General features: G+C 35.7%; 2 protein-coding genes across 7 annotated transcripts; one reads left to right on the top strand and one right to left on the bottom strand.

Annotated features, from left to right (window-relative positions):
* Positions 1–21,439: 21,439 nt before the first annotated feature.
* On the bottom strand, positions 21,440–104,602 carry LOC128857809 (riboflavin transporter RibJ). 6 transcript variants are annotated; one of them, XM_054093581.1, is made up of 11 exons: positions 104,424–104,602; positions 97,899–98,265; positions 56,530–57,283; positions 43,012–43,131; positions 40,603–41,162; positions 40,259–40,414; positions 39,797–39,973; positions 39,615–39,728; positions 25,759–26,089; positions 25,483–25,683; positions 21,440–25,406 (listed from the first exon to the last, which is right to left on the bottom strand). In XM_054093581.1, exons 3-11 carry the CDS (start codon positions 56,666–56,668, stop codon positions 25,237–25,239), a joined length of 1,968 nt encoding a protein of 655 aa, XP_053949556.1. In that variant the 5' UTR covers positions 56,669–57,283; positions 97,899–98,265; positions 104,424–104,602; the 3' UTR covers positions 21,440–25,236. The 6 variants fall into 6 exon arrangements, with proteins under 6 accessions (XP_053949556.1, XP_053949558.1, XP_053949555.1 ...); XM_054093583.1 differs by lacking the exon at positions 97,899–98,265; XM_054093580.1 differs by lacking the exon at positions 104,424–104,602 and having other exon boundaries at positions 97,899–98,683.
* Positions 28,715–37,114, top strand: LOC128857811 (fatty acyl-CoA reductase 1). Its single transcript, XM_054093586.1, has 10 exons — positions 28,715–28,832; positions 28,929–29,056; positions 29,125–29,430; positions 29,489–29,577; positions 31,381–31,490; positions 35,671–35,875; positions 35,946–36,120; positions 36,211–36,401; positions 36,485–36,634; positions 36,899–37,114. The coding sequence occupies exons 1-10, from the start codon at positions 28,781–28,783 to the stop codon at positions 37,002–37,004; spliced, it is 1,512 nt and encodes a 503-aa protein (XP_053949561.1). The 5' UTR covers positions 28,715–28,780; the 3' UTR covers positions 37,005–37,114.
* Positions 104,603–112,855: the final 8,253 nt, after the last annotated feature.

The following is a 112,855-nucleotide window of genomic DNA, read 5'->3' as shown; positions in this document are numbered from 1 at the left end:
AAGCGCCATTAAAGCTGTTTGGCAAACTTTCAATGCCAGTTTCCTTAGCAAGTTCTGGCATTTCAAAAAAGTACAACAATTTTAAGGTAAAATATGGAACGAAAAGAAAATATAAAGTGCGTTTGAAGACACATTTTCCAATTTTTATTATTTATAAGTATTCGATATCCACCGATGATAATATCCGATGAGGCGTCCCTTGGAGTTTTTGAGAGTAAGATTCTGCGGAAGATTTATGCATCTTTGAGGGTTTGCTGGTTCGTGACGGCAAGTAGCACAGGCGTTGAAACAATGAGCTGTATGAGCTTTACGACGACATAGACATAGCGCAGCGAATAAAGATCCAGCGGCTCCGCTGGCTGGGTCATGTCGGCAGAATGGATGCAAACGCTCCAATTCTGAAAGTATTCGACGCGGTACCACCTGAAGGTAGCAGTGGAAGAGGAAGACATCTTCTGCGTTGAAAAGATCAGGTGGAGCAGGACTTGGCTTCCCTTGGTGTGTCCAAACTCCGCCAAAGACGCGTAAGTGGTTATCGGGTCAAACAAGAAGAAGAAGTGTTTTATATTTACAAAGTAAATGACACCTAAATATACAGTCTGCGTACAGAGCGTGGTCACTGTTACACGTATATAAAAAATCACAGCGTCCTGTTTTTTTTGTATGACCTAGAGGACACCGCAGTCCTTCATGCTTTTTGTAAAAAGTCAGCTGTCTGTCAAATTTAGTCTTCAATTGAGTGGTTTTTCGAAATGAGTGCTGTTTACGCCTCTTGATTTGAGGCAATTTTTCTATGTTTGCATGAAAAAGGACCCAAATTAAAAATAAATAAAATAAAGGTTGTCAAAAAAGTCTTGCGGTATTTCCGCAAGCTTGTTTTTGCAAGCGCGTAGTTCTAGTTGTATTCGTCGCATCGGTTCACGCTAGAGCTTTTTGAAAAGCTCTTTTCACGTGCTAACACGTGTTTGATCAATTTGTGTTTGCTTTTAGTCGTTCGTGAGTTATAGCGTCGCAAACGTGGAGCAAAATAAAGAGAAAATACGGCATATTTTACAGTACTACTACGATAAAGGCAAAAATGCATCTCATGCTGCCAATAAAATTTGTGCAGTTTATGGACCCGATACAGTTTCCATTTCCACCGCACAACGATGGCTTCAACGTTTTCGTTCTGGTGCAGAGGTGATCGAAGATGCGCCACGGTCCGGAAGGCCTGTCGTCGAAAATTGCGATAAAACGCTGAATTGATCGAAAGAGACCGGCATGAGTCATCAAACCGTTTTAAACCATTTGAAGAAGCTTGGATTCAAAAAGAAGCTCGATGTATGGGTGCCACACGACTTAACGCAAAAAAACATTTTTGCCCGTATGGATGCATGCGAATCGCTTCTGAATCGCAACAAAATCGACCCGTTTTTGAAGCGGATGGTGAATGGCGATGAAAAGTGGGTCACTTACGACAACGTGAAGCGCAAACGGTCATGGTCGAAAAGTGGTGAAGCTGCCCAGACGGTGGCCAAGCCTGGATTGACGGCCGGGAAGATTCTTCTGTGTGTTTGGTGGGATTGGCAGGGAATCATCCACTATGAGCTGCTCCCCTATAGCCAAACGCTCAATTCGGACCTTTACTGCCAACAACTGGACCGCTTGAATGCAGCACTCAGGCAGAAGAGGCCATCTTTGATCAACAGAGGCCGAATTGTCTTCCATCAGGACAACGCCAGGCCACACACATCTTTGGTGATGCGCCAGAAGCTCCGGGAGCTCGGATGGGAGGTTCTTTTGCATCCACCGTATAGTCCGGATCTCGCACCAAGTGATTACCACCTATTTCTGTCCATGGCGAACGAGCTTGGTAGTCGGAAGTTGTCCACAAGAGAGTCCTGTGAAAATTGGCTCTCCGAATTTTTTGACAATAGGGAAGCGAGCTTCTATAAGAGGGGCATTATGAAGTTGGCATCTCGTTGGGAACTCGTCATCGAACAAAACGGCGCATATTTGACTTAAATCGCATTATTATAACCAGTTTTATGAACAATTGAAAATTCAATAAAAATATCGCAAGATTTTTTTGACAACCTTTATATATGGGAAAGTCGAAGCAGTTCTTTAGCAAGTGGATAAATCGCTATAAAAAGGTCGGTAACGTTGATGATTTTCCTGTCTCAAAAAAAGACGAAAAAAGATTCTCGCATTGTTCTCGAAAGGTCCAACTTTGACTTTACGTGGATCTGCTGTGAAATTGAAAGTAAAAGGTGTTGACATATCTTACGGAACGATTTTCAGGCACTTGCTTGCCAATAAACTGAAATATCGCAGTACTTTGGAAAAACCAATGTTGAGTGCAAAACACGTTGAAAAACGAGTGGAATGGACGAAGGAAAACTTGGACCGCGATTGGAGCAACGTAATTTTTTCTGATGAATTCTCCTTCTGGGCATTTCCGACGCATGCCATGTAATTTAGATCAACGTTCTCGACAAATTCAGAAAATTTGGAGGTCTTCCGGTAGAATATGCAAAAAAAACTAAAATAAACTAAAAATCTTCCAGTAGAATATGCAGAAAAACCCCGACGGTGCCAGGCCATCATTGACAATGCAGGATATTGGACTTGCTACTGAGGTATTGGCATTAGGTATTGACGACCAAATTATCAATTATCGGCCGCCGTAGCCGAATGGGTTGGTGCGTGATTACCATTCGGAATTCACCGAGAGGTCGTTAGTTCGAATCTCGGTGAAGGCAAAATTAATAAAAACATTTTTCTAATAGCGGTCGCCCCTCGGCAGGCAATGGCAAACCTCCGAGTGTATTTCTGCCATGAAAAAGCTCCTCATAAAAATATCTGCCGTTCGGAGTCGGCTTGAAACTGTAGGTCCCTCCATTTGTGGAACAACATCAAGACGCACACCACAAATAGGAGGAGGAGCTCGGCCAAACACCTAACAGAAGTGTACGCGCCAATTATTTATTTTTTTTTTTTTTTTTAAATAAATAAAAAGCGAATTTTCGAAAAATCAATTGTTGTTATTATTTAACAGTGACCACGCTCTTTTGTAACAGACGTAATATAACTAGCAAAATCGTTGCGTTAGAATATAAAATAACAAAATGAAATAAAAAAAAAATACGTTTATCAAACAGCTTCCTGAAGCAAAATCTGTAATTCTTATTCAAACCCCTTTCGTGTGAAGTTTACTTTTTTTATACAGTGCATTAAATAATTTTGGCTAAAAAAAATTGTGTACATAACCAATCAATTTTTAATACAATTCCAAGTTTCAAACTTTGTAGAAATTAAATATAAAAAAAAGAATTCCACTTTTCAAAAAATTTTCAAACTTTTCAATAAAAGGTAAAAAACAAAAATAAAAAATTGAATATGCAATTTTAAAGCTCGTCAAATTTTGGTAGAATAAAATACAAATTTCAAGTGGCCCAAAATTCGTTTTGATTTTTGAAAATATATTTCTTTTACAAGACAAGTGCATTTTCTCCACACCAACGATTGCTCACCACCCAATACCGTAAGCAAAAACATTATCAAACATTAACGCGATTTGTATGCCACTTTAAACTTCCACTTTGTTGTACCGAAATTCAATTTCTTACAAAAATTGTTGACAAGTTTGAAAATCTTATGAAAACTTGTTTTTTGTATGCACCATTTTTGTTTTTGTTTAGCACAAAGTTTGGAACTTGGAGTTATGGGGTTTTTGTAAGAGAAAAAAATGTTTCATTTAGTTTCAAAAAATTGTTAAAACTATCCAATAATTTCCTACACTACAACAAAACAAGTAAGCTTGTTATATTTATATGTAAGAGAAACTAATAAAAAAAAAAAGCAGATCAAAAGGTGAATACCACTAATTACCAAAAATTTAGAGCATAAATTTCAATACAAATTTATGGGCTGGAATTTAAAACAATGTATATTGGGCAATTTTTGGCAAACTATAATGTTTTTATTAATGAAACTTGGTGGAGATGTTAGTGAGGTGTTAAGGAACACTCTTTATAACTCCAAATTATTCGGGAAATAATAATTTTGTAATTATTTGCCTTCAAAATGGCCTCGGGAACTTCACTTGCCACATTACACTATATATTTCTTAACATTTCACTAAAATTCACCAAATATACACTCACACGCGTGTTTTTACTGATTTTTATGCTTATATTCGAATTGCTTTTATTAAAATTAATTGCAAATTCATTTGTCCATGCAATCACTTTCCAATTTTAAACGCGAATAAGAAGAAGATTGGAATGACAAGAGTATGTAACATGATGGGGATGGGGGTTACTGTGCGTCCTTATGATGTTTTAATTTTGGGTTCAATGGTTTTAACACGGAAAGGAATTCTACGCAAAAATACTGTGGATTGCGTAGCCGGAGTTGGATTGAAGAGGGTTATTTTTTTGAAGCGCGGCCGAAAGCGGCCCACGCGATAAGGAGTTCTACGCAAAAATACTGTGCTAATAAATTTAATTTAATTTTAATTATTTTACTATTTTTTGTGATACGCTTAATATCATTGTTTTTAAGTTTAAATGAGTTGTATGTTTTTATTTTCAAAAATATTTCTCATTTTAAAATTACAGCAAAAAATACTGCAATTTTAAAATCAACCCCCCACTGAACATCCCTGCATACGAACTTCGTTTTCATTTCAGGTGTATGGCAACACCAACTTTTCGCTAAATTAGAGAACTTTAACATTAAATTACTTAAAAACTATAAGCCTCCGGGAGGTTCGGTTTTCAGTTTTAAGATGGGGATACACCCCTCTATCCCCTCCTTTTAACCTTTTTTTTCAAAGCGATATACATTATACTAAAGTTTTCCCAATTTATTTTTTACGCCTAGGCTAAATTTCAATTCAGCTGAAATTTAACAATCAGCGATTATCATACCACTGTGGAAGAAAAGTATGTGCTCGCTTTATACTTGACCGCAGTTTGGTATTTTTGCAGCTTCTTTCCAAGGTCAAGTCTCTATTGTCCAAATAAGTTGATTGTTGAAAGTTGAGGCTTATATGTAGCACTCACCTGGCTTATTGCATGAAAGTCTGCGCAAAAAGTTCATTCGACTTATTGTCTAGTAGACAATAGCTACGGCCCCATTCGTATCGATGAGAAAGTGGCTGCTATACACTCGATACTCAACAGCCTACATCCTACTCCCTACACCCTATATCCTACTCATTCTATGAACGCCGATTTTTTATCGCGTCTAATAACTGACCATTTCATTGCCCGCCTCAATTTGCCTCATTTTAGTATCGGATAGTATGGTGGTCGCAAAGTTGGTGCGTGACTAACATTCGTTGATATCCGGACTCGAAATCTCGCGCATGAAACACCAAATGATGGAACATGTTTTTTGCTAATAGCTGTCCCCCCTTGGCAGGCAATGGGAACCTTCTAGAGCATTTCTGAAGTATTCATGAAGAAGCTCCTCTTAAAAAAACGTCTGGCTTTCGGAGGCGGCGTAAAACTGTAGGTCACTCCATATGCAGAATAGTCAGCGAAAATTGGCTACAACGAATCTTGCTCGCAAGACCTGCAAGAAGTTGAGTTTAATTAGAACTGTAAGAAGAACGAGTTAGCTGATAAATTGGCAAATGAAGGCTCTGCAAGTATGCCACTAAGCCCTGAACCCTTTCTAGGTGTCAATTCCGCATCGATTCAACTATGGATTGACGACTTCATGAGGTCTACCCATAGAGGACGTTGGTTTGAGTTGAACTCGTGCAGAGTAGCCAAGTGCTAAAGAACCAAACAGGAAACTAGCGACCTTTCTCCTAAAACTCAGCAGCAAGTACCTGAGAGTACTGGTGGGTGTAATCACAGGGCACAACGTCTGTGGTCAGCATATGGCTACCATGGGGGTCGTAGACAGCCCGATATGCCTATCCTGTCTTGCGGATGACGACACTGCAGAGCATTTTCTCTGTAGCTGTCCTGCATTTTCCAGAATCAGACTTAGGATATTGGGTTGCGATACACTGAGTATGGATCCTCTTCGGGATCTCTTAAAATTCATCAATGAATCCATGAGATTTGTGGAAGAGTGACATCAAACTAATTTATCCGTTTTTACCATCTACCTTTTATCATTCCTATCTCTATTGTTTCTACTGAAATATATCCGGGTGTACGGTCTACTGGCTGAGTGCTTGGACTTGTCCAACCCCCCACAAATCTAATCTAATCTATAAAGTCATTTAAGAGAACTTAACTAGAAACAGTGATGTGAATTTTTCATAAAGGAAAAAGCTTCATAATAATAATTGGTTTTCTAGGCATTCAAAAATAAAATGAAATTTCATAAAAAGTACAAAAAATAGTCAAAATTGTGAAATTCCTGCGATTGAAGGTTTATTTACTTGTACTATTTGTACTAATTGCATAGAATATTTCACATTTTTCTAAATGAAAAAATTTCTAGACAAATAAATGAAACCTTAGGCATTTGGTATAATGCCAAGTGGGTAGTGTTACTTGCTACTGCAACGCTTAATAAATCTGTCAACAGGCATTTAGGACTCGACATTCTGCAACAATGTTTGTTCGCGTTGAGTACCCATTTAAATGGGCGCAAAGATTTTTGAAGATAATCGTAAACGTAACAATGCAATATTGCAAAAAGGCATCAGAGGCCCACATTCTCACTTGCACATGCAAGGAATGCATTTGCTTATAGGCACATATGTATGTGTATGTATGTGCATGCAGTTCACAATGCAATGACAAATGGTATGTGGGTTGTGCTTGCGTTGAGGCTTTCAGTATACCCAGTGGGAAATACTCTTGATTTTAATTAGGATTCTAGCTGCCTAAGCCGTTTTGCGTGACTCCCAAAATATTTCGTAGACGTTTCTCTTAAAAGGGAGCGTCATTTCGGACCACTGGTTGAAGCACTTTTTGCGTGAAAGAGATGGAAGCTTCTTCTTTCCTAGGCCACCAATAGAGAGCACAGTATCGAGTAATTCAACAAAGATAAGGTACAAAGATAAGACGGTTACAAAACTCTTTTGTACTAAAGAGTTCCCAGGTAACGCTGTCATGGGTTCCGAGTTAGGAAAGGTTTGAAGGCAGCGAAGGAGCTGACGATTTCGCAAAAACGTGCGCACTAATGAAGGCTTTTCTGTGAAATATCCAAAGGATATTCGAGCACTGCTTACTTACTAGGTTAGGTTAGGTTAGGTTGAAGCAGTTGTCCTGTGGGACACGCTCAGGCTCATAGCCCATTGTGATGCCGCGTGGGGAGCTTGTCCCTATCTCTCCTAAAACCAGTGTATGCTTTTCAAAAATTTTTAAATATCTCTGATTTCTATAGAACTGAGATCTTCCAACTCATCAAAAAATTGTTCACCCAGAATAGTAAACCTGCGTCTGGATAGAGCAGGACAGTGGCACAGTAGGTGCGAGATTGTCTCTTCCTCGTCCTCATCTAGACAACTTCTACAGAAGTCATGTGTTTGCACACCCATCCTTTGGGCGTGTCTATCTTTTAGGCAGTGCCCCGTTATGACTGAGATCAGTGTGCTAAGACTGTATTTATTTTGGCTTAGCAGAGATTCTGTGCGTTTAGCATTTAGAGTTGGCCACAGTTGACGGGCAATTTTGCAGGTGGCTTCATTACGCCATCTTTCGTTTGTTTTCTTTACAATTTCTTCAAGGATGTGTTGCTTACATGTTTGTAAGGGTATCTCTAAGTCATTATCTGCGTACTCATCAGTCAATTTAGTGCCGAGTCTCACTAGTTCATCAGCTCTACAGTTACCCGCAATGGCGCGATGGCCAGGAACCCATGTTACCTTTACGTGAAATGACTCAGCCATCTCGTTAAGAAATGTGCGGCATTTCATGGCTACCTTGGAGATTGTCAACTGTTTTGAGAGGGATTTTATCGCCACTGGCCTATTAGTGAGAATGTAGATATCATCGCATCACACTGTATCAGTGTCGTGGCTTTTATTATTGCCATCAGTTCAGCCTGAAAGACACTACAGTAGTCGGGAAGCCGAAAACTGAAGGAGATCCCCAGACGTTCGGAATAAACATCTCCGCCCACCCTGCCCTCGAGCTTCGAGCCATCTGTGTATACATGGATGGACTCGCCCTGTCTCACATCGTCCCGTTCCCACTCTTCCCTTGAGGGTAGGAGGGTCGTAAACTATGTAATGGCAAGTATAGGCGAGACTTTTTTTGTTGCTTTAATTGATTTTGACATTTAATCCACCAAAAATCCCAAACAAACAATATACATGTAATTATGTTATTGCTCTAGCGACTTCCGTTGTATAGATTCGCCTTGACTAGAATTTAATCGGCAGAATTTTAGAACAGTTACCGCTTGTTGAGACGAAAATTACTGAAGAAACGGGTTGCGGATTACGTAGGAGGCTAAAGATATGCCAGAAAATGTGTAACATAAGCAACTGTAGGGTGTAATTCCGAGGTGTAAATCCTCCTAGAAGCGCTTATGGATGTAGCGCGGGCAATGCAGCGTGTGCTGAATGACATTGAAGTCTGCGGGAGTAGGGCAGCTGTGTCTGCTTATAGTAGTCTAAGTTGTAGGTGAAGAGAGAGGTGTCTGATCTCTGTGACCCTGCTGTTGTACCCAACGACAAGACTAGCGTTAGCTCAGAAGGCGAAAACGGTAGTTGGAGAAGGATGGGGATCAGCTTTATTTTTTCCTTTTCTGAACTTCTTTAACATATTTGAAGCTGAGGTTAGGATAGATACTAAAGGCTTACAGGTACTACACCAGGGTCTTTGTTCATATAGAAATGGCGGCAGATGAGCACCAGAGGTGAAAGTAGGTTGTGTGGAGTTTATAAGGAGAACAAGTTCCACCACTAGAATGGAGGTGAATGGTCTGGCGTCCTGTTTCCCTCAAAGTATTTTCGCCAACAAAAAATCCCACGGAGGATTGAGGACCAGAAGAAGACAGAATAAGTAGCTGTACCCATTTTAAAACTTGTTTACTCATACGTCCTGAAAAGAGATATCTTCTGACCCTGATGAAGTACACATCTGCCTGGTGGCCTTACATTCGAGGATCACAGAGAGTTATCTGTTTTCAGAGCCAATACAAAAAATACATTTAAGCTGCACTGCGAGTATTCTCTATATTCCCATAGCTCCATTGGAGCACACATATGCTTCGTTGGAGGCTGAAAATGAGTTTTCTACTTTGTTTTTAAAAAATCGATTTCAATGCCTTACTATTTTAAAAATGAGCGATTCCATATCAAGTGATCCATTTTTGAATTTGTTGGGAATTTTCCTGAAAATTGGTTTATTTGCAGGTTTCTGTATTATAAAAACTAAATTGTTCTTTTCAGCACACATTTTTTTTTTTATTTTAGCATAAAATATAAAAAATGAAATTTGTTTGTGAAATATTTTTTGGGTAAACAAATTTTTTGTTTTCATTTTTAAAACTTTCCTTTCCTACTAAAGAAAAAAATGCAATTCATTTCAAATATGAGGAAACTTTTTTTCAAACAAAAAAAAAAAATTTTTCAAAACAAAATATTCTTAAGATATATTTATCACTCTTTGTATTTTCTTTCTTAAGGGGGGAGCCTGGTTTATGAGGTCTAAAAATGACATCTCTTTGCGAATTTTTTTTAAGGAAAAAATTAATTTAGCACTGCCAAGTTTTTTCTATCTTTTAATGAACATTTAAAAAGTATAACAAATTTTTGTACTGGTTAAAATAAGTTGAAAAAATGTTTAACATAGAAATTAGTAGAGCGCTGCAACGCTGGAGTTTCCAACTGGCGTACAAGATACAGCTCGTAATTATTATCTAAAGCAAAAAATTCAAATGGATTTCTAATTATCATGATTTTTTATTCTAGATGAACTAAGAAAACTGAGAGAAATTCCAAAATTTCAACTTTTTGGAGGTTTTAAAGAAAAAACTGCCTTTCTATAAAAAAAAATTCACTTCAACTTGGTATAAAAATCTTGAAAAATTTTTTTTTATCTATTTTGTTAGTTCAAATAGAAGATAATTTAATACTGAAGGGAACAAGCTATGATTCATTTCAAAAGGTTCATTAGTTTTGTTCATTCATGTACGCCAATTCAAAGAAATCATAAAAATGAAAAGTCGAGAAAAGAAGATAAAGTTTGTACTATAGCTGTCCGGTCACAGCGTAACTACCTAACGCTCGCCTACCTTTGGCTTTGTATCTACGGAAATATTGAGAATTAGGCTCTGAAAACTTTGTGTGAATATTCTGAAATATATTAGGAATCGCTTAAAACGAAAAAAAAATTGATTTTTTTGACCTTAAACATTTTTAGGGAAAAATTTTTTTTTTTTTCATTTTTGAAACTCTCGGGGATTACTGAGCATAGTTAGACTACGTAACAAAAACATTTGAAGAGGGTGTTTTTTAAAAATGTCAAACAAATTTTGCAAAGAAATGTTAACAAAAAAAAACCTAATACAACATTTTTCTAAAAAATTATTTTTTTAACGCTATATTTTATACTCAGAAATTAAAAAAAAAAAAATTTTAAAGGTATATTTTTTCTAAAAAATTTTAAGTGCTTGATCATTGCCGAAGATACCTATTTCCCTTTAAAAAACTTTATATGAAAATGTTCAAAAAAATGTTTTTCCAAAAAAAAAAGATGTTTTTTAAAGATACTTTAAGGGGTTACATGGGTTACGTCGGGTAAAAAACGGCCTATTTTCAATATTTTTGTTTCTATATAAAAAATTATTTATTTAATTCTAACTTTTTTCTGTCTTAAGATAATATTTAAAGAATAATTTCTGAAATTAAAAAAAAAAAAAAAAATTAAAACTCCTCCACTATGACGTCATTTCCGGTGACCCCTCGAAAAAAACGTGCGTCCGCGTTGTCAGCATAACTCCTGACAGGATCATCAAAAATGAAAAAATAAAAATAAGTGTTTTAGTTAAGACCATAAACTTGTGCTTGAACGAAGGAAAGAAAAAAAAGTAAAAATTGGAATTTTGGCAGACATTTTTCCAAAAAAATGAAAATTTCGGTCAAATTTGCATGAAATTTTGTTTTTTTAAATAGTTGTAATTGAAAAAAAAAAACTAAATCCTTCGTTCAAGCACGGGTAAATTGTATCTCGAACACCTGTGTAAAATTTCATCAAGAGAGGTTGAGTAGTTTTCGAGAACATTTGACAACCGACTTTGAAAACACGGTTCCGAGAAAAATGCGTTTAAAATTTTGATAACAATAAAAGTGGCTCGGAGCGCACACCTTCCAAAGGCTGTATCTCCGAAAGTATTATTCGGATCGACTTGAAAATTTAGGGTAATATCCCTGAGATGTTGTAGAAACTAATAAGAATTGTAGAAATTAATAAGAAAAAAAAAATCGATTTTTTGAACCCACGAAACCCATGTAACCTCTTAAGGCTACTTATTCAAAACATGATATTTTTTGTTAAACATTTTAGGGGAAAAACATTCAATTTTTTATTTTTAAAAATTTTTATTTCAGGGATTACTGAGCATAGGTAGTCTCAGCCACTAAAGAAAAAAATTTAAGGAGGGTGTTTTTAAAAATGACGAAAAAAATTTTGCAAAAAAATAATAGGTCTATTTATAAGTTCGTGCGGTTTTACAACAGATGGCGTAACTTGATTATTATTCCATCGATCCACATTTCCAAACATTCATTGGAGAGCTACTGTCGTAAGGCACAAACGTCAGTATAAGTTTTTTATTTGAAGCGTAAACAACAATATTTTTACCACACTTGAAAATGTCGAATTTCGTGCCAGATAATGTGTTTTTGCGGGGAATTCTTCTTCATTATTTTAATATGAAGAAAAAAGCAGCCGAAAGTCATCGTATCTTGGTGGAAGTTTATGGTGAGCATGCTCTATCTGAGCGAACGTGCCAGAAGTGGTTTGCACGCTTTAAAAGTGGTGATTTTGGCTTGGAAGACGAAGAACGCGAGGGTGCGCCGCCAAAGTTCATGGATACCGAATTGGAGGAATTGCTCGATCAAGATCCGGCTCAAACGCAAGAAGAGGTTGCAAAAACTTTGGGAGTTGATCAATCAACCATTTCCAAACGTTTAAAAGCCATGGGAATGATCCGAAAGGTAGGCCATTGGGTGCCGTATGAATTGAAGCCAAGAGACGTTGAACGCCGTTTTATGGCATGCGAACAACTGCTTCAACGGCACAAAAGAAAGGGTTTTTTGCATCGAATTGTGACTGGCGATGAAAAGTGGGTCCATTACGACAATCCAAAACGTCGGGCAACGTATGGATACCCTGGCCATGCTTCAACATCGACGTCGGCGCAGAATATTCATGGCCTGAAGGTTATGCTGTGTATCTGGTGGGACCAGCTGGGTGTTGTGTATTATGAGCTACTGAAACCGAATGAAACGATTACGGGGGATGTCTACCGACGACAATTGATGCGTTTGAGCCGAGCACTGCGAGAAAAACGGCCGCAATACGCCGATAGACACGACAAAGTTATTTTGCAACATGACAATGCTCGGCCACATGTTGCACAAGTGGTCAAAACATACTTAGAAACGCTCAAATGGGATGTCCTACCCCACCCGCCGTATAGTCCAGACCTTGCGCCATCCGATTACTATCTCTTCCGATCGATGCAACATGGCCTGGCTGACCAGCACTTCCGTAATTACGATGAAGTCAAAAAATGGATCGATTCGTGGATTGCGGCAAAACCGACCGAATTTTTCACAAAGGGAATCCGTGAATTGCCAGAAAGATGGGAAAAAGTAGTAGTAAGCGATGGACAATATTTTGAATATTAAATTTGTAACCATTTTACGTCAATAAAGTTTCAAATTTCGAAAAAAAACCGCACGAACTTATTCATAGTCCTATTAAAAAACAAAAAAAAAATACAGCAGTTTTTTTAAATAAATTTTTTTTTAATTATTTATACTCAAAAGTTAAAATTTTTTTTTTTAAGTTCAATCTTATCCTAAAAACATTCAAGTGTCTGATCATTGAAGAAGATATTTCCCTGTAAAGAAGTCTACATAAAAAAAAATTTTTTTTTTTATTAAAACAAAAAAAGTTAAAAATTGTTTTTAAATTAAAAGAAAAAAAAATTGTGTAAGGTATATTTTATCCGACTTTTTCAAAACATTTTAGGGGAAAAAAATTTTTCCTTTAATTTTTAAAACTTTCATGGGTTATCGAGCATAGTCTCAGCTACTAAAGAAACCAATCTGAGGAGGGTGTTTTTCAAAAACGGCAAACAAATGTTTAAGTATCTGATCATTGCTGAAGATATTTCATTTTAAAAAATACAATATAAAAATTTTCAACTTTGAATAAATCCTAAAATTATTAAATTAAAAAAAATGTTCACCAAAAATTTGTATTAATTTCAAATTACTGAAATAAGTTACAGTACTCCGTTTCCCAAACCTACAAATAAACTAATTTTCCGAAAAATTTACGACAACGCCCAAAATCTCAGGATCCCTTGGCATGGAATCGCTCAATGGTCTTCTGGCTCTTCTAAATGCATATACGAGTGTGTATGTATGTTGTTGTTGTTGTTGTTAATAGGTATATGTGCATGTACTTCCATCTTTCATAGTTGCCAAATTTTGTATGCAAATGATTAATGTTGCTCTGATTGTAATCAAAGAAATTGTGGCGCGTTGTAGCTAGAGAATCTAAACGAGACATATAGAGGAGACGGCTAAAAGCATCACAGCACTTTTCAATTTTAAGTAGATATATAATTAAAATGTACAAATAATAAATAAATAAATACAAATTGCATTATTCCAACGAGGAAGACACAACTGCATATTGGCATAGTTGGCATTTGGTTCATCTTGTGAAACAACCCAGTGTAAAATTTTTTAAGTACCGATGACAGGTAAGTAAGACATAACCAGCTATTAACAATGGGGCTATTATATGGCAGCTATCATATGGAAGATGCGATGTGGATTCATTCATGACGACGCACAAATCTCTAACACAAAATAAATATAGAGATTTTCAATACGTGCACCCGATTTTCTGCAGTGTATGGCGGCCATCTCGGTAAAGCTACGACTATCAAACTTAACAAAAAATGCTTTTTAGTCTTATCCCTCAACCATGGAATACCACACGATTCAATAACGCTTAAAATTGTTAAACAAAATTAGTCCACTGTTCGCAAAGCGCTCCATGTGCTGCGTTCGGGAAGAAAATCTGCCTTGTGAAATTAGGCTCATTTCTGGTTAAGTGCCTTGTTTACAAAGAAAATTGCCGGATTGGAGAGCGAAAAATTAGTTTGCGGTACCTCTTCTTCTTCTTGATTAGCGCGGTAATCGCTTACGCGATTTTGGCCGAGCTTAGCAAAGCGGGCCAGTCGTTTCTTTTTCGTGCTTACTGGTGCCAGTTTGAAACTCTATTTGAAAACAAGTCCTTTTCCAACGAAATAATCCAGCCAACGTAGCCGCTGGGTTTTCATTCGCTGCGTTATGTCTTTACCGTCGTAAACCTCATACAGCTCATTGTTCCATCGTCTACGATACTCGGCGTTGCCAACGTGGAAAGGTCGACAAATCTTCCGGAGAATCTACAACCTCGAAATCATAACAGCGAAGAGCGTGCTGATACGCGAGTGCGCCGACTGTTTGTTTGATGACAGGAGGTACTTCGTTTTGTCCTCTGTCACCACCAGACCCATTCGCTGTGCTTCTTTATCCAGCTTGGAAAAGGCAGAAGTAACAGCGCCGTTGTCAAGGCCGATTATGTTGATATCATCCTTTCAGGAATTTCAATATTTCTGACCAAAGTCGGAAATTTCAGGTGTGAGTGATGCAATAAAAAATTCTCAGAAATTTAGATCGCTCGCTTTGGAGGCACATATTCCATATGCATATTAAAACTGACTCGAAAATGGTATAGAGATGGTTCGCACCTAGCGGATAGTAAGACTAGTGCGGGTGTCTTTGGGCCAATCTTCGAAAGGCGAATACTAGTGGATGGCTATCCCACAAATTTTTCAGTGGAGATCCTTAGGAAAGAAATATTTGGCAGAAAATGCCTATCTCGAGGTGGATCTATATTGGTGTAGAAAGCCCGGCAGTCTTATATTCTCAACAGTCTCACATAATAACATTCGAACTCGACAAATAATACTTCATTGTTCCCAATTCTCTGGGTACCAGAACATGAAAGCCATGAAATATGCAGACCGCCTAGCGAAATAAGATCCAACGTTAAGATGCAATGTGCCAGACCACCTTATGGGCTTACCAAAACCATAATAAAGACAAGGAACTCATAAGACACTAAATAGAAAGTGCAGAAAAGAGACAGGGAAAGGGGTTTACTCTTCGTTTTACAATAAAATCAAATTAGCTCCTAAAAGATGGAGAGGATTTGTGGAGTAACATGGGATGGTATACGGAAAACTGTAATCTTTACTATCATTTGAGGAAACGAAAAAAAAACTATTGATAATGACACTTAGATTACTTTTCTTTAAGTTTGGTTAATAACCATTGGCAACTTAACTGAATGAGGGCTGAAATGAAATTACAATTTCCCTGGCTGACATCGTGTTAGATCGCTGATTGTGAATACTCCACATCACCTCAGTTTTTTTATTTTATTAGTTGTCATTTATCTTACCGTTTTGAGTGTTTTTGTACTTTCTAGTAATTTTATTTAATAATGATCTCTTAACTCCTGCCCTCCCTGATCAACACAGGGCCTCTACAAAACGCTTCCAACGGTCAGGATCCTTCGCGATGACTTTGACTACTTTGAAAGATTTCCCTGCAGCATTAAGTTCTCTTTCGAGAGTTCTCTTCCAAGTGCACCAAAGGAACACCTTGTGGGTTCCAATCGAGTGCTTGCCTGCATATTTCTGTGGGATCCTTTCGAAGAGTATGGCCAATCCACCTCCACTTCCTTTATTTATTTCATCTGGAGGAGTAATTGCTTACAATTCGCCCAAAGCTATCTGTTGTTGATAGTCCGCAGTAAACGTCTTAATCATTTGTTGACAAAAGCTTGCAGCTTATTTGCGAGCACGTCTATCATGAGTCAGGTCTCACAGCTATACAAAAGGACCGATTTTACATTTGAATTGAAAATACGCAGCTTTGTATGTGTGGAAATCGATGTAGAATTCCACATCTTGTTCAGCTGCGATTCTGCTTTGTGTATTGTCCTCTGCACTCCATCCGTAGAAATCACACATCCCAGGTAGGTGAAGTTGTTGACGTTTTGAATGCCGGACTTAAAAAAAATAATAATAGAAGAAAGAAAAGATATTGGCACCCGCTGAGTGACTCCCCGATATTATGGAACATAAAAGCCGTAGCCGAATGGGTTGGTGCGTGACACTCCGAGTGTATTTCTGCCATTAAAAAGCTCCTCATAAAAATAACTGCCGTTCGAAGCCGGCTTGGTGCTGTAGGTCCCTGAATGAATGAAATCGGCTTCTCGGGAGAAGAAGCAAAAGCGCATTTCAATAACATCTTTAGAAAGTCTTGCTGTAGCTTTGAAAAGCAATGCAATAACACAACAGTTTGAGCGACATGTGGTGAAAAGCTTGTCACGTTTGTCTCTTGACTGTCTTACTACGCAATCAAATTATTTAGCATACATTCAGGCGGGAGAGGTAAAAAAGCAAAATTCTACTTAAGGGGACCCGGCGGTCTAGATCACGAAAATTTCACTTATGTTCAGGATTTTTTTGCCATTCAAAAGTAAAAAAAAGAAGAAATTTCAACTTTTCGTGTTTATTACTACATCTATTGAGCATACAAAATTTTTTTTTATTTAAAAACAGTATTTGTTATTATAAAAATGCCGTTGAATATGACACTTTCGAAAAATAGGACCCGGACGGCGTAGGTGATTTCAAGTCATTCCATTCACTGGGGGGCAGTGTCCTCCACGAACGTTCCAACTAGTGTTTCTTTAGAAGCTGAGAGATCGTGTGTGTACATAAAGTATAGGATGGGGTTCATAATACTGTCTTGGGGCACACCAGCTGAACTTTCACATAGCTCAGACTGTTCTTCGCCTTCGATTTTCGAGGTAAGACTTAATAAATATGTAATAGTTTATTGGTAGAGTGTCTTTGATGCACTTTAATTTGCTAAACGCGTGTAAAGGCTTGAGACATATCGAGAAACCCGTTGTGCATTATTTTTTATGTTCAAATGCCTTGTGTACGCTGTTTATGAGCCTATGGACTTGTTCAATGGTACTGTGTTTCTTCCTGAAACCGAATTGGTGATTTCATGGTTGAAGCTGTCAATCAATGTAGAGAAATAAAATTTATGAATACCGAAATTAAAACACATTGAAATGGTGGGAAAATGTCAGTGGAAAAAATGTTTCAATAATTCGCATACATCGGCTGAATATGGGTCGTCCGCAGCCGGTTTTTTAGTAAATTCGCAAGAAATTGATTTTACGCGCCCACTTGCCCAACTCTTCCATACAGCAATGATTTTATAACAAAATTAAATGTAAATTATTTCTTTGAATAAAATTGCATTTATTTGATTTTTTTTTAATGTAAATGTATTTTAACTACTGTTGAGTATATTTAGTTAATTACGTAAATTATATAGAATATGAATGTGTGGCTTCATTTACGTGTAATCCTCTGAGTCATATTATTCCTAATATTATAATTATTCTTAAGTTATTATATATACAGGCTAATCACCTACGCCGTCAGGAAGCAAAATAGATTAACGAAACCAACACAAAACTAAGTCTTGTCGAGGCCCTATGCTCCCGAGTGGAGTGAACAAGGAAAAAAAATAATATAAGTCAAGTCTGGTTAAATTTCAAGGGCCGATGTTGAATGTAAACCACACCTAAACGTCAAGTTTTTTCTACATTTTATTTCATATTTTTCAATTTCAGACTAATTCAATTTGAACCATGGAAAGATACACAATCAAACAACGCGTTAAAGTTATTCAGGCTTATTATGAAAACGGGCGCTCAACTCAAAATGCATATCGAAGAAAATCATCTTCAGTGATGAGGCACATTTTCACCTCAAAACCAATGCACCCACAAAGAGTGACTGTTTTGGTGCGGTCTATGGGCTGGCGGCATCATTGGGCCGTATTTTTTCCAAAATGAGGCCGATCAGGCAGTTATTGTGAATAGTGTTCACCAACGTGAGATGATAACGAACTTCTTATGACCCGCATTGGAAGATATGGATGTGAACGTCATGTGGTTTCAACAGGACGGTGCCACTTGTCACACACCTAACGAAAGAATGGCTCTCACGTCGTGGCGATGTCAATTGGCCGCCAAGATCATGTGATTTGACACCGTTGGACTTCTTTCTTCGGGGTTATTTGAAAGAAAAGGTGTACGTCGATAAGCCAGCAACAATTCAAGAGCTAAAGGATGAGATAATTTGGCACATTAACGGCATAGAACCTCAATTATGCCTCAGCGTCATCGAAAATTTGGGCCATCGGATGGAAGTGTGCCGCCGAGGCTGCGGCGGCCATTTGGCCGGTACTTTATTCCATACGTAATTGAGCCGTATCAGTATTATCATAATAAAGAAAAATGACAATAATTTCCTAAAAAAATTGTATTTTATTTAAAATTAACACCGACCCTTAAAACTTAACCCCCCTTTATTTATTGCTTTGAAAAGGTTTTTTGAATTTAAAAAGGTCTTTATGATTTTCCTAAGCCATGTTAGGTATGCATTCGTAATTTACTATTATTATTATTATCATTTATGTTCATTTTATTATATTACATTTCATTAGTTTAGCATTTGACACTTAACACTTTGACCGCTTCGTCAGTCACCGGTGACTGACACTACATGACTACTTTTATCTTTTTATTTTGCCCAAAAATGCATCGAAATAAATACAAATATTTATTTTATTGAATATTCTATTAAATAAAATCTAAACACAATTTTTTTTTTTTGGAAATTTTAGTAAAAACCCCGTTGGCTTATAAAATTATTTTTTTTTTATTATTATTAAACTTATAAATGAAATTATAATTTGTTTATTTACAAACTTAATTGAACACTTTTTGTTCAAGAACTTTAATGACTTGTGGACGTTTCCCTCGAGGTAAAATTTTGAAAAAAAAAAATGCTTAGGGCTGTAAAACTCTGAATATAAGGCTCAACTAGTGAATATATGTAATTGGCGCGTACACCCTTTTTGGGTGTTTGGCTGAGCTCCTCCTTCTATTAGTGTTGTGCGCCTTGATGTTGTTCCACAAATGGAGGGACCTACAGTTTCAGGCCGACTCCGAACGGCAGATATTTTTTATGAGGAGCTTTTTCATGGCAGAAATGCAATCGGAGGTTTACCATTGTCTGCCGAGGGGCGACCACTATTAGAAACGACTTTTTCTTCATTTTGGTGTTTGTTGGTTTGGAGACTCGCACCTACCCATTCGGCTACGGCGGTCTGAATTTTCTTATTATTAGTATTATTATTCGTCTGGGGGAATTACGAACTGAAAAATCTATTATGCTCGCTTCATGGATTCAAAGTAATTCTCTGAGCCCGACTTTCTCAATAAATTTTAAAAGTAAATATTAGTTTGGTGCAAAAGAAGAATCCATCGATCAAACAATTTAAAGGCTTGTTGTTTTTTGTTTGTTCCTTTCAATTGTTAGTTACAGGATCTAAAAATGGAAGTCAACAAAGAGAAATTTCGATATATTTTACAGTTTTTCCTTGCAAGCGAGGCTGGAATTGTGAATGGTATTTATGGTGCCGATACTGCAACAGCTAATTGCGTGCAATTTTGGTTTCGTCGATTCAGTTCTGGCATTTTGATGTTAAACAAAATGCCGATAATGTCGAAATGCCGATAAAGTCCCAGATATAATCATAGTTGACCGACTTGTTAGCAGACGTAGCATCGCCTAGGTGCTTAAGATCGGCCATAAAACAGTTTTAATCTATTTAGGCACTTTATCGACAAAAAGAGTGGTCAAATACCTAGGAGTGCAATTAGAAACAAGGCTAACTTACTGAGCGCACATATAGTAAATCATGCTGCCACAAGAGCTGCCAAAGTAAGCGGCATGTTAAGTAAACTCATGGCAAACCTTGAAGGTCCAACGCAGAACAAGCGAAAACTTTTAATGGACACGACGAACTCGATTCTCTTATACGGATGCGAAATCTGGGCAGATTCGCTTAAGGTGCAATGCCGGCGGAAAATTCTGCAATCTGTACAACGCACCTGCGCCCTCAGAGTAGCTTCTTCATACAGAACAGTATCTGAAGCAGCGATATTAGTTATCAGCGGAACCATCCCTATAGATATTCTAGCACAAGAGCGCAAACGGAGATGGGAGGCAAAAATCAAAGGAATCCCAGTACCACGCTGCTCCGATATTAGAGTTCAAACGCTCACACTTTGGCAGGCAAGATAGAACTCTGAACGGCACGGTAGATGGACAGCGAGACTAATACCCGATCTAAAAAAGTAGGCAGAATGAAAGCACGGTGAGGTTAACTATTATCTCACACAGTTTTTGTCCAGACATGGGTCCTTTCGCAAGTATTTGTGGCGAATGGGAAAAGTGAGCCAACCAAACTGCATATATGGAGATACTGAGTTTGATGATGCGAACACATCTGCGGAGAACAGCTCTGTAACGCGCTATTGGTGTATTTACACCTGACGAAATAATCGAGAAAATTATGATAGACGAAGAAAAATGGAATGCCGCCGCAAATTTCGTGGAGGATATTATCCGAAAAAAGAAGCGTGAAATAGAAACTTATGCTGAACAGCAATGAGTATAGGTTTCTCAAAACAGGCGACCCTGAACGCAGGGTGAATAAGTAAGTGTCCGCCTTTGGACGCCGTATTGGCCCTCTACCACGAAGCAATGAGGAAGCAGTCCCGGGGTAGAGGGAAAAATCCAAGAGAAGAGGAGGGATATTTTTAGTGGAATCACCACACACGTAGTAGCGACGGTTACTGTATGGTGCGAAGGCATTTTTAACCCAACCTCACCGCCAAGAAATAAAATCCATTTAGACAAAAATTTTACGCAAAATTAATGAATTCCTTTTTCTCCAAACTAATATTTGTTCTATTTTATTTAGTTTTATTTCCTCCTCTGGTTAATAAGTTTACCCAGATGTTAAGTGAAAAATTACTTCGGTGATCAATAACATCTTCGAAGCTAAAAGAGCAATCGTAGTTCCCTTTACCGTAGAGATGTCCGGGAGAGATGACAAAAAATTCATTCGGCGGGTTTTTAGGGCTATCCGAAAAACATTTTTTTGTGTCGAGATATTTTTCATATAAATTTCAAACAGTGTTTGGTGTTGCTAACTGTTGTAAGCGAATCTTATTTGTGAGGGAATCGATCCAGCCTATCTTCCATTTTTACAGAAATTTGCTTAAATAAAAGACTCATCATAATTTTTAAAGAGAATTTGTCACAAAATTCGCTAAAATCTAATTATTTATATTTTTTAATTCAGTTTTATAATTTTATTTATATTTAAGCGACTATATAGAAGATACAGATATGTATGCTAGATTATACTTATGCTCAAGATGTTCGTGAAATTCTGTAAAGTTTGAAGAGCTTAGAGAAGTATTTTGGAATAACTTATAACAATAAGAGCCAGTTTACCCGGTGCAAGTAAAGAGTGATCAGGTTGGAGGTACTTTAAGCAATGGGGCTTTTTTTGGCAGATCACGTGTAACTACTCTCAAACTAAATACATATTTTTTTTAGGTATTCATTGACATTTCATTATGCAAAGACTTGCGCCTCAACAACGTTTACAAATCGTAAAAGTGTATTACGAAAATCGACGCGACGCTCTGTGAAAAGTGTTCCTCGCGCGCTTAAGTTAACTTATGGCGATGAGCCGCATAATCAAAATTGCCTTATTTGGGCCGAAAAGCAACAAGAAGTCATTCCAGAACAACTATTACATTTATTAAAAACAACCGTTTGGAGCGGTCTATGGGTTGAAGGAATGATCGGCCATATTTCCTCAAAGGCGAGGCTGGCGCCAATGTAACAGTGAATGGTGAACGCTATGGCGCCTTGATAAACGACTTTGTGATGTCGGATGAACGCAAATTAAAGCCCGTGATCTCGATAACATTTGGGTCTTCCCACAAGATGGCGCCGGCGCTACTTGCCATACAGCGCGTGAAGCAATAGATTTACTGCGGCATCGTTTCGGTGAAAAATGTATCGCTCGTCTTGGCCACCAAGACCGTGTGATATCACCCTTTGCACTATTATTTGTGGGGGTATGTAAAGTCTAAATGCTTTGTGGATAAACCAGCTTTGATTGAGACAAACAAGCTTTGACTGGAAGCGAACATTAGTAAAGTTATTCACGCGAAACCGACCGAAGCGCTCCAGCGAGTCAATCAAAATTGGTTGTTTACGGATGACCGAATTACGGCGCAATTGCGGCCAACATTTGAAAGGAATTATCTTTAAAAAATAAATTTCACGATAGTCCGGCAGCCAGGGGTCGATTTTGGACTGCGTTTTTATACCGTTAAATTCTTGACTATACTTGTGATTTAGCTTTCATGAATAACGAAAGTGAACGCCAGCTGGCGCACCCGCGGTGGGTTTGATTGTGGGAGGGCACGAAACGTGTCGAAAAAAAATTTCTACCAACTCACTTAGTACAGGCTGAAAATTTTTTTATGTGTTGTTGACATTCAGTAGAATAAAACAAAAAAATAGTCAGCTGCGCCGTAGAAGGGGAAAATACGTCAGTTGAATAGGTGAACTTGTAAAAAAAATTGAAAAGTAAAACTACTTTATGACGACTGAAATTTTTTTACATAACTTTGGACACATATGAAAATATTATATAATAATGATGGTCAGCTGCGTTTATAGCGGTGGGAAGACCTTCAGCCGAAGCAAGAATGTATCATTCCGTTTAGCTGACGTATTTTCTCCCCTCTAAGGCGCAGCTGACTATTTTTTTTATTCTACTAAATGTCAACAATACACAAAAAAAAATTCAACCGGTATTAAATGAGTTGTTAACAATTTTTTTCGACAAGTTTCGCAGCATCCCAAGCACGTACAAACCGCTACTGGACCAGCTGACGAATGGTTTCGTCATCTATTGGATGGCGTCTGCCTTCAGTATTAAAATCAGTCGACATGAAATGATGAGGTCAAAATGACCCCTGGCTTCCGGACTACGAATGGTTCTACACAAAAATAATAAAGATTGCCCCATCAATTTTAATTTGCTTTGTTATATTTCAATTTAAAATCCGATGCCTCTAAATTAATCACCCTTTATAACACTATTATCGAATTAAATTAAATTTAGACGCCCAGGTTTGCAGTTACAGCTAAACTTGAGCACTAAAATTAGGTTTGATTTCCAATATAAGCAAATTCAGAGCGCATTTGTTTTGAGAGCAGTTTTTCAAATCTGCTTTCTAGTTAAACTTACTTTGAATGAGCAAATTTTTCAGGCTTAAACTCTGTTTAAAATCTTACCACACATAAACTAGCAAAAGAAAATTTCATTTAAGGGGGCCTCTTATCAGTCGGCTTCAAAAAATCGATTTTTTTTACTGCAATCGATAAATATATTATAGGAGAATATGCCCTCAAAATTTTATAGCGAAATTCAAAGTGATTTCGGAGTGGCAGGCCTGGGTACCGTCCCTGGTGTGAGTACAGGTATACTGTCTACCTTCTGAAAACTTTGAAACACGTTTTCTCAAAACCATGTTTTTGAAAATGGCGTGTAAGATTAAAAAAAAAACTACTAAAGTTATCGTTTCAAACCGATAATCTCTATATAACGGTAATTAAAATGCGCAACTAATTAACTAACAAAATACAAAAAAAAATTAATTTTTTAATGTTATTTAACACCTTTTTTGAAAAAAAATAGCGAAAAAAGCACTTTTTTCAATAATTAATTGCGTGCTCATTTGTTCATAGTAGTAGTCTATTATATGCGGGAAAGCCTTCTGAATAAGACAATATTTTTCTTTTGTGTTTCAAGTGAAAACTACGACCGTAATCTTACACGTCGTTTTACTAGCGCGCAACGAGAAGCTGTGCGAGATCCCTCATATGTCCGCTATTTTGTTTTATTTTTATTTATGTTAAAAAATTGTTTATTACTCCTCAATCATGCCTTTAAATAAATATATTACAAAAGATTATTTCTATATGTCGCTTTTTTCGCCTCGAAAAAAAAAATTGAGAAAAAACACATTTTTTTGAAGCCACTGATGAAAGGCCCCCCTTAATGCCAAGTTTTCAGTGCGAGATAAACTCTGTTTGTGCCAGTTGAATAAAATTTTAGTGCGCGCTTAATTTAAAAATTCACTACGGCTGAAAACGCACAAAAATACAAAAACACACTGGCCTCAAAGTTTATTATTTTCATACCATTTTTTCACACCGTGAATTATTTACCACTTTTCCGTGCATTAGCCTTTCTTACTTTACAGACTATCGTGAATACCGTTATCAGTTGTCGTACAAACAGTTTGAGCATACGATACGATATGTGCGCTATGGCATACCTGAGCGATTGATTATTGAAGTACTTAATGCGTAGGCAAGACTTGAAGTGTTGAACAAATTTTGAGTTTGTAATAGAATATTTTGTTTTTGGATTTTAGCCTACCAGTAATTTAGTACTTATTAAATTCTTCTTTGTTAGATTCACATGTCATTTTCGCACTTTTCATATTCAATAACAACAATAACAATCATATAAATATAACTAAATTCTGTTCGCTCTCATTTCCTACGCTAGCAACTAGAGTAAATTTGAAGTTTTTGTTTTTAAATATGTATTTAGCTACATAAATATTACAGCCATATACATATCTGCATACGTATGTATGTGTATAGGTTTATATATGTATTCATAAAGGCAAAAGTGTTTCCCTATTTTTGTGATGCGCCGCAAAGGTCACTTCTTTCTCATACACAACTACTTAAATGGTATACATACATACATACGTGCGTATATTCTAAATGATACAAAAGTCTAAGAAATTGTTTACGAAGAACATACAAAATTATAAGCAAACAAAAAATAGTTTGAAAATAAAAGCGCTCAATACAAAATTGTATCAAAGTCATGTTGGGCGACGTAGCGCACAATGGCGACTCGCTACTCGATTCACCACCACTAACAGTTTCTGCTAAAAGCGCAAGGCCATACTAACTTAGCGATAGCGCCTGCGCGTTCGCTTGTTGTTGCTGTTTGGCCTTGGCGTCGAGATGCCGTTGAATGGGTGGAATGACGAAAAGTATAATACCGCTGATAGCGATCGTGATGCCAGCCATAAAGAAAGCGGGACCATACGAATTGGTGACATCATACAGCCAGCCTACGATGGAAAGAGTTAAAGGAAATTACTTTTAATAGAGGAATTTTTATTTTTTTAAATAAAACAAATTGCTTACCGCCAATTGGAGGTCCAATAAATGAAGCGATACCTTGGAAGAGTAGCAAAAGACCAAAAGCATTTGTTAATTTCTCTAAGCCAAGCAGATCGACCAGTATCACTGAAGTCAAGCCGACATAGGCGCCGATGGTGAATCCGAAGGCTGCACAATAAGCGCCGAGCGTGTAGAAAGTTGTACAGAACGGCGCCATGGCGGTAGCTAAATTGAAAAAAAGAAAAGTTTAACAGTAATTTTTGTTTTTAAGCAGCTATTTATTTGACGATTTATACTAACCAATGCCGCACAGAGTCAAACAGACATTGTACACCCACAATCGATTTACCCACGGTTTGTCGGACACGTAGCCCAGCACTATTCTGCCAATTGTATTGGCCACACCTATAATGGCAATCAGGTAGCTGGACTGCTTACTGCCGAGATTTAGTGTTTCGGCTTGTGAGACTATGTAAATGTATGGCACGTTGAAACCGATGCTGGTGAAGAAGTTCGAGAGCGCAAACACAATAAAGACAACATCTTTTAGCAGCGAGAAGTTCATCATTTCGACAAAGGTGTCGTGGGTCTCCTTGGAGCAGGTCACACAGCCACAACATCTTATTACTTCCTAGAAGAGTGAAATTCGTGAATTAATTAATGAGAGAGTAAATTTGTCTGACAAGTAAAAATTGTGTGTGCTAACAAGTGATACGAGAGCATTGGGTGCTTACTTTTTTCAAAGAAACTATAGCTTTCGGGGCTGTTTTTTTTTATGAATGTTAATAAGGATAAAATCTTTATTTGGAGTACGAATTATACGGTTTTTGCGTTAGAGTTTTTGAAAGTCAAAATGTTTTAATGTATCTTGGGAAAGCAATTTTTTATGATCTTATAATTTCTATTTATTTCTTTTTCTCAATGGAATTTTTTTTTCGTATGCACGAATGAATGCATTGACACAGTTATTATTTAAAATATGTATTATATGGGTTTTGAACTGAGACATTTTTCTTACTGACATTATTCCAATACTAAGCTCACGGAGACTTTATTTTGATCTCTCCACTTGCTGGAGAGATTTTTGGAGACTTGGTTTTCTATTATAATTTAAGATAAATTTCCGTTAACCTTTGAATAACAGGTAAAAATACGCTTTTGATAAATAGTTAAGAATTTTTGAAGAATTTTCAAATTAAAAATAAAACAAATAATTGGCGCGTACACTTTTGTTCAGTGTATGGCCTCCTACTTGTGGTGTGCGTCTTGATGTTGTTGGACAAATGGAGGGACCTACTGTTTAAACTTGACTCAGAATGGCAAATGTTTTTTTATGAGGAGCTTTTTCAAGGAAAAAATATACTCGAAGGTTTGCCATTGCCTGCTGAGGGGCAACTGCTATTAGAAAAGCTTTTTTATCATTTTGCTGTTTCGTGCACGGAGATTCGAGCTTACGCATTCCCGAAGGGTTGTCACGCATCAACCCATTCGGCTACGGTTGCCGCCTTGCAATCTAAACTATTTGCAGAATAAAATAACTAAGTAACATGGAATTTAAAGCATTTTTTTATGTTCTAATATATATTATAATTATGTGGGCTCTTAAATAAACCATGCTTCATATAATTTTTTTACAGCGTAATATGCTTAGAGGTTTTATTATGAAACTCAAAAATTTTGGGGACTTTATTGGAGACTTAGTTTTCTAATCTCATTTGAAATAACCTTAAACAGAAGAAGTACGGTACGATCTATTCGCATATTTTATTTATTATAGAATTCTCCACTTTTGGATACTTTATAAATACCCAGTTTTTTAATCCCATTACATTGCCATTTGGAGCACGTTTTTATTATATTTTGTATTATAATTATTTAGGCTTTTAAAAAACCTTGCTTAAAATACTTTTTTTATAGCACAAAATGTGTAGAGGATTTATAATGAAACTCTCCACTTTTGGAGACTTTATTGGAGACCTAGTTTTCTAATCTCATTTGAAATAACTTACAAAAGTACAAGTCAGGAGCTTTTCACTTTTGAATACTTTTTGGAGACCTAGCTTTTTAATCCTACTACAATGCCATTTAAGCATTTTTTTATAAAATATTTATGATTATGTGAATGTATATAATTCTGTAATAAACGATGCTTCATATAACTTTTTTATAGCGCAACAAGAGGCTTTATAATGAGACTCTCCACTTTTGGAGACTTTATTAGAGACCTGGTTTTCTAATTTAAATTTAAATAGCTAAAAATACATGTATTTTGCGATTGATTCACATATTATTATTTATTATCGAACTCTCCCATTTTAGATACATTTGGGATACCAAGTTTTTAATCCCATTTGAAATTCGCCTACTCGCACAATACAAGTAATAAGCGATAATGACATTTATAAAGAACTCTCTCGCTCTCTTTTTAAAGACCAAAATATTTCCAGAAATGTGAAAATGCAATAATCTTGTTGTAGACTTTATTATATTAAAATTTATTTAGAGTTAAAATCAACTAGATTAACATTCACGGACTTTCGGTCAAGTGAAGAGGCTGTCAATGAACCACATGCCTGTTTGAAGCCAACAAAAAATCTATATATGTACTTAGTATACGGGCCTATACAAATCTGAGAAACACTGAATGAAGTGTGTCCGGTTAGAAGAAAACTTTGTTGAAAAATGAAATGTTTTCTTTTTTGCCAGACAGAGTCTTGCTTGCATCAATTTTCCGGAACTTATAAACCCACCGTATTTCGATATAAACACATAAATAAATAAATGCAAGCAAAAGAGTCTTACTGAAACATTTCTAATACCAGTCGAATAGAACTAAATTAAATTATTTTATTAATATATGCAGAGTATTAGGAACTCTCATTCGCCTTAACTCTACCTTAACTAATCAAATGAAGCAGACTGGAATATGTAATTTATACATGAATACATACAAACATTCGTGTAATATACAGGAATGTGAACTTTAGTACCTTCCAAAAATATCCAAATACGATTTTAAGGCACTACGAACAAAAGTGCGGTACCTCAATTTGGCATTAAAAGTTAATTTAAAAACAAAATGCAAATCTCTGGAAACATTCAATGAACAAAGAAGAATGGCAGTTTGACAATTACATTACTCGATATTTAACACATAGTAGCGGCATAGACGGCAATGTGCACGGTAGTGAGCAGTCAAAAAGTGAAGGACACGGACGCTGAGATATTTTACAACCCAGATAATAAATAAAAAAAAAGAAATAAAAAGTGAGCGTTTAAAGGATTTTGAGTTATTCTGAGGAACATAAGAAGGGCTTACAAAATGATTCCCGAATTCTATGCGGATACTGAGGTCTTCATTACGGGCGGCTCGGGTGAGTAGAAATGAGAAATTTGTAGTGGATGAATGCATTGAACTCCTGAAGGAATAATTCAAAAATTGTTAAACATTTTTTTTATTCGCTGAAAAGGCGCTGTCGGCAAGGCTCTAATTGAGAAGCTCTTACGTTCGTGTGATGTGCGTAAAGTCTATGTGTTGCTGCGCACAAAGAAAAATGCCAGTGTTGAACAACGTTTGGAGAAATTGAAACAAGCAAAGGTTTGAAATATACCAAAAATAGCATAAAAGTAAAAAATATATACTAAATAAATGCGCTCTATCACCAGTTGTTCAAAGTGTTGCGCGCCTCAAAGCCCCACATGTTTGAACGACTCGTACCCATTCCAGGCGATGCAGTATTACCCAATTTAGGTATTTCGCCCGAGCACATTGCTCTTATGGCGAATGTTTCGATAGTTTTTCATTGTGCCGCAACTGTGCGTTTTGACGAACCGCTGCGTGTGGCTTTGAAGCTAAATGTCGGCGCCACCTATGAGGCATTGATATTCGCTGAGAAACTGAAGAATCTTAAGATTTTCTTGCATGTATCAACTTTCTATAGCAACCCATATTTGAAGCGGGTGGAGCCGAAGGTAGATATAATTTTAATGGCTATTATAAAATGAAAGGTAATCCCAACAAACTTTTCAGGTTTATGAATCACCGCTAGATTGGAGAATGTGCTTGGAAATGTTGAAGGATGATGGCAAACGAGATACGTTGGATGTTTTGACAAGAAAGTAAGTCATGAAAGTAAAGAGGGCAAAGCTATGTTTTAAGTTTCTCTTAGTATTGAACAATTGGAATGCTTAGAATGTTAAAAAAGGAAAATTTTAAAAGAATGATTTTTTTTTAATTTTTTGGGGAAGGTTATAAAGATTTCAGCCATTTCGTAAACAAAATTTATTTCAGTTTCGAGAACATCTAGTCTTGAAATTAACAAAATTAATCATTTCAACGTTTTTCGGTAGAATTAAAAAAATAAAATGTTTTAGGTAAGGCGAAGTTAATTTCAAAACCAATATCTATAACTTTTATTGGAATATTTTGCTTCCAAAAAAACAAAAAAAAGTAAAGAAAAAAACTCAATGACAGCTTAAAATCATTATGTTGTATACGAAGTTTCAGATCAAAAATTTTTAGTTATGACGGCATTTCCTATTTAAGTGAAATTAACTTAGCATCATAGACATAGCCTCTGCACATTACCATGGCAGCACAACAACAAAAAGTATATATTTAACAACATAATTTATAAATTTTATTATGCCAGGACATTTGCTCTTAAAAAAAAGTTTTAAAATTTTTTCAATTAAAAAAAAAAAAAACTTAAATAAAAATAATTTCAACCTTCTTTTAGGGAAAGTAAATAATATTAAAAATTTATAATTTTTTTTTTTAATTTTCAAATAATATTGAAAATTTTTAATTTTTGTTTTAAATATGTTGACAAAAAAGGTGTCACAAACGGCTTGAAAATTTGTAATTAATTTTTTTTTTTCGAAAGCCGAATTTCGATTTTTTTCCGACATTCAAAACATGTTGAGCATGATTCAATTATTAAAGGTTTGCTCACTAGTGACCTTCGATTTTTGACACTCCCTTGCAAAAGGTTGTATTTAAGAAGCTGAATAAAGTGGAACAAACTAAATCCTTTTTGGTAAAAATCGTAGCAAAAAAGTATTTTCTTACTTAAATGGGAACAAACTGCGAACGGTTTGAAAAATAAATTTAAATTAATATTTGAATGTAAAAAATGGTACAAATAAAAGTTATTTGCGGAAATTGCCAAGTCTAATATTAAAACAAGATATTATTTCACCTAATCCCAGATTTTATTTTGTGAATTGATTGCTAAATTTAAAACCGATCGCGAAGCTTCGCCAATATGAAATTATTTTGTTAAAAAGAAATAAATAATTGGCACGTTCAATTCTGCTAGGTGTTTAGCCGAGATCCCGCTCCTATTTGTAGCGCGCGTCTTGTTGTTGTTCCACAAATAGAAGGACCTACAGTTTTAAGCCGATTCCGGCAGATGGTTTTTTATGAGGAGCTTTTTCATGCTGGTACTGTGATTTGCTAAGCCTCCTCTGGACACACTTCATCCATCCAGGGGAAGGTGGGCTCATTATAAACAAGTTCCGTTAATCGCAACTTTTTTATTTATAATAAAAAATTTTGAGATTTGCTTAAGATGCACCGATTTGGAAATACCTCTATAAATCGATTGTGTTGTACATTACTTTTAAAAATATTTTTTCCGACAAATTTTCTTAAGCTTAAAGATATGCAAAAAATTAAAAAAAAATATTGATGAACGGATTCAAATAATGCCATTTTTCGTGGTACTTTCAAACTAGCTTCCGTAAATTGTAATATTATATTTTTCCGACATATTTAGGCAAAATCTTAAAATATAATAAATTTTGTAATTTTGGTGCCAAAACAGCACCAATTTTTTTACGGATAGTGTACATATTTAACCCTAAAGTACATACATATCTATGCCATAATATCTAGACTGTCTTCCAATTATATTTCAGGTTAATCATTGGCTTTCCGAACACCTACACATTTACGAAGAACCTCGCTGAGAGTGTGGTCAATGACTTTCGGAATCGAATACCGGTTGGTATATATCGACCATCGATAGGTAAGAATTTATCATACTAAGAAATTATAAAAACCCTGGGAGACATATATGCATGCATAAAAACATAAATTCATAGCTAAAGACACATACAAGGCGGTGAAAAATTAAACACCCTATCGAAAGGTTTGCTATTGGCGTCGTACCTCAGATATCATTTGACATTTGTGAATTAGGCAGCTGCAGTATGCACACGCATACAGGCAATGGAGCGCGTAAAGGTCAAAATGAAGATTTGCATCACTCAAAATATTTTTTTTTACAAATTTATTATTATTTATTATTTACTTTATTTAAAGTTACTCTAAAAGTTATTGGATGATTAATTTTGCGCCACCTTGCATATGTGTATGCACATATCGTCCCCTTAGTATTAAAATAGCCTATAAATTATTTGATGTTTTGAGAAAATGAACTTCAAACTTTTTGTAGAAAGTAGCTCTCTCTCAAATCTCGTTATGTCTGTAAATATTTATTATTTTTTGACTGACGTTTTGACCCACTTTGTGGAACTAGAATTTGACAAAATTTTGACCACATATAAAATCGACGATGGAGAATCCAAAAATTCAATAAAAAAATTATAGCCTATGAGCACATAGGCTATGTGTAGTGATCATTCGGTACCACCTAAGTATCGGTGCTTTTAGTTGCTTCTGGTTTCGGAACAAAGTATCGCGTATATTCGAGTAATGAATAAAAAATATAAATTATAAACATCAGAATTTTTTTTTCTATTTTTTATTACTGAAAGGAAATTCAATTCTACACGCTTTGTTTGAATTTTAATATTCTTTCTCATTATTCACAAAAATTAATATTCTTACCATAAACGTAACATATAAAACTAATACGCAAGACTGCAATTTTTCTAGATATTTGTTTGATAAGTGGTTTCTTTTCCGTGGAATTTTATTTCCTGTTTTCAAAGAAGTGACAGAATACTTGATCCTTTTATTACCTTATTATTATTTTACACGTTGCTTGTTTATTGGAGCAAACTTTTTCGAAGGCTTTCTAAACGGAGAATATTTGAGGTATTGGAAAATTTTAGCTTTTCCAAATCAATTACCAATAAAAGTGTCAAGAAAAGAAAACAAAATTTCTGTGGCCTGCTTATGATGAATGATAATTAGTTGTAGCGTTGGTATACAGCAAAGATTGCAGAAATGTATAGATTTCTGGCATCAAATTCCAAAAATACATTGAGTAAAAAGCTACTTGATTCGGGAAAAAAGTATCGAGTACTTAGTTGCAAGTACAGGCATCGAGCAGTGACAGTCGAGCTGCACTAAAAGCCTCTACTAACCCACGCTGCTATTCGAAATTAGACGGCGAATGTAAGACAAAACTGAACAGTGTCGCAAAACACAACAAAGTTTGCCTTAATTACTAAACTGGCTAATGAAGGCTCTGCAAGCATACCATCTAGTGGACCTGGACGCTTTCTAGATTTCACTTTTGTATCGATTCCGTTATAGATTTACGACTTCATGAGACTTTGTTGGGATCCTGCAGAGTAGCCAAGCGCTTTGTGAAAGTACCAAACAGGAAATTATCGACCTTTCCCTTAAAACTTAGTAGGAGGAACCTAAGAGTACTGGTGGGCGTAATCACAGGATGAAATGCTTGTGGTCAGCATATGGCTACCATGGGAATAATTGGCGAGCTAATATGCCTATAATGTTGTGAGAATGAGGACACTGCAGAACACTTTCTCTGTAGCTGTCGGGTGGTTTCTAGAATCAGGCTTAGGCTGTTGGCTTGCGATGAACTGAGTATAGAAAAAGGTCACACCCTTCCTCTTTCGGATCTCTTAAGATTCATCAATGTCTAAAATAATGGCAAAAGATTTGCGGAAGAGTGGCTTAAAACCAATTTATCCATCTTATCATCCATATTGAATCTATCCTGTCTTTCTATTCTTTCCACTGTAATCTATCCGGGTGTAGTACAATGGCCTTACTGACTGAGTGCTCGGACTTGCCCAACCCCCCCAAATCTAATCTAATCTAACAGTTATCGAGTAATCACTTAAGGGATCTTGAAACTGATCTCATTGCTTTGTTACTTGGCAGTTTCGAGTGTACTTTGCTTTTTTTTTTTTTGTAAATCCAAAAAAGCGCGTAAGCGCCAAGTAAGGAAGCGCGGCTGTGGCAATTTGAGCAGCAGTTGGCAAAACAACATTCAGCTGCTTCACGATTTGATGGTATTTTTAGTCAAAATTCTGTGGGCTTAAATAGAAAATATGCACTGTGAGGTGAATTATTTGCGATTATTTAACTTCAAGCAAAGTGACTTATGCTGAAGCTCTTTTTATTAGTTGATTAATAGTTTTTGCTTTCTCGTTATATTTTGGCATTTTTGAGATTTTAGTTTTAAATTGTTCTTGTATATAATGAAATCGCTATAAATCAGCTGGTGCTAAAAGGCATTGCCAAACTAACAGAATTAGGTCCCAAAGGTCGTTCACAGCAAAATATATTTACCGAACTGCCAACTAACAAACCGCCAAAGTAACAAAATTGGTGTTCGTACCCCTTATGTGGGCATGAGTAATGAGGCATTGAACTCAAATGAATACAGAGTTGATGAAAAAATCCAATAAAAGTAAATACTAATTTGCATATTTTGTATTTGTTGCAATGACACTCAAAGAAAAACATTTTAATTGGCTGTTTAAAATATATTATTATTATTATTATTATTATTTAGTGACTGGTATGAATACCAGTACTAAAATTATGTTTGAGCATTGGCTGCAGAGGCCATCAGCTCATTTAATCATCAAATATATTTTTTTATTTTATTTTATGTTTTTATTGAAATGTTATAAATTCCGAAAAACATTTCAGTCACCTAGTAACGACTACCAAAGAATATTTTTCTATTAATTAGAATGCAACAGTATTTACAGGAAATACATAAATACGAGTATACTGGGAGACAGCTGATATTTGTTGGCTACCCGTTCAACTTTATGGAACAAAATCATCAGGTTTTTTCCTTTTAAGTCTCCGGCATTGCTCATCTTAGTTGGCAAGTCCAATTCAGTTTTCCTTTTTCAGTTTTTCTACCATATTCCTGTACGCGTATAAATTAGGAGGTCAAGTTCAACATACCTACAATTGCCCGGGCAAGATGCAAATTTAGACCACACAGTTGCAAATTGGCTTTGTATCTTTTTAATGATTATGTTAATGGTTATGTTGGAATTTTCCCAAAATGTTGCAAAGGTGCATATTTTTCTTATGCGATTTCTTACTTTCTTTTGTACTTTAGTCAGCGAAATAAATTCACTGAACGTGTGAAAGAAATACTTCTGGTTTAGAGCTCCCATAGTTGCCGCCGAATGGAATCTTTTTTGAAGTAGTAATTTTTTGTATCTATTTTTATGCGAGATGTCTCAATACCAGCGCTTTTTAGTACGTACATTTTTTACAAAATTTCTTTCACTCCTGTAAGTAACACATCCCACCCAAGTTCCACCCGGTCATCGACATCGCCTGACAGTTGTTAAAGGGAGTTGCAAAACTTATTTCTTAGGAAAGTGGGATGGATATCCATGCCTTCGTGTGATATTTCGACAACCCCTTGGTACCAGTATAATATACAAAGGGCTCAGAAAGTACTGGGGTCTCCTCGCCATTCAATTTCCAAACTTGTAGCTGGCTTTACCGGTCACTTGTCGATCGACGCACACGTGGAAAAGCTAGGGTCACCATTTAACCTCTATTGCAGAAGTTGTGGGAATCTTTCAGAGAAGGATACTGTTGAGCACTTTCTCTGTAAGTCTACGGGTTTGGCAGCCAGACTATTAAGGTCACTGGGTACTCCATTCTTCGACAGCCTGGGGCAGAGTGCCAACCTAAATCCCATCAACCTTCTCCATTACATCAATAGCTCTGGTTGGCTGTAGATATCTCTCCGTTGGAGGGCTCATAATGGTACCAAAACAGCGCTTTAGTGCTACTTTGTGTGTGCCAGAGTAGTACTTCAACCATTTCACCTACCTACTGCATATCCTCGACTTATCAGGATGCCCAAGTTAATGAAATTAGTGACGTATTTGAGCTGCAGCGCAGAGTTTTTATGAAGTACAATTTTATATCACATATCAATCTACTTCACAAATTAGGAGTATTGGTATGCATTAGTGACGTAAATTTTCTCATTTTTGCAGTTCTTCATGCCCTCTCCGATCCCATACCCGGCTATCCGCCCACCATGATGGGTGCTATGGGCCTTTTCGTGCTTGTTGGCGCTGGCATTCTTAAAACAGTTTTCATGTCTAAAAAATTACGTTTCGACATCACACCACAAGATGCTGCCATTAAAGCAATGATGTACTACGCCTACTCCGCTGGCAGTGAATATAATAAGAATAAGTAAAACATCACATCACACCACGACTGTAACTAAAAAGAGGAAGTATTCTCAAAATTCCATTTCTTTCAGAACTATTGAAGAAGCACCTGTCTATATGTCCTCTTCATCACAACATTCATTTCATACTTTCTACCAAATGTGCCAGGTCATGGAGAATGGTCTCTGGTATAAGGCGGCTTTTGAAAAGAACTTTTTATTGCCCAGCTGCCATTACACAGACAGTCGTTTTGTATACAAATTTGTGGTAAGTCTCTAATGTAATGTACATTGGTATGTATGTGTAGAGTGACTTTGAAGATGCGCTTAAATGTTGCTTTTTATGTATTTCCTGCAGGTATTTACCAAACAGATACTGCCTGCGATGTTAGCGGATAGTCTAATGAGACTCTTTGGCCGTAAACCCATTCTTATGGGTATTGTACGTAAAGCCTACATCTCATTGGAGGTTATGCAGCCCTTTCTCTTCAATACTTACGACAGTCCCGGCATGACGAATTTGGAAGAATATGCGAAGGCTACAAAAGGGTAAGAATTATGATATTGGGAAGACTTAGGAAAAAAAATGATTTTTCACAAATGTATTTCTCACAAACACAAATTCTTTGCAGCACCGATTTCGACATAATGACAGATATCTGCAGTGCCAGATCTGATGAGGGACTGATTAATATTTGCACTACAATGATTTTTTCTATTCGTGAATATTTGCTAAAAGAAGATCCGAAGACAATTCCAATCGCACAGAAGCGGTTGACAATGTAGGTGGCCCTATTAAACCTCAATTTGTATTTCGATATAAACAAGGTGGCGCAAAATTAATGAACCAATTTTTTTTAAAACGTTTTTTACTAAAAAGTAAATTATTTTGAGTGATGATAATTTGTATGTAGAACTTTACGCACTCCAGTGCTTAACTGTGTGTAGAAATTATCAGATCTTCCGATTGGGTGATTAATTTTGTGCCACCATGTACCTACATACACTCGTATGCATTTATTTTACATCTATTTTTTAAATTTTAGCAAGCGTTGGGTCTATAACATTTTGCGTGCGATTATCGCTTATTTCATACTGCGTTGGTTCTATGGATTTTTGGTGAACTATATCGAAGGAGCAGGTGCCAATTGACTGGCTATTCTTATATAGTTAGTAGCCTAAAATTTTCTCAACGTACTCTTTAAGATTTGTTTTACCTTGAAAGACTTTTGAAATTTGTTACCTCTTTAAGAACTATTAAATACATATACAATTTCCGGGTTTTAACTTGCTTTGCTATCTCTTGAAACGTAAGTTGCAATTGGTAAATCTTGAAAGAGGAATGGATCAGCTTACAAGGGGAAAAAAGTTCGCAGTAGACTTCTGAGTCTGAAATAGTTTTGCGAGGCAATTTCGAAAAGCAAAGTAGGGGTCGCCTTTTAGCATTTTTCGTTATATCTTCCGTATTTACATTTAGTCAGATCTTTGCGAATAATATATCGATGTTTTTGCCGCGAGAAGACAATTTTTGGTTTTTATGCTCATTAGTCTCAAGTATGCCATTCCAGTGTACCACCCTAGTGACAGTTAATAAAATCTCAAAATTTCTATTAAAAATTAACTTCACATCATTTAGCTTTTATTTTTATAAATTCAAGTTTTAGAAGCTGAGAAAAAATCGCGGTAAGTGTGAAGATATGATGAAAAATCCAATAGGGCGACCATTGCATTCGCGAAAAAATTGATTTTTAATACTTCTGCAGGAATATTTGAAAAACTTCTTTAGCGAAAGTTGAATAACTTTTCGTGAGATTTAATTAACTGGTACTATAGTGGCACGTAAGAGTGGTAGGAACTGAGATCTGGTGGGTAAGCACTAAAATAAGGTGTCTGAGGCGAATGAACTTTAGAACAAACAAAATTTGTTCACGAGGCACAAACCTCGACATATTACGCTTTTAGATCCGGCTGTAAATGTTGAAGATATAAGGAAAAAGGGGTCACCTACGAAGCCAAGGCCGAAGCTAAAATCATTTTTCGAAATTACCTCACAAAAGTAGTTCCGACTCTTTGTTCTCGGTATAGTTTAGTACACATTTAAGAAATCATTTTTTTTTTGCAGCATAAAGCCAAACTTGCTCAGTACATTCTGGTATATGAATTGGGATTTAGTGCAAGAAGCCGTACTAGTTCGCTAGTGACTAGAACTGTACTAGTTACTAAATGACTTATCAGACCTATTATTACTACAAAGATAAACTATTACTTCAATCTAAAGACAAACTATAAGATAAAAAAGAATTTAATTAAAAGAATGGTATTCTCCAATAAAATTTAAATTTAAATTTGTGAAACTTGTGCCAAGTCACCGAGAAAGTCTCCAAAAGCGATATTTTAATTTAAAAAAGAGACGATGCTCAATATTATTATTCGAGAGATCATCTAAAAGTAATTTTCTAAAAGGTGAAGTCTCCAAATATTCTAGAAGTGTAAAAGTAGAAATGTGCGATATTACCATATAATATTTAACGAAGACTATCAGGGAAGTGATATATGAACATTTACACAATGTACACATGGCAATGCTTCTACATTAAAATTTTTATATTTCTTTCAAGTTATTAGTCTAAAAGTTTAGTCGTTTAGTTTAAAAGTTTTCAATGGAAGAACCAAAAACGATGTGAACTTCGTATCTGAGATGTATGTGAGACTAAATAAAATATCTATGACTTATGCATACATAAAAATAAAAAGTCTCCAAAAGTGGAGAGTTTAAGAAAAAGTCTCCGCATTGAAAATATTAATAAAAAATATTATACTAGATAAAAAAGATAAGTCTATAAAATTTATAAGTTTGCGAAAAAGTCTCCGCATTGAGAATATCAATAAGAAATATTATTTTAGCCATAAAAAAGGAAAAAAAACAAAATATGCGAAAATATCACGAAAAATTAAAACTCTACTGAAGAAATTGAATATGAAAAATATGGGTCTACCGTTATATGAGTTAACCGAAGATGACTGGTAACTACATCGCACTGACAGAGTTTAGTAAACTGCTACAACGACAACAGCAACATGGGGTTTACCAACTGTTCTGAGAAATGGGAAAAACGTTGACCTAAAGTGCACTTTGCCAAAGTGGAATCACTAAATATTGAAGAATAAATAACGAATGTGAAATATATGAAAAAAGTCAGCTTTGTCTTTGCTCAGAGTACTGCATATTTGCTTGCAAAAATAGTATGAAACATTTCAGAATTAATAGGAATAATCAGGAACTCGCTCCCAAATTTTGTCTTAAGCTAAGTGAAAGAAATTGTACTGGTAGACTTTATATTCCGTGAGGAACAATCAAAGTTGAAGGCTGTAAAAATTCAGAATTTACAATTCAGTACATAATTAAATAAATAATAAAATATTTATATATCCACTTGAAATTATTCCTCTAAAAATTAACATTTTTAACGACTCATTAGACTTTTTATAAATCATAATTGCACTACTAAAATTTGAAAGCCCTAAGTCTCTTCGCTTTTTCATGAGCTGCGTCTGAGTATGTACGTCATTTGAGTATTCATTATAAATATTGCAGATAAATGACAAAAAAAAAAAACCGTAAATTGTGCGAACAATTGTAGGTGCTACTGTGGCTTAACATAAATGTTGATGACGAGCTCTATGTAAGGTCCAAAATAAAATATTAAACTGAATATACCCTAATATGAAGTGAAAAATATGTAAAAAGTTGCTTCTATTTACCTGACTTTGACTGGCACGTGCACTGGGTCGCACCGAGCCGTAACGCTTAATCATACCACTGCCGGAGAGATCATTGCGTGATGCCGTGTACTCTGGTATGTTGAGCAGAGAACCCTAAAACAGTTAGTGAAAAAGTTAAGTTGGTGAAAAACTTTTGCTACTCGATGCTTTGCTGCACTTACCTGGTACAGAATGTCCGGCCGATACATAGTGCCACTACCCCAGTTCTCATGTGGCGGCGTCAATTGCTCCAAATGCGGCTGACTACGGTGACGCACCATATCCGTGCTGCTGGTGCTCTGCCCGATGGGTGGCACTGGGGGTTTACCATTAGCGCTATTGTTCACAGCCTGATTATTCTATACAAAAAGAAAGATGTACGTTTAAGTTACAATAACAAACACAATTTTATGTTGAGGGATCACAACGTCAAAAAGGAAAGAAAGAGAACAACAATCACTTGGGTAAAAGGAGTAGGTGTTAGCATTTGGTTAAAACAACATTTGCATACCAGACCCTGCGAAGGGTGCAAGCTTGGCTTGTGGGGGAGGTTTGTATGTCACAGCGTGCTTGGATAACGTGCATTGAGAAAAGTGTATGTATGTATGTATGTTTGTAAAATGCTAGCGTGCTTGGACACATACATTTGCATATAACAGGATTGTAAGATCGGTTTGATTTATATGGGAATCATCTGACGGTGTTGGGAACGAACTACATTTTACTTGCGCTAACAGCATTGTCAAGTCGAGTGAGAGCATCCGGCAATGCGCCAATGAGGGACGCAGCTGTTGTCGCAACTGCATTTTGATAGGACCGCAGCGGCAAAAATAACGGAAATAGAATAAGATCCAATTAGAATGCATGAATGTTAAAAATTCTAATAAAAAAAACACACAAATTTAACACCCCAATACTAAACAGTTGAAATATTCATTATATTCATTTAAATACTACCCACTGCTCGAGAATCTCTTGACCCACTTACATTGTTACTATTGAAGCCATGTCCCACGCTGTTCGACCGACATAGTGGCCCATCTGCGCGTTCTGGTAACTGCAAGTATTGATCTCCACCATCTGCATTCGATTTGAGTGGCTTCAACTCCCCAATCGTTGTATTATTATCAATAATATCGGCTTTCTTCCCCTTAGGCGGCTTTGGCGGTTCCAATGGGCGGAAAAGTGCGCCGAAAATGATGCAATTCAATACAATGCCGCCAATGATGAGCATCGCGCCACGCCAACCAAACGAGCCGATCAGATGTTCGGTGAGTGGTGCAAATACGAATGTACCGAAACCGGAACCACACACTGCAATGCCGGTGGCAAGCGAACGTTTCGCCTCGAACCATGTCGTCACACTCACAATAGCTGGTAGATAGATGAGGCCCAGACCGAAGCCGGTGCCGATGCCAATGGTGAATATAAGTGTTAGTACATTCTGGGCGAATATGCTGGCAACGATGCAGATTGCGGAAATAATGGCACCCGCTATGGTAACTGCGCGACAGCCATAGCGATTGACAAAGGATGAGGAGATGGGACCTGCAATGGAAGGGAAAGTTGACTATTAAAGTTGAAAATAAATAAGTATCATAAATATGTGCGATGGAAAGGAAAAATGTTTCACTGCATCAGTAGCAGGTTAAAAATTCGGCAACTGCTGATCAACATTTTAATCTTCTTAATCAGAATTTAAAGAATGTTGGGTATACAGTTTTAGGGTCCATTAATTTTTAGTCCAACAAAGTTCAAGTTTCAAGTAAATCGAAATTTGCATTGATTTTTGTCAATGTTTTTATTTGCTGTGTTGCCCATTTTCTTCCATATACAAAAAACAAAAAAAAAAATTGCGAGAAAATGCACAACACATCAGTGAAACTTTGAGCCACTTAAAACTTGTTTTTAGGGTACACAATAACACCCAAAAGAAGATAATTCCTCTTAAAGGCACGAACAGCTATGTTAGCCATTTGATCTTTGCCTGTACTATGACGTTTTCGTTATCGAAATATAGCTACCAGATTGAAAATTGTAATGTATTGTTTTTTCAACTGCCTTCAACTCAACTTAAACACAATTTAATTAAATACTAAAAAGGAAATTTTGTTTGCGCAAAATTCAAAAGATATCAATGCAAAGTAACCGGTATATAAAGGGAGATCAGAATGGAGGTACTTTTTCCAATAGGGACAAATCACGCGTGAATACTGTCAAACTAAATATGCAATTGTTTTCGGTATTCATTGACATTTCATGATGGAAAGACTTACGCCTCAGAAAAGTTTACAAATCGTACAACTGTGTCACGAACATCGACGATCTGTGAAAAGTGTGCATCGCGCGCTCAGGCCAACTTATACTGTCCAGCGAAAACGTCAATTTTTGGCTTAATGGCAACGTCGATAAGCAATATTGCCATACTCGAAGCTTATCAAGAACAGGCATTACATCCTTCGAAAATAACCGTTTGGTGCGGCCTATGGGCCGAAGGAATCATCGGCCATATTTCTTCAAAGACGAGGCTGGCGCCGATGTAACAGTGAACTGCGAATGCCATCGCGCCATGATAAATGTAATTTTGACGCCGGAAATTGAAGCCCGTGATCTCCGTATATGTTGATAAAGTCTAAATGCTTTGTGGATAAACCAGCATTGACTGAGGCATTGGAAGCCAACATTAGTAAAGTTATTAACGAGATACCGACCGAAGCGATCCAGCGAGTCATTCAAAATTGGTGTTAACGGATGACCGAATTACGGCACAGTTGCGGCTAGCATTTCAAAGCGATTATCTTTAAAAACTGGTTCCACACAAAAATAATAAATATTACTCTATCAAATTGAATTGCCGTTGTTTTATTGCTATTTAAAACCCGATAATTCTAAATTTATCAACCTTTAGCTTTTTAAATTTCGAAAAATCATAATTTAATTTTAACTTTTAACAATGTGGCAACGCTGCCACCAATTTGAGGAAAATATGAAATTTCAAAATCACTGAAACCGAGGCGAATCTATTAAAGGTGGTGGCACAAGATCAACAATATTGCGTTGTTCATTAGAATGTCACGACAAAATTTTGTACGAGACCAGGTGAAAGAAAAACAAGAAACGAATTGACTTGTTTACTGCTTTCACCTTTAATAGAGTCGTCTTCAACAAAATTTTTTTTTTATAATGGCTTACACTTCTTTTTGACGCTTATAGAATATTAACAGTGCAACCTCTTCTAGCGGACACCTCTTTTAACCGGATACCGCCCTTGAGCGTACCACATCTTATGTATTGGAAAATGTTACCCTCTTTTGAGTGGGCACCTCTCTTGGAGGGACAAAAGCTACTGACGGTGAATGTCCGGTCTTACTGTATATGTATGCTCACTAATACTCACCTGAAGCATAAGTAACGCCTACCATAATGGACACTATCCAGGCCGTGTAACCTTTGCCCTCGTTAAAGTAGTCGAGAAACTCATTGTAGAAGAGGCCAAACGAGTATGTCATGCCATCGGCTGTAGGTGAGAAAAATGAGAAGGAAAAAATAATTTGATTAAATTCTTTGTATTTTTTTTTGTTTTGGGTAGAAAGTAAACAAAAGACTTCTTCCGCTTATTTTAAGTAAATGAATTTATAAAAATGAATAAATACATATATATAAGTACAGGGTGCTTCACCTATACGAGGGGTGCCTTATATATGTCGGGATTAGAGAACAAAAACAAATTTTAATCATCGAAAATCACTTTATTGTTTTTCAAAATATTCTCCATGAAGATCTATACACTTTTGCATGCGTTTGAACCAATTGTCGAAGCACTTTTGCCACTCTGAATGAGGTACCTCCAAAACATGCATTCTGAATGCCGCAACCGCTTCTTCAGGTGTCGAAAAACGTTGACCTCTCAGTTTGTTTTTTACGTACGGTAATTTGGTCCAAAGTAGCTTCTCCGTATGACACAGTCAACATCCGGAATGCATCCGCGCACTTAATTTCGTTTTTCACACAAAATTTGTTACAGGATCTTTGATCCACTTTTTAGAATAGATAAAACCCGAAGAGGAGTGTTATGGGGACTCTGCTCCATTAAAGACAACAATAAAACGATGGTTGCCTGATTTCAAACGTGGCCGTAGAGACAAAGATGATGCCGAACGCAGTGGACGTCCAAATGAGGTGGTGACACCAGAGAACATAAAAAAAATCCACAAAATTGACTTTGAATGATCGAAAAGTGAAGTTGCGTGAGTTAGCTGACAATGTAAAGATATCAAAAGATCGTCTAGGTTTTATATTCCATGAGAATTTGACTATGAGAAAGCTTTGTTTAAAGTGGGTGTCGCGTTTGCTCACTGTTGACCAAAAACAAGCACGTCTTGATGAGGGCAAAACTACATAAATTGAACTTTGAATTGCTCCCACATCCATCGAAATCGCTAGATTTGGCTCATAGCGACTAATGGCTGTTCGTAGACCTAAAAAAATGCTCGCCGGTAAGAAATTTCGCTCGAATGAAAAGGTTATCGCTGAAATTGCGGCCTATTTTGAGTGGTATTGAAATGCTAGAGCGGCTCTTGCGTTATTCTTGATGGAAACTATATTACGTTAATGAATTAAGTAAATTTTGACCACAAAAAAGTGTGTTAGGCGTGGGACTTTCCGCTTATGTGTTATGTATTATATGCGGTTCTGTTAAGTTTCAATGTGTATGTCAGAAACTAATAACGTTTCATATCACTTCATGTTGTGAAGTGATCATCATACTAGACCCTAATATAAGTACATTTTTTTTGGGACGAAAGAAAATATTTTCTCCACGGAAGTAAATAAACGTCGTGTGCTCAAGCAAATTTCTAAGTTTAATGAAGAATTGTAAAGCCAAATAATTTCAAACCCACAAAAGAAATACTACAATCTTCAGAGGAAGAGGTTATGGCCCCTATAGATTATTTTTATTTTTATGTCCAAAAATAACCTATTTTTTTAGTGATTTTAAGATATTTATATTGAAGTCAAAAATAAAGAAGTCTGACGTCATAAAAATGTTTTTCATGGCGCCATCTTTTTAATGAGTTAGTGTGTTCGAAGATACACCCCTAGTTGACTTCCAGTGAAAGCTTGGTGACATGCGGTTCAGTGGAAGCGAAGTTATTGTGTCTAAAGTGTCAGTATGTTTGTGTCATCGGTACAAAAATGAGTTTCGAACAAAGAGCTAATGTCAAATTTTGTTTTAAAATCGGTAAATTTTACCGAAACATTTGAATTGATGAAAAAAGTTTATAGCGATGATTATCTATCTCGGGCCAGAGTTCATGAGTGGTTTACACGTTTCAGAGATGGTTGTGAGGACATAAATGGCAATGAATATACGGACCGCCCAAAATCAGTAATCATCGAAAACTCCAACGAAATTGTTGTAAATTTATAAAAATGAACCGAAATCATCGTTGAAGTTCATGGACTCGGAGTTAAATATCTCCAAACATAGATTTATTGCATTTTAACTGATCACTTGGGCTTACGAAAGGTCTGTGCACGTTTCATTCCGTATAAATAAACATTCGAAAGACCTCATTAAAGAGGTGAGAAAAGACGAGAACTTCCTTTATAACTGTTAAATTGTAACTGGTGTTGAAACGTGGTGTTTCCAACATCAACCTGAAACCAAGCGTTAAAGTGCCGAAAGGAAGGCCCCAGACGAGCCACCACCCAAAAAATCACGTTTGGAGAAATCAAAAATCAGGTCGATGCTCATTTGTTTTTACGACTCCAAGGGAATTGCCCACAAGGAGTTCGTGCCAATGGGCCAAACCGTCAATGTAATTTTCTATCTTGGCGTTTTGAATCGTTTATTGCATCGCATTCGTTGAATTCGGAAGCTGGCGCTTATTACATGATAATGCATCATCCCATTGATCCACTCTTGTGACTGATTTTTTGACTAGAAATCGCTTTTTGACCAACAATTACTCAACGTATTCGCCTGCTATGGCTGCCTGTGACTTCCACCTATTTGAAAAATTGCATTTGGACATGAAAGGAAAACGTTTTGCGTCCGTAGAAGTCATCCTGAATGAATATTCCGGATTCCGGTCAAAGACCTAAAATTATCCTTTAGATCGCACAAAACGGTGTGTCGAGGCCAAAGGGGACTATATATTTTGAATAAATAAACCTGAAATTATCAGAACAAAGCTCCTGTCGTTTGTATTTTAGCTCAGTCTTGTTTATTTTTGACTTCACCTTGTAAGTATATAAAAATTATCTACAAATCGGCTTCGAAGTTCAAAATGTCGAAATTTTTTGAATTGTTTGAAGCAGTTGCTCAGCCTCCAAAAAAATGCTTGGTGAGTAAGATTCGGGAAGCGCTAGTTGGATTCTGAAAGAATCACCACTTAAACCAACCAACCAACCAAGATTCGATAAAACTTGATATTATACTGATTCGAATTTAATCTATGGGAGCCATTAACTCAAGCAGGGTCATAAATGTTTTATCGCATTATGCTGTTATGTTTTGCTTTTTATAAAACTTAACTCAGCTATTCACTTTTCAATCGATAATCGCACGACCCAAATAATTACAGTTACTTCAGACAAAGTAGATGAGTACCTTCTACCCCCTTCATTTGCGTGTGGTTACTATTATTATATTATATTATGTAAGGCCTCCAAACCTATTATATTTTTAAAGTCCATTATATTTGAAACACAAACAAAATTAAAAACTGCGAACAACAAGTTATTTATGTTAATCAGTCACCTTTAATCTATGTAAAAAATATCAACAATTCTGATAGCGTGTTTTTAAACTATATTTATATTTTTTATTCTTTACTCAGCACTTTGTAGCAAAAGTGAAAACAATTGAAAAAGTTTTGAAGCACCCCAACCAGTTCTTGGCAGTTTAATAGATTTTACTTTGCTCTCGGAAACCGATTTCACTTTTTGAACTAATAACAACAAAATCAATTAAAATATCGACTATTAGAAAGATAATGTCACTCCTTTATTTCGTATAAGTGAATATATAACAAACGAACCGCGCAACCAAACAAAAAAGAAAAAAATCAATTTATAAAAAAATAAAAAAGAATAAATAAAAGTGCTCTCCAAAATAAGTGGCCAGTCTATGAATAAATATCATTGTGTAGGAAATGCTAATAAATGGAAATTTTTATTAAACTTATCCACTTGCGCGCACATAATTCAGTCATTCCATTTTTTCTACAATATGCGCGGTATTTCCATGCTTTATAAGGAAGAAAAGAAAGAAACAAAAAAAAAATGTGAAAAATCAACGGAATTTTTATCGACTCCAAATTTTTACTTCATTGTAATAGAATTTAATTTGCTTTAAAACTGCATACTCATGCTTTTTTTTAATTCTAATTAAAAAGTTCAAGATTTTGTTATTAGTATTTGGAAATTTGTAAAATTTTTTGTTAATTTCGTACAAAGTTTAGAACTTTGATTTATAAGGTTTTTATTATAGAGTAAATTATATTTTTATATATAAAAATTTTACGAAAAAAATTTTGGATGAAAAATGTTGCGAATATTGTAAAAAGGATGAAGTGATTTAATTATGTGAGTGCAAGTGTGTATATGTAATTCGATGCTTGGCTGAGCTACTCCTCCAATTTGTGGTATGCGTCTTCATGCTTTTTCATGGCAAGGACGCATTATTGACCGTGAGAAACTGTTGATGTTTCCACTGAAATAATCCTAATTAGCAACAAGCACCGTTTTACTACCACTATTGTGATGATGTCTTGTGTTTTCTGTTTTTTTTAAGTCAGATCCATTTTGTGAGATTCGAGTATAGCAGCAATTTCTTTATCTCGATGTCTGAGATCTCATTAATTTGCTGTAAGAAAGGCTTTCCGAAAGAGCGAAGTGTTGCCCTAGCTAGCCCCGGACATTCACATAAATAGTGGAAAAGACTTTCCTTCGCCCCTTCCGCTTGACAGCTTCTGCAGATGGAATTGAGTTTGGATGGAATTGGTTGAGTTTGGCTGCATGCTCCCCTACTTTCCAATGACCTGTAAGGGTTGCAGTGATGCGTGAGATGTTTGGCCGAGAGCATCCTAATACATCATTCGTCCTTTGAATTTTGTACGACGGCCATGTGTTTTTTGTTGTAATTCATGTAGTTAATTGCTTCCACCTTCTTTCGGCTAAAGCATGATAGTGTGAAGCTATGGATGCTTTTATTGTGTTGAGTGAGGTAGCGACTGTCACCGCCTCTGCTATGTCTAGTACCGAATCTTTTCTTGCTAGCGCATCCGCTATCTCTTAACCCTGTGTGTCCCTATGACCGGGAACCCATATCAGAGTAATGTCAAACCAATGACTAAGCAATTCTGGTTTCTTTCTACACTGTTAAACTAGTTTGGATGGAATGGAATTGGAATCTAAGGCCTTTATAGCTGTTTGACTGTCTGAAAAGAGAGCTACTCTTGCACTAATTTCTTTGTAGTGTTTTAGTGATTTGCATGCTTCTCTGATCGTTAATAGTCAGGAAGTCGAAAAGACTGAGATAGAACCGTCTTAGAACCATCGGTATAGATTTCGATATCGTATCTTCCAATAAACTTCCCTTTGCCCCATTCGGCTCTCGGTGGAAAACGTACCATAAAGTCTTTCTTGAAGTTGAGGTCGGGGACTGTGTAATCTGATTTGTTTTTGAGCAGTGAGGGTCCCTGTAGGAGGATCTTGCAGTGACCGTATGACCGTCTTCCTATATCTCTGAGTCTCACCACGCTACAATTAGCGATTGTTTTTATAAATAAGTCTACTGGTAATAGATGTGTTAGCACAAACTGTACTGGAAGAAAAATGTGTCTCTGCATTACATTTTATTAAGAAGTATCGAGAGTTGTGGTAAAAAAAAAATATTTATTATCGATTAAAATTTATTTTTTGGCCTTCAAAGCAGATCCCTTCGCTTCCTATATCGTAGGTACACTCTTCATAAGAACGTATGTGGAGCTTTATTTCAATTTGTTAATTCATTCTTTCATTACAAGCCATTAAATTTCGACGTGCCACAGTATTTTTTACAATGAAAAAAATCAACTATCGTGCAGTGATAGAATTTTTGTATTTGGAAGGTGTAAAAGCAAAGGAAATTTATGAGTATTGAAAGGGAATAAGGACTCTTCGCCATCGATTAGTGAAGTAGAAAGATGAGATGCTGAATACTTATATAAACGTGGTCGTTCAAGCCTTAAACACGATTCACGTCAAGAACGTCCAAAAACAGAAACAATACACATATCGGAGGGATAGTTTGCTCTCCTTCTCAACGCATACAACAATTGCCACTGAAGTCCAAAATTGCAACAAGGTCCTCATCAAATCGCTTGCCGGCAGCACGTGGAGCAAAGGCAAAGAAATGTGCTATCGAGATTTAAGGCAACAAGCCGGCCGGTTTTAAACTATGCTACGCCTGTCTGGTCGCCTGGAACCAGTGATCGCAGTGGACAAAGCTACAGACTTGTCAAAACACTGCTATTAGGACTGCGACAGGATGTCTTCTGATGTCCCCTCAACAACATGTACATGACGAGGCCTATATACTGTCTGTCAAGGATCATAATAAACTGCTCAGCAAGCAGTTCGTGTTAGGGTGATACCGCAGGTTCCACCCAGGCAGACACCTGCTTGAGCCTGAGAAGTCTCCCAGGCACGTTAGGAGGCACCTCCTCAATTATATGGACGAGATCCAGGACAAAACAGATTGGCAATTACTGGACAATTAACGACATTCATCGGGAGACACTTACCACGTTCTTAGGCTCCCGACACCCGAATGCCGTCATCGGAGTCGAACTACCACCCTTTGCAGACGAAGAGCTCCAACTTCCCCTCAAGTCCCGCATAACTTTGGCACAACTACTTTCTGGATACTGTAGCAGGTTAAAGTTTAACCTATCCAGAATTGTCCCCGATATATTAAACATATGTCCGGCATGTGAAGGCACCCCACAGGACACTAACCACCTTTTCACATGCGCCATCAAACCCATTCATCCTAACACCCCTCTCCCTCTGGACCCAACCAGTTGAAACTGCAAGTTTCCTGGGCCTACCGTTAGATGAGCTAGATGAAGACGACAGGTGATTTACACTACACTGGCAAGACAAAGTTACTGCTACAACAACAACAACAGAAGCAACACCAGAATACGTAGAAAAAATACAGGATATGGTATTGGAAAATCATTTGGTGACTGAAAGATGTTTAGTAGAAGACTTAGGTATCTCACTAGGCAGTGTAAATAATATTTTGATCGAAGTATTGAGTTTCAGAAAGCTGTGTGCGTAATGGTTGCCGCATTCGCTAACAATCGAACAAAATCACATTTGAATGCGACTTTCCCACCGACACTTTCAGCGTTTTCGAAAGGATAGAGTGGATTTTGTGCATAAACTCATCACTATGGATGAGATTTGGGTCTATCACCATGATTCTAAATCAAAACAGGAGGCTAAAGAGTAGTGCGAACCTGGCTCTTCCGCTCTGAAAATAGTTCGTATACAGAAATCGGCAAAGGAGGTGTTAACATCGGGTTTTTGGAGTGCGAAAGGAATTTTGTTTATGGATTACTTGCAAACGGGTAAAAGAATAACTTTTGATTATTGTATTGTAACTTTTAGACCAGGTCATCCAAGAGATTTGTCAAAAAAGTGCCCAATTTGGAAAAGAAAAACTTTCTTTTACATCACGGCAGTGCACCGTGTTAGGAGAGAATTTTGACAATGGCTTAAATCCACAAATTAAAATACTCAAATTGTTGGAACATTTACCGTATTTACCAGATTTGGCCCCTAGCAACTTCCATCTGTTTCCAGACCTATAAAAATGCATGCGTGAAAAGCGCTTTTCAACAAATTATGGGGACATAACAGCTGTGGAAGCTTATTATGCAGCTCTTCCAAATTCTCACTTCAGGGATGGAATTCATAAATTGGAATCTCGTTGTAACAAGTGTATTGATGTTCAGGGAGACAATACTGAATAATAAATTGTATTTGAAACCATAAAATTGTGTTTTTCTTATCAAACCGCAAAACTATTGTAATTGAACAACCTAGTACTATACTTATGCCCAAAAATATTACTATATTTCTCAAATAACCAAATTTTGCGGAATCGACTTTTGTTTCTCGAAGTGGCCGAGCAATGGGTGCATTATTCGCAAATTTAGTCTTAAAGTTTTCCCCCTTGAAAGGATTAGAATTGCGAAGACTGCTTTGTGGAACATTAAGCTCATCTTTCCTCGATCTATCAGTGAATATTCCATCATATTCGAAAATTTTTCTGAACATATTTTTTTCTTTTTTTTTCATATATATTAAAAAAATGCGAACATGCATTTTGCATGGAAAAAAAGGAAGAAAAGGAAAAGATTTGTCAAAAATCAAAGATATTTTGTGGTTACTTGCACTTTGCATACTACGAAGCGTATTTTTAAAGTAAGTACCGTTTTTAAATTACGCCGCCGCAGCGCTGCGGTCACCGTTTAGCGCATGCGCGTCGTGTAGCTACATCTGTTGGGAAGCCACAGACGTCATTACGGAACCATCCGATCGAGTCTACATCAGTTTGCGTGAAAATGCCTCCACCTATTGAGAATCCCGCCGACTGTGAAGTACGTGCTGTAATACGGTTTTTCTGTGCTCAAGACTTCAAATTAGTTGACATTTATCCCCAAATCAGTGAAGTGTATGGTGAAAACATTATGAGTGATGCTGTGGTGCGGAAATGGGTTACGCCCTTTAAAGCTGGGCGCACAAACAATCATGATGAGGAACAAAGTGGGAGACCATTACCGATGAACTGATTCAAAAAGTGGACTGTAAAGTGAAAGAGATCTGACGATTCACAATTTCGTCCTTAGCTGAAAAGTTTCCTGCTGTCTCAAGAAGTGTTCTTTACGACTGTGAAGCAGTGGTTATCTAATCAGGGGGCAATCTTCTTTGACGAAGGCATACAAAAGCTGGTCCCAAGATACGATAAATGTCTCAATAGTAATGGGAATTGGGTAGAAAAGTAGAGTAAAGTATGTTATGTTCTTTCAAGTGAAAAAATTATTTTTGGATAAAATTTACTTGTAGTTTTCAAAACGGTACTTACTTTAAAAATACGTTTCGTAAAATTCAATGGGCTATAAAACTGCGACCGCCGTAACTGAATGGGTTGGTGCGTGACTACCATTCGGAATTCGGAGAACGTAGGTTCGAGTCTCCGTGAAACACCAAAATCAAGAAAACGTTTTTTCTAATAGCGGTCTCCCCTCGGTAGGCAATGGCAAACCTGTGAATGTATTTCTGCCATGAAAAAAAGCTCCTCATAAAAAATATCTGCCGTTCGGAGTCGGTTTAAAATTGCAAGACGTACGCCACAAATAGAAGGGGGAGCTTGACCAAGCATTCAAAAAGGATGTAAACGCCAATTATATATATATATATATATAAAACTGCATGGTCAGAAAAATTTAAAAAGTTCCGGTTAAGAAGGTCAAAGTATTGATGAAATTTTCATAAAGTTTTGAAAAATTAGGTACAAAGTTTGAAACTTTGCATTATATTATAGTTTTTCTTGTTAAATAAACTATATTTTTTATATAGTTTATATATATATATATATAAAAAGTAGTGGTGTGTCTCTAATTCTGCAATGGAATGTAAAGTGTAACCTCTCTTAACGGACATCTCTACGAGTATTAGCCGAACAACTCGCTTGAGCGCACATAGTTTTCTATACCAACTCTTATGTTACGTACTTTTGAATGGACACCTCTCTTGGACAAACAAAAGCTGGAAACAGCTAAGAGAGCTTTCGCTGTATATGAGAAGGAATTTTATGAGTACGAATACAAGTATTTATAAATTCACCGACTGACGTCTTTTCGGTTTAACGGAACTTTAAATGATCAATTATCAGTGCATCCTTAATAATATAGAATGTACAAGAAGACATATAGAGTTTCTTGGAGACTTTCCGTAGTTCTAAAGACGCCATAGACAAATCAATGCAGCCTCCGTCTAAGCTAAGGCGAGGCATTTTCAGCCATGCCAAACTCCTCTGAACATCTATAAGAGAACTAAGAACCGCAAATAGGCTTGTGCCCTATCTATTTTGTATGAAAGGAGGATTATTGAACAGCGGATCGAATTGATTACACAAAATCTTATTGCAATATTCCACTGATTTTTTTTATTACTTAATTCTTAGTATAAATTGACTAAAACCGCCATTACTTGTACATTGTTTTTGCTTTAAAAAGCGTTAAAGTCAAACCCGCAATTTGTATCCGGGTATGATTCTTTAGACCTATGAGGAAATATTTACTGGTTTGCTATCGCGTGGCTCATTCACTTATTTACTTGTCCAAAAAATATAATATATGTATGTATGTATTTGCATATGCCTATTATCGTATTGGCTTCTAACTGGTAATCATAAAGTAAGAACAAGTATTTATCAGCTCAATTATAAATATGAAATTGAATACCAGGAAGAAATTACCATGAAAAGATAGGCGCTTTGTTTCTAAGCCAACTTCATTTAGCTTTTGATAAAAACATGACAATAAATATGAATATCTGGGACAATGTACTTTACTTAAGAATGCAACATTTATCGTTTCATACCAGACTACATCAAGTTTTTTGTTTACTTCAAGAAATACTGATTGAAGTAATTGGAGTGCTAGTGGTAATTCTATGATTTGCTGCAATTTGATAAACAAATTTACGATTAACAACCCCATAGACATGATTTGGTTAAAAGAAAAATACATTTGCCTTACTAGAAAGACGTGTTTTGCGTGAAATTTGGCGCCTTAGCCTTTCTAACATCAGCAAATGCTGAAATGCAATGTTCAAATAGAGTCTGTAAAGGATGCAAATCCATACCGCCTTCAATAATACATCAACAAACTAAAAAACATATTTTTATGAATTTTTTCAGATTTTATAAAGAAACCACTTTAAAATTTTCAGCAGTTTTTTAAATTAAAAAATGCATTGTAGAGAATTTATGTGAAAAGTCTGCAATCTGACTTCATGAGAGTATTTCGAAATTACTTTACATAAATATATTCACAGCTATTCGTGTTCAGTGATGTCATTTACGTAGGCTTTAAGAAAAGCAAAGCAACGCTTGATTCAGCGATAAGGCCAACTAGCTAAGTAAGTAACTTATTTTCTAAAGGAAGGCAAGAAAAACAAAAAACAATAACGTTTGTATAGATATTTTCCATTTCTCATTGACACACTTAATTGCAAACTGCAATCGGCCGTGCGACTGAAAAATAACATCGAGGCAAATAGGGAACATAAATGCGACTAAGTAGCGCAAGTAAATAAATGATGTGAATACTGTAATGCGATTACAAGCCGATTACCAGGTTATTTGCCCAACAAAAGCAAAATGCCAGTGAAGAATTTACAATGTACTAAATCAATTAAAAGTATAAATTAAATATTACTGCCTTTTCTGCTGAATGAGTCTCTGTAATCGTTTACAGCATCGATGTGGAAAAATTAATAAATAAATTCTAAATAAAGTAGTCACTTTAATTTACTCACAGCTTAAGGGGAATCCTGCTTTAGAAGGTCAAGCAGAACGCATGAGGTGTGGAAGAACATGCACTCGGAGCTAATCTAGGTATGAAAATCTATAACTAAGAATTCCAAATTTGTAGAGACTAATTTCAATTTCAAGTGCCCGGCTGTATTTTAACCGCACTTCACCCACTTTTGATTTTTACGAAACTGGGAGACGTAATTGAAAGAAAACAACTAAGCAATCAATTTGAATATGCTTAAAGCCTGTCCATGTTAAAAAAGTAAAAAATTACCATCTGTTCCGATCAATGCAGTCAGCCCTTATTGGAAGCGGCTCACTTCTTACGAGGGCATCACAAATGAATGAATCAAGTCAAAAGAACTTGAATTTTTCGTCAGAGGAATCCGTATGCTGGCTGAAGGATGGAGTAAAATTGTAGCTTCTTTGGTGGCCAAATTTGAGACGACCGGGTTAGTAAACAATCAGCCAACACCCGTACGTTCAAGGAACGCAAGATCAGCCGAGAACATTGCCGCGGTCCGTGAAAGTGTACAGCAGAACCCGAGGCAGTCTATTCCTCGCGGTGCACTAGAACTTGACCTTTCCCAGACTTCAACTTGGCGAATTTTGCGTCGGGACTTGGGCCTACACCCGTACAAGATCCAACTGACCCAGGAGCTCAAAGTTGATGACCATAGACAACGCCGTTTGTTCGCTGACTGGGCTTCGAATCGTTTGGAAGAGAATCCTAGTTTTGGGCGAAAAATCATCTTTAGTGACGAGGTGCATTTTTGGATGAATGGCTGTGTTAACAAACAAAATTGCCGTATATGGGACGACACCAATCCACATGAGGCTCACCAGGTGATAATGCATCCTCAAAAAGTTACCGTTTGGTGTGGATTTTGGGCCGGCGTCGTCATTGGTCCGTACTTTTCTGAAAACGACGTTGGTGAGGTGGTCACCGTCAACAGCGAGCGCTACACAACGATGATAACCAATTTCTTATGGCCCATATTGAACCATATGGACCTAGGCGACATGTGGTTCCAGCAGGACGGCGCTACGTGCCACACAGCAAACGCCACGATTGACATTCTGCATGAACGATTTGAGGGTAAGGTTATCTCTCGCTGGGGTGATGTGAATTGACCACCAAGGTAATGCGATTTGACCCCGCAAGACTTTTTCCTGCGGGGTTTCTTGAAGTCTCAGGTCTATGCAAATAAGCCACAATCGACCGATGCTCTAAAGGTGAACATAACACAGGCCATCGCTCAAACTCAGCCGGATCTATGCGGAAAAGTCATTGAAAATTGGACCACTCGGATCCGTTCCACCGTAAGAAGCCGAGGCGGGCGTTTGAATGATGTCATATTCCACACTTAATGGCATATATGCGCCTTCCAAATAAAAAAATCGCTAGATGGCTAATCTTGACTATACGATGCTTCCAATATAACCTCCAATTCTAGCACTTGGAGCTTACAGTGCGTCGATAAAGATTTGTGTGGCTGAAGAATGCATTGATTTGTTGTTTTTTACCACCATTTTGGAACGCTTTAACACTCAATTGACTTCAAAAACACAAAACTATTAGGGAACTTTTTTAGGCATAATGCCACTTTTAAATCGCCGTATAGCATAACCGAATCCAATAGTATATAAGTACATCGTATGTAGGTATGGCTAACGAATGACAGTAAGTGCAAAATGCTCAGCACTTTTTTTGATTAATATTAGTATTCGTCCGATTATTTTTGTGTTGACTCATAATATGGGAAAATCGTTTAAGGTACTTATGAACATTCTTACTTTGGTAATTTCTGATTAATTTCACTATCATAAATCTATCCATCACCCTAGAGTTCCAGTGTGGAATACAGTGAAAACAGTGTGGATTAATTTGACTATCTTTAATTTCTTTTTTGATTTCAATTTCTGCTGTAAGTATTAGTTATTTAATGTTTTGTTCCAACGTCCACTTCTTCAAACGATTTTTTCTGTTTTTATTTAGTGATTATGCCATACAAATTATTTAATTGGAAATGACATGAATAATAACCTAAATATATAGTTACCCTGTATATCACAATAGTAATTGCAAAAAGTCCGCTCTATCGCGATAGTTTTTTTTCTGTAATGCACAAATTTAAAAAGAAAACTAAATACTTTCCTAGGAGGCCACAACTAGGATTTCCCCATTAGGTTACTCATACGCCACGGTAGCGTTTTGGGTATAGCGCGCTTTGTAATACAATATAAATAATGCATACGGTAGATAAATATTTTTGATATATTATTTTAATAAATTCTCGTGGTACTTACTAATAAGGTGTATCATGAAGGAGCCAAAGACGACCATCCATCCCCAGCCACCATCTGGTGGCACTGGCGTCAGAACATCCTCTACCAAATCACAATTGCCATTTGCGTTTTTATTTTTGCGCGCTGGTGCATGTACCATTTTTGTATGTGTGTATGTGTTTAGTACAAATTACTTAAAAAAGTAAACAATATGAGGAATGTTTAGAAAAGCTACTAAGCTGAGCGTAGAAAATTTCAGTTGAGCAAACGAGCCAATTGGACGTCTTAAACGTAGATCAGTCTGTTAGATATGCACATACATATAATTTCTTTTGCATGCTCAACGTCCAGTGGCACAACTTCACAGCAAATTGCACCGTTAAATCAACAAACGAACCACATTAATTTATTTTGCGTGCTGTTGGCATGCAATTTGTACTCAATTGACGCCACTGCAACTTGGAATTGTTCAATTCCGAACAACCCACTCAAAATGCAATCACTGCTTTCTGCTTGAACTGACTTTTAGCCAAGTTATCATTGCTTGTATATATCTGTCTTTTTGTCCTTCTTGCTTTCTGTCTTTCTTGGTACTTGGTTAGCTTTTTATGCGAAAAACAATTATAGTTGGCGCTCGCTGTGGTTGGGACTGTTATTGGCGTTCTTTTTGCTTTTACTTTCCTTCTAAGTGATCCGCTACGTTTCACGCCTTTTCATTTAGTATTTCATACAGTTGATTCCTGTGCGTTTTATTTGTTTATTTGTTCTTGTTTTGCTGTAAGAAAAAAATAGAGAAGTAGATTTATTTAGAGTTGTAGGAATGTAGAATTGTATGTTTTCATGTTTATATATTTGTGTATGGATGTATTTGTATATTCCCGTAGCATGCAGAAAATTGAGGTTACGCTTCAAATGAATATGGAAAAGTGAAAGGGAAGAAGTGTGAAATTGAAATTGACACCTTACGATTGGGTGCCTGAGCTTAAAGGATATCAAATTCTTTCCACTGTAAATACGAGTACAAGTAACGATAGAAGGCGTGGAGTAATATGATTTAAAATGGGAGCGGTGTCAATTTCTGAATTACCATATTCTTTAGGGTTAAAATCCGGAAAAAATGTGAAACAAATTCTAAACAGCCTAAAGTCCTTTCTGTACTTTCGAAATTCTGTGATGACAAAATAATGCAAAATTAAGTATTTTCTAAAAATGGTAGCCCTTCAGCAGGCAGTGGTAAATTTTCGAAAATATTTCTGCCATGAAAAAGTTCCTCCGCCTGTTGTTCGGAGCCGGCATAAAACTGTAAACCCCTTGATTTGTCGAAAAACAACAGGGCGTATAGCGCGAAGATATGTACAAGTATATGTATAAGTGTTTTGAATGAAAAACTTGTGTTTATAAAAAACTCAAAAAGAAGTGAAAACAATTGATCATCCCACAATAATATATCGATGTTAATTTCTAACACGATTTTGAAATACATAACTTTTTTTATTATTATTATTAGATGCTGTATTCGTAGTGCCTGGAAGATAGGCATTTGTAGAAGTCAACAACTTCTCCTCCACGGCTGTATTTATGGCCGTCATGCAACTTACGCTTTCTAGGTCCGAATTTGATTCGTCCGCAATACTTCTTGAGCCTGACCACTTCGATGTAGTAGCATTTCGACTGCTGGGGCCTGCAACCACCTCGGCAGATGTGTGACCGCTGGCGATACTCAGTGGATAATCAAGTTCTGCATCTTTTCGCCCAACATAAAAGTGATGAAGGGAGAATTACAGACTTTGTAAATAGCCTTAGTTAGACCTCTTACTGCTTTGCACCTCGCATCTTCGTCACCTTTCTAATATCAAATTTTGAAAATTCGGTTATTAAAAGTGGAACGGGGGTGAGAAGAAGAAGAAAATAATCCTCTGATTGGGTTTCAACATGCTGGAAACCCAGTCAGAGGATTTTTGCTGAATTCTTTTCCGCCATTCTTTTTGTAAGTAGCAACAACTATGTCTACTAACTCAGTCTCTCCAATATCATTGTCATACCGCAAAAATGAGAAGGAGATACCAATGCGGCAGGAGAAAACTGCGAGCACAACAGCCAAGGGATGAAAATCGAAACTATCGATGGCAACCGCTGCATGGCGATAATAAAATTCAGTAACTACTCAAGCCTGATTTCTTACTAAGTATACAGAGAACCTGAGGTCAAGATGTCCCAATCTCAGCCCGCCAAACGGAAGAAAGTTGAGTAGTTATAGTGGGTAAGGTATCATTACAAGTATGAAATACGAGCATTTACTAATTAGAAATTGTGGAAAGTAAGACTAGCTAATGAGAAAGTTCCTTATATCAGAACTTGGGCATATCGCCTCTAAATGTCTTAGATACCTACGATTATTTGGTTGCCTCGGATTCAAAACCCACAATAGGCATGAAACATCAACTTATAGAGAAAGTAGTTTCTACTGACGGTCGCAGCTCAGCTGATCTTGCGTACTCTGAAAACAAGGCGCTTCTTACAGAATTTCTGTGGCCGATAAGCTGAGAAATTAAGCCGTCCTAGTGATCCAGAGCTCGAAAATTTAGGATATTTTCAGATATTTTTTTTACAATAAAAAAAATGAAAAACGATGTTTGAATTTTTTAGGCTTTTTGTTTAACTTCTTTTACATACAATAATAAAAAAAAATTTAATTTTAATAATTTTAAAAGTGGTCCTGAAGTTGACCCTCTCGAAAAGTTGGACCTGAACGGTGTTGTCCACTTTGGCTCTTCTATTTATGTGAAACAGAAAAATCAAAACAATTATTAATCAGTATGACTGACGAATGGGATTAGGCAATTGAAACGCAGAAAATGGCAATGGATAGGTCACACATTGAGAAAACCACCAGATAGCACCACGAGAATGGCAATGGACTGGGAGCCGCAAGGGGGCAGAGGTTGAGGTGGACTAAAAGACATTTGGAGAAGGTCGATGCTGCGCGAACTGGCAGATGCCGACATCTCATGGGCCGGTGCATAAACAATAGCACAGAACCGTGTACGATAGAGCAGTCTTGTTGAAGTCCGATGCTCTCGAGAAGAGTGAACAAAGAAACAGAATTACTGTAGCTATGTCCCGTACTAGAATAAAAAAAAACCATTTGACGAAATGGCGGGGTTTTGAATTTGACACTCTAAAAATCGGGTTTTTTCTCAGTTTTTTAATAAAAAAAAATACGAAATAATTGAATATTAATATGATTGTACTGCAGGCGATACCCACTGATGTTGTTTTGAGATAATTGAGTTTAATGTTTTGTATGTGGCCGCGTGACAAATCTGATTCTACCTGCTAAAATGGCTATAGAATCGAAAATACTGGGAATACGCTTCCAAATTTGATAGTTTATTCTTAAAGTCCTATACTTTCGAAATATCAAAAAAAAATCGATTTTTTGAAAATTCTAGACCAACAGGACCCCTTACCCTGCCGACTGAGTTCAAACTCACAGTATAAATTTATCTTCAAGCTAATTATAGAAAAAAACTGGCACAAAATTAATCATCCTATATTGTTTTTGAATAATTTTTTTAATAATATAATATACAATTTGCAAAAATTATAAATCTTTTGATAGGGGGTTTAATTTTGCGCTACTTTGTGTAAACTACAAGCGGGGAAATACTTTGTTTCAAATTTGTTTGAGCCGCAATGAAACGTGGTCGGATTTACTAGAACATATATTTAATGACCCTTTTGCCCAGTGCTGACTTTTAGAATGTTTACTTTGACCTTTTTCTTTATTCACTCTTTATGGAGTCTATCTATTCAACACATTCGCGTATCGCCACCCAAGTCATTGTTGGCAGTTAGGATTTCGAATTTGTAAGAGATTTCGTTTATCTAAGAACCAGCACTAACACCGATAACAATGCCAGCCTTGAATCTCTCTTGCCAAGAAGTGCTACTTTGGACTAAGTAGGCAAATTAGTAGTAAAGTTCTCTCTCGAAGACACTCTATAAGGCTCTCATCATGCCCGTCCTAACGTATGGCGCAAAAGCGTGGACGATGACAACATCCGATCAGATGTCCCTTGGAGTGTTTGAGAGAAAGAGTCTGCTCGGCCAAAATCGCTTAAGCGGTTAGCGTGCCGATTAAGAAGAAGAAGAGGATGTATTCTTACAGGAACTAATAATACCGTAATCAATATTAGTGCTATTCGTATTATAAATGCCATAAAAGGTCAATAACACTCTCAGCCATGCAAATCCACAACCAAAAGTTACTTAACTTACTGGAGATCAAAAATAAGGAAACCTCCTCCTTATCAACTTACAAAAAAACACCATTCATTAAAAATAGCAAAAAAAAAAAAAACAACAATCAGTGGATGATGAAATTCTTATGTATTTTGCAAACTCGAGCCCCCAAGAATTTTCCATTCTGCGGTCAAAGATTAATGCGAGTTGAAGTGACATTTAAATTATCAAAGACAAAATAATTTTCAAGAGCTCAATATTAGCTTTTTAAATCGAAAAAAGTACGAGCAGGAAGCCTTAACTGTAAATATTATTATCACCTAATTCAGCGCTATTTATATATTTTTATAGTTATTTGTGTATAAATCATAATTAAATGATCAACAGCGACCAATGCAAAAAAATTATAGTCCCACATGAAACCTTGTATTGGCAAGCAAACCTGCACGCACGTACGGGTAATTAGTTTAAAGAAAAACATATGAGATTGAACGCTGCTTATCAGGGAGGTGAAAAAATAAAATCAAGAAATAACTGACCTAAGCACGTGATGTGCAACATGTGAAGATTGTGTCGGCGCAGAATATATATCGCTCCCTAAATACAAAAGGGTCAAAACTCAAAATGTACTTCTGCTCAAATATGAACGAGACGTTATCAATAAAACGGTCCGCGGATGACATATGACAAAAATACATTTTTTGTTTTTTGGTAGGACTGTTATAAGCTTACATGACAAATTTCAGCATGATATGTCACATAGTTTGTTTTCTGTGCTACTGTAAACAAGTGAAGCTCGAGTGTGGAAAATTTTGAGTTGTGACCCTTTTGTATTTAGGGTGCGATATATTGACATGCACTTGAATGTATTTACTTGTGAATAAAAATTTCCATTCATTTTCATGCATAAAGAAACACTTTTTAATTTAAAAATAAACTAGCAGCTTCTGTTGGTAAGAGGATTCGCCACGGATTTTATAATAAATAAAAAAATTATATGTTTTATTATGTCTTACTTTGGGGAGATTAAACGGTTGTTGAGGGGTTTTTTCATAGCAGAAATATGCTAGGAGTTTTGCCATTGCCTACGGAACAGCATCAAGAGGCGCGCCACAAGTTTGTTGAGTTAATCTGGGCTTAGCGCGGGATTGATGTGTTCAAGTACATTTACTGATGCACCGCCCCGAAGTTATTATAAAGGCACCGCCTATTGCCAAGTTTTGATTATTTGCTTATTTAATATTTAATTAAAATTATTTTTTTATAAAAATATAGTTCTAACTATCATCCATGTATATGGGTATACGTTCCATTTTAATGTTTGTGAAAACACACACGTGCACAGATTGTGTTTGGGAGACCTTATTTAAAGCGGTTTGTAATGTGGCTGTCGATTCGCTTTCAGTTCCACCAACTCCAATCAGTGCAGCTCTTCAAACGTTGCTGTGACGTAATTAAGAGCAGACGGTAGGTCAAGTGTGAAGATAAGGTACAGTAGGGGAGCAAGAGAGCGACCTTGCGGCACTTCTAAGTACTTTGAAAGTAGCGATCTGATAAGTACGACTACAAGATTTCGTAGCACTGTTTGGTAAGTATTCATTTTAGTTTAACAAGCAAACCTGCTTGACAAACTTTATCGGATGCCTTTGTCATATCGAGGAATATGGCAAAACATGTTTTTTTTTGTTTTCGGGTGATTTTTCTATTTCCTACGGGATCCTGTGTGTCTGGTCGATTGTAGAATATTTACTTCAAGAACCAAACTGATGTGTTGGAATTATTTTTTTTCTTGCTATTATTTTGCTGAGTCGGTTAATCAACAGCATTTCAAATAGAAGTAATATAGGTATATGTGGTGAAACCTCATGTCCCTAAATATTGTAGTACAAAAGAAAAATGTATAGTTCATTCCATGAAACAAAAACAAAGTTCGTCTATACAAGTCTACACAAGATTTATAAAAACTCGATCAAATTTTCATTAAATTTTTCATCAACTTCTTAAAGAAATTTGTGTACATAACTTTTCCGTACATTAAATTTTAGCCTCATAAAGTGAAAGTTTAAGGTGGCTAAAAATTCTTGTTGATTTTTAATGATTTTTTCCCCTGAACGTGTTGCCTATTTTCTCCATATAACGGATGCGTGCATTTTTTTATTTTTTAATAATAGGGAGATACCACAAGCTGTCAAAGTGGTAATACTTCAGATGACTTACCACGTATGAGACTAGGTTACGGAAAAGAGGAACGATTTTACGATTGGTTTGTTTTATTTGGAAGAAAACGTCTCAGCGAAAAAAATTTTCTAAAACCTACTCAATTGAAACTTGAACTTTTTTGTACTAAAAATTTAGTTGGAAACAGAATTTTGTGTATACAACTAAACTCTTAGAACAAAGAAGTGAAGATTTTAAAATTTTCAGAATTTTTTTAAATTACACTTTTTGTACTAAAAATTTTGTTGAACCCACAATTTTTGTATAAAACTAAGCACAAAAAAGTGAAAATTTCAAAAATTTCAGAATTTTTTATGTGATAAGAATATTTTGTACTATGAATTTAGTTGAGTCGAGAATTTTTGAAGTACCAAGTATTTAGTTGAACCCAGAATTGTTTAAGTTCTAAGAATTTTTGGCACTAAGAATTTAGTTGAGTCGAGAATTTTTGAAGTACTAAGAATTTAGATCAACCCAGAATTGTTAAAGTACTAAGAATTTTTTGTACTAAGAATTTAGTTGAGTCGAGAATTTTTGAAGTACCAAGAATTTAGTTGAACCCAGAATTGTTTAAGTACTAAGAATTTTTTGTACTAAGAATTTAGTTGAGTCGAGAATTTTTGAAGTACCAAGAATTTAGTTCAACCCAGAATTGTTAAAGTACTAAGAATTTTTTGTACTAAGAATTTAGTTGAGTCGAGAATTTTTGAAGTACCAAGAATTTAGTTGAACCCAGAATTGTTTAAGTACTAAGAATTTTTGGCACTAAGAATTTAGTTGAGTCGAGAATTTTTGAAGTACTAAGAATTTAGTTCAACCCAGAATTGTTAAAGTACTAAGAATTTTTTGTACTAAGAATTTAGTTGAGTCGAGAATTTTTGAAGTACCAAGAATTTAGTTGAACCCAGAATTGTTAAAGTACTAAGAATTTTTGGCACTAAAAATTTAGTTGAGTCGAGAATTTTTGAAGTACCAAGAATTTAGTTGAACCCAGAATTGTTAAAGTACTAAGAATTTTTTGTACTAAGAATTTAGTTGAGTCGAGAATTTTTGAAGTACTAAGAATTTAGTTGAACCCGGAATTGTTTAGGTACTAAGAATTTTTTGCACTAAAAATTTAGTTGAATCCAGAATTTTTGAAGTACTAAGAATTTTCTGCACTGAGAATTTAGTTGAACCCAAAACTTTTGAAGTACTAAGAATTTTTTGTACTAAGAATTTCGTTGAACTCAGAATTTTTGCAGTACTAAGAATTTTTTGCACTAAGAATTTAGTTGAGTCGAGAATTTTTGAAGTACTAAGAATTTAGTTGAACCCAGAATTTTTTAAGTACTAAGAACTTTTTGCACTAAAAATTTAGTTGAGTCGAGAATTTTTGAAGTACTAAGAATTTTTTGCACTAAGAATTTAGTTGAGTCGAGAATTTTTGAAGTACTAAGAATTTAGTTCAACCCAGAATTGTTAAAGTACTAAGAATTTTTTGTACTAAGAATTTAGTTGAGTTGAGAATTTTTGAAGTACTAAGAATTTAGTTCAACCCAGAATTTTTTAAATACTAAGAATTTTTTGCACTAAGAATTTAGTTGAGTCGAGAACTTTTGAAGTACTAAGAATTTAGTTCAACCCAGAATTGTTAAAGTACTAAGAATTTTTTGTGCTAAGAATTTAGTGGAGTCGAGAATTTTTGAAGTATTAAGAATTTAGTTCAACCCAGAATTGTTAAAGTACTAAGAATTTTTTGTACTAAGAATTTAGTTGAGTTGAGAATTTTTGAAGTACTAAGAATTTAGTTCAACCCAGAATTGTTAAAGTACTAAGAATTTTTTGTACTAAGAATTTAGTTGAGTTGAGAATTTTTGAAGTACTAAGAATTTAGTTCAACCCAGAATTTTTTAAATACTAAGAATTTTTTGCACTAAGAATTTAGTTGAGTCGAGAACTTTTGAAGTACTAAGAATTTAGTTCAACCCAGAATTGTTAAAGTACTAAGAATTTTTTGTGCTAAGAATTTAGTGGAGTCGAGAATTTTTGAAGTATTAAGAATTTAGTTCAACCCAGAATTGTTAAAGTACTAAGAATTTTTTGTACTAAGAATTTAGTTGAGTCGAGAATTTTTGAAGTACTAAGAATTTAGTTCAACCCAGAATTGTTAAAGTACTAAGAATTTTTTGTACTATGAATTTAGTTGAGTCGAGAATTTTTGGAGTACTAAGAATTTAGTTCAACCCAGAATTGTTGAAGTACTAAGAACTTTTTGCACTAAAAATTTAGTTGAGTCGAGAATTTTTGAAGTACTAAGAATTTAGTTGAACCCAGAATTTTTTAAGTACTAAGGAAAGAGTCTTTCTTTTGTTTTTATTGAATTCAACTGTTATTTTAGCTCGAAGCTATTTACTTTCTCATGAAAATAGAAAACAAGTTTAATTTGAAGAATAATCACTTTTGCTCAGTAAAAAAATAAAAACAAAAATGTTTAATATATTTCTAATTAATATTAAAAATTAATCGCTGTTCTTGGGCAGAAGCTCAAACACTGCCATTAGTAAATGGCTTTTTTATTGCTGTTTGCGGATTTGTTTTAACACCTCATCAGAAATGCTTATGTAGATGTGTGAGAGGTTACTTACTTTGCCTTATCAACTTCCTCTCTATGTTTTTCTATTGCTTTGGCTGCTTGGGTCATCAGAGGTCGCTTATTTCGATTACGCAAAGTGACTCTCGTTTTGAGAGCTGAGTTTTGAATTACTTTTAAGTACTCCAATCGGCTGATACCTAACGTACGAAAAATGTTTGATAGCCAAGCAAAAGTGGGCAGCATTCTTTTGTATGTGCGTATGTATAGTAAATAATTTTATACGTGAATTTTTAATTGCCAGGCATTTAATCTGGTAGAAAGCGGTTACAAAAATTACTTCAGGGTAGCGCGTACAGTCAACATTAAAATTTATTATTATTACAAATACAAAAAAAGAGATATTTACTAGAAGAAAAATAAATACAATGTAAATAAAAATCAGATTTTCAATAAAAGTTTAGCTATATGAGTAAGAATTTTTTATATGAGTTGAAATTCAAATTATTATATATCTTCCTCTACATGGAATAAACCTATTAAAATTAATAATTAACATTATAATAATTTAATATAGTGGACATTTTCAGTGATAGCCAGGCGGCGATAAAATCCTTCACAAAACAGTTGACAACTTCCAAGGTAGCACTGATTTCAGGCATAGCGGGACATTGTTTAATAGGTAGGCTTCAACCTAACCTTACCTAATATATGAACTAGAAAGGCAGATATTTTTGTTTCCCTTGTTCACTCCTCTCGGGAGCAATCTTTTTTTTTTTTTTTTTATAACTTACTTTATTTGCAATCTATCTACTATAAGACATTCAGCAAATTAGATCTTATAAGATAATGGCAGCGGTAGTTTTGCCTTTGTGCAAATCTACATAGAAATTACAACAGCTTATTAACTTGTACAGTTCGTTCTTAAATTATTAAAATTAATTAGTACTTCAAGATTGCTTAAATTCATTGTTTGTTAATATTATCACTTAAGATTAACTTACTTAATTTTACCTTAAAGTTTATAGGTTGAGTAGATTCATACTAGAGGAATGGCAAGTCTAATATATGATTGCGTTTTAACCGTATAGTTTCATTGGTTGTGTCTAATAAACAAATAGCAGCTGGATTTATGTGATTAGATAATCGTTTCAGATATCTAGTACTATATTTTCGAATTTCATTCTTTACAAAAGGAATACCTAAGTCCTTATGGATAGATTCATTGGTAATAAACCAAGGGGCATTAACAAGGCTTCGCAATGTTTTCGATTGGTAACGTTGCAAGATCTCCACATTGGAGTTGCTAGCAGTTCCCCATAGCTGTATTCCGTAGGTCCAAATGGGTTTCAGAATAGCTTTGTAGATCCGTATTTTGTTTTCTAGGCTAAGTTGAGAGTTACGGTCAAGCAGCCAGTGCATACGTGTTGTTTTAATTTTTAGTTGTTGTTGCTTAGCCTGAATGTGACTTTTCCACGTGAGGCGTCGATCAAGATGCATCCCTAAATATTTAACTCTGTCACTAGTGGGAATTTGTTTATTATTTAAAAATACAGCAGGGCATTGCTCTCTTCTTAATGTAAAAGTGACATGTGTAGATTTTTCGGAATTAACTTTTATTTTCCATTTGTTAAGCCAAGACTCCAAAATTTGGAGTTGATTTTGCAAAAGATATGAAGCTTCTACAGGGGACTCGTTATAAGCGATAAATGCTGTATCATCAGCAAAAGTTGCTACTTCTATGGTTAAAATATTGTCATCTCTTTGGCATGCCAGATCTCATTCTAAGGCGTGATTAGAAGAGGATCACTGCCGATCGCAAGCAAAGAGCTTCTCGTGAGATCCAGACTAATCTGGCACACTTACATTCGGAGAATTTCAAGAATCACCCCTCGTAACCGAATGAGGTGGTGCGTGACTACCATTCGGATTACCTAGGTTTGGATCTCCAAGCATGAAACCCTAAAACGGTTTTTTTTTAATAGCGTTCGCCACTCGGCAGGCAATGGCAAGCCTTCGAGTGTATTTTTACCATGAAAAAGCTCCTCATCAAAAATATCTGACGTTCGAAGTCAGCAACATCAAGACGTTCACCTCAAATAGGAGGCGGAGCTTGGCCAAACAAAAGTATACGCCCCACTTGTTAATTTTTTATTTTTTAGGAATCAGCTCTGCCTCGGTTTTTCGTTTCTGTAACTTAGACTGACCAAAAAAGATACTTCCAACTACTAGAAGGCAGCGCACGGCGTAAAGGTCAAAATAAATATTTTCATCACTTAAAATGATTTTTTTTAGTGCAAAAGTTATTCAAAAACAAAATTGCATGATTAATTTTGCCCCATCTTATATAACACGTATATATGTATCAACTTCTTGTGATCCGATTATTTAAAAAATATTCACACAGTTTTGTCCATCCATTTAAAAACGTGGATTTTACTAATTCCTGATTCTCACAGTGCAATTGACCTTTTGAGCGAGCGCTTCCTTCTCAATTCTCACGCTTCTTCGTAGTAACCATTCAGCGGTGTTTTATTATATTATTAGTATTCAAAAGCGAAAGTTCAACTGCATTTCCATTGCCAATCCAATCGAAAACCCACAAAACTAATATATTTTTATTCGTACGCAAATACTTGCCACTTGTATGTATGTCAGCTATTCTTATGAAGTCACACTGCTATTATTTACTGCTATTGTTAACGTTGAAGTATAAAGAAAGAAGTCTTCAATTGAAATATGAGATATGAATTAAGAAAACAACAACGAAAAATCAACACATCTTCACATATTCCTTATGATTCATACACACAACAGCCACACAGCCACGGCTTTGTAATAAGATGTCACTGCGCCCTTGACGAACTGGGCGAATCGATCATTCTGGAGCATCGAGTAAATAATTATTTCATTGAACTTGCGCTGATTGAATTGTATTTTTGTGCGTGTATTTTTGATTTTTGTTTTGTGTTTCGAAAGAGTGTGATTGCAGCTGCTGGAAACTGTGCGACCAAATGACACGAAAATGGACGAGAATGTAGTAAAACTATTATTATATTTTTTTATCAAGAAAGTTGTAATTATCCATAATAGAAATTTATAAAATTTCGGGAGTGGCAGAACGGCTAAGAATGTTGGCCTCAGACCCCACTCTAGCTAAAGAGTCAGAGATCTCGTTATCCGCGAAACCCACCCATAATTTAACCTGGATTTAAATGACTCGACTACCCTTGAAGTGGTTGGGGGGCTGTCTAAGACCATGAGCGCAGCTTGGCTGTCGCTGCAGATACATATAGATCTACCTCTCCATCGCTTTTCCACAACAAAGTTCATCACAAGAACAGCGATACACCACCTTTCAAGAGCGAAGTGTTATTTTATCTCTCCTGATTCCACGTTAACACCAGAGCCAGAACCGTGCTGGCCTTCAAGGCCTCTCCTTGGATGAAAACATGAAGTGGTGGTAGACTAACCAGAGCATCAAATGACGGGCCTGAAGTAGTCGGAAAAGTTCCGGCGCAACAGCATTGTAGCCTCTATAAGGTCCTCCGGACCCCCACGAGGGAGAGTCTACTCATCCAGACCACTGATACATACATAGGTGATAATTGGTCTTATCATAGCCATGTAGATCCATAGGCTCTTGCTAGGAGAAAGACCACACGTTTTCCCAAAAACACCCTTGCAGTGCCAGAAGGCTTTCAGTGCTTTGGATGTCTTTCTTTCAACGTGTGACTTCCACAGGTGTTTACTATCGAGAATTATTCCTAGTTATTTGATTTCTTTGGATAGCTGGATTGTGACTCCTTTTAGCTTAGGCAGAACGAGTCCATCAAGTTTCCTCCTTCTGGTGCAGAGGACAGTCTTCGTAGGTTTTGCCGATAGGTCATGCGCACGGCACCAAGTGTCAATCATATCCCGAGATTTGCGCACTTTCCTACAGATGTTCATAAACGAAGGTCCTGTTATACAACAGGCAACGCCGTCCGCATATGCTTGTGCGAAGACTCCAGCATCGTTTAAGGTGCTGAGCAGAGGTCGATCACCATGCACCAGAGCAATGGAGACAGCACAACGCCTTGGGGACAGCCTCTATTAACTCTGAATGACACCAGCAAATCTTCCTCTAGTGCACAAACTATCAAGAGTGGCATTATCAAATGCCCCTCTATGTCCAAAAAGATGCCCATGGCGTAGTTCCTCCTGTCGATGGCTAGCTCTAGCCCAGTAACATGATCTTGCAGTGCCGACTCGCAAGATTTTCTACTTTGATAGGCATGCTGAAATGGAGACAGAGGGTGAGCCTTCAGCGACTTTTGACGCATGCGTTACTCCACTAGTCATTCGAGACATTTTTCAACACGAAAAAAGTCATGCTGACGGGTCTGAAGCTTTTGGGGCTAGTATTTCATTAGGGATGAAGACGATCTTCATCATTCCACAATATTCTTATATATACTCACATTTAAGAAAAAAATTGTTTTCAGTCTCACAGGTCACACACGAAAATTCGCATTTATTAGCGCACACAGTACTTTCGGGTGTTTCGCCATAGCTAAATTTTGTAACATATTTTTATCGTTCGTAATAACTTAAACAGGTACTGTATATTAGAGTTCTAAATCTATATTAAATAAAAAGAAACTCACCAGCAGTACACAAAATATCACTTTTTTCACTTTTTAACCTTTTCTTATAAAATTTGCCTTCTCCGCGCAACTTTCAAGTTGAATGTTTAATCTGCTTATGCCGCAAATTTTGACTAATCAAGTGCAACATCATTTCCTGTTTTAAGTGGTTTGAGATTAAAAACAAAATAATAAATTCCATAAATATTCTACACCCACTTTCTTGGTTGTCGGCAATAACACTTGGCGATTTGTTGCACCTATGACATTTTGATTGATTGGCATAATAAAACGATTGAAACATTTAATAACTTTAGCCAATAATAGAGTGCGTATTTTCCAATGCATAATCCAAATATGTCCAAAACAAAACCACTAAAAACTTGTTTATGTATACCTTATAAAGGTAGGGCTCTCAAATAAGCAGATCGAAGCTGCCAAAGAATAAATAAATAAAATATGTACCAACGACTAGTGATCGCCGGGTAAGAGCAGAGCAATAAACTGTTTTCAAATTTCACACAATAAGTGGGAAAACCGGTATTGAAACTGAGCCTGTAGGTGAAACTATTAGATAACTTTACTACCTTCACCGTGTTCCTGAGCTTCGTAAAAGTGTAGGAAACTAGTAAAATTTTGGAAGAAAATGAAGTAAAACCATCATTATTACGCTCTCGTAATGTCCGCTCAATTGAAGGGCGCCGTAGGGCTGAGGAAAACACGAAGCGATGCACGGAGTGTTTGAGAGAAAAATTCTGTGGAAGATTTACGGAGAGGACTGGGAGAGGGCTGATTATATCATTCCGACGGTAACATTCAATAAAAACTTTGCCACTCTCATTCCATCTCAGGAGGAATGGAGTAAGGAAGATGACGATGAAGTGAATTGTGGTGTTGAAGCAGACTTCAAATTGAAGCATCTGCACGTCTCCTAATGCCTGCAGTGCCTTTCAGTACTAGAAATTGGGGAATCTTGTAAGTTACTAATCGCATATTTTTCCTTTAAGGGCAATATCGATATTCTTTCGGATAGCTAAGCTGCAATCCATGTACTGGATTCAGCTACAAAAACCTGGTGGAACTGGTGGAACAAAGTAGGAATAGCCTTAACATCTTGAGTGAAAACCAGAAAGTTACCTTAATCTGGGTGCAGGGACATTGGAGCATTGAAGGTAACGAAAAAGCAGATGAACTGGCAAGAGTGGATTTACCGCGAATAGCGATCTTGCAAAATCGGTATTCACACCATTAGGTGCAGTAAAGAATACAATTTCCCTACAATACCTTCGAATCGCGGATTGTAGATGGAGAGACCAGACGAAATGCAAAATCAGTAGAACGTTATGACCCACCTACAACCCCGAGCAATTGTCAACATTGATAAACATGAAACGACTGGACGCCTAGAGACTAACGGCAGTCAAAAAAGCCAAAAGCCAGTTGGCCTGTCGGAGAACAAGCAGCCAACATGAGCATCCCTTACAATACATACTGTCACAGTTGTAAACAATCGGAGAAAAAGGAAACAATCTTCCATGCCCCGTCCATGTGAACGCTCTGCCCTATGGAAGGACAGAATGTTAATCCTGGGCAAACCGCTGTTGGAGAGACTCGAACAACTGTCTGTCTTAGATATCAACAACCTAATAAAGTTCCTGAACAGCACATTCTGGATATAGACGAAAATTTACACAAATATGACCAAGCTTCTGCTCATCCTCGGAACAAATCCATGCGTGAGAGAGATATATCGGGAGAAATCAGTTAGATATCGAAGAGTGCGCCAATGTCAGCACCGAATTAACAATTTATGTCTTTTCAACCAAATAACCAGAAGACTTCGTCTGACAAAGTTTTCGAGCAAGATAAAGTTTAATCATCTACACGAGTATCTTAACATTTGTTGACAGCCCTAAATCAGTAAATGGCTACTCGTTCTGTTTCACTTTATTGCTGATCAAATCGAATATGAGCAAGAAATTTTTTAAAATAATTTGTTGGCTGTCGACTAGATTTTATGACCGAGTTTATTTCCGTTGAGTCAGCAAAAACGATTTTTGAAACTCATTTTTTATTTCAAAAGATAAAGAGACTGCAGGTGTACTCTGTTATACACTTTTGGCTTTTTATTGGTTATTGTTTTAGTAGCAAACTGATCTGATATTCCAAATTTATTACTTGCATTTCTACTGGTGTTAGTTCTTGTGAACAGAAAATCACTTCTGGTGCAAATTTCTCCACATTTTTTATAAACCACTTCCAAATTGCAAAAGGGATGTTTTATGAAGCGTCAATTGTGTCCTATTGGATGAATTATTTCGAAAATTTTGAACCGAAACTGAGTTATATAAGTCGCACTGCGTTACTGGTAGTTCTGCAAAAATTTTAATTTCGGAAATATGTATATGGTGGTAGGGCGATTCCCTGTCCAGTGATCTAAGTATTTTGAACACTGTCGTCCATCATTCTAAAAATTGTTTCATCGTATGCTTTAGTTTAATAAGAAGTAAACTTAAAAAGTTTTTTAAAAATTTAATAGCTCTGAAATTTATTCTATAGGAAAATAGGAAAAACTTAGATTTTTTAGATTAAATTTAATCAAATATTCGATTATTAGTGACGAATGAGAGTGGTGGCGCGGCATGGGGCCTGTGGGCAGGGAGTTCCATCATAAAAACATGCCTATAACCTTCATTGGGTGAAAATATGAATGTATTTATAAAAAATTTTACGTCATTTGGTGTTGTCGTTTCGTAGTGATGCGCGAACAACGTACAGACATTCACCTTTATAGTATAGATATATACATACATATAAATGCTCACTCAAGTAGGAGAGAGACAGATGCCGAACGTTGCCGAACGCGGGGACCGATTGTGCCTCTTTGTTGTTCGTTCCACGCTCTCGCTTGCAGTTGAAGCAAAATAACGTCGCATGAGCAATTTCTTAGGTGATGTTTGGAAATGCTATTTCACTTTAAGCATCAATATCTACAGCAGTGGTCAATATAATAGCAGCGCCATATATTGCAATGTTTTCGACAAGTAATAAAATATCTAATTCATACTATTGTACACCAAAATCCATATAACACAAAGTGTCAAACCTTGCAAGAAGTTTAAAAAATGTAAATATTTTCATAAAAGTTTAAATTTTTTCAAAAATTTTAACTAAACATGTAAACAAAGATTCAAACTTTGTACAAAATAAAAATAAAAAAATTCATAAAAATTTTAAATTTTCCAAAGATTCTAACTAAGATTATGACACAAAGTTTCAGATTTTGCACAAAATTATTGTAAAAAAGAATTAGAAATTAGACATATGAAAAAAAAAAAAAACTTAAAAAAATATTTAAACAAATTTCATAAAAACATAAAGTTTTTTTTAAGTTTCGAGCGTTTTACAAAATAAAAAAAAGTAAAAAATTTTTCAAACAAATTTATATTTTCCTTAAAATTCTAACTAAACATCTAACACAAGGTTTCAAACCTTGTACAAAATTAAAATTAAATTTAATTAAATTTAAAAATAATTTCCATTAAAAATTTTATTTGTTTAAAAATTCCAACTAAACACAAAGATTCAAACCTTTTACAAAATAAAAAACGAATTTTTAAATCTTCATAATATAAAAAGTTCAGTTCTTCCAAAAACACCATCTAAGCGTACCTATAACACAAACTTTCAAACTTTGTAGAAAATGAAAAAAAAAAATTAAAAAAAAAATGTTTATAAAAATTTCAAGTTTTCCAAACATTCTAACTTAACATATGTAAGTATTGCACAAAGTCAAAACAATGTTGATAAAAATTTATTTTTTTTTTTTAATTCTAACTAAAAATAAAATCCAAAGTTTCAAACGTTGTACAAATATGAAAAAAAAAGTTTTAAAATATTAGAAAACTTTTGAAAAAAATTTAAATTTTTCCTAAAATTCTTACCAATCGTGTAACACAACGCTCCAAACTTTGTACAATAATAAAAAATAATTGAAAAAAAATTCATAAAAATTTTGTTTAAGTTTTATTTAAAATTTAATTTGAATTTTTACCAAATATTATGATTATGCAGTTTTGCATTTGGCTCAGTTATCATATTGTGCCAATTTAAAGTGGCTAACCACCATAGATTTGAGACAATTTCGTGTTGTCCATTTTATTCCACATAAAAAAATTTGGAGCATGGGGGAAAAATTACCAAAAATCAACGCGAATTTTGAGCCACTTAAAACATGGCCAGTTAAAACTGAATAGCTCAAAATTTTTCCTGAAAATTCTGAAAGAATGATTTAAAATTTAGTCTAATCTGTTAAAAGTTTTTAGTGCAAGTTTTGAAATTTTCATGAACATTTGTTGAATTTTTTCTTAATTTTAACAAAGTGATAAGGCTTGAGTCAAATGGCTTTGGTTGGAATATGAACTATATTTTTTATAAAAAAGTAAAAAAAAAATATATGAAAATATATATAAGTAAATAAATAATTAAAATTTTGCATTATGCACTGTTGCTATTATTTTGATCGCCACTGTACTTATATTTCCATTGCATTTTTATCATTATTTTCTATATTAATATTAATAAATTTGAATAATTAAATTTTCCTCAGTTTACTTCTTGTCCCACAAACAAACTGCAGAATATCTGTTGAAAATCTACAAAATACTTCATTCACTTGACATGGAATAGCTCAGTAGCCCTTATAGCATGGCAGAGCTGATGTTGTCGTTGCCTAAAGATATTTTTTGTAGAAATTGTCACTGTAATCAGTTCTGTCCAGTCTAAACAAAAACATAATAGCGATAAGGCTACCTTGGTTTTTCTATTTTAATTACCTCCCCGAAAAACCCAAGTCTATCCCTCTGTTCATGTTACATGATTTTGACATCATCAGCAAACTGGACCTTTGGTATATTTGAAAAAAAAAAAATATATATATATATATATATTATATATATGACACTAGTATACTTCTCACTGATACAATCTAATAAAATAAATATGTAAATATGTATGTCTATACTGTATCTGTATATTTCTGGGTGTTTGGCCGAGCTCCTCCTCCTATTTATGGCGCGCGTTTTGATGTTGTTCCACAAATGGAGAGACCTATAGCTTCAAGCCGACTCCGAACGCAGATATTTTTTTATGAGGAGCTTTTTCATTGGAGAAATACACTCGGAGGTAGAAAATAGAGGAGCTAGAAAACACTTTTTCTTCATTTTGGTGTTTCACCGAGATTTGAACCTATGTTCTCTCTGAATTCCGAATGGGAGTTATGAAGCAACCCAATCGGCTACGGCAACTGCCGTATAATCGCGTTTGGAGAAGTAAAAATCAAGTGGATGCTCATTTGTTTTTAAGATTCCAAGGCAACTGTCTACAAGGAGTTCGTGCCAATGGGGCAAACGGTCCATGCAATTTTCTATCTTGGCATTTTGAAGCGTTTGTTGCATAGTATTCGTCGAATTGGCGCTTATTGCATGATAATGCACCATATCATCGATCCACTCTTGTGACTGATTTTTTGACTAGAAATCGTATATTAACCCTCAATCACTCTCCTTATTCGCCTGATATGGCTCCCTGTGACTTCTATCTATTCGGAAAATTGCATTTGGCCACGAGAGATAAATGGAAAACGATTTGCGTCCGTTGAGGCCATCCAAAAGGCTTGTACCGACATCCTGAGGGACATTCCGGGCAATGACCTAAAACACTCTTTCGAAAAGCTTTTAGATCGCGCAAAACAGTGTATCGAGGCCAGGGGGGACTATTTTGAATAAATTAACTCGAAATTATCAGAGCAAAACTCTTGTCGTTTCTATTTTAGCTCAGTCTTTTTTATTTTGGACTTCGCCGTGAAATCATTAAAAATATTTGCTGTTCTGAGTCGGCTTAAAACTGCAGGTCCTTCTAGTGGTGAAACAACATCAAGACGCACGCCCAAATAGAAGGAACAGCTTGGCCAAACACCTAATAAAAGTGTACGCGCGAATTATTTATTTATTTTATTTTTTTATTATGTATCACAAAATTTCTCAAACGACTTAGAAACCTCCTATTCACACTTGCGATTGTTAATAAATTTAATTTTTCTTAATTGATGCGTATTTAGCCGAATTTTTTTGCTCGCAGCCACCTCGAACACGTGGAAAATTGTTTAATCTTTGATTTCACTCAAACGCCACTTCAGCGGCTTATCAAACATTTATGACCTACATTAATCTCGATGCACATAAGTCTGAATACATATTCAAACGTGTATGTAAATAGTTATATAGATTCATATTTACTTAATTGGTATTATTAAAATCACATACTTCAATCACTTACTTTTGACTTTATTTAAAGTTGAAGTTTCTGTTATATTTTTGTCTGCCGATTGCCATTAACACTAAGCGTAACTCTTGCGAAACCTACGACCACTCAGCCCAAACTAGATTGTCCTCAACTGGTAAATGTCTCGTATCCACACGCCATCGATCAGTAGAAAATAGAAAATGCCTCTTGAAACAATCGAAGGGCCATAAAAAATTTAAAGTCATAAAAGTTAAGTAAATATAGTCGAGCGATTGGACGCCGAAGTTGTTTACCAGAAGGAGGGTTTCTCAAACATTTATTTTAATTATTTACATTACGTGCTACCTTTAGTGGTGATAAGTTTAGTTTTTGGGACAAAATTTGGTTAGTTAATTCACCTTTATCTTCAACATGATTATTTGCAAATGCAAAGGAGACTATTAGTATTGGGCTAAATTGCGCTGCGACCTCTGATGTGGTCTATTGTGCTTGAGCGCTAGCCTGCAATTGGTGGCTTCTGATGAATTTCAGTAGCTCTTCAGGTTTTCTGTGCCTTATGCTAATCGATTTAGAGTCACGCCAGCTAGATGTACGAGCCTTCGTCTTGGGAGATCTGCACATTCGCAGACAACGTGGTCTGGAGTTCCATTATCCAGTTCGTAAAAATGGCAGACTCTTATTTCTACGAATTTTAGTTTTCTGATGTGGTAACGCAGACTACAATGTCCAATGTGGTATTCAGTAAGATTTCGTAAGCTCTCTCTGTACAGCTTTAAAAACTTATTTGATGCTCTTCTATTGAGAAAGATAAGCTATCATATTTAACCTGCCTCTGTCCTGAACTCTCCATCCAACACTGCCTGAATTCTCTGTCTTCGCGGACTTTGATAATTTCCTTTATACGGGCTTTAGTAAATTCACAAAACTATTCTGGTCATTGGAATTTTGAGAAAACGCCTAATTTTACTAGGCAGCTCTTTAAAAGTTCGGCCCAAAGACACGCGCACCAGAGCTACGATCTGCAAGCTTCGAACCAGCTGTGTACCAGCTTTACGAATCATATTAAATAGATATATTTAATAGATGCCTTTCAGAGCGCATGATATATGTTAGGTTAGGTTAGGTGAAGTGGCCTAGGCCAGTTAGGGGCCCCTTGTGATACCACCGGAACTATCCTATCCTTCCTCTACTTGGTCCTCTGTAAATCATTGCGTGGACTTTAAAAAGCACGTAATCTATTATAATAGTTACCTTGAAATTTCTGAGAACTTTTAGCGCAGAAGTCATTGTGTGGGGAATAGAAGAAAACATTGAGCTAATACTTTATGAGCGCTGAAAGCTCTTGCGATTTGTCTTTCTAAACAAATTCGGTTTCGTCTTATGAAAAAATTCGCCCATAGTGAATAATATCACAATCAGAAAGATTTTTGCTTAAATTTCAAAATTTCGGTTGGTCTTCGGAAGTCAGTCGGCCAGTTTCTGGATAACTTCGAAAAGCTGGTTCCTGCAGACTTGCTTTTCCTTTAACCTTTGATAATTTTTTTGGGTACCAAAAACATGGCTGCAATGGTACCATCTAACAGTGTACTTATAATTTTAGTACATAGTGTATACACCTGCGAAGGTGCAAGTAATATTTGTTGCTAACTTCTTGTAATCTTAATTATCTTTCGATTGGCGACTAGATTAGTTAAAAGACGCCTTCATACTATGACATAAATTTATTATTATGTTAGGTGTACTTACAACAACATGAGACTCTATGACAACCACCAACTAAATTTATGGAATACCTCAACTTAAAGCATAAGTACTCTCTTAGAACGCAAATGTGTTAGTATAGGTGTTGGAACAAACATTTACATCCGAATATTGAATATAAGTTTTATTCATTCTTCAATATTTTTTTCAATTCAATTAACTCTTTCAATTCTAAATTGATTTTGTTTTTTAAAAACCAGGTTGACCCGACCCAACCAAGAGACACTGAAGAAGACTTGTAATTGAGGGAGAAATACAGGGTTGCCCACATTCGACGGACCCGACGGATTTCGATGACTGTTTGGGCCCATTCCAATCGACGAGGCAACAATCTTTGGCGTGTACTGTTCCATGGGAAAAATTTGCTTGGACTGACGCTTCCAACGCGGTATGTCATTAAGCGATCTGACGTCTCTGTCAAAAGATACAGGGTTGCCAGATGGGTTCGTCGAATATTGGCAACCCTGGTGAACGAATAGGACGACACGGGATTCCTACGGTACTGGATGGAACGTCCAGGATGGAGGCAGGCAAAACAATTTATCCTTCCTTCTAGAAGAGCAGGGAGAGATGATCTCTAACTTAATACTATACGGGAACGCAAAAATAGATAGGGGAAATAGTTGAAGTACTCCTTAAGTATCACTAAAGCGTCCTTTTAATACTAATATATTATGAGACCTCCAACGGGCAGATATCTACAGGGAATCAGAACTATTGATGTAATGAAGAAGTTTGATAGGATTCACGTTGTAACACTGTCCCAAGCTGTCAAAGAAAGTACCACCCAGTAATCGTCTAGCTGCCAAACCCGGAAATTTGCAGAAAAATCACAGCTTCTGCAATGAAGGTTAAATGGTAAACCTAGCATTTTTGTGGGTGTGTCGATCATCCAATAACCGGTAAACACAGTTACGAGTTTGGAAAGTGAATGGCGTGGAGTCCCCAGGAATTTCTATGCCCTGTGTCCAATTTACTGGGAGCCACAGGGTTTTTGATATAGCACATGCAGAAATGGAGGCCCATCTCTTCTCCGCTTTCCTGAGAAATAAGTTGTGCAGTTCCCCTTTAACAACGGTTAGGGGAATGCCGATGACCGAGCAGAAGATCGCTAAGACCAGTCCAAAAAGCTCATCAGCAATTTCATTTTCTATTTCTACGTTCTTATGTTCTGAAACCCAGATCAGAGAAATGCTACTTGCACAACCAAGAGATTTGATCTCCTACTTACGGGTGACTCGAAGCTGGACGGAAGAGTTGGTGGGCGAGTATTCTGCGAGGAGCTCCCCATCAAGCTCAAATTTAGGCTTCCGGAGCGCTGTAGTGTTTTCCAATCACAAGTAGCCGCGATTAAGGAAGCTGTGGATTGGCTGCTCGCTTCTGTAATTGCAGTAAAGGTGGTAAATATCAACTCTGACAGCCAAGCGGCAAGTAGGGCCTTGAGCTCGCTGTTTGTGCGTTCGAAATTAGTCGGGGAATGCTTGACTTCCCTCTCGATTGCATCGGAATACTTCGATATAAGGCTCATTTGGGTTCCCGGTCACATCAGCATAAAGGGAAACTGTTGGGCTGATGAGTTGGCCAGACAGGGGACCCTTGAGCCGGCTTCATCGCAATATGATAAGATAAGAGTTCTCTTAAGAACCTGCGGTCTGCTACTGGAAAGATGGGCCTTGCGTCAACTCAGTGGGCGCTGGGCTAGTGCGCAAATTCCTGACATCCTTCTAGCCGAGGGTAGATTGGAACTTCTAAGACTAACAAAGCCGCAGCTATCGAATTTGGTAATTATCCTCACCGGACACTATCCGTTAGGTATCCATGCGGTGAGGCTTGGCATTGCTTCAAGCTCATTCTGCAGAAGCTGTCTGGAGAACGAGGTGGAATCATCTCAGCACCTTCTTCTCAGTTGCCCTGCTCCCGTGTATGTCTGTCTGGGAAACGATGGTGAATCACTCAGCACCTTCTTCTCAGCTGCCCTGCTCTCGACGGGCCAAGGTTTAAAAATCTGGACTCTCACTTTTTCGCTACACTGGTGAAATTCATCGGCAGCTTGAAGCGCTTAACACAAACGTAAATCGCCACTCGTTGGTCGTTATCCTCAAATCCTCTTATCCAGGCCCTGGATTCTGTCGGGTTCCTCTCCTCCGTCTGTGTCCCTCCCCTCCCCCTGCATGGTATTACAATGGATAAATTTTTGTCCCCTCGTAAAGGCAGCCATTTAACCTAACCTAACCTACAGGAGAATATTTTCAGATTTGCCAAAGAATGTTGAAAATTCTTACCGCTTTAGTTGCTTCTATGTCTCTATTCTATCCTATCTCTTTTTGTCTGTTACCTCTCTCCTTTCCTCTTTGTCCATCTACCCTTTCACTTTTTAGAGCTTTAAATACAATGGGCTTTTTAACCTAAAACACTCAGGAGTTACCAAAGCTCTCGGTGCTTCTTGGCTCGATTTTTTTCAAACTTCTTTCCGGAGTTGACCAGTTTGGATTTGCACCATGGCGTCGTCAGGGGGAACAAATGTTAATATCTCCATCGCTCCCACGTTTCCTAAGAACTTTGTAGGAAAACTGTGGTAACTGAAAAATTTTGAAATTAGTTGGCAAAAGTTAAATGTCACATTGCGCCAGATGTGTCCCAAAATTTAAGAATTGATGCATACGTCCATATCTACCGAAAGTGGGTAAATTTTTCTCCAGGCTAATTTGATGCTTGCGAAGTACAAAATTCATTTACTATTCTTTTGAAAATGTTAGCTAACGTATTTGATTGGTTTGGGGACTTTGATTTCGGATGATTAATTTTTTAATCGTTAGTTTCGAAATAACATTAACTTCTTCTTTTATATTTTTTTATTATTTTTATTGTTTTTTATTATTTTTATTTATTGTATATTAGTTTTATTGTTTTTATTTATTTTAATCTTTTTTTTGTATTTCCTTTTAAATTTTTTTAAATATTTTTAATTTAATTCATTTTTAAGTCCTGAAGTCGCTCTCATCGGAACAAATTGATGCACTGTCGTCAAATTAAACTTTTTTATAAAACACTGCTTAAATAAATTTAGGAGGTGAAATAAAAAGTGTTGATCTTGTTTTACATCATTTTGGTGATGAACTTAAAACAATTTGGAATTGGATTTTCTTTTGTTTTCTGAAGATTTTTCATTTCATTATATTTTATTTATATCAGTAAGTAATACAAAGTAAGACTTAGGTCTCTTAATAGATTAAATACATTTTTTTGCTAGTTTTCAATTCTCGGCCCGGTCCGACTCTCCAATTTTCATGATTTTATCAACATTTACGACAATTGGCTTACCAGACTAAGTCTCTACTTTAACTTTCATATTACCGGAAGGATATCATTGGAACTACCAAGTTTGGTCGCCTGTTTCGACTGGTCGTCAACGCGTGCTCATGAAAAATTTTGAAAATCTGGTGGCGTCGTGTTATTTCAAACCAGGAAATGCTTATTTCGATCAACGAACTCCCAATCGAGCTCATCATCAAAGGCAGACGATTTGGCTGGATAGGCCACACTTTGCGCAAAGATGCCAGCGCAGTTTGCAGGGCTGCTCTGTGGTGGAATCAACAAGGTGCAAGGAACCGTGGAAGACCAAAGACCTCCTGGCAACGTATGGTGGATACGGAAATATTAAACTCAATCTCTACTTGGAATTCCTTAAAACAACTTGCTCACTATCGAAATTATTTCAATAATTTTGTTCAGGCCCTACGCTTTTAGACAAAATGTACACAGCGTGAAATAAGACTAACTAAGGGCATCTACTGGAAGTGGCTTAGAACTTGTTAGCGTCATTTTATATAAAAAATGTAACTTTAATAATACAACTTTCCAAATGTTATTCACAAAACTCGAATGTAGGAATTTACGTGATATAAAACACATCGCTCGACTTTAAATCAACTAAACTGTCAAAGTCAATAACTTATGCGCTTCTCCGTCGGCTTTGGCTGCGGAACTTTAAGGCAGCGCTAATCAATTTTGAACAACAAAAGTGTAAAGACCCTAACTTGGACATCTGTGTGTATGTATTTACAGACATAAATGTACATATAATCTCATAAAATCAAATTTGTGTTGGCGTTTAGCACGCGCAATGTATTAAAAGCCCAAAAATTATGGAACTAAAAAAAAAATCACTTATTAACTAAATTAATTGGTTCAATCTAAGTTTTATTCCGCCAATGGCATATGTTTTTTTGTTTTTTGTTTTGTATTTGCACACTGGTCTGAAATAAATTTATTCAGGCATAAAATTACTTTTCATTTTCAAACGATTTACATAAATAAATTTATTTTTAAAATCAAAAGTTTATGGACAGATCATAAGACAATTATTTTCTTAATTTGGTTTATGAATTTTTTTTATTATATTTTTTTACTATATGTGACCTGGTCTACGAAAAGATACCTTACGTGCGAAAACAAGTTTTCGAGAAAACAGCAGTTAAAGTTTAAACTTCTAAAAACCCTTGTAACTTTTTTAAATATTAATATTTTTCAATCCGGTTTGGCTTATTTTCTTCAGCATAGATCACAGTATCAATAAAATCACAGAAGCAGTGAAAAACATTTTTTATACATATAAATATAAATAAATAAGAAAAAGTTAATGCAAATCGCAGAAATCGTTTTAAAAGATAAGTTAGCTTTTGTACCGACATCCTTGCAAAAAAAAACTTGTAAGACCCGGTGAAAAAAGTTTTTTGAAAACAAACTTCAGTATCAGATTGATTACACCTCAGACTGTCCAGGAATGGTTCAGTTTTTAATTTGCACAAATTATTGTCTTCGTTATTCTAATTTGTATCATGACAAAAAAATCAGTCTTTATCGTATTTGTACTTTTCTTTTTTTTTACTTTTAACAAACTTTTGAACAAATTATGACTTTCTGGTTTTCACCATTTTAAAGAGCCCCTCAGTGAAAAATGATTTTTGACACGTAAGGTACCTTTTCATAGACCAGGTCACATATATACTTTTTATATTCTTCACTTCAAAGGGTCTCTCAAAAGTGACGCTTAGGTATTAATAGAGAATAATTTTTAGACAGTACCTTTTTTATGTCATCGTTGACCTTTGCCAAGTCGACAGACGCACAATTTCACACGATCGAGTAACGCTTTAAAATTATTGAAACTCATTAAGAAAATGATCTTTTTTTAAGAACAACATATCGCAAAATTCGTGATTTTTTTGGTGGAAATAATCGTCCGAATAAGTCGACAACTCAAAGACTGGTCGACAAATTTTAAGAACAGGCTTTTTCGAAGATAGAGAAAGGACTGGTAGATGAAAAACTGGACGTTCTTTTAAGAATATTGCTGCTGTGGCGCAAAGTGTTGCTGAATAACCTTCAACATATCTCGATATATCGACGTACTCAACAAGTAGACATTCATGAATCGATGGTTGACGGATTTCGGACATTTAAATGAAGTAATTTTTTACATATTATATAACTGTTAAGAGCCATATTTTGAAGATAAATAGAGAAACCCGAAAGCATCAATATTTTTACATGTTTTTTTTTAAACCTTATCTCGGGGCGTCTTTTGAACAGGGTTGGGCATTTTGCACTACCACTAATCTTTTGGTGGTAGCAGAAATAAGTGGTTTGGTGATATGTTTGGTTTTTACCTTTTTTTCAGTAAAAGTGCAGCATGGGGCGGAAGCAGTGATGGTAAATGGTTTTTTAAAAAATCCCTACACAGCCCAACAAAATTCCCTACTTTTCCCTACGCTTACAACAAATTATCCCTACGAAATTGCCTAAATTTTTTTCTCCTGTATTTACACTATAATGTGGCAATTGCAAAATCAAAATTGAATTGTTTGCTTAAGATTTTTTGAAAATTCCGTACAGAGCTTCTGCAGTGCATTCAGTTCTTATTGGAATTAGATCCAGCAGCTTAATCACAAGTCGCTCGCTTTCCTCGTCGAAAAATCTCACCATGAGACACATATGCTTATTGAGACCGATGTCTGTGCTCTCATCGATCATTATGGAAAATTTGTGTACTTCTAATTTTTTAACTAAATTGTCTTTTTCTTCTTTTGCCAATACATTTTTTATTATGTTGGTGCACTTCTTTCTTCCGAGCTCAGAATTTTTTATTATTTCAGAATCGGGCACGATTTCTTTTAAGAGTGGGATTAAATGGTCCACCACTTGCAGCGCAACATTATGCTCAGCGAAGAACATGCTAAGTCTTATTTCGAAATTTCTGGAATCTTTTGGTTTACTCGCCTTTTCTAAAAAAAAGCTGTTTATTTTAGATGTCTTTTTAGTTGCTTTCATATTTTTTGGTGTATTTTTGTTTCGGCGTGCTTCTGTAAATCAGACTTGCCACAGCTCAAAACTTTGTCGCACGCAGTGCATTTGCATTTGAATCGATCGTTAGCCACAGCTTCAAACTAGCCACTAAAATTTCGTCGTCAACGCACTTGTTATTGAACTTTTGTTTCCGATACTTGCATTGTTTTTCCTGGTGTTCCTCCGAAGAGACAGTCGAAGAGGAGGAGCTCATTTCTGTAAAATATATGCATTTTAAATATAAAAAAAGCCAAAACTAAAATAATTGTAAACTTACTTCAAAAGTTAAAAGCACCAGAAAACGTGGGACAACTAACAATTTTCGCGCAAAGAAAAAATCGTGCTAGCGTTAACGAAGAAAAAAAACGGCAATGTTGCCGTATTAACGCTTTTAAAAGTATGCTGCCATAAGGAAAAGAAGTCTGGCATGATATCTTACTGCGGATTTTCATTTTAAATGATTTTTTTTTTTTACCCCGATATTTTAAAATTTTAATTTTAGAATTTAAAAAAATCTGTCCTTCTTTTCCCTACACCCACGGAAGTAGAAAAGCACCAGCACAGTGGCGGTAACAGAAATGTATGTAGTGATCGTCGCTATAAATGCAAATCACACCAATTTAGAAATCTTTAATTTCCTGAAGTGCCCCCATTCATTCGTTCATAAGGTGCTCCGTGAAGTGGAAGCATCTGTTGCAAACTCCAAACAACACGAGCAACCTTGTGACGTTGTCCGATCTGCAGGATTTATTCAATAAGAGCAAGCGACCATTGATAAGGAGCTTAATGCTTCTGAGGGTTTTATCCGTCGAGTTGTCCATGAAGATAAATCCTAAGTTAAGCGCAGAAGACAGTATATGTCGGAGCAAACTCGAAAGCATGGTAGGCATTCCTTGCAATTAGAAGTTGTAGAAAGAATATTGTAGCAGCTGTAGAGATGGGGAAGAGGAAGAAACAGTTGAGCACTTATATTTTCTGAACACTTCAGTTATAGTGTAAAGGATCATTTGAAGTAAAAGATCTTCGGTTTTTTTACATTTTTATAAATTTTCGTTTTAATTTTTCCGTATAAATTATAGTTTGCAAAAAAATTTTTGTTTGCAAAAAATTTTTATTTGATTTGATATATCATATTAATAGGACTATGAATAAGTTCGTTACGGTTTTACAACAGATGGCGTAACTTGATTATTATTCCATCGATCCACATTTCCAAACATTCATTGGAGAGCTACTGTCGTAAGGCACAAACGTCAGTATAAGTTTTTTATTTGAAGCGTAAACAACAATATTTTTACCACACTTGAAAATGTCGAATTTCGTGCCAAATAATGTGTTTTTGCGGGGAATTCTTCTTCATTATTTTAATATGAAGAAAAAAGCAGCCGAAAGTCATCGTATCTTGGTGGAAGTTTATGGTGAGCATGCTCTATCTGAGCGAACGTGCCAGAAGTGGTTTGCACGCTTTAAAAGTGGTGATTTTGGCTTGGAAGACGAAGAACGCGAGGGTGCGCCGCCAAAGTTCATGGATACCGAATTGGAGGAATTGCTCGATCAAGATCCGGCTCAAACGCAAGAAGAGGTTGCAAAAACTTTGGGAGTTGATCAATCAACCATTTCCAAACGTTTAAAAGCCATGGGAATGATCCGAAAGGTAGGCCATTGGGTGCCGTATGAATTGAAGCCAAGAGACGTTGAACGCCGTTTTATGGCATGCGAACAACTGCTTCAACGGCACAAAAGAAAGGGTTTTTTGCATCGAATTGTGACTGGCGATGAAAAGTGGGTCCATTACGACAATCCAAAACGTCGGGCAACGTATGGATACCCTGGCCATGCTTCAACATCGACGTCGGCGCAGAATATTCATGGCCTGAAGGTTATGCTGTGTATCTGGTGGGACCAGCTGGGTGTTGTGTATTATGAGCTACTGAAACCGAATGAAACGATTACGGGGGATGTCTACCGACGACAATTGATGCGTTTGAGCCGAGCACTGCGAGAAAAACGGCCGCAATACGCCGATAGACACGACAAAGTTATTTTGCAACATGACAATGCTCGGCCACATGTTGCACAAGTGGTCAAAACATACTTAGAAACGCTCAAATGGGATGTCCTACCCCACCCGCCGTATAGTCCAGACCTTGCGCCATCCGATTACTATCTCTTCCGATCGATGCAACATGGCCTGGCTGACCAGCACTTCCGTAATTACGATGAAGTCAAAAAATGGATCGATTCGTGGATTGCGGCAAAACCGACCGAATTTTTCACAAAGGGAATCCGTGAATTGCCAGAAAGATGGGAAAAAGTAGTAGTAAGCGATGGACAATATTTTGAATATTAAATTTGTAACCATTTTACGTCAATAAAGTTTCAAATTTCGAAAAAAAAACCGCACGAACTTATTCATAGTCCTTGAAATAAACAAAATTTTTCTTATTTTTAGAGCATAACTAAGATTTTTTCCTCTTTTTGTATTGAAAGCGGAGACAATACTCAGTAATTCTTGAAAGTCTCATATATAGGAATCCCCATATTCAAATGCGAACAACGAAATAGAAGATTGTCTCTGCACTTAAATTAGATGAAGCGTGACAGATGCATATATACCCACGAATTTATACCTAAATTTGTGTATTAGGTACTAGTGTACATGGGTGCAAGCTTTTTACTACATCTCTGCACACATCATCTCGCTTTTAATTAAATATTTCTCATGCCAATTTAATTTGAACTCATTGAGATTTGGATTTGTTTAAAATTTTGAATTTTAATTTCATTTTAATATAACAAAGTGATGCCGCAGAGCAGCCCGTACATGCGAGTACTTGATGATTACTGTGATTAAGGCAGTAATATTTGAACTTCCGCTGAAGCAATCTCTCACGCACGCATCCAAACACATACGCGGGCACATGACTCTGTGCTATCTATTTGTGTGCATGTATGGGTTGTATATGTGTATGTGTAGGGTAAGATAGAAATATTCCCAGTCGCCGAGCAGCTGATGAAGTAAAAATATGTAATTACTCGTAGTAACATAAGTTGCATAAAGTACCAGGCAAGAGCAACAAGTCGTTGCAACAACGCATCTGGAAATGATAAGAAAAAGATATCTAACATATGTGAACGGCAATATGCTTAGTAAACTTTGTGCTTTTGAAAGTAATGAACTTAAGCTCTTGAGTATTTTCAAAGCATTTGTTTATTAATTAAATTTATAAGTACTTATACAGATATGGCTTTTAAAATAGGTACACTGCCATTATCTATCGATATCCTAATGGGGAAGATGGGAAATGGTGCCTATACATCAATATGAAACAAAGAAAGGAGAGGCTGGCTCCAGGAGAAACGCCAAAGCCGAGATTTACGCCGGATCATCATCCAAAGAAGATCGTTATAGGTATTTAGTGGGACATGGTGCACTGGGAGAAGCTCGAAAAGAAAACCATGGTCAACAACGTCTGACCACATACATCGCGTGAATGAGGCTATTCGACTGAAACGACCTGAGCGAGATGGTCAAACGATACTCCTTCACGACAACGCCAGGCCCCATATTGCACAGGTCGTCAAAGCCGCAACCCAAAGAGCTGGAATGGGAGGTTCATCAGTATTCGCCGTATTCTCCGGACCTTGTACCGACCTATACCACCTTTTCCACTCCCTGCCAAACTATATGAAGGACGTTACCTTCGATAACAAAGAGGGCCTTAAAAACTGACTCAACAACTTCTTCGACACCAGACGAAACGATATTTGGTGGAACGGCATCGACAAATTGTTCGAGAGGTGGGACCAAAGGCTACGGACTTATTCCCCAACCTAATGTTTAGAGCTCTGAAAAGTAAAAGGGTGGGTAGTCAAGGAGAAAAGTAGGGAAGTAACAGAAGAAAATATATGTGATAGAATAGGGACCGAGATAGATATAGCTAGCCCTGTGACAATTTTCCAGATTCTTTTATAAATCTGAAAAAATCTTCCTGTTTGAGAGAACGAATCGGAAAAAGGCCAACATATTTTGACAAGGATCTTCACTTTTGCTATTGGACACTGTAGTGAATATTTGCCAACCACCAGCTGGGAATGACCACACAACCCAAATTGCAAGAAAGAGGGAGAGACCCGAGAGAGAGAGAAAGAATATATATCTAAATAAATTCACAACATTTGCAGAGAATACAAATAGACAAAATTTACAAAAAACGGAGAAGGGTCGACCGGTATAGGTAAACGTCGGACACAAACCGTGGCATCAACGCGCACTACTCCGAGCGTTTATCACCCGCACAAACGCAGCGATTCCAGGACCGCAGCAACGGCACAAATTACCGCAAGGCAATACCAATAAATCCGACGGCGGAATGGATAGACTTTATAGTACGCACAAACACTAGTCAGGAAACGGAAGCAAGCGCCAAAAAGTAGGCATACAAAAAAACGCCAAAAAATGGGGACCAAAAAACGCGCCAAGAGGTAGGCACTAAGTAGATATAACGCCAAAAAGTAGGAACAAAAAATATATTTCCTACAAGTTTGCACCACCAAACAAGCGCCAAAAAGTATGCAGTGTTATTTCTCACTAGAAATTAGCAATCACAAGGAAAAACACAGGAAAAATAGCCTAAAGTGTATTTAAGATATATATTATATAAGGTATTTGCTCTCTCTCCCCTTTTCCTCTACGTTACATCTTTTTTCTCCCTCGCGGAACGAAAATGCTCAAAACGTTGCGTGGCCTTGAAATTTTATTCTACATTCTCGCTCGTCCATCAACGCCTAAGAAGTTTCACTTCAAAAAAAAAACATAATATGAAAAATATCTTTCTTAGCCTTTCTGGAGTTTCTGATCAAATTTCTACTGTACGTTCTAATCTCGCTCTCTACAAATTTTAAGTTCTGAAGTATTTTACTGGTACCAAATGCTGAATGGATTTCATGAAAAGCTTTTCTATGATAAATATGAATGAAATGAATAAGAGTATTTGTCCGCATGTTTAGACGTGGAAGTACTAGAAACCTCGAGAGAAAATCGGGTTGCATTATCGCGACTCGTGTGCTTTTGAGTATCTGTGCTTCGAAAATCAAGCTTGTACTGTGTCAATATTATTTTTATGAGATTCCTGAGACGATGCCATTCAGTTTTTATATCCCTTTATTATTTTATGTTTAAATTTTATTTTTTGTTTTTGTGACGCTATAGAGAAAAATTATATCGATGCCGTTGTTCTGTTGTTTTTTTTTTCTTTGTTTTTTCTTGGATTGCCTTTGCAGATAATAAAAATTATATAAGTACATCAAATATTTCGCCGTTTTGTTTTTATATACTCATTTAAAGAAATATGAAAATCTTCCATTTGTTCTGTTCATTTTTGTGCCTGCAAATAGTGACTACAAAGAATCAAATTGTAAATAAAATCTTTTTTTTAGTTTCTATTTTGTGTTTTGACTAAAATGTCATTGACCTTAGTTGCAAAAATTAGACGGTTTTGATAAAAAAAAAACGAAATGCGAAAAAGCAAATGATAAATGCAAAGAAAAATGTAGCGCATACCCTGCTGGAAATGTGTCAAATACTCATCCTTTTTTTCGTTAACTTTTAAATTTTCAGCTCGATTTAAGAGCTCTTAGGTTTGATATTTTTGAAATTAACTTTTAATTTATTTATTTAGTATGAAATGAGGCTGTATCTGTAAGCCTTTTTTATAATAATAATAATTATTGGCGCTTACACCCTTTTTTGGCCGAGTTCGTCCTCCTATTTATGGTGTGCGTCTGCATGTTTTTCCTCAAATGTAGGGACCTATAGCTTAAAGCCGACTCCGAACGGCAGATATTATTTTTTTATGAGGAGCTTTTTCATGGCAGAAATGCACACGGAGGTTTATTATTGCCTGTTTTTATAACTTTGCGGTTTCTGCACGGAGATAAGAATCTACGCACTCCCGATTGGTAGTCACGCACCGATCCATTGATCTTGATTTGCTTACTCAAGCATTTTTGGCTCTTGCTGAGGTTAGCATCTTCCAATGCTTAGATTGGTGTTCCGTTTCGCCATCATAAGCAATCAATAAGACTCGTGGCAAATTATTGTCCTATCTGATGAGTTTGAGTAATTTTCAATGGCATTCAAAATGCCAGTACACAAATTTTGCGGGCATCTTATGAGTTTCAGAGCGATAGGTACTGCTTGTGAAAGAGAAGGATTCACGCTAAACAAACTTTGAGTAAAAAATAATTCAGGGTAGAAGCCGAAAGCAGCCAATAGCATTGGAAGAAAGCAAAGGAGAACGAAACTTTGTGAAAACGAAATATATGGCAAATATTTAGTGTGTTTGGGAAAGCTAAGGTGTTTCGACCCTGAGGCTCCAAAACCAGGCATAACCGAGTGGTAGTCACGCATCAACTCAATGAGCTATAGAGGCAGCACTTTACTTTTAGTCTTAATGTAATTAATAAAAACCTGACGTAAAGGAATGAAACTGACTTCAGGTTCATAATAATCTAACTGTCTTTTGTAAATTCAACTGCCATATTGGATGCGTCGTTGTTAGTTTCAATGTCAAGAGTTTATATTCGTAGGCGGCTGTTCCGTAAAAATATGTATTTAAGGGGTTACATACGTCCAGAATTTTCAAAAAATCGATTATTATTCCTTATAGTTTTAGGCGTATTTCTGTGCAAGTTGATTGTAAAAAATTACCATAGATACAAAGTTATGGTATAAAGTGTAACTGTCCGTTGACAGTTGGATGCGCGCTGTCCTTCGTTTGCACTTGAAAGTTAATTTTTTTTTATTTAAAAAAAATTTAGTTAAAGAGTAAATCTTATAAGCTAATTGTAACATAAAGCTATAGCGTCGAGGGAGCCTGACGCTTAAACTGTGTATATGGAGTACTTTTGTATTGTGTCTTAAATTCTATGGTATAGGTTGGTTATTTTAAGGAATTCGCTTATTAAAGATATTAAATCGGAGGTTGGGGAAAATAGATGTGTCATTGGATTTGAGTTGCTGAAGGTTTGCCTTCTGCGGACGGTGTATAGTGGGCAATGAAGGAGGAAATGGGGTATGGTACATCTTGCGTCCGGGTTGTATGTGCACGAAGTTGGGTTGGTGTTGGCCATGAAATGTCCATGTGTAGTCTTTGTATGCCCTAGACGAAGTCGTCCGAACTTTATGACGTCTAGTCGGGTCACCCTATTTTTATTATTTTTTTTAAAGTCCGTTAGTGAGTTTTTGTATGGTTTACCTGTTGGTACCAGTCATTAGTTGAGTTCCATGTATGGTGCTGTTTGTTATCGAAATGTTTTTTTATATGTTTTTTAATGTCGGTTAAGTTGAAGTTTTCTGTCATTAGTGTTGGTGTTTGATGTGCTTGTTTGACGGTATAGTCAGCGAATTCATTTCCTGTTATGTTGGCGTGTCCCGGCACCAAAATTAGTATGATTTTAGAAACTTTAAAGTTTAAGCTCGTTTTTCTCGAAACTACTTTTTCCGGCACGGTCTGCGTGATAACTCATACAGTTTTTAAAAGTTTTTTTTTTAATATTCGGAACTGTTTTCTCTATAGCCTGTTGAGCCAGATTTTTGAGATTTTTATTACAAAATTTTATAAACATAATTAAAGTGTGATATTTACGACGTAAAACGCACACCGTAAATAGCAAAATTTTCCGAAATTCAAAAATCCACCCCGACAGACTACACGACGACTACAACTCTGTTTACAAGATTTTTTCTTTACTTTTTACAGATCCATCAACGTTTCAAGCAGAATTGATGCAAAATGTGGAGCAACTTTTTTTCATTGCACTTTGGGTAAACGTAATTTTTTATATATTAATTTTTATAAAAAAAAATTAACATAAATTATTTTATAAAGTTCAAGTACTAATAAACAATGTACAATATAAAATTCCGTAAGAAGTTTCGTAAAAATCTGCAGCTTTGCTTGACTTTAAAATTTTAAAAACTTCTTAAGAACTTCAGATTTGTAATCAGTGACCCCAACCGTCTAGTAAATCCGTCCATATGAAAAATAATTTATTTCCATTTCAAATTGGCCAGTTTTTTTGCCGGACATGTATTGACCAAATTGACCTCGGATTCGATTTCACTCACCCCAAAATCAATTAACAGTGCACCGTGTTTGCTCGAGGAAACTTTAATCGATTTTTTTTATGAGATTCTTTGCTACTGATATAAATAATATTTATTTTGACAATAAATGCCATACAGTAATTACAAAGGAAAAAACTACACCTACAGCCACTTGTGCATACATATAGCACCCTAAATACAAAAGGAGCACAACTCAAAATTTTCCACACTCGAGCTTGACTTGTTTACAGTACCACAGAAAACAAACTATGTGACATATCACGCTGAAATTTGCCATGTAAGCTTATAACAGTCCTACCAAAAAACAAAAAATGTATTTTTGCCATATGTCATCCGCGGACCGTTTTATTGATAACGTCTCGTTCATATTTGAGCAGAAGTACATTTTGAGTTGTGACCCTTTTGTATTTAGGGTGCGATATGTTGATAGCGCATTTTTGGCAACCTTCAATGATTTTTATTTTATTTTTCCAATAAATTTAAACTGATAGCTTTTTATATCGCATTCGATGAGCTGCAAATGTGTGTGTTTTTTTGTTTTGTTTTTTATTTTTGTGTTTTTGTTTTTAGTGTTGTTATTGCATTTGGTTCCCCTGCACACGCTTTTATTTGCTGTTTGCTTGCTTTGCTCTGTTTTCTAAGCGCAAAATTCGCACGTACATGTGTATGTGTGCATATATTTGTGTACATTTGGTGCATTTTGCACAGTTCGTTACAGAAAAAATAAAATAAATTACGTTTCCAATGTCATAACGCGGATTTGAGCAAAAAAAGAAAACGCATTAAAAAAAAATCAGATAAACAAATTAATTGAGATAATTAAAATTAATCATTATTTATAACAAACTTTTTACTTTCGTTGACCGATAAATTGCATTAATAATTTCGTTGAGCCCATACGTCAGATATGTTGCATTTATAATTCTTTGAACTTTTTCTCAACTCACCCTCATAAACTCATTTGACTAAGCCGGAAATTAGTCAACGAAATGAAAACTAATCAATTACACGCTGATATTTGTTTGCGTTTCAAAGCCACTTAAAGGGTTAAGGGTAGTCGCAAGTTTCAACAAATTTGATTTTTGTTTGCATTTTATTAAAGTGAAATATCTTAAAAATATTGTGGGACAATTTTAAGTGAATCCGATAAATACTTTTCGAGTTATTCAACAATTAACAAAGGGCGCTCGGGTGCTCCGGAATCGATGGCAAAACTTTAAATGCTTGTTTTTTAAACTGTTGTTCACTGTAACTTAAAAACTGGTTGGTAGATTTCAATATAATGTATACTGCTTTTGGAAAACATAAAAAACTCGTGCCTAATCGAAGGAATTTCTTTTTCGGTTATTTTCCTATGAAAAATCTGAAAAATATTTCTGAGGCCGCCATATTGTTCATTTGGAAAAAATCTTCGATCAGGCACAAGATTATCTGTTAATAAAACTAATTTCTCTTCTCCGATTGATTTTAGATGAATCTCCAAGGACTTGTGATGATCACCGCAAGGGACTTCAGGAGAAACGGGCTTCACACAAACAGCGATAACTTTTACATTTATAAATTTTTTTTTAAATTTTGCTAAAGTCAAGCCGAAACATGATGTATTAGTGCTATGTTTTTATTTTTGTAAAATAAAGCAATTGACTAGCAAAAAAAAAAAATTATTGAAAAACATCATTTTTTCGGTCCTCTGACTACCAATGATTAAAATGAATACAATTTACTATGGACTTTTTATTTATAAACTTTTCCAAAACAAAATATGTAAAAATTTTCACTTTTCATTACAAATTTTCATAGTTAACTTTTAACTTTAACACTTTCCTCAAGGCAGTTCTACCTTTTAAAATTGTGCCACATATTTTCTTTAGTGCATTTTTAAATGGCATAACACTTTTTTTTAATTTCTCGGAAATTCGGTTTTTGCCCATTTATTATAGAATATAAGGTCATCCAGAGGTGCGCAAGAAAATGCTTCTTGTTACTTGAAGCATTTAGAAAATGTAACCATGCAACAACATGCCTACAACGATAAGTGCTGCTGGACAAAATATTAATATGAAATTGGCTTTAATGTGTCTTAAAGTTGTTCAGTCTCCCAAAAATGGCGTTAAAATTATGAAACGCAAATTTTTATATTCTGGATGCTTTTATCTACCAAATGATACCCATTTTGGAACTATCGAGAGTTCTAGGTTAGGTTAGGTTAGGTTGACCTGGCAGGCTGAAAGCCTATTGGTCCTTAGTGGTATCAGATGGAGCTTGACTCTTACGTTTCCTTGTAGTAGGCTTCTTGTAATAAGCCTGCGTCTTCTGCGAATCTAACTAAGCTCTGAAGCTCTAATCCGGAGAGACATTCTAACCTCTCATATTGTAGAGCTCTTAAGCATATCATTCGAGTTCTAGCTAATGCAGGGCACGAACATAGAAGGTGCTCAAGAGTTTCCCTCCCTTCCAGTTCATTGCAAAATCTGCAGCTAACATTATTTGCAATTCCCGTCTTGTATGTGTGTGCCGCTAACAAATTGTAACCTGTCAGTATATCTACGATAATTTTGCTTTCCTTTCTATACAGGGCTAGTACGAATCTGGCGCAGAGAGTTCTATAGAAAAAAGATTTTTTGTATGTCCCTAAAGACTATTTTCTTTCTTCGTTCGCAGTTCTCACTCGTTTTTCATTATATATTTATATACAGGGCCCGGAGTCGAAGTGGAACCAATTAAAAGGGCCATAAATTTAGTTTGGAACACTACTTTTATTCAATTCAAATTAAAAAATGTGTAAAAATAATACAAAATTAAATGTGATTTTCAGGTACTTTGGCTCACTCATAGACAATGGCTTTTTTCAGCGCCACGAGACTGATGAATCTTTTAGTTCGGATTTTTCTATTCAAAATGGCTCAGAGAGTATAATCCATCGGATTCGCGTCTGGTGAATTTGAGAGCCATTGTGGGGAACGCATCGGAATGTGGTTTTTTAGCCATTCTGGGCTAAACGCTTGAGCTTTGTGAGACGGTGCCGAGGCTTGTTGAAACGTCCATGATCTGCCACTGAAATATTTGTCTGCCCACGGACTCAAAGCAAAATCCAGAATACTTTCCGACAAAATATCGGATTTACCTGGACGGCAGGCTCGATGAAAACGATTGGGGAGCGCTCATCTGCGGTTACAGCGGCTCAAACCATTACCAGTGGCAGGCGCTGCCTCCTGGCGGCCAATCGATGACTCAAATTCTCGTATGAACGGTCGGTCAAATAAACTTTGTCGTTTTGGGAGTTTACGAATTGCTCAATTTGAAAATTTTTCTCGTCAGAAAACACAATGTTCAGAAATTGACCGCTTTCGGCCAAGCGAAGCAACTCCTTCGCTCTCTCAAGTCCGACTTGTTGCTGCTTTGGTGTGAGATTATGTGTCTTTTGGATGTTGTAATGCTTGACTTTGAGATAATTTTTCAGTATGCAGCTGATGGTACGGTCAGATATTTTCAGTTCTTTCGCCATTTGATTAGCACTTCGTCGGGGATGGCACTCAAGTCGCTTCTTCCTCTTTTGAACCATTTCACGTGACGTTGCAGCCTCTTGATGACCACCTCCATGACATTTCGCAATGCTACCAGTATCATTGTCACGAGTCGTTGTGAGATAAACTAAAACCTTATTCACTTTAAGGTGCACGAGCTCACGAACAATCGCTGATTGTGATTTTCCAGCCAAATATAGCATTTGAAACCCAGTACAGGTTTTCTTTTTTCGCGTTTAGTCTCGGCAAAATGCTTCCGCACACTTGTAAACAACACTCTGGACTGTCATGTAGCCAAGTAATAGATAGCTGATGCCTGTGAATCAGCTGCGCGAGCGATCTGAAGTTGGTGACGCTTCGAGTGCCGGATCCTGTATAGTTGGCGCGTACACCCTTTTTGGGTGTTTGGTCGAGCTCCTCCTCCTATTTGTGGTGAGCGACTTGATGTTGTTCCACAAATGGAGGGACCTACAGTTTCAAGCTGGCTCCGAAAGGCAGATATTTTTATGATGAGCTTTTTCGTGGCAGAAATACACTCGGAGGTTTGCATTGCCTGCCGAAGGGCGACTGCTATAAGGAACAACTTTTTCTTCATTTTGGTCTTTCATCGAGATTCGAGCCTACGCTCTCTCTCTGAATTCCAAATGGTAGTCAGGCACCAACCCATTCAGCTACGGTGACCTTGTTTTTATTAAGGGGAAGGATTTTTAGCGGGTTCCTAAACCAGCGCACAACCAGACTTCCTGGGTTGATCAGCCTTCAAACATTAGCTCGCTCTCAAGCGGATGTTCGGGAGCTATCCGGAGGATATTTGGGCGAAGCCGGAAGTTGTGAGGTACGTGGACCGTAGGAAGAAGAATCGTCCTGGCCACTACCAAGTGAATGGCAATCAGGTTTGGAGTTCTGCACACGGAACCAGAGGAACGAAATTTCGGTAATTAGATCTGGGAACTTCAACATAAATTAGATCATAAGAGAGAAGTACTCGATTCGGATCATCGAAGCTTAATTGTCTTATGAATAATATTGAGTTTGAATAAATTTCAGTCCGATTTGTAAATTATTTTTAGTTGAATTCAAAAATATAATTTTTAAATACCTATTGGAAATCCCTTTCCAAGTGCCGTGCCGTGTACTGAAACAAAACCATAACATCTACACCTAGGCACGTTTCTTGAATTAAATTTTTAATGACTAAACTTTTGGCGTCATAGTTGTAATAAAATTAAAGAAAAAGTTGTGAATGGCATTCAGAGGGCTAGCGATAAAAAAGTGTGAAATTGCATTGTTGATAAACACAAATAAACAAGCGATAAAAAACAATTAGCAAACAGCTGAGTTGAACGCGCCAAAAACATGAATCTAACACGACGTACAGTGGTTGTAATTTAAAAAGGGGGAACAAAAAGTGCGTAAATAAAAAATATTCGAACAAGAAATTATGCCGAACCGCCACATTAAAGTGCCCGAGCGCAAAGAAACCCCTAGGGGCGTGTAATACAAGATGCCACTGCAGGTGCTGGTGGGCGTGTGCGTGCCTTGGGGTGACTATCGACAGTTACTAAAGTAATTTTACTATCTATCTATGCATGTTTGTATGTATGTAAGCCTGCATGTGTCTGTTGTGTTATCTATAGTCAACAGTAACTTTTCGTTCTACTTACATTTGTGGTGAGTCCGTTTGTGGGGCAATGGGTAACTTAAATTTTTCACATGACAGCCGACGTAAGGGCAAGACAACAATGTAGAGATTTCGGCGCCACAGCAAATTAATGAAACAAACAATTAAATTTGCGATCCAAACAAAAATACAAATTATATAAAAAATCACAGACTTTGTTGCTGGTGTCCGTTAATTGGTTGTTGTTTTTTGTTGCTTTGACGCTTGCCTTATTTGTGTAGAATTAAATGTTTGCCTTCTGATTAACGTTTTTACTGTATTTGTTATTTTGTGTATATGTGTGCACGTATTTTATGTGCCTTTGGCTCTCGTGTTGGCACTTTACCTCACTTTTCTATGCGTCTTTAAATCTAAAAATTTATTTCTTTGTAATCAAAATTCAATTTATTTAACAATGTTGGTGGTTATTGCTAATATTTTTTTTGGCATTTTTTGTGTTTATTTTCTTTTGTTCACTAGTTATTCCTAATTCCTCATTTATGCTCGTTCAATTGTTTTTATTTAAAGAAAATCACGCTACTTTGAGCCCACAGCTGCAGTGGCAGAAGTATAGTAAAAATTATAAATAAGTATTTATGTGGCAATAGATATATGAAAGCAACGTGAAAAGCAAATCAACCACGCGTACTAATTTATTACCAACTGTTGTTGCATCGCTTCACTACAACTAAAAGGCGCGCAAACACTACACATTTTAAATATTTGTATTTATTTATAGCGATCGCGTTGACGCCCGCAGGCGTTGGCGGCCGAAAGTAGTTCACTTCTGCATCGAGAAAAAACACACGAAAGCAAGGCATTTTTCAAAATAGGAAATAATCAACGCGATTTGAAGCGACAGTATAAATTGAAATATAATAAGAATTTTAAAAAATAATAAAAAGAAGTTAAAGGAAAAATAAAAAAACTTTAGAGATAACTAAATTAAAAAAACAATAATGAAAATTTTTAATGAAAAAATTAAAACAAAAATATAATACAAAAAAAAAATGAAACTGAAAAATAAAATAAATAAAAATTAATAAGATATATAAAACAATATATAAAACAAACTATAAAGATAGTCAAACTAAAAACCAAAACACATAAAGAAAACTCTAATTGAAAAAAAGTATATTAATAAAAAAATTAAAATTAAAACAAAGCTAAATATTAAAAACGAACAAAACAATAAATTATAAATATAAATAAAAAATAATACAACAAATTAAAGATAATTAAATTATATTAAAAAATAATGAAAACTTTAATCATGAAGAAAGGGAAAATACAAAAATTAATAGAAAAATATAAAAAAAAATTTAAAAAATGTACAAAAAACAAAAAACTAAATGGAAACAAATTAAATAAGAAACATAAAAATATAAAAAGAAAAATTTAAAAGATAATTAAAAAAAAACAATTAACGAAAATTTTATTTAAAATAAATTACAAAACGCAAAGCAAACGTAAATTAAAAAAATTATGTTGAATAAATATAAAAATTAAATAAAACAAACTGGAACAACAGTTAAATAAAAAAACAAATAGCGATAAAAACTATAGGGTGATTTTTTAGCTATTATCTTTTTAAACAGCTGTTTAAACAGCTGACGCTCGTTTCGTGTTTTGTTTCACTTTCAAATATCTTCAGTTTGGTCTATAATTTAACTATGACTCGTCTTACAAACGAACAACGCTTGCAAATCATTGAATTTTATTATAAAAATGCGTGTTCTGTTAAGAAAGTTTAAAGACGAAAAATTGTGTTCAGCGACGAAGCTCATTTTTCGATCAATGGGTACGTAAATAAGCAGAATTTTCGATTTTGGAGTGAAGATCAGCCAGAAGAATTGCAAGAGCTCCCAATGTATCCGGAAAAGTTCACAGTTTGGTGCGATTTATGGGCTGGAGGTATCATTGGACTGTACTTCTTCAAAGATGCTGCGAATCGTAACGTAACTGTGAGAGTAATGGCGAGCGCTACCGTGAAATGATATCCAACTTTTTTTTTGCCCAAAATGCAAGAGCTTGACTTGCAAGGCATGTGGTTTCAGCAAGACGGTCCCACATGCCACACAACATGCGTAACAATGCACTTGTTGAGAGGCGAGTTCGGTGAACATTTTATTTCACGTTCGGAACCTGTCAATTGGCCACCCAGATCGTGCGATATAACGCCTTTAGATTATTTTTTGGTGGGCTATGTTAAAGCTCATGTCTACTCAGACAAGCCTGCTTCAATTAACACATTGAAAGACAACATTAAAGCATTTATATGTGAGATACCGGCCGAAACATTGGAAAGAGTATGCCAAAATTGGACTAAGCGGATGGACCATTCGAAGCCCAGTCGCGGTCAACATTTGCATGAAATAATCTTCAAACATTAAATTATATGGACTGTACTATCGATTTAAATAAAAATTGCATGCATTTTTCTGAATTTTACGTGTGTTCTTTTGAAAAACTTTCCTATAGCTCTTAAAAAATCGCCCTTTAGAAAAATTAAATAAAACAAAATGAAATTAAAAATTAAATAAGAAAGAAAAAAATATGAAAAAACTTTACGGATTATTAAATTCCGAAAACAACACTGAAACATACAGTAGGTAAGAAAGTAATTAAAAGGAAAACTAAAAAATAAAATAAAATAAAAGTAGGCTTAAAATTTAACAAAAAAAAAAAAAAAATGAATGAGAAAAAATAAATAATAAACACAAAAATATAAAAAAACCAAACATTAATATAAAAACGTAACAAAAAACAAAACAATTAAATGGAAACAAATTAAATAAAAAACAAAAATAGTAAAGGGAAAAAACCAACAATAAGTTTTAAAAATTAAAAAAAAAATTCAATGTAAGCAAATTAAATAAAAATCATAAAAATATACAAAAACACCAAACATTAATTTAAAAATTTAACAAAAAAAAAATCAAAAAAGTAGACTTAAAAATTAAGAAAAAAAAATTAAATGGAAACCAATTAAATAAAAAACATAAAAATAAAAAAAATCCTTAAAGATAATTAATTAAACAAAAAACCAAAAACCGAAAAGTTTATTTAAAACAAAAATTAAAAAAAAGCAAAACATAAGTAAATTGAAAAAAATATTCTAAATAAACAAAAATAAATAAAACAAACTGAAAAATACAGTTTAATAAAAACAAAACAAAACACGAAAAGAAAATGGGAAAAGCAAAACAAAGATATATACTAAAACATGACAAAAAATAAAACGAAATTAAATAAGAGAGAAAAAGTTATGAAAAAACTTTACAGATAATTAAATTTGGGGGAAAAAATGCTGAAAACTTTTATTAAAAAAATCTCCACAGGGAAATCAGGGCAGCAGTAAGTAAGAAAGTATTAAGAAAGAAAACAAAAAAATTAAAAAAAAATATTTTACAAATTAAGAAAAAATAAAATAAAAACGCAAATCAAAAAATTCTATACGAAAATTAAAAAAATACGAAAACAAATAATTACCAAAACTTTAATTTAAAAAAAAATTAAGTTAAATAGGCTGGAAAATGTAAACTCAGAAAACTATTTTATATTAAATGAGTTTTAAAAACTTGAAAGACTAATAAAAAAAATAAAAAATTAAGTACAAATTTAGAAAAACTGAAAAAAAAATTAAACTATTGTATAAGTATCAAAAATTATTAAAGATTTATTTTAAAAAATTTATTAAAAAATTAACATCAGTAAAAAATTTGATTTGAAAAAAATTTTTTTTTTTTAAATTACCAAAAAATATAATAAGAAGATTAATTGAAATAAAAAACAAATATACCAAAAATAGAGTTAAAAAAAGTAAATAATAGTAAAATAATAATTAAAATAGAAGAAATGAAATTCAGTATGAAACTAAATATTATATACAAAATGGAAAGTAAAGAGAAAGTATAAATTAACTAACAAATACGAAAAAAATTATAAATAAATCCATTTAAACAAAATAAAAAAAATCAAACTATAAATATAAAACACTATAAGAAACTAAAATTAAGAAAATTAACATCAACAAACAATTTAATTCGAAACAAAAAAAAAACAATTAACAAAAAATAAAATTAGAAAATTAAATTAAATAAAAACAATAAAAAGAGTATATCAAAAATACAGCTTAAAAATTAGCATTTTGCTAAAAAGAATTAGAAATAAAAAGGAAATTTAATAAAAACAAAAAAAATTTTGTGTTTGATTTGAGCTAAAAAGAAATAAACACAAAACCCTATTTAAAAAAATTTAACATGAAATTTGCAAATTAAGAAAGAAAAATAAAAAAAATAGTAAACATAAATAAATTAAAGTGCTGCTACTTAGGACTGATAGCGGTAGGCTAATCAGAAATCAAATAGATCAACGAAACCAATGCAAGACAAGTCTTGTCGAGACCCTATGCTCCCGAGAGGAATGAACAAGGAAAACGAAAAAAAAATTAAAAATCATTTAACTGAAACTAAAAAGGAAAAGTAAGTTTCAAGAAATAAACTTAAAAGAGAATTAAGTTAAAAATAAACAGAGATTTCAAAAACTAATAACAACTAAAATGAAATTAAATAACACGAAATTAAATTTAAAAAACTAATTTTAAATAATTTTACGAATGAATAATTAGAGATTTGCATAAAAAAAATCCATCAAAAGCTAAAAAATTTAAATCGAAAAAAATATATCATTAAAAACTGTAAAATTAAAAAATATAAATTAAGAAGAAAACCTATTAATAAAATTAAAAAAATATATATGTATATATGTTAAGGGGGAACAAGATACAAAGAACAGCGTGTATCTTAACTACAGGAGCGCTTAGCACCAGTCCTACTGAAGCGCTCAATGCACTAACTCATCTGCCACCATAAGATTTATACATTAAAACAATAGACACTCCTTGATGTTCTTTGGAATGCATCCAGGGCTCGTAGGGCAGCTTGGCTGTCCGATAGAATGCAGATATCCGTTGATGATATTCTGTTTATCTTTAGCCATTTTAAGGCTTCATGAATAGCGTTTATTTCAGCTTGAAAAACACTACAGTGATCCGGTAGTTTAAAGGATTCGCGAATGGAAAGCTCTTCCCAAAATAACCCTGATCCTACACCGATGCCATTTTAGATCCGTCCGGGTAGATCTTAACGGTTGTATTGGGTGTTGGATCTTCTTCAAGCCATTCCAGTCTAGAAGGGATTTTCATTAGGAAATTCCTTTCGAAGCAAAGAATGGGAGGGTGATAATCACAGTCACTGGGTATATCCGTGTAGGAGTCTAAGATGGTTGAATGTCCATGTGTGACAGTCCTCTATTGTCAACTCGCTTTGAGCCTTAAAGCGGAGCAGGCCGCTGAGTATTTGCAGAAGACATCTAGGGGTGGCTGATATAATATGATATCTAAAGCCAGGGATGGCGTGGTTTTCATGACGCCACGTATTGCTAATTCCGCTGATCTCTGCACCTTATTCAATAAATTATAATAGGTTTTTTTCTACATAGTACACCACCAGACAACATTTCCATATAGAAGAATGGGTCTGGCGACAGCAGTGTAAATCCAATGAACAACTTTAGGTTTAGTTCCTCAGGTCCTACCTAAAGCTCTCTTACAGTCATAAAAAGCTAGGTTTGCTTTCCTTACTCTTTCTGAGATGTTTGACTTCCAAGTCAGTTTCCTATCTTTGTTATACAAAAATATATTTAAAATCCCAAAAAAGGTGAAAAAATTTAAATTGAAAAAAATATATCATTTAAACTAAATGTCAAATAAAAGTCATATTAACAAAAAAAACAAAAAGTAAAACATAAATAAAAGAAAAATCCATGTAATTAAAGTTCGCAAATGTTTTAATTTAGAGAAATATTAGAAAAGGAGCAATTAAAATTAAATTAAAAAACAAATTCTAAGAAAAAAACCTAGGGACGAATTAAGTTCCAAACATAAAGAAATTCTAAAAACTAACAAAAGGTTAAATTAAAAATGTTTAAATATTAAATTAAGAAATTAAAAATAAAATTAGAATCGAACATAGAAAAAAAATCAATTAGGAATTAACAAAAAAAAAAAATTAAAAACGGTTTAATTTAAACTTAAAAATTAAATAAATTACTTAAAAAAAAAAATAATAATATTAAAAGAGTATAATTTTAACAAAAAGTAATTAGATTAACAAAAAACGAAAACTAACATAGCCAAATGAAAGAAGAAAAAAATTTAATGTCATAAAAACAAATTAACTTGATAAAACAAAAAAATAAAAACAAAATTACAAAAAAAAAACAATAAAAAAATGTTACGCGTTTTGGCACTCAAAGATTTTCGTGAGTTGCGAGTTTTCGTTAAAAATAGCACCAGCAATGAACGTAATTTTCCTATATAAACACGTGAAATTGCTTTTTTGCATATATTTTTCCAATTCATTGTTTTCAAAACAGCTTCAGTTTTTTTAACACAATTTTTTCATAATTTTATCACTTTGGCAATATTCTAATTCGAATCGATATTACGTTTCAATCCGCTGCTTACGTTTCTATTTCGAATATTTTGATGCTAAACAATTTTGTTATATTTTTTTGATTCCTCTCAACGATCTCGCAGAAAGAAACCGAAGTGCTCAACTGACTCGCAATGCCACCACGTGCGCGCTTAAAATTTATGCATAAACTGATTTCGACGTTGAAGTGCTTAACAGCGGGCGCACAAAAACATTGTGCGACGATTGAAAATTGTTTGTGAGCGGGATCGTCTTTAGCGCTGATAACAGCAAATACTGTTGCAGTGAAAGTTTGACTGAGTTGGTGTGATAGAGTTGCCAACTATGGAAAGGTTTTAAAAATAACAAAAACTGGTAATAGTTTAAGGGACTCCTCGATCGAAAAATTAAAAAACAAAATAATTTGAATCTTATTTGATATGTCAAAAGACTTATACCGAAATGCTGAGCTAAACTAAATTTCTATAAAACTATACTAAAATTCGTAGCTAACCTGATAGCACCACTGGTGACGGCTATTGTGGTGCGTGAAGTATATTTGATAATTAATAAAATTCAAAGACACCATCAACAAAGACTGAAAATAGATTTCTTACATTTTTGAAAATCAGAATTATATGGAATGTGAGTGTGTTGACCGACCTCCCCCATTTCAAATGGAACCAGTTAGTTTTTGTGTAGCGAACGACGTCTCAATAATGGCCATTGAAAATGTGAGTCATCATTAAAAGCATTGTAGCCTCATCATAAAGTATGTAATAGCCTAGACAGACGGTGGCGTTAAGCGGGATTAATGACTTATTTCGGCATTATCTCAGGAATTAAGCGCAACTAACACTGATGGAGAACTAAACATAATTGTCATAATTTAAGGGGACAGATACCTGTAAATGGCCATATTTTCCCTGATTTTCATTAAAATTATTTAAAATGAAGAAGTCAATATATTTCTTTTAATATTGGCATACAGTTTATTTATATATTAGAATAATATACAATCTTTTTTTTTTTTTAATCATTTAAAATGACGGATGTACACTCAATTCTTCCAGGAAGGCATTGTAGCATCGGCGCCAGTGACATGAATACAAAAAACCAAAATTTTTTTATTTATTAATGTCATGATTTCTATATGAATTAACAATAAATGGAATTCTTAAAAAAAAAATTAATTTTGGGGCGAATTTTCCTACTATTTTTGCTTCCAAAAAATTATTTTGTTTTTAAATTTTCGAATTGTAAATTCACATAGAAAGTAATATCATAAAAAAGATGTGTGCAAAATTTCAGGGAGATCGATTAATAACTTTTCGAGTTATCGTGTACGCCAATTCCAAAAATATAATATTCGAGAAAAACGCGTCTAAAGTTTGAATACAATGTAATTGTACCTCTCCCAGCGCTCGAACGCAAAGAATAGAGTCGTCACGGTTGACGATCTATAATATAAGAAATACTTAAATTTACGTTCTAAAATTTTTTTTACATTTTCCTAAAGGATTATATTAACATATTATGAAAAAAAACAACATTTTGTTTTCGAACTTTCACAGGTATCGGTTCCCTTAAGTGGACTAAGGAATTTTCGATGTCAACATTGCCCAAAAATCATAGTTAAAACCTATTATGAATGAAAACTAATGCAAGTTTTAAAGAGAAGAAAGAGAGAGACTGGATGTAATGCTAGTGTGCACTAACAAGTTCGAAATTAAATTATTTTTTTTTATATTTCGGAGCAGTTTGAGAAATTGTAATTTAAGAAAAGCAAATTGCAGTTGGAGAAAAGAAATTTTTTTTATTATTATAGGACTATGAATAAGTTCGTGCGGTTTTTTTTCGAAATTTGAAACTTTATTGACGTAAAATGGTTACAAATTTAATATTCAAAATATTGTCCATCGCTTACTACTACTTTTTCCCATCTTTCTGGCAATTCACGGATTCCCTTTGTGAAAAATTCGGTCGGTTTTGCCGCAATCCACGAATCGATCCATTTTTTGACTTCATCGTAATTACGGAAGTGCTGGTCAGCCAGGCCATGTTGCATCGATCGGAAGAGATAGTAATCGGATGGCGCAAGGTCTGGACTATACGGCGGGTGGGGTAGGACATCCCATTTGAGCGTTTCTAAGTATGTTTTGACCACTTGTGCAACATGTGGCCGAGCATTGTCATGTTGCAAAATAACTTTGTCGTGTCTATCGGCGTATTGCGGCCGTTTTTCTCGCAGTGCTCGGCTCAAACGCATCAATTGTCGTCGGTAGACATCCCCCGTAATCGTTTCATTCGGTTTCAGTAGCTCATAATACACAACACCCAGCTGGTCCCACCAGATACACAGCATAACCTTCAGGCCATGAATATTCTGCGCCGACGTCGATGTTGAAGCATGGCCAGGGTATCCATACGTTGCCCGACGTTTTGGATTGTCGTAATGGACCCACTTTTCATCGCCAGTCACAATTCGATGCAAAAAACCCTTTCTTTTGTGCCGTTGAAGCAGTTGTTCGCATGCCATAAAACGGCGTTCAACGTCTCTTGGCTTCAATTCATACGGCACCCAATGGCCTACCTTTCGGATCATTCCCATGGCTTTTAAACGTTTGGAAATGGTTGATTGATCAACTCCCAAAGTTTTTGCAACCTCTTCTTGCGTTTGAGCCGGATCTTGATCGAGCAATTCCTTCAATTCGGTATCCATGAACTTTGGCGGCGCACCCTCGCGTTCTTCGTCTTCCAAGCCAAAATCACCACTTTTAAAGCGTGCAAACCACTTCTGGCACGTTCGCTCAGATAGAGCATGCTCACCATAAACTTCCACCAAGATACGATGACTTTCGGCTGCTTTTTTCTTCATATTAAAATAATGAAGAAGAATTCCCCGCAAAAACACATTATTTGGCACGAAATTCGACATTTTCAAGTGTGGTAAAAATATTGTTGTTTACGCTTCAAATAAAAAACTTATACTGACGTTTGTGCCTTACGACAGTAGCTCTCCAATGAATGTTTGGAAATGTGGATCGATGGAATAATAATCAAGTTACGCCATCTGTTGTAAAACCGCACGAACTTATAAATAGACCTATTATATTAAATAATTATTTCCTAGTCTCAGGACAGCTAATACCCAGTCCATATTTTACTGACAGAACTATCCAACAATATATAATATCCAATGAGTGTGTAAAGAAGTGCTCTGAGCTTAACCTTCAGCGAGTGATAGAGGACATAAGCATTCCTCTAAAAGAACTGTGCACAGCGATTGACTTGAGCTGTATCGCAGAAACCAATAGAAGATTGTCTCTGACTACCAACTGCAGGGTCTCCAAAGCGCTCTGACAAATATTGAATTTCAAAAGAACAAAATGTCTGGTTGGATTCAACAGATCAACTACTAACGTCCTCACAGGTGTTATAAAGGGTCACTGCACTATTGGCACTCTAACCAGCAGAATGGGTGTACCTCACAATGACTTCTGCATTAGCTGTGTCGATGAATAAGAAATTGAATCAGTACAATACCTCCGCTGTGCATGTCCTGCACTTCAAAGAAGCCGTGCCAAATATCTTGGCGATTAATGCGTGACTACCATTCAGAATTCAGAGAGAACGTAGGTTCGAATCTCGGTGAAACAACAAATGAAGATAAAGTTTTTTCCAATAGCGGTCGCCCCTTGGCAGGCAATGGCAAACCTCCGAGTGTATTTCTGCCATGAAAAAACTCCTCATAAAAAATATCTGCTATTCGGAGTCGGCTTAAAACTGTAGATCCCTCCATTTGTGGAACAACATCAAGACGCACGCCACAACTAGGTGGAGGAGCTCAGCCAAACACCCAGTATATATACACATATATAAGGGTAAGACTCCGTCAGAAAATATGAGATTTGTAAGTGGTCTTTCGATTTCTTTGAAACTTTGGGAAATATTAGTTCTAGGTAAGATACATTCGAGCCTAAAAGGATTTTGAAAAATTTTCAAAATTGAGTCATCTACGCCATGTTGAAAATCGGGACCGTGTTTTTTTCAAAAATCAATATTTCTTGAACCGTTGGACGGATTTCAATGCAATTTACAGACAATATAGAAACAAATAAGTAGTTTAAATTAGTATTATGTTAAAAAAAAATTTCGAAATTTTGACCAAAAAAAAGTCAAAAAAATTTTTTGAATCAATTTTTAGTTGATTTGGCCAGTTTTTTAGATTTTCTGTTATACACGTAACGATTCCTTATGATTTAACCTTTATTTTGAAAAAAAAAATTTTATGGTGTCTATAATAGTTCTCGAGATATTGCGATTTTAGTGGAAGCGCGCACGCACGGTTTAGGTAACAGGTGTGCAATGCGCGCTGCGTTATGTGTTCCTGTATGAAGTGACTGGAGCAGACTGCTGCAGGTCTGTGCGTGTTTTTCTACTCCCGCGCTGCGTAACCGCGAACTTCACGGTGCGCGCTTCCACTAAAATCGCAATATCTCGAGAACTATTATAGACACCATAAATTTTTTTTTTTTCAAAATAAAGGTTAAATCATAAGGAATCGTTACGTGTATAACAGAAAATCTAAAAACTGGCCAAATCAACTAAAAATTGATTCAAAAAATTTTTTTGACTTTTTTTTGGTCAAAATTTCGAAATTTTTTTTTTAACATAATACTAATTTAAACTACTTGTTTGTTTCTATATTGTCTGTAAATTGCATTGAAATCCATCCAACGGTTCAAGAAATATTGATTTTTGAAAAAAACACGGTCCCGATTTTCAACATGGCGTAGATGACTCAATTTTGAAAATTTTTCAAAATCCTTTTAGGCTCGAATGTATCTTACCTAGAACTAATATTTCCCAAAGTTTCAAAGAAATCGAAAGACCACTTGCAAATCTCATATTTTCTGACGGAGTCTTACCCATAATTTACTCACATATCTTTGTATGCATGCATATATTCATATATAATTACGCAAATATTAGAATTTATTTGTTTGTCTTTAGTTTTATTGCCATTTATTAAAATTTTCTACCGCACTTGGCTACCCCGTTCTATTATTAGCGATAAGAGAGAGAGACACTGCATTGCCAGCTCTCAGGCGATTGCTTGGCAGCGGGTAGGCGGCGTTTGTTGTTTAGGCACTCAGCTGTTTCAATGTGAATGCGTTTATGTGTATGTGTTAAGCAGCTCACTTTTGCTGGTGGTGTTGATGCATTTCTAAAACAATTGAATTGGTTCTGTTGTACGCTACCTTTAGACTCCACATTTGGGGAAGATGCAATTTAGTGAAATTATGATTTTACATTAGACTATTAAATAACTGCTGAACTGTGCAATTTGAATAAAAATTGCAAAATGAAAATTTACAAAAATATAATGTTAAAAACGTCGAAGAAAATTAAAAATTTATAGATTCGAAAAATCTAAAATTTAGTGTTAAATTTGAAGTTGAAAGCAAAATTGGGCTGGCAAGTTCTCGATTTGTGCTGCTCTGCAATTTATATACGGTCAAGTTTTTCGGACACATCCCACATATGGGTTAGATCAGATTGGCCAGGTTGCTTGTCTAAGACAAGACACTCGGAGGGCTCTAAGGCTCATTCTGATACCTGCATTTGATTTCAATCCCCTAATTAAGTTGCTGAACCACTTAGATCTTTTTAGGTAGGTAACTATTCCCCACAGTGACACATTTTGCAAGTTTCCCAGGACTTCGAGGAAATAATCGCCAAGATATTTGGCACGGCTTCTTTGAAGTGCAGGACATTCACAGCGGAGGTTTTGCATTGACTCCATTTCGTCTTCATTCCCACAGCTCCTACAGAAGTCATTGTAAGGTGCACAGGTTCTACTGGCTAGAGTGCCAATAGCGCAGTGACCCATTATAACACCTGTGAGGACGCTGGTAGTCGATCTATTGAATCCAAGCAGACATTTTGTCAGTTTAAGATTCATTTAAAGTTCTATTTTTGCATGAGATGCGTGTCGCTATTGTAGATAAATGGCCTTGTAAGCTTTTTAACTTGACTTCTTGTGTGACTTCCCAATTGGTAATTCTTTGAGCATTCTCCCAACTATTTACCCTGCATTTAACTTCTGCTCAGTTGATGTCAAAGTAAGGATGTGGATCGTGAAAATCTGCCGCCGACCACGCCCCAGCGAGTGCAATTTTTATTCCAGAGTGATCCGGAACCCAGCCAAGTATGCACAATTTTATTTGTTGCACTCTTCCACTTATGCTTTGATAGCAGAAAAATATAACATCATCAAATATAAATTCTATGAAGACTCATGACTTTCGTCGTTTTGGGACCGTGTTGAGCTCGGGTGTCTCATGAGTTAGTGCGAGTGTTCCATTTTCAAGAAATCGAGGGCGAAGTAGTTTTAGCAAAGTGCTTAGGATGTGGCAGATAAACTCATAGGTTTAGCCAACTCACATAGTTAATTTCTTTTATTCCCAAAATTTGTAGTAAAATTAATTAAAGATGTTTTCCCAACATCGCAGATAAAGATGTAATTGTCAAAGATGTTAGTTCATAATATGAATAGATTGATTTCGATTAATGGAAGGATTAGTACTTTATATGCTTTTAATAACGGCTGGTTAAATTTCAAGGGCCAATATTGAATGTGAACCACACCTAAATGTCAAGCTTTTTTCTGCATTTCATTTGACATTTTTCAATTTCAGACTAACTCAATTTGAAGCACGCGATTTGAGTAACGCGTTAAAGTTATTCATGCTTATTATGGAAACGGGCGTTCGTGATTTTTTCGGTCAATTTAATCGTCCAAATGTGCGTACAATCGGAAAAATTGTGCAACAGTTTGAGCAAACCGGCTCTGTAGGAGATGTGAAAACACCGGTGAATGCTCGTACAGCTCGTACTGCAGAAAATATTCCTGCTGTTCGCGATCGTGTGGTTGAAGAGCCGTCCACCTCAACTCGTCGTCGTGCCCAACAATTGCACCTCTCACGCTCATCGTTGATGAACATTATGCATAAAGACTTGCATTTACACCCTTACAAGGTGCAATTGACTCAAGAACTAAAGCCTCATGACCATTTCAAGCGTCGTCAATGGTCAAAATGGTGGCAGGAAATGGCAACAGTGAATGACCAATTTTCGAAGAAAATCATCTTCAGTGATGAGGCACATTTTCACCTCTGTGGATTAGTCAATAAACAGAATTGCCGCATTTGGGCGAATGATAATCCAAGAGTGATTGCGGAAAAACCAATACACCAACAAAAAGTGACTGTTTGGTGCGGTTTATGGGCCGGCGGCATCATTGGGCCGTATTTTTGCCAAATGAGGCGGGTCAGGCAGTTACTGTGAATAGTGTTCACTATCGTGAGATGATAACGAACTTTTTATGGCCCGAATTGGAAGATATGGATGTGGACGATATGTGGTTCCAACAGGACGGTGCCACTTGTCACACAGCTAACGAAACACTGGCTCTTTTGTTCGAAAAATTTGATGGCCGAATAATCTCACGTGGCGGCGATGTCAATTGACCATCAAGATCATGTGATTTGACACCGTTGGACTTCTTTCTTCGTAGTGTCGTCGATAAGTCAGCAACAATTCGAAAGTTAAAGGGGGAGATAATTCAGCACATTAACGGCATAGAACTTCAATTATGCCTCAGCGTCATCGAAAATTTGGACCATCGGATGGAGGTGTGCCGCCGAGGCCATGGCGGCTATTTGGCTTATATTTTGTTCCATGCGTAATTGAGCCATACAAGTATTATAATAATAAAAGGAAATGACAATAATTTCTAAAAAAAATTGTATTTTATTCAAAAGCAACACCGGCCCTTGAAACTTAACCACACTTTATTTAGAGGCTTGGATTCTAGATAAAACTAAATTAGCTCTTTAAATTTAGTTTTCCTCTAGAATATTTTATAGCAGGATTTTATTCTAAAGATATAATTTTAAAGACTATTTTTTAAGTTATATTAATTTATTTTCTTTTTTTAGGTTTGTTTAATTTCTTTGCGCTTAAAATTAAAACTTTAAGCACTAAAATTTTTTGCGTAATAAAAATTACATAAATAAATTCTAACAAAATTTTAATATTTAAATATAATTATTCTAATATTTGGTCCTTTCGTACTAACATATTATAACTTACAAATACAATTGAGGATTCCGGGCTCTCCAGCAGAAATTAAGCGACTCTTCATTCAGATTCTTTTATGAAATAAAGGCATTACGCTTAGATGGACCTTAAATTGGAATAATGCCATTAAAAAATGTTAAAAAATTCTGCGGTGTTTTAAAGATTTCTAAAAGACGTCTAAGTTTGGTTGACAAAGAGGAAAAACGAGTACACATAGCATCCCATTTTGCAGTGAGTCACTTCAAACATTAGACTGGCACAACAAAAACATGATTTTTTTAGGTAACCATATTTCAATGTACGCCTCCTGTATGTGCATGCATGTCAATGAGCATTT

The sequence above is a fragment of the Anastrepha ludens genome, chromosome 3 (assembly GCF_028408465.1).
Source record: "Anastrepha ludens isolate Willacy chromosome 3, idAnaLude1.1, whole genome shotgun sequence".
Lineage (NCBI taxonomy): Eukaryota > Metazoa > Arthropoda > Insecta > Diptera > Tephritidae > Anastrepha > Anastrepha ludens.
This window is presented reverse-complemented; position numbering and strand designations above follow the sequence as displayed.

Bases quoted from the DNA above. Each gene is read 5' to 3' on its own strand.
- LOC128857811 (XM_054093586.1), top strand. From the start codon at position 28,781: ATGATTCCCGAATTCTATGCGGATACTGAGGTCTTCATTACGGGCGGC. The intron at 29,578-31,380 runs GTAAGTCATGAA...ATTATATTTCAG, and splicing joins TTGGATGTTTTGACAAGAAA to GTTAATCATTGGCTTTCCGA. The intron at 31,491-35,670 runs GTAAGAATTTAT...TCATTTTTGCAG, and splicing joins TATATATCGACCATCGATAG to TTCTTCATGCCCTCTCCGAT.
- LOC128857809 (XM_054093581.1), bottom strand. From the start codon at position 56,668: ATGGTACATGCACCAGCGCGCAAAAATAAAAACGCAAATGGCAATTGT. The intron at 41,163-43,011 runs GTGAGTATTAGT...CTTCCATTGCAG, and splicing joins AGGCGTTACTTATGCTTCAG to GTCCCATCTCCTCATCCTTT. The intron at 26,090-39,614 runs GTAAATAGAAGC...TCACTCTTCTAG, and splicing joins CACGTGCCAGTCAAAGTCAG to GAAGTAATAAGATGTTGTGG.